Raw genomic sequence first — 142,724 nt, forward strand, 5'->3', positions numbered from 1 at the left:
TGAGGCCTGGCACCAGTGACTGCCCCTGGGACCCAGCGAAGAGCAGCTCACAGAGCCTGGGTGAGCAGGCTGCCAGCTCACAGATAGGCTAGCCCGAGGCCAGTCTGAGGCTTGGATTATTAGGGGCTGATATACCAAGATGGGGGAAACTGGAAAAGGGCTTCCTTGTCCCCCTCAACCTCACATTTTGCTGTTCTCATTTCCACAGCTACATTCTCCCAGGCCTGTGGTGGGCTTTTCCTTTTGCCATACCTGCAACCTACTCCTTTGTGTGGCTCTTTTGGCAGCAGCTCCCCTTAAGGTACTACACTTGCCCCCTGCCCCACTCTTGAGCTCCCTGGGCCTGCCCATCTGGAACCAGCTTTCACAGCAGACCCTGGTCATTTCTGCCCTGCAGTAGACTCTCTTGAAGGCCCACCTTCGGCCAGCACTGTGCACCCATCGCTCCCCAGATTTGCTATGGATGGCGCCACCAGCAACCTTCAGAAGCGTGCCCCTGGACATAGGAGTCCCCATGACTACCCAAAGGGCTGGAAATATCTGGGAGTTTTGAAGTTCCACTTCCCCATGGCCAGTAGCCAAAGACTGGAATAGAGAAGAGCCCAGTTCCTTTGCCTGGCTCCTAAAGTTTCTTCTCAGAAGTGACACATCACTCAATTGGCCAATGAAAGTCACATGGCGACACCCAGATGGAAGAGATGAGGAAGTATAATACAAACAGACGCCCAGGAGAGATGAGCACATTTGTTAATCAGTTGTTCTAACACCATTTATTAAATAAGCCAGCCTTTCTCTAGTGATTTTAATTGCCCATTTATCATATACTAAATTTTAATTGATATTTAGGGCTCTTTTTGGGTAGACATTCTGTTCCACTGACTTCTCTTTTGATACGTGTATAGAATTGCCCTGTTTTAATTTCTGTAGCTTAATAATGCCATTTTAAAAAAATGTCTTTATTGATTTTAGAGAGAGAGGAAGGAAGAGGGAGGGAGACAGAAACATCAATGATGAGTCATTGATCGGCTGCCTCCTGCACCCTACTCCTTTGTGTGGCCCCCACTGAGGATCGAGCCTGCAACCTGGGCATGTGCCCTGACTGGGAACCGAACCACAGTCTCCTGGATCACAGGTCGATGCTCAACCACTGAGCCACAACAGCCGAGCAACATGACATTTAATATCAGAGGGTATGTACTCCTTCAAGATTCTCCCTTTACAGTTTTCTGGCTTTTACCATCCCTTTACTTTCTAGATAGATTGGAGAATCACTTTGTCAAGTCCGCTTTACCCATCCTATGTGATTTTCGTGAGAACAGGATTACATTTGTAGACAAATTTACATCTTTTTACAATATAAGACTTACTACTTTAATAAAACCTTTTAAGTCAAATGTCTCAGTAAGGTTTTGTGATTTTCTTCAAATTTATTTAGTATCGTCCTATTAATTTGATCTCCAAGTCTTTTGTTTCATAGTTATTATGAATGAGACCCTTATTATGTTTTCTAATAATTATTGTTAGACAGACATGAGCAGATATAGAAAACTCAGGTACAGAAACTCACCAGGGCGGGAAGCCCCAGATGACTAGCAAGGGACAAAACTGGGAAAACAAGAACCTTGTCCTCAGGGGAACCTACTCTCCCCTATCATATCTCTGGTCTTGTGGTTTAGATCCTCTGAGCATTTCCGCCCTAAAGATAAAATCTAGGCCTCAGCTGTATTCCAGCTCCAGGCCCAGAAAAGCAGCAAACCAGACAAGTGACTCCGTGGCTGCCTCAGGAACAGATACAGTGACGAAGGACCCCCCTGCCCTGGCACCAACCAATCAATGGAGACCATGACCCTGAAAAAGCACACCTGGAAAGATGGTGAATATTCTGTTGAGACCCTCCCCTGAGACCTCCCCTAAGATTCCTGCCTGCAAGAAAGAGTTAAATAAATACACTCAGGCAGGACAAAGGACCCAGTATGTGCTCCCACTATGGAAGCATGCCAGCACCATCTCCATCTCCCTTCTTCCCTCCGAGGGAACCCTGCGAGACTTGCAACCAGGGGAGCAATGGGCAGTGGCAGCTCGTCCCGGGCTTACCCCCTGAACCTGTCTCCAAGGCCCCCTTTTCTCTGACTTCTCAGTGAGCCAAAGCAGCCTAGCCGAGGCTTTCTGGCTGCTTTTTCTATGCTCCTTCCCTGTTTCACTGTCCTAAGTATATTTTTGCTCCCATCATGGACCCAATACCCTTTGACTCAGTGCTGTGTAGCCCTTCCCCTTTGGATATCCCCATTCCCCATCCCCTTTTCCTTACATTAATTCAGTTTTTCTTTATTCATCGTCTGAGATGGATATTTAGCCTCCCCACACACCACCGACCCTTAACCTTTCAATTATTCTAATAGTTTGTTACTGTTCACCCAACTGAACTCTCTTATTAGCAATCTCCTGGTTTTTGTAGGTCGCATTCTATTTATTTACAAATTATAATCTCTTGCTCTCTTCCTTTTACTAACAACCAATTCTATACTTCTCATTTCTGCAGCAAGAGTGAAACTTCTTGTGCTAACCGATACAATTTTCATTTCCACTATTTTCTGTGACCTCCACACCACTTCTCTCCAGCCTGGCAGCACCGACAGGATTCTGTGCCTACTGGCTTAAAGAAGGGATGACACAGAAGAATGCACAGGAAGAGAAAGTCAAGTTCTTGGAATTTTTAGTTTCGAATGTTTTTATCAGATTTGGCAGAGCAGATGAAGAGGCGAGTGAGCTTTTATATCAGGTTACTCACTGCTGGTCAGCTCTTTGCCACTGGACCATGAGTTAAATACAGATATTGAGAGCAAGAATTTAGAAACTTTTATAGCAATTTGACGTTGCCACAATATCCAAATGCATGATTGGCAGGCTCATCTTACTGAACAGTGTATAGGCCCAAAACATTAGTCCATGACAATTAGAAGTAAAACAAAAGACTCTTCCCCACAGATTGCTTGATCTTTAGTTAATGTGCTTTGGTTTGGTGCTTCTTTAGATTCACTGAAAGGCTCTGGGTTCAGAGAAAAGAGGAGAGTTAGAAGGAAGCAAGTCGCTGAAAACCTCAGTGTTCTCCCGCATCCTGTGCCCCTCCCCCAGAAGCCCAAGCACTGCCATAAATGGAGGGTGTGGGGGTGGAAGGGGAAAGCTGCCAGCAAGAGAACAAGCCATATCCTTGACAGACTGGGAAATTGGAATCGGAAGGGACCTATGCCCTTTTTCTAAGTAGAGCCTGGGAAGCAGCACGTTCCTATCATTTCTTTGAGAAATGTAAAGGCTATGATAGGCAGAGTCGGACAGCTGGATTGGTGACAGCCCAGTTCCCACGCACCCCATCACGGAGCCAGGAACAGCAGAATTAATTTCGTAAGTGTCCAGAAGGAGCCCAAAGGCAGTAAAGAACCTTGGACACTCCCACTTGGTAGGCACAAGAGCCACCTCATGGTCTCATGTACCCAAAAGGAGGGCAGAAGGAGCTGAGAGATAGAGACCTTAAGAAAATATGCCGCTGAGAATAAGGGACAACACCGCAGCTACCTGTATGGACCAACACCTGAGGTTGAGAAAAACCAAGTACAACCCAGAAAATGCCAGTGTGGACACACACAATAGCCAGATGCTTCCCCTCCCTAGAGGCCTTGAGACTACTGGACCCCCCTTCTCCAACAGAGATGGCAAACCTGGAAGGAAAGGGTACACTCATAATGACAGAGTATACACTTCAATCACCTGATAGAATGACAACTCATGATTGAAATTCAATGAAATTATTTTATTTTTTAAAAATTTTATTGATTGATTTTAGAGAGAGAGAGGAAGGGAGGAGAGCAGGGGGCGGAGAAGAGAAACATTGATTTGTTGTCCACTTATTTATGCCTTCCTTAGTTGTTTCTCGTATGTGCCTGACCGGGGACGACGCTCTAACCAACTGAGTTACCCGGCCAGGGCTATTTTACTTACTTACTTAATTTTTAAATATATCTTCATTGATTTCAGAGAGGAAGGGAGAGAGATGAGATAGAAACATCAATGATGAGAGAATCACTGATCCACTGCCTCCTGCATGCCTCCTACTGGGGATTGAGCCTGCAACCTGGGCATGTGCCCTGACCAGGAATCCAACTGGTTCATGGGTAGATGCTCAACCACTGAGTCATACCAGCCAGGCAGCAACATGATTTTATAAAACAGAACCTTTCCCCCCACCCAAACTCAGGGAACTGGTGATGCCAAGTACCTCTACAAGTGGGGATAGAGGTGAAATATACATGAGTGGATTGGCTAAAAGTCAATTTAAGAATTAGATTTTATGTGTTAACTTTATGAAGACATCAAGTTTTTTTTAAAAAAAAAAAGTTTTAATTTATTTTAGGGAGAGGAAGGGAGAGGGAGAGAGAAATACCAGTGAGAGAGAAACATCGATCGACCACCTCCTGCACGCACCCCGACCTGGGACCAAACCCACAACCTGGGTATGTGCCCTGAGAATCGAACCAGTGACCTTTCAGCGTATGGGATGATGCTCGACCAACTGAGCCACCCTAGCCAGGGCGACATCAACTTTTGATTTCTGTATTTTTCTGTATGCATACTATACTTCAATAACAAGTAAAATGAGTTAAACCTTAGCTCTACTCCCCAACTCTGAGCAACAGGTCAAAGATCATTCCCATACTCTGGCAGAAATCTCCGAGTTTGTTCTTTGCACAGGGTTTTGAAATCAGGTTTTAACTGAGAGGTTGGGAGATACCACTTACACTCGAGGTGGGAGGAACACCATACTGAGAATGGGGATTAAGTAAGAGTCTACATACTGAGGGTTGAGAATGCCAGCCTTCACCAACGTGGTTCCTAGATGTTGGGAAAGACCTAAAGTTACTGACCATGGGTGTTCCCCAGTGAATGGCCCAGACAGTGTCCCACAGACAATCCCATAGTAAACAAGGCCCTTCCACAAGCACAGAGCTCCACTGTTTTGTATTTTCAATCTTTAACATGAGCTGACAGTTAAGAATCACCTGAAAGATAGAGACTGAAGCAAAGAAATAGAAAAAGCAACATAAAGAAAGGCATAAAGGGCCCTGGCCGGGTTGTTCAGTGGTTAGAACATCGCCTGCGGCCTGAAGGGTCAATTCCGGCCAAGGGCACGTGCCTTGGTTGCAGGCTCAATCCCTGGAGAAGTCAAGGAGCATAGTGAATGGAGGCAAGGGGGAGGAGAAATCACGTTGAGCCCTGTGGACCACTGAAGGAATGCAGGCTTTCACTATGAGTCAGATGTGAAGCCAATGTGGAATTTTGAGAGGAAATGACATATTTTAAAAGGGTCACTATGACTGCTATGCTGATACGCAAATATTCTATGTTGATAAGGGAATAGATTAAGATAATATGTTATGACCACAAAATAAAATTGTATTGCTATTAAAAAACACAAAAAAAACACACCAAGGCGGCCCTGGCCAGGTAGCTCAATTGGTTAGAGCATCATCCCAATACACCAAGGTTTCGGGTTCAATCTCGTGTCAGGGAATATACAAGAATCAACCAAAGAATGCATAAATAAAACGAGTGGTGAGGGCACATGCCCGGGTTGCAGGCTCGATCCCCAGTCAGGGGCATGCAGGAGGCAGCTGATCAATGACTCTCTCATCATTGATGTTTCTATGTCTCCCTCCCTCTTCCTTCCCCTCTCCAAAACCAATAAAGATAAATTAAAAAAAACAAAAAACAAAACTTGATCCTTCAGACTGGAGCATTTTCTAGCTGGCTCAAGTTAATGAGAGGAATGAACAAAGGGAGGCATTAGTCAGAGGCAGGGAGTGAAGCACCTCCAGTGTTCAGGCTAACTCCTGAGCTACTAGGCCTACCTTCCACAGAAACCAAGAGAAAAGATATCCTGCCTTTCACTGGGTTCATAAATTACACCTTGTTCCCTTTCCTTGGCCTTCAGAGCACCAAAATGTGCTTCCAGTTCTACCACAGACCTTCTGCACCTGTGGGGCTTTGTTTTGATTTCTCACTTTCACAAAGCTCCCTGCATTATTTTGGTGACATTTCTGTGAAACTGCAAGATCCTGGGAGTTGTTACTGCTTTAGCTAGAAAATAATGGATGGAGGAGGGGCTATACCTCCTGGGTGCCTCCCACACCTAGCCATTGGCTGCCAGGAGGTCCAGTCTCAAAGTAAGGAAATGCAGGAGGTGCAGGGCGCCCCAGACCAGCGCTTCTCAGAGACACTGACACACAAAGCACCCCCTGAAGGTCTTGTTCAAATGCAGGTTCTGATGTAGCAGGGCTGGGGCAAGCCCAAGATTCTGCGTTTCTGAGTTCCCAGGTGATGTTGATGCTGCTGGTCCACACACCACACTTTGAAAAGCAAAGGGGCAAGACTGAAGACAGAACGTGCAGAAAGAGGTAAAAATGGAACCCTGGGGAGGAGAGGGAACAAGGTCCAGGGAGAGCTGCTCTGAGGGGGCTCCAGCTGCATCACCTCGTCTTCATGGCCTTCCCTGAAGGGCTTCCTGGGGCAGGGGCCTCTGTGGCCCATGTGTTGGCTACAACGGGGTGCTTTGGTTCCAGAGGACTGGAGCACACAGCCTCCCAGGCCCAGCTGCACACTGGAAGAGGGCCAGGGACTGGAGACCTCCTCACACCTGCCAGTAGGCAGTTCTGTCAAGGGAGAGAGCTCTGCCGGGCTGGGGCTGACTGCCATGCTGGCTCAGGCCCTTAGCTCTGGGGTAGTTTAGCCATGGAGCAGCAGGTTGGCCTCGGGAATAAGTGATGGGCTCTCCCCTCCTCAGCTTCACCGCATGCACTACTTCTTGAAGCCAAAGTGCGACTTTCACTTTCTCAAAGAGCAGCTTCCATTTACTGGGTGCTTACTATATGCTAGGCTCTGTGGAAGCACCCTCCCACATTGTTTCTTTTAAAAAATTTTTTATTGATTGCTTTTAGAGAAGGGAGAGAGAGAAACATCAATTTGTTGTTCCATTTATTTATGCATTCATTGGTTGATTCTTATATGTGCCCTGACCGAGGACTGAACCTGCAACCTTGGCATATTGGAATGATGCTCTAACCAACTGAGCTCCCCAGCCAGGATCCACATTGTTTTATTTAATCCTCGCAATTACCCTATGATGTAGGAACTGTTTTTTCCCACTTTACAATATAAGGAAACTGAAGCCTCAGAGGTAATTTGCCCAATACCTTGTATCTAATATGAAGTAGTCTGTGTCTTCCCACCCTGGCACTAAATCATGACTGAACCACACACCTGTGAGGCCAGGAGTCTGTGGGACTAAATCTAGGACAGAAGTCTCAGGATAGGAATTTAGATGACAGAGCAAGGTAACTAAGGTGGTTTGATTTGGTTTATAACCCTTTGAAGATCAGCAGAAAGTCAAGGCTACGATTGCCCCTCTACCAGCTTCCCTCACCATACCAGTAACAGGAGGTTCTTTTGTGCCAGCTAGCAGGAACATTGCATGACCTCAGAGGAGGGGACTCGCAGGTGGTTGTGAACTGGGCTCATTGGACTTGACTCACTAGGTAACACCAACTCTAAAGAGTAGATGGCCTGCCAGCCAGGTGACGGAGGGTCATTTAGGAAAGTCTGAATCAAATGGTACCAGCCCATCTGTCCATATCCCACAGAGGTGTCCTGCGGTGGAAAACACTATTGGCTTTGGTTCTTAATTCAATAAACCTAAATGACGACAAGCACTGGGCTCGCCAGTCAGACACTCTTCGCCCTTAATGAAGAAAATTAGCAGGTTGGGAATAAAAGTAACTAAGCAGTGGTGAGAACTGCTGTGAACTGGAGAATTCCGCTCAGCCAAAGGTGCTTTGCTACCTTACTCCAGTTGTAGCCTCTCAGTAACAAAGAAAAGCCAAAAGTCAAGATCATGTGAACCTTTTCATTTTTAAAAACAGAGTGCAGGCCAACCTGTGTGGCCACTAATTTGCAAATTCTGCCCTTCACTAACCAAACCCTGTCACTTCCTGTTGTACCTTTAGCACTGACAATGCCTGGAAGAAAGAATATGCTTCTGGCACTGACCAGGGGAAGCTCATCCAGAAGCAATGGGTCTGGAATCTCCATGATATATAGAAAAGCTGATGCAACTGGGCAAGAGTTTTAGACTTGAGAGGCATAACTGTTGTTAATAAGAAAACCCTTATAAGGCTAGGGCACATGGTTTGGCCAGCATTGTAAAGGCCAGGGGTAGAGGGGCGGGGGAGAGTCACTTTTAGGCAAAATATACACTTGGCGATTGGTGTTCATCCCTCCTACTACAGTCCATAGTCCTTTACCTGTGCACTCCCTAAAGTCATTTGGTTTTCATACGTGGTATGAGTAAATTCAGGTTTTTTCTAAGTTTGACTTGCAAATATCCAACCTACTACCTAAGAATCTTACTCAGGGTTTTCCCCAAGGACTAAAATGAAATAGGATACATAACGAAAGTGCTTCACATAACATCGGGGAAAGGGTTCAAGAAACATTCACTATTATTACGCAGGTCTAGATGTTCTGTATAAAGCACCAGAATATACAACCACTGTCAATCCATATTCATAGGTATTCCAATTTTGGCTTAATAAACAATACTCCTGTAAAATTCCCAAATGGAATGAAATTATGAGCCTGAATGTTCAAATAGAACAGCAAAGGCCATTCCTCAGGGGACATCCAAGAGGGAATTCCTGCTCTAGGAATCTGACTTTTATGGTCTCTGCTCTTAGAACCCTATGACTACACACACAGCATGAAAAACTGTACTTATAATTTACATTTTAAAAATGTGGCTGATCTCTGTGGATATAGAAAGATATACAAAATAGGATAGAAAAAAATATATAAAATGATACAATGGGATACCACGTTTTTTGTTTTGGGTTTTTTTTTTTTTTCCCCAAAAGGATATACAGTCATACTTAAAACATTTCTGGAAGGGAGGAAGGGTATACAAGAAACTTAAGACAACCTTGGGGAATGGGCTGGGGAAACAAATGCTTACTCACCCCAACCAAATGCTTACTTTTCACTTTATATCCTTCCGTTCCATTCGCCCCACCCTTACCAATAGCATCATTATCCTTATGAAAAGGAACTTCTGGTGTGAGCTTTGCTTTGCAAACACTGCCCAGGATAAAGCTTTATATATTTCCTTACATCTTCACTGCCAAGTCCCAAGAACTTTAATTAGACTATTGGAATTCCCCAGCCTACCCTCCCATTAACAAATATACCTAACCCTAGAGGCTGCTTCAGGTCACCCTTTTTGTCCCTCATTTCCGGAGTCCTAGTGTTTTTTCCCATGTGCACACTCTGTGGGTGATCTCATAAAGCCCCACAGTTCTTGGATATATTGTCCTACCACTGACTCCCAAACTTCTACCTCCAGCCTAGGCTCCATTCCTGTACTCCAAACCTGCATATTGCAATTGCCTAGTCAACAGCTCCACTTGGATGCTGAGCATCTAAAACTTAAGACACCCAAAGTTAAACTCATCTTCCCCAGTAAACTTGCTCTACCTACAGCCCTCCAAATCCCAGCTAATAGCACTTCCAGGCTTCTAGCTGCCCAATCCACAACCTCAGACTAACAGAATGACTGAAAAGCAGTCTGACTTACAATGCCAGTTATCTAAAAATAAAAGTAGTCCTTGATATTGGGATCTAAGATATCATTTAATCATTAAAATGTTTTCTGAAATATGTTTAAAATGAACTAATTTAAGTGTAGAATTTAGATTTTGACATTTTAATTTCTTTTGAACGTAAGTCACTTTTTGCAAGCTAGGAAATAGAATCAAATTAAGGCAGTCTAGTCCCCTAGGGATCCAGGCCAAATCTTGTGATCTTCAGCAGGACATCACAATACAAGGTGACAATAATGGGGTTATAAACTCTAAATAACCCCCACTTATCTACATTCTTCCTCAGAAAACAGCCCAAAGCCCAGTCCTTAAAAGCATGACATACAGAACATCTTAATCTATAAAGGATAGAATTACACAAATTATATGGTGCCCAAGCTAATGGTGAACCAGGTTAGAGCTGCCCAAGGATTGAACAGAGTGTGTCTACATTTTGAAAACTTGTTCTGAGGTTTAAAATTTCTGATTGCTTTTAACAGGAAAGCAAGTAAGAAATATTACAGACGCATCCACACTAATATCTGATTTTGCCAAGGTGTTCCACTAGAGCATGAAGTTAAAGCATAGGGGATAAGATACTTAGGTATTTTCAAAATAAATTACTTAGTAACAAGAATTCTGATATACTGCGTACTTCCATTTGTCACAAGAACAAACTGACAATAAAGACTATTTAAAAGAAATGCTCAACTCTAAAAAGGGTGGTGACAGCAACACTTCCCACTACAGAATAACCTCCTGCTTTTTCCAATTAACACTGCTATTCTTCCATGATACAGGTTCATGTGGAAAAACTTGTCAGCTTTTGTCAGAACCAGGAGCTGAAATATATATGCCCTAATTAGCTAATTGTAAGCTCCGTTAGCATCTGTAGGGTGGACCCATAAAACCTAGCCATTGTTTTGTTAAACGTCTGCAAACTGCAGAATTCCTTAGCCCTAAGCCATAGTTTCTGCTCAGTATCTCAAAGCTGAGCTCAGTCCCATCTGACTCTGCTCCTCAGGGCTGAGGTGGGTGCTAGTCATCAAAGTCTGGAATGTCATCGTAGGAGTAACCCCGGTAGCCTTTGGATGCATAGTAGGCGATGCGCAGGTGGTAAAATCCTGGCAGGAACACCAGGATGCCAATGATCAGGACGGGAACGGCCCGGTCTGCCCCCTGGTGGCAGAAGGAGGCAAACACATTAGTACCACACAAGTTAAAAATTTTAAAATAACACATGGGTCCAATCCATAATCAGTATCTTATACTTTTCAGAGCATTTTCTTTGGGTAGTACCCTACCTAAGGCAAAGTTTTACATCTCTTTTTCTCCTGATTAACAATTGTAGAAAAACTGTAAAGTACTAAAAATTATAAAGAAAATAAATTATCCATGTTCATCCACAGATATTTTGGCTTATTTTCTTCTGCTCCTTCTTTAAAGTTTTTAGTTGTGAACACACCCTGTGCCTTGTTTTTGTCTCTTATAACAAGATATTGCCAAAGTATTACTAAAGCTCTTCACTATGAGGTAGGGAGATGGGAGGAATGGGTGGTCAAAGGTACAAAATTCTAGTTAAAAAATAAGTCCTGGGGATGTAATGTAGAGCATGGTGACTACAGTTAAGAATGCTGTACTCTATATCTGAAAGTTGATGAGAGAGTAGATTTTAAAAGTTCTTATCACACAAAAAAATGTATAACTACGTGTGGTGATGGATACTAACCAGACTTACTGTGATCTTTCACAATATATACAGACACTGAATCTTTATGTTGTACACCTGAAACTAATATAATGGTTATATTTAACAGAAAATATCATGTTGTAAACAAGTCCACTGATCTATTAGATTAAAACAGAATGACAACACGATCACGTATAAAAGCTAAAGACAAATTGCTGGTACTGAACATAGCAGAGGCCTGAGCCAGGCTCTGAAAGATCACCAGAAATAGAGGCAGCAGCAGCTTGAAACAGGCACAAAGATAGGGAGGAAGAGGCTTCAGAGTAAAAGGAAGGCAAAGCAACAGACTCATCCTGTGAACAGGGATGAAGGATAAAGGGACAAAAGCGTTCTATTTCCTGATGTTATGGGCCCATCAGAGCAGGTCACATGAACTTGATGGTGAGAAGGGCAGGATATTTTAGGTGGAGAAAGGCAGCTTTAGAAGCACTTGTATGTTGTCTTAGTACTTAGCTCCCTAGGGAAGCAGAACATATCACTTGTGTTGTGACTAAACTCATAATTGAGCTGCTTGCCCCAGACCCCATCACCTTGACTGAAGAACTCATTGAAATCATGCCAGTGTCTGTTGCCCTAGTAGACTATTAATTTTTTTATCTTTTATTATTTTAAAATATATCTTTATTGATTTCAGAGAGAGGAAGGGAGAGGGAGAGAGAGAGAAACATCAATGATGAGAGTCCTTGATTGGCTGCCTCCTGCACACCCCCAACTGGGGATGGAGCCTGCAACCCGGGCATGTGCCCTGACCGGGAATCAAACCTTGATCTTCTGGATCCTTGGTTGACGCTCAACCGCTGAGCCACACTGGCCAGGTCCTTCTACTTCTCAATGAGTATGTAAAAGGGGGAAGCCACAGTGAGGCCTTGAAACAAAAATACAGGTGGGAAAAGGATTTCCGCCTTCCTCCCGGTGCTGGAGGGCCCCTAAGGGAGAGGAGTTTGACATTGCTGGGCCCCTTGAGGCTCTGAGTTTATCAGCAAAGCCTTCTCTTTAGCCCAACCCTCCCAAATCCTCCCCAAGGAGTCCTCAGAGTTCATGGAAAGGCCAACTGAGAGAGAGAAAAAGAAGAAAAAAACAAGGAATGAAAGGGGCAGTTTTCTTTCCATGGCACTTGTATTGACTAAGAGAGACTGCCTCCTTATGCTGATTTTAGATATTGAGAGTTTGTTCCTTAATCTAGAATAGTGATTCTCAAATAAGGGGCAGGCCTGCTTGAGAGGGGTTCTCAAGCTGCTACAGAGGTTTTGTCCAATACAAAAAGCCCCTATTCTCCCAAAATGAAAATCTGCATATAAGGATAGAAATTCATGACAGAAGTGTGTTGTTCATGTGAACATCAGAGGCAGAACAAAAAGCTAAAAATCCCTCATCTGTGTGGAACAGACATAAAAATTATGGAGTGGTTTTTCTGATTAAAAGTTTTGGTTTTTTTCTCATTTTAAAGAAAATTTCAGAAAGGGGAGGGAGAAGAAGAGAAAGAGAAACATGGATTTGTTGTTCCACTTTTTTATTTTTCTGTTATCCTCACCCGAGGATATTTTTTCCACTGATTTTCAGAGAGGGTAGAAGGGAGTGAGGGGGAGAGAGAGAGAAACATCAATGTGAGAGACACATATTGATTGGTTGCCTCCCACACACACAGGCCAGGGATTGAACCTGCACCCAGGTAAGTGCCCTTGAAGAGAAATTGAACCCATGAACCTTCAGTGCACAGGCTGATCCTCTATCCACTGAGCCACACCGGACAGGGCTGTTGTTCCACTTATTTATGCATCCATTGGTTGATTCTTATATGTGCCCTGACCAGTGATCGAACCCACAACCTTGGTGTATCGGGGCCATGCTCTAACCAACTGAGCTACCTGGCCAGGGTGCTGATTAAGAGTAAGTTACAAAAAGTGACTTCTCCTGTAGCTAAACTCCATGACTGGGCTCCATGCTGCAGAGCCAAGAAAAGTAAGTTCACCAATTTATCTGGAGTAACCACACTGGATTAAAGAAATACAATTCTGTCCTCCTAAAGACAATTTCCAGAAAGACCTGCCTGTCCCAAAGAGGTACTCAACACCAGGATTAGCACAATCACTGTATGGTTTCTTAGAAAACTGACTTTTCTGTTTCTTTCTCTTTGATACTGTACAAGGGGCGCACCAACTTACGACCAAGCATTGAACCTGTGAAATACTTGATGGTCTTCACTTTCAGCTCCAGGGTGGCATCCTCATTGCACACAAACACAGTACAGGGATGCTGCTGGAAGGCAGACACTGTCCACATATAGTTTACTTCCTCCTGGGTGGCTTTGTATAGAGCAAAGGCCTTGTGAGCACCTGTGATGAAGATCATCACCTCTTTAGCATCCTTGACAGTGCCCATGCCCAATGACAGGGCCATAGTGGGCACTTTGGTGAGATCTCCATCAAAGAGCTTAGCATTGGCCAGGATGGTGTCCATGTCCAGCATCTTTATACAGGTCCCAGACACCAGACTAGAGTGAGCTCATTGATGGCAACATGTCTACTAGGGTGATGCCTCCAACAACACCTCAATCCTGCCTTGATCTTCTCTTCAAAGGCGTCATTCTCAGCCTGCAGGTCAGCTGCAATCCCATTCAGAATGTGGGTGTTTTTGGGGTGGACGTCAGTGTGCTTGAAGAAGTTGTTACAGGTAAAGGAGTGGTAACTCCCTGGGTGGTCTCGAGGAAGACCCACATACTTGTTGATGTTGAAGGTCTTCACATATTTGAAGGACAGGTCTCCATTCTTATAGTACTCAATTAGCTTCTTGTACTAGCCAAGTGAGGTGCTCCCAGTGGAGAGCCCCAGGCTGAAATACTTGTCTGGTCCTGGGTTAAACTGGATGACGTGATTCCTGATGTATTTAGCAGCCTACTCGCTGGCCTAAGGACAGTGGTCCAGGATGATGAGCTTCCTGTTGCGGTGGCTGCAGCAGTGCATGGTGCGCATGGCTGCAGGTCACGCAGTGCCAGGTCAAAACTAATACAATGTTATATGTCAACTAATGGTTGTAGCATTCCACTGTAATGGATGTACCACAACTTTAATTAACTCTTCCCCACCACCCCAGATTACTGGATATTTTAGTTGCCTCTCATTTTTTGTGACTGTACAGAACACCACACTAAACCAGTGTTTTTCTTGGTCTTTCAGGTTATTTCCTTAGTGTATATTCCCATGATAGTGATTCATAGGTCAGAGGGAGGGATGGTGTTTAGTCTCTTTATCAGTAGGGCTTAACTTTTGCGGGAATTCCATCAGGACAGGGACTTTGGTCATCCCTGTATCCCCAGCTGTGCCTAACATATAATGGAAGCTCAATAAATGTGCTGAATGGATTCACCTTACAAAAACTGCTTTGTCTGTCTTGCTTTCTTAAGTGGCTTTAAATGTTTTCTAGTTAAACTTATCCTTTTTCCTTTGTGATTTTTCCCATTGTTTTTAAGTTTAAGAAGATTTCCCTCATCCAAAGACTTAAACTCAATTTACAAATCTTTTAACAGGGCTATTTACACAATGTACACTGATGAGTTACTGAATCAATATAATTTTGGCTGGCCCGGCTGGTGTTGCTCAGTGGCTGAACATCAACCTATGATCCAGGAGATCGAGGTTCAATTCCTGGTTAGGGTGCATGCTCGGGCTGCAGGTTCGATTCCCAGTCAGGTGCGTGCAGGAGGCAGCTGATCAATGACTCTCTCATCATTGATGTTTCTATCTCTCTCTCTCTCTCTCTACCCCTCCCTTCACTCCCTCCCTCCCTCTCCCTAAAAATCAATGGAAAAAATATTCTCGGGTGAGGATTAACAATAACAAAAGACAAAGGAGTGAGTTGAATGGGCTCCTACCGACCAAATTTGGGATAATTTATATGTTAAAGAGAATACAGACTGCAATTAATTGAAGCAAAAATACATTTAAAAAAACAATGAGTTTATAATGATATAATAATTATTTGGTCATCTGTTGAAGTTGCTAGGTATATTTTTATAAAGGTTAATATAGAGAAGTAATCAAGTATTTTTCCTACCTTTACTAGACACACTGTATGTCAGAGTAACCAAATAGCAAATTTGAGAAAGTTCTTTATAAAGGAATCTCATCTGATAAATCCAGAAAATTATAAAACTGGATTCATAAGTGTAAAGGGTGATGGGGAAGTTTATAATAAATGAATTAGGCTGAAGACACTTGAACCCAGGAATCAATCTTAATATCAACTAAAAATTAGGACAACCATTACGTGCCTCCTCAGGTAAATGCTATAGCAGTGTTCTCCAAATGTGGTCCTTGGAAGACCAGCATTTCCTGGGAACTTGGAAATGCACATTCTCATGCCTCACTCTAGACCAAAAGAACTGGAATCTCTGGGAGTGTGAGCAAGGAATCTGCGTGTTAACAAGTCTAAAGGTCATTCAGATTGACACTGAAGTTTGAGAATCATATTCTTTCTAAAACTAAACTAAATTCAAATTGAAATAAGTCCCTAGCCCTGGCCAGATAGCTCAGTTGGTTAGAGTATCATCCCAATATCACTAGGTTGTGTTCAATCTCCGGGCAGGACACATACGAGAAGCTACCAAATAAGTGGAAAAACAAATTGATGTTTCTCACTTTCTCTTCCTTTTCTAAAGTTAATAAATAGCCTGGCCAGTGTTGCTCAGTAGTTGAGCATTGACCCATATACCAGGAGGTCACGGTTTGATTCCCGGTCAGGGCACATGCTAGGGTTGCAGGCTTGATTCTCAGTGGGGAACGTGCAGGAGGCAGCCGATTGATGTTTCTCCCTTTCCCTTCCTCTCTCTGAAATCAATAAAAATATAAAAAAATAAAGTTAATAAATAAAAATTAAAAAAACAAGCACCTGTATCTAACAGTTTGCAAGAAATATGAGGAATAGAACAAGGTAAACGATATTAAGACAGCACCTGTAGATTTACGTAAAAACTGTTAGAGATGCACACTGAAGATGCACACTTAAGAATTTACCAGCAATGCATATATGCACAACCCAAGGACACGGACAATGGTGGGGAGAGGGACTGGGGAGGGGGAATGGGACAGGATGGGACGGGGTGGAATGGATCATTGGGGAGAAAAAGGACATCTGTAATATTTTAAACAAAAATAAAATTAAAAAAAAAAAAAGAATTTACCAGCAAAATGTAAATCTGGTATTTGCTTTAATACAAAAGAAAAAAAGTTGAGGGGGATAGATGAAACAACATGTTTATAATTGTTGATGCTGGTTGGTGGACACATAGGGGTTCATTATATTATTCCATCTACTTCTGTTTTATTTGAAATATTTATAACAAAAAGTGAAAAAACAAACAAAACAAAATCTATTAGTGATTTTTTAAAAATTCTTTTATTTAAAATATGTTTTTATTGATTTGAGAGAGAGAGAGAGACATAAAACATCGATGAGAGAGAGTCATTGATTGGCAGCCTCCTTGCACACCCCCTACTGGGGGTTGAGCTCGAAACCTGGGCAATGTGTCCTGACCGGGAATCGAACCAGCGACCTTTTGGTGCATGAGACAATGCTCAACCAAGTGACACTGGCCAGGGCTAGTGATTTTCTTAATTAACATCTTTATCCTTTTTTAATAAAGTCGTCTTTATAAACCACACAAGGTAAAATGGCATTTGTTGCATATGGATCTCACTTCCATTTTCTGTTATTATAACATGATTAAGAGATTCCTTACTATACAACTGGGATTTATACCGCATTCCGCAATGAAAGTTAACTGAAGGCACAGTCCTCAAGTTAGGTGTTCAAACTTAGACTGCACACCAAGTAAGCATCTGGTGGCCATAGAATAGTTTTAAATAGCTAAGGACCTAATTAGATATACTTCTTAAAACCCAAATACAGCCATTTTATTGTGACAGTGCTACTATTGCCGAGTCCAATGATAATGCCCACAGTTTCAGTTCTTGGCTGTGTTCCTTCTGCAGAGCAGTATGGCAACTATCCCTTCGCCTGGTGTGCGTTGAAGAACAAACATGAATTATGGTCGATGCTAGTTCAGAACAACTTAAATGCTGTGTTTAAGTGTCTGTATACAGCCCAAGAACCACCACATACCACTTCAGGTTTGTAAGGTATCACACTGAAGCTCAATAGGAACTGCAACCAAACCTAATATAAGAACGCTCTGATTCGTGAGCCAAGAGTCCTGGCTTGGTCAATCGCCCCAAACCTTCACAAGTTTCACCCATTCTCCCCAGACTAGTATGTCTGTAGCATTGCAAAGCTACAATAACAGCATTCTACTCCAGTTACAGCCTGTATCATCCAGGAGTCCTCAATGCCATGCTTAGCTTTGCTATCCCAAACTATGAGAGTGGGAAAAGTGCCCAACATCTCAGAGGGAAAATCTGCCAACCTGCCACCACCCACCTCAGAGAAACTGTCGGAGAAGGTCATTGTTGCTCAAAGGAAGAAACACATGTTTTGTTATCAGAGAACAAAATCTTTATAAAAAAAACCCAAACAAAATCCTTTTTCTTCTTTCTGCTGTAATCTGCTGCGCTAAATTCAAATATGAAACAACTGAGCCCTGGCTGACATTTTAAAGACCTCGTGGCAAATTCCCACAAACCCTTCAGCTTACCCCTTTGCTGATATAGCCGGCCAGCAGGAGGGAGCCTATGATAATGAGGAAGGCGCCGATCAAAAACAGCACTGTAGCAAGCGCAATGGCCTTATATGGGATTTTAGGAGGGCTTTTCTTAAACTGGAAGAGAAACAAAAAAAGACAAGGAAGAGCATTATGAAAATACCACGGCTCAGATACTTTAAAGCAGGGAGGATGCTTCATGTGTCTTGAAGTAAGTCCTGCTACCCAGTGCATCTCTGGGAAAAAGGAAAGGGACAGGCAGGAGACGAAGCTCTATTATTGCTCTACCAATGAGTCCTAACAGAATGTTATTCTTTCTAGTTCTAGTCTCATTCCACAGACCATAAAAAACTATTTTCTTACAAAAACAAAAGACACTTTATGGTTATTCATTGATTAGATATGTATTTACTAAGTGCTTGGCACATGGAAGGCTGTACTAATCTAGAGGAATTCAAGAGTGAACAACATGCTCTGGAGAAATAAGAAAACAAGTGATTTCTGGCTTTCAAAGTCAAGTCAGCATACAGTCAAAGGTTTTAGAAACAGCTTTTTCTAAAGCATTAGCTGCCTGTCCCACAGAGCAAGTAACCTGCTTTATTAACAAGTTCAATTCAAGGTTAAGATTCAGAAACAAATTTTCTAAGGTTTGCTCATGGCTATATCTGACCTAACTGCCTGGAAGCTTCCCAGATGTATTTTTAAAAAAAAACACACATAAAAAAAACTCTCTCCTTCAAGTGCAGGTCCAAAGAGTACAAAGAATAATTGATTTGTTTATATTTAAAAGGATGGCTGCCAGCTACTTCTTCCTTGGCCCTCGTTCTACCTGAAATATTCTGCTCTAAGGAGAAATGGGCAAAAGAAGATGCTATGCCATTAAGTATTTTATGATCGGGTAGGGTACAAACTTAATAAATACTCTGTTTTACTTACTGTTTGGCACAAAGAATACCTTTAATAAACTGGATCTCATAACATCAGGAAAGAAGGAGGAATTCCACAATCTGCAGGCTTTAGCAGTTAGTTTCTCCCTTAAAAGATGAACTGGCTTTGACTAAAGTGTAAACAAACTGATGACACAGTCCTTAAAAAAAATTTCTACTTAACAAAACACAATCTGATTATTTTTTAGGTAAACTAAATAAAATTTGCTATTACTGGGCTCTGGCATTACAACTAAAAATTCTTACAAAGGAACTGTATTTAAATTCGTTTGAAACATCTCTGCCAAGGTCCCTCCTTCCGCAGGCTGAGGCAGAAAAGGAGCTGGGTTTCCTTTGTGCTGCTCCCTCTAATCTCCAGGGACAATTAGCAAAACCTCCACCTGGAAGGTCTTCCTGCTAGCTCATCAGAAACAGCCAGCCAGCCAGTCTCATCAGCTCTCTACTGCACTTACCTGAAGGTCAATGTAGCCATCATCTGTGCTGGAGAGTCTTGAGTATTTCACTTTACTACTGGGGATTCCAGTAGCCAGGTTGGTACGAGATGGCATCATAACACACTGACACAACTACAGTCTGAAAACAAAGAAAACTGTTATTGTCTGCAAACAACAACGGTGTTTTATAGCCCAGAAATTCAGGTCTCTCAGATGCAGTGTTTTGGATTTCAGAGCTGTGATGACATACTAGCAACTGGCAATTTAGGCTCCACTGCTCTTAGAACCTGATATTCTTTTGGCAGAGTGAAAATATTCTCGTTATATACCCACTCTGTTTTGTCCTGGTAGAATGACAGTCAAGACATTGGCCAAGAATCGGAGCTCATATTTATCTTGCCACCAACATTCCCCTGCCTCATAATTTTTCCAAAGTCATACAGGGTGGAAGAGTCCTGACTTAAATCCAAATTAGATATCTGAGTAGCCAGGCTGGTATGAGATGGCATCACTCGGACTTATCCGAAGTCCAAATTTTCAACCATTTGGCTATAGTATTGTTTGCGTCTTGTCCCTCCTTCAGAAAGAAGCAAGAGGAGCATATACTCAAGTGATTCTCTTATTTGCCAGCGAGGAAGGAGAGAGAGGGTGGGGAACAGAACACACATCAACGTTTTGCCTATTTCCCCCTGATGGATAGCATCCCGTTAATGCAAAGGATTTATAAAGCTTGTTGTAAATTTGGATAAGCTCCTGGCTATCAGTACTGTTACCAGTGCCTTCTGACTTGCCTGCCTCTCTGCCCCATCCAATCAATGAAAGCAGAGGTTTCATTTTCCAGATTCATGACTATTTTGTCACTTGTTTAAGCGATAATAGATAAGATGAAAAAACAATGACATTTAGGAGCATTTGAGATCTTGCTCCCAAGCATATGTAGTCAGTTTAGGCTCAAATAAACTTATGAAATGACCCTGGCCAGTGTGGCTCAGTGGCTAGAGTGTCGGTCTGAGAACTGAAGGATCTCGGGTTCGATTCCCAGTCAAGGGCAAGTACCTGACTTGCAGGTTGGATCCCCCGCCTGGTGCAGGAGGCAACCAATAGCTGTGTCTCTATCACATCGATCTCTCTCTCTCCCTCTCTCTCTACCCCCCCTTTCCTTCACTTTCTATCCCTTTCTATCCCTCCCTTCTACTTTCTATAGAAAATCAATGGAAAAAATATCCTTGGGTGAGGATTAGAAAAAAAAAAAGACATTTGAATCAAAAAACATTTGTGCATTTTTCCTCTATAATAAAAGAAGTAAATCTATTTTGATCATGAAGCTATTTGATTTCTAAAAGTGAAACACATCTTTTAAAAGAGCAAATTAAGTATTTCAATACAGGCAACATAAAAAAAACACCAAAGCCTGGCCTTCCTCTGGTACAAGATTTTACAAATAATCACCATTATAATTACGTCAGTTACTCATTACTGGGCACGTGCTGGTTAGGTGCCAGGTGCTTTATATGTACTTAATCCCAGATATTAATGAGTCATTTTAAACCGCCTCCATTCAACCAAAAATAAGTAGCGTTATAAAGGAATTGGTGTCATGTCTCTTTTTAGTAATTACATACAGGTGCAGATATCAAGTACTGAAAAAAAGAGTATGCTAACTTATATGCTGTCCCAAAAGGTGTTCAAGAACAAAATTCAACTAGTTTGAAGATCTAACGGGCTCGAGGGATGGAACAGGCGCATCCCATCTAGCAACTGAGAGGGAGTCCTGACCAGTTGTACAAAATGGAAGGTTTGTATAGGCAGAAAGAGGGGACTGAAACTGCAGTTAGGTTGGTTTTTTGGTTTGGTGACGCGGCTTAGCAAAAGTGACTCCATTTGGCCTATTGTTTTTTGTTGTCGTTAAAACAGACTAAAATGCGTCAACGACTAGGTTTTTAAACGTCCCTATCCGATTACATGGTAATCTAAGTTTAATTCTATAAAACTTACAGTCCAAGCTGCCTATATGTGGTTGGTTTATGAAGGAGTTTAATCACCTCTGATTTGTATTAGTGTTTTTTTGTTTTTTTTAAAGTTTATGTGCTCTGCCATTAACTATTCTACACCCGCATCAAAACAGAAAAGCGCAGGCTGTGCGGGAGAGGGGAGAGGAAGGCTTACTGCTGGCAAGGAGCACGAATTCCAAGAGGGAGCTGGAAAGACGGGAACAGATGTACTCAAAGCTCCCCACAGGCCTCTTTACCAGCTCCGGCGCACCCCCGCGCTCCCCAATTCCCTCAGCACCTGAAGGCTGCGAGAATTTTAAAGGCATCAGCACAGTGCCGGGCACTTCGCGCTGCACACACCCCTTTCCTGCCTGTCTCCAGACCTCTCCAGGGAGAGAAATAAGAACCCACCCGAATTCAGACCGCAAACAGGAGCGGCTTCGGGCAGAGGCCAGCCGCGCCGAGGGCTGGGGTCTGGCCGCGGCGGGAAGCGCGGCCTCCGCCCCGCCGTGAGCCTCCAGGCCACCCCGCGCCCGCCCCGCCGCACGCCCCCTTACCGGAGCGCCGCGCCCGCCCCGCGCCGAGCCGCCCGCGCGCCCACAGCTCCCGCACGGTTCAAGGCCCAGAGGCTCATGACACGCCTCAGCTAACTGCCACCCGCCCCACCCTGCGCCGCGCCGGAACTGGCGCGCGGAAGTGGCGTCACCAGGAGCGACGCTTCATCCCGTTTTCCGGAAACATCTTTTCGGCCCCGCGCGAGGGCCAGGGGTCGGCGGGGGGTTGGGGCTCGCTGCCGGCCACCTCCGCGGGGGAGGGCGGGTCTCTGGGGTGCTCGCCCGCCTGGGTCACAGTCAGGGCCCGGACAAGCTGGCTACGTGTTTTCCGGGCCTCAGGCAGTGGCAGGGGGCTCCCCAGGAGGCGGAAGCCGAGCCCGTAGGGGCTCCAGTAGGATGGGGGCTGCCAGGCCAATCGCCCCGGGCAGCCAGCCTCCCTGGGGCCGAGCCGCAGTCTGCCAGTCTTTACCCCACACTTATACTTGTCTCCCTCTTCTTGGTCATCAGGCCTTGCCCAGGTAAGAGGTCCGCCCCCAAGGGACATTTTGCCACACGTGAAGCTTTTAAATGTCATCTTTATTAAGGTATAACTTACATACAATAAAGTACAATTGGATGAAGTTTAATAAACGCAGTCTTGGAACCACCACCAGTCTAGATAAAATAGTTTCATCACTCCAAAAACTTCCATCAGGTCCTGTGCTGCCAATCTCCTTAATCCCAGGCACTCTTAAAGTAATGCTTGCCCACTGGACAGTGAGTTCTAAAGTCCAATCACTAGAACTCAGTCCAGGTACAACAAAAACCAGTCATTTAACCCACCAAACACAAAATACAACAGGAAAAAGTACTGTAATAAAACAATTCTCAGTATGGAGGATGCCAGTTTTTACCTTACAGCACAATTACTGGGAACATTTAAACGGTCTGTTTCACAACTGCTGGGCATTTTCCCTTTCTCGGTTGAACACCCATGAGACTTAAGCAATCTTCATCTTTTAGGGGAGTAAGTTCCAAGTAAGGCTATTTATACTGGAGAAAATTTTTTTGCAGATATACTCTTTGGGCCCTATCACAGATCTAGTAACATAAGATTCTTGTAAAAGGTTCCCCAGGCTAAAGAAACACTGCCCTGTAACAATGCATTTTATAAAGCCCACACAACTCTGAGCACATTAAGCTTCTGAAAAACTATTTGTTTTGCTAAAAACGACAAAACACTGAAATATATAGACTTTGTTCTATTTTCCCATTCATTTCTTGAGCTCAAAAGTTAGAATACAAAAATAAGTTTGACAAATGAATCCCCCCAAATATCTTGTCACCTACTGCATTTGGAGTAATTTTTATGGCTATATCTAATGTATTTATATCTGGCTGCTCTAGATTGAAAAGGAAAAATAAAACATTTACACAAAAAGATAGCACTAATTGTGAATTTCCTAGATACTTGCAACAGTCAAGGTTCAAATGAAGGCACTGTCCTTTGATGTTTGAAATTCAAATAACTTTTATTTAAATTGAAAACACATTCTTAAAATTGCATTAATGGTCAAAACCCTTTGTAGTATTTCTAGGTAAGGCAGAAGTAGTTCTAGGTTAATAAGACCAGATTTGATTGAGACTATCCTTTAAATTGTAGAGAATGGAAAAAAATAGGTTATTTACAGAAAACATTATCTACATATGTACTCAGGTACAAATTTGGTGACAGAAGGCATGTTAGAATCTCAGAAGCAGTTCTCAAAGACCTTAGTTTTATTTTTTTTTAATTTTAAAACTGCCTAAGATCCTTCTTCATCCTCAATCTTGGGAGCCAGATAGTACTTCAAGTGTCCCATATCAGCAATTTTATACTCTACAACTGAAAGAAGACAAGAACATGGGTTAATTACTGAAACATACCACATACACTACTTACAAAACAAGATTCAACAAGTTTATTATCTTACCAAGGGGTACATCTGCAGACATACTGAGTGTTACTGTAGGAGACAGTGGAGTGGCTTTTGTAAAGAAGTTCAGATATCTCAGTGCAAAAGTTAGCTGAACTGGCTCGTTCATCTCTATGCTAACCTAAGAGACAAAACAAAAGATTCATCATATTGAAAAAAAGTCAAGAAAGTTACAACCCATTAATTTGTAACACACATTTAAAAAAAACTTTTATTGATTACTTTAGGGTGCTATGAAACTAATTTTGAAAACAGGTTAATAAAGCAAAAGAATCAAGTATCTAGCTTGCCTTTCTGTTTATGAACCAATCTCAAGTAACCAAATTAGGTGATAAGAGCTTCTCTTTATGGAAATGTCTCTAGAAAATAAACCAGCTAATAAATGAAAAAGGAATGAGATGGTATTAGTATTTCACAACCTGCCTGGCCAGGCATGGCTCAGCGGTTGAGCATTGACCTAGGATCCAGGAGACTGTAGTTCGATTCCCAATCAGGGCACATGGCCCCGGGTTGTGGGCTCGATCCCCAGTCGGGGGCATGAGGGAGGCAGCCGATCAGTGACTCTCATCATTGATGTTTCTGTCTCTCTCTGTCTCCCTTCCCCTCTCTGAAATCAATAAAGATATATTTAGAAAAAAAAAGATAGATACATAAAAAAATCTTAAAACTGCAAAACGTAATGACTTAATGAATCTAGACGATGACTATTATGGATGCTAAAATCACAAAAAGGTATTCAGATACTTCATGACTCCTATTAGAGGTACACACCACCATCTATTAAGTATTCTTGCTCTCCCACCCCCATAACAAAGAAAACACCCTGAGTATTTAGCCTCAAGAGCGGCAGCTACTAGTTTATAGGAAAAACAAGGTACAGGAACATATTGACATAAAAGGGGTGAACTGACAAAACCCAGACTCTTGAGAAGCTCAATGACAAATGACCTAGTTTCTTCAACAAGTGAAATTGTAACAGAGAAGCAAAACCAAATTGAAGAGAGAACCAATGGACTGAAACCAACTGCAATGCAATGTATGGACCTTAAAGTTTTGATTCAAACAGTTCTGACATGATCAAAGAAATAGGAACACTGAAAATTGAATAATATTCTTATAGTATGTGGTAAAGTTCAATGTTTATACTTCATGTAATATTAAAATACTTATGGATGAACTAATGTTAGAGATTTTTAAAAATGGAATTTTGCAAGGGGAGTGAAAGTAATTGAGATAAAAGTTGGAATTAGTCCCCAGGCTTTTGCTATTAACATCATTTTTTAAAAGAATTTAGACTGATGTCAGAGGAATAGCGATATAAGAGATCTCCCTTGAAGTATGAACAGCTGTAACTCAACAAAGGATTCCCTGCTCAATGCACAAACACACCTGAGATCCGCACATTGAATCTTCCTGCTCATTATTAAAGAATCCATAACATATTATTAAATTCATGTTGCAGAGAGAATATATGAAGGTACATTGCTATGCTGTGCACATATATTCACTTAGTGCGGGAGTGTTTTACACAGGAGACTTAAGAATAAATGTGAGCACTGCCCAGGTAGTGCAGCTGGTTAGAGCATCATCCTGATAAATCAAGGTCAGGGCACATACAAGAATCAACCAAGGGATGCATAAATAAGTAGAACAACAAATTGACGTTTCTCACTCTCCTCCCCTTCCCCTCTCTAAAAACCAATAATAATAATAAAAGAATGTGAAATAAATTAGTAGTAAAAAACAAACCTTTTATTTTCTTATGTACTGTCAGCTTTATTGTTGAGCATTCAATATTAAAAATAAAAGTATTTAAACAGAGTTTACCTTCATTTAAACCGAGCTGACTACTCAAGCAAGGGACAAAAAAAATATATCTAACATTTACTATACACTTACAATAAGCCAAATACTGTGTTAAGCACTTTGACTGTTACCGTATTTAATCCTAATAATCCTGTGGCTATGCCCTTTAATTGTTCTTGATTTATAATTAACTGATGTTCACAGGCTAGCAAATGAAGTTTCATTTTAATACAATGACCAAATTTTAGTTTATAACAACTCTAAGAATCTAAAAAAACAAAAAACCCACTTGATTACAGGAAAACGCTAACTTAAGGATATTAAGGAATTAGAGTGTTATTTTTTGTTAAATGTGGATTATACAAGAGCTCATAAGAGCTAGATTATTTTTACCCCTAACTAGCTCCTTCTGTTGCTATTTCCTGTGCTGAATTATTTGTTAAAAGTAGAGTAAATACCTCCAGAAAGCTAAAGGTTAGACATCTAGCTTTCCAATCCTATTCTTAAGAGTATGTGTGGGTTTAATACACTGTTCTGTGATTTATAAAGGAAGCACTGAATTTGCATTCCCTGCTCACAAATTATAAATTAGATGGCACATATAAATCACTTGCAGATTTCAACAGTATTTTTCACGTCTCATAAATGAGTTACACAGAAAAGCAATTCTATTTTTTAGTTTTGTCTAAGTTTTAGCATTTAATATATGGACAGAATGTTTGTGTCGTCCCCCCATTCATGTTAAAACTGAACCTCCAACGTTATGGTATTCGGAGGTGGGGCCTTCATGAATAGGATTATGCCCTTACAAGAGACCCCAGAAAAGCTCCCTTGCCCCTTCCACCAGGTAAGAATGCTGCTATGAATCAAGAAGCAGGTCCCTACCAGACACCAAATCTGCCAGTTTCCCAGCCTCCAGAACTGTAGGAAACAAATTTCTATTGCTTATAAGCTACCAGTTTATGGTATTTTGTTATAGAGCCCAAACAGACTAAGACATAACCCAGTATTAAGCAGTGTTACAATTCTCTTCAAAGTACTTTTTCTGTTTACTTCAAAACTACTTACAGCTTCTTCTTCTTTATCAACATTACTTGTTTGTGACAACTTAATATTTCCATTTCCAAGTTCCCCACTTGCAGAAAATTTCACGCCATCTTTTGCACAGGAAATTACAACAGCATCTCCAATATGACTGAGATCTCGGCATATACGTGCAAATTCACCAGAAGGCATCTTTACTACACAGCTATATTCTTGTTCCTATAGAACAAAAAAACTTAAAGATCAGTTGCTGGAAACTAAATATTTGGTAGGTATCCTCACTTCATGAAAAATCAGCATCTAAACGAGAACTCAGAATTTAAGATTTTTGATTACTTTGAAATACCACTTATTGTGTGACTTCACACACTCCAATCACTCAAAAAATAAATGCAGATATAAAATGAGTACGTTATAAGAATAATCATACTAAGAAAACAGATTAGAGCTTAAAACTCTAACAGTAAAATCCAGGGAACTAGAGCCTCCCCAAATCACCCCCCAGGGCTAAATCAAGAGGACATTCAGAGTATGGCATAAGAACAATGATGGTACAAGCAGGTCTACCTGCTTTACAAACGAGAATTTTGAACATTCCAACACTACTTCTCTCCTTATATGTTGATAAAGTTAATCTAATAGATTTCTGCCCCATAGTTCTAAAATCTACTCTTAATATGTTGTCACCCTAAATACTAAAACCCTGCTTTGGAACATGCACCAGCAGATACGGTTCTGTTAGGAAGGAGGCTTTAAATCATATGAACATATCTGAGGTAACTTGCATGTACAGTACACTCAAGCAGAAACTGATACTCACTGGAATTCCAAGTTGTTCAACATCTAAATCCATTAACTTCATTTCATAGTCTGAAACCTTTTCTTGATCTACCAAAAGAAAGCAAACATTGAAGAAAGGCATGTAAGCTTTTAACTATGAAGTAAATCTTATAAGCATCAAAAACATTAAATTTCTCACAGCTTTGAAAATACTGACGCTGCATTTTAATTTTCTTCAGTATAACTCAGTAGAAGAGTATAACCTACTTGGAGCTTCAAACACTAGTGCCAAGGTGTCCGCATTATCTTCAGCCCTTAGAGTAATGATGTCTTCGTTGCCAGCACACTTTAGTATTTTGGACATGCTAGAACAGAGAAGACACAGGGTTTAAAATCGACAACATCTTCTCAAGATCGTTAGATTTCAAGGAATTAAAACAAGGAGTTACCATTTTTAGTCATTAGGCTGTCTGATGAATTGGCAAGTTAGGTAAAGGTACTACAGGAGACCTTGTAAGCCGGTCCATCCCTTTTGGAGTGCAATCTGGCAGGTAAGTACTAAAAAGCTCACACCCTGCCACCAACAATTCCCACTTTTGAATATAAACGGAAAAGCAGTATATACTGAATTGCAAATCCTTTTGGTGGTTGAGTAAATTACTGGGCCGCAATGACCACTAAAAACGATATACTCTGCCTATTAAAAGATATTGCATGTAGTATGGGTAAGTATAAGGTTTTTAAAATTTTAAACATGTTTACTAATGGTCAAAAAGTTGAAAGCCGATCTGGAGAAATTTCCGCTCCCGTTCAAAAGGGAGATCACAGAAACTTTGTAATAAAAGACCGGAAGTAAGCTAAGTAAGGAGACAGAAGCAGGGGACATTATAAAGCGGTTAAAGTCATCCATGACCACGGTGTCTCAGCCAAGGCCGCCAGCACCTAATGACCGAAACAGCTCCGGAACAATATTTTTCTAGCAGCCCGGCGCAGCCCGTCATTTTCCCGCCACCAGCCGCTTTGTGACTTTCCCGCGGAAAGGGCGGGTTCGCGCCGCCGCCAGCGCGGGCTTTCGGCCCCGCGCGCCCCACCGGGTCCCGCCCCCCGGCAGAGCAGGCTAATGAGACGGCGCGAGGGCCCGCGCCAGCCAATGAGCGCCCGGGTTAGAGGCGCTCGCTCCAAGAGCGGGAATGGGAGTGGAGGGACGGGGGCCCGGCTACCCCGCGGTTCCCGGGCTCACCTGGTGAGGTTCACGCCCATTGCCAGGTTGCGGTCGCAGCGGTACGTGTCGAAGCCCTCAGATCGCAGGGTGAGCTGCACCAAAGAGACGTGCGACGAGTCCATGCTCTGCAGGTTCACGCCGCTGGAGCTGATGTCCCAGCAGGCCTCATTGATGAGGTCCTTAAGCGCCTCCAGCACCTTCTTCAGGATGGAGCCCTGGACCAAGCGCGCTTCGAACATGGTGGCGGAGTCGCAACGACGCTGCTAGAGGCGAGAGAGAGGAGGTGCAGCCGGCCTAGGCTTCCCAGGAGAAGAGCGAGCGGGCTAACGCCGCGGTGAGAGCCTGAGACCAAGGAAGAGCACGAGAACCCTCCGCCCGCAACCGTTTAATAACGCCGCGTCTGCCTGCGTGAGCGCTCCGCCTCTGCGTCCCGTGACGAGACGTCACTACGCGGCCCCGCCCATGCCTGGGCGGAGAGCTTCCAGGACCAATCGTGTGCCTATCTCGCGCTAAGCCCGCCCTCGTTGAGCACCCATTGGAGGATGACGTGACGGAGCGGGATAGGAACGGCGCGCTTTCGGGGGAGGGGGAAGGTAGTCTGGTAGGACCGCCCTCCGTTTTGTCAACTTAAACGCTGGACATGTCCGGGCATCAGTGAGGCTCACACGCGGGGTCCGCGAGCTCCGGTTTTATAGTGCCTCCTCAGCCTCCCGCTCCGGAGGTAGAAAGCCGCCAGCCCCGAGAGTGAAAGTGAAACCCAAGTCAAGCCTATCGAGAGGGAAAGACGCCTTGTAGCCTGAAGAGAACAGCTGCTTCAAGTATGCTCTTTATTTTTGTTATTGTACAAGTAACGCGTTCCTGTAAGGCAAACGGTAAAAAGGTGCCCAGTTATGATTACAAAATGACCTCAGCTCCCACCACCATCTCTACACGTCCCCACACCTACCCACCCACCAAGCTCGTATCACTCAATCGTTTCTGTATACTGCTTTCTAAATTTCTTTTTCTCTGCAAATACACGTTTTAAAAAACAAAAATGGGTTCATACCGTTAACACGTATGCAATGTACTTAATAAAGTATGTTTATTCTCATGCCACACGTTTTCTTTATGAACACCTTTTAAAAAGATGGCGTGACGGGCGGACCTGGGAGGCCCTGCGGCCCCTCCCACACCCCGGCGGTGAAGCCGGCGAGGTAGTCAAGGGAGTCTTTTTGCTGGTAGAGGGTCTTGCCTTCAGTTTGTAAAACACGCCACACCTGTGGAAGGCAGTAGTCTTTGTAACCTAATTTACCAGTTTCTGTCATTATGAACACCTTTGGGCACTTAGGTGGTTTTTGCGAGATCAGCTCCCCGAAATAGCATTGCTGGGTGGAAGAGCATACGCATTCAGGATTTGATGAATGTTACTAAATTGACCGCTAAAAAAATCGAAAGGTTGCAGTTTATATTCCAGCCAAGACTATGAGCATGCTCATTTCCCCCGATTTTCCTAACTATAGACATTAGCAATCTCGATTTTAAATCTGGGCTCGTTTGCGTAAAAATTTCAATTTTCACATTCAAAAAGTGTTACAGGTTGGACATTTTTCATATATTTCCTGACCATTGCATGTTTATATTTTTTTCTATTAAACTGTCTTTTTCGTATTGATTAAAAGGAGCGCTTTACATATTAATCACTTCCCCTTTATATATTACCCCCTCTTCGTTATTTTTCACTTTCATTACAACATTTTCCTTTGGTTGCATTTGATATGTTATCTTGGTCTGTAGAATTTCTTAGTTTTTCTGCTATGTATCGAGGGTGGGTTTAGCTTTATCTATCCTGTCCAGAGAATTTTGTGTTCCTGAATCAGAAGATTCATGTATTGCATCGAGTCCAGAATATTCTCAACCATTATGGCTTCAAATACCGCCTTTTCCCTACCCTATTTTCTTCCTCTGGCATTTCTGTTACATGCATCTATTTCACTGAATTTAAGATATCTTCAATGTCAGATGCACCATTGTTTTATGTAGCACAAGAAAGAAAAAATGTCAAACTATCATACAGTGCTTATCACTTAGAATTTCTATTTTGTAATTATTGAAAGAACTTTTTTAGATTTTTAAAAAATATTTGTATCATATATTACTACTGTGCATACACTAAAAAATATATAAACAAAATTAAGTGGTTAAGCCATTCCCACTATTTCTCCACACTCAATTTCCCACTCAGTTGCTGATACTGCTGTTTTTCCATATAATATTCTCTATTGTCAAGGATGATGATACAGCTTTGGAATTTCTTCCAAGTCTCTGTCATCCATTTCCACCCTTCCTTCGCCCCACCCCTGTCTCAGGGAACCGTCAGTCTGTTCTCTGCATCTATGAGCTTGGTTTTTTGTGTGTTTGTTTGGTTCCACATATACAGTCTATCTTTCTGTGTCTGACTTATTTCACTTAGCATAATGCCCCTGAGGTCCATCCATGCTGGCACACATTTATGGCCGAATAATATTCCATTGTTCCTATGCACCACATCTCCTTACCCATTCATCCATCAATGAACACTCAGGTTGTTTCTATATCTTGGTTATTGTAAATAATGTTGCAGTGAAAATAGGGGTGCATATATATATAATTTCGAGTTAGTGTTTTGTTTTCTTCGGGTAAATACCCAGTAGAATTGCTGAATCATTTGGTAGTTCTATTTTTAATTTTTTGTGGTACTTTCATACTGTTTCCCATAGTGGCTACACCAATTTACATTCTCACCAACAGTGCACAAAGGTTCCCTTTTCTCCACATCCTCACCAACACTTATTTCTTGTCTTTTTGATAACAGCCATTCTAACACATGTGAGGTAATATCACATTGTGGTTTGATTTGCATTTCCCTGATGATTAATGACGTTGAGCACCTTTTTCATGTGCCTGTTGGCCAACTGTATGTCTTCTTTGGATAAATGTCTATTCAGATCTTATGCACATTTTTAAATTGGATTGTTTTTGTTTTTTGCTATTGAGTTGTATTAGTTCTTTGTATTTTGGATAATAGCCCTTTATCAGATACATGATTTGCAATTATTTTCTCCCATTCAGCATGTTGCCTTTTCATTTTGTTGATGTTTTCCCATGTGTAAATTTTGATACTGGCACTTTCTTGCTTTATGTATGATCAGTTACTCTTTTGCATACATCTTAATATCAAACATAACTTCATCTATTTGTGAGTATTTTCCCTTCTTAGGCCTTTTAGAGTCTCTGTTCCTTTGCAAAATGTGGAATGTGTTCATTCCTCCAGGAAGGAACATTTGCTTCACTAATAACAAATGTATCCTCTGCTACTCTATTTCCATATTTTTTGCTTACATAATAGCGTTTTGGTTTTTGGTTTAATAGCAAATCAAAGTGTAATGGACTTGAAGGCATTTAAAGTGGCAATTAAAGTCCACCCCCACAGTGCAGTTGCTCAGTTGAAACTGGACAGACCTGTGGTCAGAGGCCTCTCCAGGGAGGTAGCATTTTGCTGGAGGAGCCAGTTGTTTGGAGAATGAAAGAAAGAGGATTATGGGCTGAAACAATAGCATGTTTAAGAAGGACAGGATGCTTAAAAGGTTTTGAGATAGCAATTTTTAGAATTCAAAGCTTTTGGGGGGGGCGGTGTCCCAGTTTTATTGAGATATAATTGACATATAATAGAACTCAAAGACTGATGTATCTGGAACACATTGAACAATGGGGAGAGTGGTGCAAAATGAGGTTGCAAACAGGCAGGTGAGATCTTTTAAGACTTTGCAAGCCCTCTGTAAATGCAAGGGAAGGTTATCAAAAGAAGGTCTTTCACATGATCTAATTTGTGTTTTAGGAGGATCTTCTAGGTTTAACATATGGGTAGTGGTGCTATTCCAGTCAGTGAAAGAAGGAATGAATTAAGTAAATTATGATCGAACAATTGGTTAAACTTCTAGGAATAAAGCTATAGACGACTCCTAGTATCTGTTCACAGAATTAAATTCCAGATAAAAAATTCAAATTCAAATAAATGTAAACCCAATAAGAAATGGAAAAGTGGGCCCTGGCCAGGTAGCTCAGTTGGTTAGAGCATCTTCCCAATATGCCAAGATTGCCAGTTCCATCTTCAGTCAGGGCACATACAGGAATCAACCAATGAATGCATAAATAAGTGGAACAACAAATTGATGTTTCTGTCTCTCCCTTCTTCTCACTCTCTAAAATCAATAAATTTTTTAAAAAATGGAAGAGTATTTTGGTAAGTATTTGTGAGATCTTGCTTTGGCTTCTAAACATCTAAGGTAAATAAGCCATAAAACATAAAGAGTGACTACATAAGTTTTAAAACTTCATTATGCCTAAGAGCACTGTGTTGGTAAGTACACTTTGTTTCCATGACACAGAACCCAATTCAAACTGATTAAGGGAAAAGGGGAATTTAAGCATCTAAACATAAGCCAGAGGTGTCTGGTTTCCAGTGTTCTGAGTAAATGTAGGGAAAAAAATGGCTGGCCATATTAATAAGCAAAGAAATATAAATTAAAGGGAGATAGAATTTTAACCTACCAAATTAATAAAAGTTGTGTTAACACTCATTTGTTAGGAAGGAGTCAAGAAAGTTGGCACTTTGATGCATTAAAGATAGGAGCATAAATAGGTATAATTTTTCTGCTGGTAATTTGGAAATGTGTATGGAAAGCCTCAGAATTTTATTTATTCTTTGACATAAAAATTCAGTCTCTAGGATTGTTTTCCTAAGAAGTAATCAGAGGTACTTACCAAGACAAGGCATGCTTAAGAATGTTTCTTATAGAATTGTGAGCAATTCCCCTGAAATTGAAAATAAACTTGAGGTTAATAATCTGATCTTTGTTGGGTAAATTATGATAAATCTGTAAGATGACATAGCCTTTTATTTATTTATTTTTGTATCTTTTTTAAAAATTTTTTTTTTATTTATTTCAGAGAGAGGAAGGGAGAGGAATAGAGAAAGAGAAATATTGATGTGAGAGTGAAAAATCAATCGCCTGCCTCCTGTACGCCTCCCACTGGGGATCTAGCCCACAACCCAGGCATGTGCCATGACCAGTAATCGAACCGGTGACCTCTTGGTTCATGGGTGGATGCTCAACCACTAAGCCACACCAGCTGATCTCATTTTATTGATTGATTGATGTTTTTGAGAGAGGAAGGGGGAGAGAGAGAGGAAGAGAGAGAGAAAAGTCAGGTTATGAAACAGTATAAACAATAGTATTCCTAAAATTCTTAATATCTGGGTGTAAGTGCATAGAAAATAGGTTGAAAAGGCCAGTGTATAAATATTGGGGGATGGGGGAGGAAGAAGGCGGCATGGGGGGATAAATCATGATGGAAGGAAACTTAATGGGGTGAACACACAATGCAATATACAGTTGATGTAGTAGAGTCAAACACCTGAAACCTATATAATTTTATTAACCAATGTCACCCCAATAAATTCAATAAAAAACAAAAAAGAATATAGCCCTGGCCAATGTGGCTCAATTGCTTGGAGTGTCATCCTATACACTGAAAGGTCACAGATTCGATTCCTGGTCAGGGCACATACTTAGGTTTCAGGTTCCATCCCTGGCCCTGGTCCCAGCATGTGCAGGAGGCAAATGATTGATGTTTCTCTCTCCCTCTCTGTCTCCTTCCCCCTCTAAAAATCAATGAACATGTCCTCCCGTGAGGATTATAAAAATAATAATAAATAAAATACTGCCATTTCTTTAAAAATATATATATATATAAATATTAACAGTAATTATTGTGGCTGATGGTACCACAAATGATTAACATTTTTCATTATACTTTTCTGCATTTTCTACACTTTCTTCATCAACCATGCATCATTGATCAGAATATGTTAATGAATGTTGGGAGAAAAAGAAACTATATAAATTCTGGCAAATTTCTTACAAGGTAATATCATATATTAGAGTGATTCTCAATCCTGGCTGCAATTAGACTCACCTTGGGAGCTTAACAACAACAAAAGCCTATTTACTCTCAGGCTCTTTCCGGAGATTGCTATGTAGCTGGACAGTGGTGGGTCCTCCATTAGTATTTTTTAGAAGCTCTAAGTTAATTCTAATTAATGATCAAGACTGAGAATTACTGCTCCAGCTTTGTGGTCAATAGATAAATAATTGTGCTTAAAGCCCCCTGCCCCTGCTGTGTAGACCAGTTGTTTGAAAAAGTAAGACCAAGAGTTTGTCACAGGAAACTGACGTCATAGTTTATGTGGACTGTCTAATAATCTAATAGGTCTATAAGTTTGTGGGAGTGCAGGATTTGCATATTTGAAGCTTCAGGAAGTTTGTCAGTTCTGCATAGCCCATTCTCAATTCTATATTGCATGTCATCTCATTAAACTGAATAAGAGGTTTTAGCTGAGAGCACTTGTCAAACTAAGAACTAGAAAGGCAATATAAAGGGCAGGAGAAAGAGCAGATAAAGCCTGCTTTTGTTTATTGATGATTCTTTAAACAATAAATTGTTTATTGACAATTCTTCCCCTTTAAGAGAGGAAAAATACTATTCAGGGAACTGAAGAATTTTCTTTCCACTTGTACCAATGCAATTTTTAAATGTCAAGAAAGGGGGCGGTGTTTTTATTATACAATAATAATTATAGCAATAGCTGCCAACTCATGCTGAGCTCACAGTCAGCTTGCACATTCTGGGGGCTGAAGAATCTCATGCTAGTTACTTCTAATCAAAATAACATCTCAAAATAATGGAACTAATTAAGGAGTGCAATGAAATCACTGTACACAAGATATGCCACAAGCCTGGAACAAATGACCCTAAAGGAAAAATGCTAATATGAGGAACAGAAAAGGAAAATCAGGGATAGAGGAGGAGGTGGAAGGTAACGTAAAAGAACAAAATTCTTCTTTGGGCTGCAGGTGGGGGAGATTTTTATTTATTTATTTCTATAAGTAAAGGAGAAGCCATAAGACTGGCCTAAAGGACTATTGGCATGACTTCCAGAGGTCTAAGTACCAAACCCTTCTTCTCCACAGCTCTGACTTCAGGAATATACTTGGTCTGAGTTCAATTAGCCTGGCAGGGCTGAATGTGATGGATGAGAAGTTTATTTAGGCCAAATTGTAGGGGGTTATCTACTTTAGTAATCATACTGTGCATTCCAAAACTCTGATCTAAGTGAACTAGTTCTCCAACCTCCTTTATGTTAGTTTGGATTTGAAAGGGAACAGCTGAGCTTCTGGAAGGAATGTGATGCTTACTCAGATGAGACCTTTCACAATTATGTACGCTAAAGGTAAGGATCTAGATACCAGCACCTCCACCTGACTCAGAGGATGACCTTGTGGCTATCTCTGTGTTCATGTCCTTCTAGGTTCTTTAGATAATAAACATTGCTTAATTTACCCTAGAGGTATCTGGTCTTTAGATCAAGAAGTGACCACTGAAGAGTCCAAGTGGTGATCACACAGTCCTCAACAGATTAGGAGTTTAAAATTTGCATCAGCATGGTATTTTCTTTTACAAATAACAGGAAAAGACAAAATAAAATTCAAAAGCAAAGCTTTCTGTAAATACATTATTTACAGAGATAATAAATAAACTGAAGGGAGTGGCCTGTTTCTCAAAGAAAAACAAACCCCCCGAACAAGTATTTGTGCAATGTTGTTAATACGAAAAAAAGCATAACCCGAGTTGTGTTCTTCCACACCTGTTTTACTGTCACTGTGAAGCACTGTTACAGGAACTTGGAAATATACTCTTACAGAAATCAAGAAAATATAATGCCTTCTCAGAATTCTCACTATTTTCCCCAAACCCCACAGTTCAGGTCAAAATTGTTTATATGAAACTGCAATTCGTATGTGTGCAAGTTTCTTTCCTTGTTAAATTACAATATGCTCAAGGGAAGGGACCTCATTTTATGCTTGTTTTACATCGCTTACAAGACTGTGAGTAAGGACGGCTGAAGGCGATGCTTGAGCAACAAAGGTTATTGTGGGCTTTGGTAAGAAACAGATCAGTGTTTTTTAGTGGGCACTTTCTAGCTGTGAAACCTTGGTTAAACCATTTTCCTTTAGGGGAAAATTTAAATCCATTCAACTAGTACTTAGGATGTGTCAGGTACATAGGGGGGATCGGCTGTGAACAAAGTTGGCAGTATTCCTGTCCAAAAAAGGTCCAGAAGACAGAAATTTGAAAAACATTCAAATTTTTCAGCGGAAGATCTTATCTGCCAAGCATTGTGCATATTAAATGAGAGAAATTTAAGCGATTACTTGGTTCAGTGCCTAGCACGTAATTAACGCTCAGTAAGTACTAGAGACAACTGTGCAGACTGAAGTTTGGGCTTCACCTTATCACGTGATGACCTCCTCTTACACTTTGGGCTCCCCAGGCCTTTTTACTCAGGACCTAACCAGCGTCTACTTAGAAGCGGGAGGGGAAAGCCCTGGCTACGGAAGACACACGGCCCAGAGAAGCCAGCAAAGCACTAGCCGCCTCTCGCCTTCAGCAACCCGTTACCTCTAGGACCTAGGGTGCCAGCGCCGGCCCTCCGCGGTCTGGTGGGAGCTCTCATTGGCTAGTCTTCCTCGGAAACGCACGCCTTGTCCCGCCCTCTCACGTTGCTGGTCAAAACCCGCCCATCTACTCCGCCCCGCCCTCACTGCCCAGCCTCCCTGGCGGGCTCACGCTATTGGTGGGCCTTCCGGTGCGCGTGCGCGCTCGCTCCCGGGCCCTGCCGAGAGAGGAAGCGAGCGGGCTGGGGCGGGAGAAGGCCCACAGTGCTCCGCCCGGGGGGAAGGGCGGTGGCGGCGCTGGGCGGGGCCGAGGTCAAGGGCTGGCGGGCTGGCGGCCTGGCTGCGGCGGGGCCTGCGAGCTGCTGCAGAACTGCGCGCTGCTCAGGCGGGGCGGGGCCGGCCGAGCGGAGTCCGCGCGCGCCCGCGCTGAGCTGCCCGCTCCGGCGGCTGCGCTGCTCGGCCGCGGCGAGGTCGCCCGGGAGTCTCCAGCATGAGCGAGCTCAGGCTCAGGGCGGTCCGCGACCCGGACGCGCCGCCCGCGGACAAGGTAGAGGCGGCATCCGGGTGGGCGCGGCCAGGGCGGCGGCGCCTCCGGGGGGGGTCGTCTAGCTCTTTGACCCCTTGCGGCGGGCGGCGGCGCCGGGCCGGGGCCGCGCGAGGGTCCCTGGCTGCGGGCTCCCCGGGGAGCACGGCGGGGCCAGCATCGGGGTTCCTCTGGGGTCCGGCCGGGGGTTGCGCGTCGCCGCCGCCTCCCCGCGTTGGTGCGGGCGCCCCGCTAGTGCCCCGCGTCCCGAGGCCTCCCGGGTGTGAAGACGTGGAGACCCTGACGCCTTCCTGGGCAGACGACTCGACTCTGTGCCCGACTTGGGCTCTCCGCACCCCTCTAAACCTTGGGGGGCGGTATCAACACAAGGCCTTGGGATTTGCCTCCCAGGGGATTTAAATCCCCTGAAGGTGAAACCCGTTAGCTTCCAGCAGGAGGTTGTTGACTGCGCGGTCGGCAGGTGCCCGCAGGTGTGCCCCCGCTAGATGCGCGCGTTTCCTGCTCCAAGAGGGGGCAGAGGAGGGTGAAACGGGGGTCGCGGCGGGGCTGCAGCTGGGGGGTGAGGGGAGGAGGCTTGTGAAGGGGCTTGAGGACGGTGACGGGGTGGCTGTGCCACGGTGCGTGCTGAGCGGCAGCGGAAGGGCCGGACTTCACCGGGCACTCGAGGCAGCAGCGGCCGGGCACCGGGGCCGCGGCGGCGCGGAGAGCGCCCCGAGGGAGCCTGCGCCGGGGCGGAAGGGAATGGTCGACCTGGGGCTTGCTCGTGGGTGGCCCGCAGGTATTTTCTTCGGTCCACGTATTGCTCTAGAGCAAGACTTGCCCTGGCCGGGTGCTCGGTTGGTTAGCGCGTCCTCCCCACACGCCGAAGTTGTGGGCTCCTCCCCGGTCAGGCGCCGACGAGGCTCGGCCATGAGCGCCTAAGTAAGTGGAACAGGCTCGCGCGCTCGCTGTCATCAATAAAAAGTAAACACAAGATTTCTGGAACAGTCTGAATTTCTTTGGTGATAGGGTACAAACAGAGCAGTGTTACGAGGAGGAGTGTTTTAGGTGAAAGAGTGTTTTGGGTTTTAAACAACTCGTTGCTTTTGACAATGGATCATCCAAGGAGAACTCTCCATATTGATTTTTAGAGTATATTTTGGAGAAAATTTAAGTCTTCTGTACAAGCTTAGGAGTCGCTAGCAGAGACAAGGTACTCTGAAATCTCTAATCTTCCTATTAAGTACCCTGGCTGGGCCTGGAAGAACTCTGTTCCCACCCTGCACGGTAGTTGGAAGCTGTGTGTCCCTGTTGAAGGGGTGACAGGTCAGACTTAACGGTACTTTGTGGGCCTTGAAGGCGTGAGAAGAGGGAGAAAAAAGAAGGCACGAGAGCTAGTGTGCTGTATTTTTAAAAAGGTAACTATTTTTAATAATTAGACATAGTTACTGGTAAAAACAAAACAAAACCGTACATACAACTCCCCCCCCCAACACTGGATTACAAGGTGAAACAAAGTTCCTCTCCTCCCCACCCCAGACTCCTTGGATTCATCTCCCAGAGAAAAAGTGCTGGCCAGTGTCACTGCAATAAACTCAATAAAGTAAAAAACAAAAACACATTAAAAAAACTCCACAAAAATGTCTTAAAAAGAAAATAACCTCTCGTCCGGTGCAAGGAGCTGTCCAGCTAAATGTGTCTTAATTTTTTACAACTGCACTTAAACCACTTACACAATGACAGGATGCCTGGGGTTGTGAGGCACACTAAGTGCATGTTGCTTCCTAAAATACAGCAGTTACTGTATTCTGTTAAAAGCCTGATGTAGTCCATTAGCTCAGAATAGGGCAATCAGCTCCTCATATCATCACTGTATTTCTGAATTATCATGTATGGGATTTTAAAATAAAGATACATTTTAAGAACTGTGAAATGCTTCATTTGCCTTTGGTGAACATATGTTGTAGTTTTAAAAAATATTTATTTGTTTTATTTCATAGGTTGAAAAACCTTCCATGATTTTGGTTTTGCTATATTCTTTATTCTTTTTAAAAAAAAAAAAATTTCTTGATTGATTGTTGAGAGAGAGAGAGCGGGCATGTGGGCGAGTGCCATTTGCTGCTCCACTCACCCGTGCGTGCATGGGTTGCTTCCTGTCTGTGCCCCAACGAGGGATCGAACCTGCCACCTTAGTGTGTCTGGAAGATGCTCTTTAACCGACTGAACTCTGGCCAGGCCTTGCTTATATTCTTGTTAGAACTTAAGAAAATTAGAAACAACTAAAAAAGGGTATCTCTTTTAGGGAAATGAAGTGTGAAATGGGAACTTGGTTATTTCATAGAATTCAGAAAGCAATATCAGGTCAGTGTATTAAAAGAACTGGGACAAATTTGAAAGATTCTTTAAAATGTTACAGTTGCTTAACTGCTGTGGCAGAATTGTCCTATAAATAAGCGGATAATCATTAGCTTCAGAATAATCTGGAGAGCATGTTTATTATAAAAGTCAGAGGTATTTTGTTATATTTAGCATCATAGAATGGAATTTTCAGAGCCTGTTGCTAATAAAGGAAATGTTTTCTTCTGGGAACCATGCTTATAATTTTAAAGTCCCAAAGCACAGTATTGTTGCCAAACTAAGACACTTGGAATTTAAACTTTGGGAATGATTCTCTTTCTTCTCAACCATGTTTTTACAATGTAGCTTAGGAAAGAGAGGACGAAGCTTGGGCCAGAAGGTTGGCGTCTCACAGTTTATGACTGGGTTGGCGTTTCAGGAGACTTTGTCTTAGAGGTTGGAGTGAAGGTTCGGGCTTTTCTGCTGTACTTACATGCTGCAGTGCTATTTAAATTAGAGCTTTACTCCTTTCAAGGCTTCCCTTCTAGATTGATGAAACCAGTGTCAGGAGGAAATAGTGACATCATTTAGAAAGGGAGTTTAAATTTTAACTGAAGACAGTGGTTTAAAGCAGGACTTAAGAGTCAGCTAGATCCATCTTGAGCCTGGGTTCTACATTCTAAGAGATACTTGACTGAGCAAGTCACTTAACTTGTATAAAAGCCTCATTTTGTCCATCTCTAAATTGGGGTGATAAAAATGCATTAAATGAGTATGCATGCTACATAGGGCAGGAAGAGTCACATTGTAATAATATGTTAGCTGTTGTTTCTGGTTGAAACATAGTTTTACAGAAAAAAACTTTAATATTCACTTTTCACTCTTGGAAGATGATTAAATCTTCAAGTTATAAATGTTTGGAATAGTCTTTTCCTATTCATCACCTTTTAAGGAAAGTGTTATGGACAGAGCTTGGCCTTCTATATGACCTATCTTTTCAGTCCATTTTCTTGCTGAGTTTTTAAGTGCTCAGAATCACAGTCAGGCTTAAACCTTGGAAGGAACATCACTGTATACAATGACCTTCCCTTCATAGCACTAGCTAATATATCGTAGGATAGTGGTGAATAATTAGAAGTGTTTTTTTAAACATATTTTTATTGATTTCAGAGAGAGGAAGGGAGAGGGAGAGAGAGAAACATCAGTGATAAGAGAGTCATTGATCGGCTGCCTCCTGCACTCTCCTGTCCGGGGATAGAGACCACAACCCGGGCATGTGCCCTGACTGGGAATTGAACCGCGATCTCCTGGATCCTAGGTCTATGCTCAACCACTGAGCCAAGCCTGGCCAGGCTAGAAGTGATTTTCTGGTATACTTTAAAGAGTGAACTACTAAAATAATAAAATTTTATTTTAAGAACTACAACTACTTCAGATATAGGAGAAATGCTTTGTATCTTTCGAAAATTTCTTTTCATTGAGAAACACTTTGCTATTGAAAAATCGGTGAATCTTAGCTTTGGTTCTCAGACTTAACAGTAGGAGAAACGGTGAAAGATTGATTTGTCATATAACTCACCATTTTAAATTTCTTAATTTATGTTGATGAACAGTGTAACTTTATTTTAAAAATTCAATTACTTTGCAGTTTATTAGTATTTAAAATTTTTTTTTAAAGCTAAGTTTGTTTAAAATTTTTTGTGTGTGTGCACAAATTTGTGATTTTCTTTTTCTTAGAAGAATTTATGGCTTTTAAAAATGTTCAATTGTTCTCATCAGATGTTAGAACTAGAAGGGATCCCAAAGGTTGTTATTTTATAGACGTGGATACCATAGCCCAGAGGGTTCACTTACATAAGGCCGCACAGTTGGTCAGATGCAGAGGTTATTCTGATAACGCTTTTCTAATTCTCTTTTTTTCTCATTATGTTGTGTGATGCTGCCTTCAAGGGCACTTAGTTTACAAACTAAAAGCTTCTACATCGATTGACTTTGATAGAAAAAAATGCCCAAATATCATCTGTTTTTGTTATGTGGCTACAAAAACAAAAAAATTGCAAAATAAATCTTTCAAAATGTCAGATACATATTTTTTAAAAATCTCAATGTGGAGAGTCTGAGAAACTTTTTTTTTTTTTTTTTTTTTGTAGAAACAGTTGATTGGGTCCAGTTTTCCCAGTTATTGGACGGCTGGTGGTTATATATTTTGAAGCCTGTCCCTGAGAGCAGCACCAGGGCATCCCTGAAAGGAACTCCCAGGCGGTGCAGGCTCTTCACTCTGAGCTGTGTGTGAGGCTGCTCAGGATAAATGCTTTCTGGTTGGTGACTCAGTGTCAGAACTGTTTATTCTAGCAAGAATCATTCAGCGTTCAACATACCTTCTCCTTAGGACATTCGCAGGATCCAATGTGCTGTACACAATCTCTGTTAGCTCTGGGGGTGGTGAGTTGGGGGGCAGCTGGCATCTGTGTTCATGAGGAAAATGTCCAGGATTTTATACCAATTTTGGCTCCAAATAATCCATTCATTCTCCACTGATTTGAAGAAATCCTATAACTTGAATGCATCTGGGAACTCTTTGAAATGAATCTTGTAACGAATTTTACAGTGCAAATAATCATCCTGTAAGCCATTTGAAAAAATGTGTCAATTCTGATTTGCGCACTCCCCCAGCTGCCCTGGGATCCGCACAGGTGGAGTGTATTGAACTCGCTAGTGTTCCCATGGGCTTGCAGAGGGCCCCCTGCGCACAGCCTCCTAACCTGTTCCATGTGCCACAGCCCCGGCCTTCCTGCCTGCGCTGGAGGCTGCACAGCCTTTCCTGGGTCATCCTGCCTCCTGTTTGGAAAGGAGACAGAGAGACCCTGACACTTGATTATTCATTTTGCCAGGGTCTTGTTGGAAGAATACTAATTTGTTCCTGGCGTTGGGCAAACTTCTTGCTTTTCAAATCTTGCCACATGATTGCCCAGTTGGGCTGGTACAGTGCCAGCGAGGGCAGACCTGATCCCCATTAGGCAGCTCACCTTGCCAGTCCTGGATCTTTGTTCTCGTGCTGTTTGCCCCAACAGTGGGCATGGCATAGGGCCCACTAAGTTAAGTGAACTTTTAAGGAAAGTTAAACTTTATTATGTTGTTTTGGCTGAGCAATCCATGGTTCAAAATTTGATAGGTGCAAGGGGTGTGCTGTGAACACCTCCTCCCCTCCTACCTAGTTCTCCCCAGAGGCAGCCCCTCATTCCAGGTTGTGGTGCTTATGAGCGGTTGCTGTCCATGCAGAGGGACCTGACCTGTCCTTCCAGAATCAGATGTCTTTTTTAAGAAAATTTTTTAAAAAATTTTTTTTAATTGATTTTAGAGAGAGAAAGGCGGGGAGGGAGAGAGAGAGAGAAACAGAAACATCAATTGGTTGCCTCCTGTATGCACCCCGACGGGATCGAACCTGCTACCTAGATATGTGCCCTGACCAAGTCACAGGTTCTAACCAGGCGTTATCTGGATTCCTTATCTGTTGCTCTTGCGCATTTCCCATAGTTCAGGAATTGATGCCTGCACTGTTGTAAACCCTTCTAATTGAACTTCCTCCCTTCGGGATTTGTTCTCAGCCCCTTCTAGTCCATCTGTCCTTTGTATTTTCTAGCAGCTCTGAAACCGCCCTATGAATTACAGGAAAAAGGAAAAAAGGATTCCGGCCCCCTTTTCAGATCCCTTAAACTTGGTCCTTTATAGCTTTCTCTCTTAACCAGCCCCCTCCTCCTGCTTTGGTGCCTCTGTGACATGATTTTGGCCCTTGCTATTTCCAGCCACCAGAATGTGCTCTTTCTCTGTCACCTGTCTCCCTACCTTTACCTATTTAAATCTTATTTTCTCAAAATTCACTTTAGATCTTCCCTATCTCAGTATTTCATCAGGCTAGTATTTATTGTAGAAATGTGTACATATGAGATGAAATCCACTTACAGTCTCATCATTCAGAGAAACAACCATTGTTCAAATGAATATATCTCTGCCATGCATATTGCCGCACATGGCTGTAATAGTGGCTATCATGCATGATCTCATAGCTTGCCTTCTTATGCTGTCAGAGTATTTTCCCAAATTGTTATTGTTTAGTAACTTCTTTGTAAATAGTTTCAGACTTTTTTAATCATAAAAGAAACAGATAAAAAGAAACTATATTCATTGTAGAAGCACCAAAAAGAAATCACCTTACTCCTGCCACTCAGAGATAACTACTATTAATATTTTGGTGTGTATACTTTTTTTAATGGATTTTTTTTTTTTTTTTGAGAGAAAAAGAAACATCGATTTATTGTTCCACTTATTTATGCATTTATTGGTTCTCGTATGTGCCCTGAGTGGAGATTGAACACACAACCTTGGCATATGGGATAATGCTCTAACCAGCTGAGCTACCTGGCCAGGGCTGTACTTTCTTTTTATACACACTGCACATTCCTGTACTATGTGTACTACTGTTTTATAACTCAGTTTTGTTTGTTTGTTTTTTTAAACTTAAGACTATGCCCTAAACATTATTAAGGTCTTTAAAAATTCTAACCCAGCATAATTTTTAATGGCTGTGTGTCATTTCATTGTGTAGCTATACCTTAACTTGCTGAACTAATCAGACATTTAAGTTTTTTGCTGTTGTAAGCAGGCTGCAGGAAATATTCATGTGAAAAAAAATACACAAAAACTTTCTGCACATGCATGATATCCTTAGATAAGTTCTATGTTTAGAACTGCAGACTCAAAAAGGGATATACAATGTTTCAGCTTTAGATACAGATAATATACTTCCTTTCCTCAGTAAATTTGTAGCTACCATAACTGCCAGAGGGTCTGTCCTACATGCTATGGTCTCTCCTCCCCCACAAAGGAATACTAAGTATTCACTTGTTTCTTGATCTTAGGAATTACAGGCTAGTGGTTACCAGCACAGATTTGGAGTTGGACTGCTTGGTTTATAACCTGGCTCTACTACTAATTTGCCTGTTTTCTCATTTGAACAATGGGACTTAGAATGAGGTTGTTCTGAGGCATGCCTTTCGAATACAAAATGTACCTTAAAACAGTGATTTTCAACAGGTGTGCTATAAGAATTTTTAAAACATGCAGTACCTATTTAGTCAGGAGCACTCACCTCTTTTCCTTTAGCTTGTCAAATAAAAAAGTGACAACAGCCCAGCCAGCGTAGCTCAGCAGTTGAGCATTGACCTGTGTGATCCAGGAGATGGCGGTTCGATTCCTGGTCAGGGCACATGCCTGGGTTGAGGGCTCCATCCCCAGTAGGGGGCGTGCAGGAGGTGGCCGATCAACGATGTTTCTATCTCCCTCTCCCTTCCTCTCTGAAATCAATAGACATATTTTTTTAAAAAATGACAACAGCCAACACTATAATAACTGCTATGAATTAATCAAAATTATACCTTATTTTTATTTTGTTTTTTGTCAGATTGGCAAAATATGTATTTTTTTGGTGTGCTACAGAATTTCAATAATTAGTTTATGTGTGCCATGAGACGAAAAGGGTTGGAAATCGCTGCCTTAGAATAACCAAGTAGTTTATTAGGAGAAGTTTCTCTCTCTCTTTCTTCTCTCTTTAAATTTTAAGATCACACTTTATTTAAATAACTCACAGAAGACCAGAGGACTCACATTTCCAGCAGTATAGTGGATTGAATACCCTAATTAATTCTCCCACTAAAAATAACCAAAAAATGCTTGATAAAATAAAACTAAGATACCTTTTTCAATATATTGATAAGCTGGCAAAAAATTAATAACTTTTAAAAGTCAAAATCTTTAGGAAGGCAGAACCACAGAGATAAGCTTAAAGTCAGCTTTCACTTAGAGGAAGGACATTGGCCAAACCAAGTAAACTAAACCTTTGGGAGAAGTTTCTCTTTGTAAGATAAATGGAAAGGGAGTGATAGAATGTTAATATTAATATTTTCAATTCCTGTCGAACTGTTAGAACGAGGTAGTAACCATTAGTGATGCTGCCGTCACAGAGATAACCAGCTATTGTGTGTCTCTTGAAGTATACAGTACTGCTGACGGAGGATTCTTGTCTAAAAATCGTATCTGAGTGGAGAGAGAGGGGAGCAGTGGGCATGGAGAATAAAGCCTACAGATTCAGGTACTTAGGCGCATTAATGATTTCTGACCTCACTGGATCCATTCACTCAAACTGCTGTAAAGAGAAAAGAATTTAAATTATTGGGTAAATTTAAATACTTAATTGAAGGAATTGTTCATTTTCTTAAGGTGTGATAATTGAATAGTGATGTTTAAAAGTTCCTATTTAAAACCACTAACTATAAAGGAAACAAGTGGTAAACTGAGCTACATTAAAATGAAGAGCTGCTTTTTCTTGAATTAAGAGAGTGAAAAGGAAGCCTATAGACAATGAGAAGACATTTGTAAAAAATATATCTGACACAGGACTCATGTCCAGAATCTATAAAGAATTCCTGCAAAATGAATATATAAAAAAGACAGCTCAATAGAAAAATGGATACTTCAAGATGGTCAATAAATACATGAAAATGTGCCCAACATCGTTAGTCATCAGGGAAGTGCAAATTAAGTATCAATAAGATACTACTACATACCCACCTGAATGGCTAAAATGGAAAAGACTAAAAACACTTAGAATTGGCAAGTATGTGGAGCAAGTGGAACTTTCGTATACCGCTTGTGGGAGTGTAAATTGGTACAAGCACTTAGAAACTGTTTTGCAATATTTACTAAAGCTAAATGTACACAAACTTTATGATCTAATAGTTCCATTCCCAGGTGATTACCCAGGAGAAACCTGTATGTGTGTTCAGACAAGTACTAGAATATTGAAGGCCGTGTTCTTTGTAGTAGCCCCGAGCTGCAGTTTAATGTGTGAATAATTCTGCTATGAACATGGGTGTACAAATATCTGTTGGAGTTTCTGCTTTCAATTATTTTGGGCTTATATCCTGAAGTGGAATTGCTGGATCATATGGTAATTCTATGTTTAATTTTTTTAAATAATTTTTCAATTTTTCAATTACAGCTGACATCCAATACTATATTAGTTTCAGGTGTACACCCAGTGATTAGATATATAACCTACTAAGGGATCAACCCCATAAATCTCGTCCCACCTGACACCATGCGTAGTTATCAGAATATTACTGACTCTCCTCCCCATGTTAGAACTGTAGAGTAGTTCTCCTGGGGCTCTCTTGACTGGCACAGGGTGTGGACGCTCCTCCTGCCGCCTTCCCATTTCCTGTCTTGGTTAAGGTCTCTGTCATAAATTTTGACACTGGGAATTTGACAGACCTCTGTGTGCTTAGATGGGACTTGTCTGATAGACTTCATTTTAGGTTGGGTAGGTGGGGAGCAGAGCCCCCTAAACATTATCCACCATCCCAGATGTCAGATCTCCATGCAGAGCTTCTCCAGGGTGTCAGAGAGCAGAGGGCTCCTGCTGTCCTTGGCACCTTCCTGAAGTATGTACTCTTGGCTGCATTTTCTCTGTTTTATTTCATCCACCTTAGCTCTTCAGTCACCTTTGTTGAAATCTCGTATCCACAGATGATCCCTGTCCCCTACATTCATTTCAGTAGGATACCGAGGTGAAAAGGCCTGGGCTCTGAGTGCTGTCCTCAACAGGAAGTTTTCAGAGACTGAGCTGATCTTACAACATCAGAAGCAGGAGGTTGCTACACTTTTGTTGTTCTGTGGGGGTGGGGGTGGGGGGACAGACGGGTAAAAATGGTTCCTCTTGATTGATGACACATGAATTCTGGGCTTCTGCTCTTGACATTTAGAAGGGCAAAAGTTGACAACTGACCCTGGAATGTGACTGTGTTCGATTTGAGTTGGCTGGTGGAGGAGAGGATTCAGGGTAGAAGACCAATGAAAGGGGAGAGTGTGGTGTGATACCAAAGCCAGAGAAAACAAGTTTTTGAGAAGAAATAATGTGTAGGGAACTCATTGCATCCCGGTAGCTCCCAAGAATGTCCAGTGGGCCAGTGCTCTAACCATTGAGCCAAACTGGCTAGGGTATCTTTGACTACTTTTAATAGAATCTCCCACTAAAATCTAGTCTGTGCTGTTTGGACCCTCTTATAAAATTGGGAAAGCAAGGTTCACATGAGCTTTGTTTTCTCACAGGGATGTCAGCCAAACACCCAGTTTTCTCTTGAACAGTTGGCATTTATGTCTCCTGTCTGTTCCACAGAATTCTCTGTACAGAGACTTTGCAATTTGCACATAGTGATCTGTTGAAAAGGTGCCACTGGGGAGTAGCTATTTTGAGAACTTTTGACAAAGAACTATTTTTTCCAGAGATACCAGTTCTCCTAGGGCCTTTTCACCAGACAAGTGACATCTCGTTGCTCCAGAAGGCTCCCCTTGAATCCTTCCTGGTAGCTGTGGACGTCTTATTTCCTAGATCTCAGAAAGAATTGCCTCAGTATTGGGTCTGGTGTTTTAACACATGACTTACATTTCTCGTTGGTCATAAAATATCCAAAACACTAAAATGAGCCCTGACTTTTCTGGCTGGGTAGCTCAGTTGGTTAGAGCATTTTCCCAGCATCCATTCTCCTTTCCAGGGCTCACTCGCTATTCTAAGGTATTTGGCACTGCCTGGGCAGGGGCAGAGGAAGGGGCTTGTTGCGGGTGGACATTTGAACCGGAGGAGCAGAAACGTGCCTGGAAGGATGGACAGAGGATCAGTCGGGTCCCCAGGTGCGATGGGAAGGCCTTGAGGGCCATGCCCAGGGTTTAGGGGGAAGCCAGGAAAAGTGTGTTTTGTTTTGGGAGGCAGCAAAAGTTATGCTCAGAGACTGAGTTGTTTTTGCCAGCAGTTTATTTAGCACAGGGTTGCTGTGGGAATTATAATTTCACAAGCCAATAGCATGTAGGTTAACATCTCTTAATAAGTAAAATAAAGAAACGACATTCTCCAAACTAATGAAAGATTAATCACACTGTTGTTCCAGGTAAGGGGAATAAAGTCCAAATTTAATATGAGGTGTACCATTTTTTATGAATTAAAATACCTCGGAGAGTGGGGTCCAGCCTAAGGCCGATTTGGAGCACATTGCTAGGGAAAGAAGGTGCCAGTGTTGGTAGGCGGGCTGATCTCTTTCACAGGGCCAGCTGTGAGGTTTATCACCACTGCCTTCCTGGAGGAAAGGAGCGAATGCCCCAAGGTTCTTCACAGAGTTCCAAAATTCTCAAATGGTGCTCACAAACTCTGTATTTATTTACTAAATATCCCCCTACCATAGTTGCTTCTCCATGCATTCTTATAGATAAGCCAGCCCCAGAGGGGCTGCTGACTGCTTATCAATGACAACTGATGTAGAATGATGACATCCTTGCATTCTTATATCAAAACAACTTTACTTCTGAAAACAGCTTTCTTTTGTCTTTGTCATTGTCATAATCAAGTAGATTTGAAATCATGGTAAACCTATATACAACAGTGTCAGCACAGAGGAGGGAGGGGCTCAGATATATTCATTTTGTACTTTTTTAAAATTGTGGAAGCAGTACTTGTTTTGTGAAAAATGTGGAGGTGACATGATAGCATCCTGATTTCACTACCAGAATATAATTGCTAGTAACATTTTCATCACGTCCCACTAATGTTAAAATTCCTAAGGTTTTAAAGTGGCTGCTTGGCATCCCTCCCTCTTTGTTACATAGATCGTGGCAGAATCTTCTGTTGTTGGACATATAGGCTCTTTTTAGAAATAATACTGTACTGAGCATTCTCATATAAATTATGTGTTTCTTTAGATACTCAGGGTATTTTCTCTACATGAAATGACTAGATCAAAGGAGATATGAACCATTTAAAGGCTCTTAATACATATTTCCAAACGACCTTTCAGAAAGGTCGCATTAATTTTATTTCCATGAGTGCTATGTGAGTGTACTCGTTTTCTCTAACCCTGGTCCACAGTGACTATTCTTTCATCTACTCATTCAATCCAATGTAAGAAAAATGGTTTCTCATGTTCGTTTGATATTTTATGTCATTTATTATTGTGAAATTAAATAAGTATGCAGGTTACTGATATTTGGCAAATTGTCTTTCTCTTTTGCTAATATTTCTATTGGGATGTTCACATCTTACTGATTTTTAAGAGTTTTATGATGGTTAAGTTGAGAAATCTAGATTGCGGTATTGTTCTTAAAGGATTAAAAGAAATTATTATCCATTTTTCAGACATGCTGCTGTGATAGCCTTGAGGAGGGCCCCTGGGGCAGGGGAGCTGCTCTGCAGGGTGTGATGTTAGTGTACTCCCTGACCGTGCAGTGAGCAACTGCCCACTTGCATACATTTCCAGAAGAGGGCTTGTTGGATTATCAGAAGCATTGCCTCCTATTTACAAGGATGAGCAGAAAGGCCTGAAATTCAAGTTAGAATTGGAACCCAGGCGAGCTGAATCTGAGTTCCATGTTCTTTGCCGCAGTCATTCCACCTTCCTGGCCTCCTGGTCCCCCAGTCATATTACTTCCACAGTTTGGCCAACGAGCCCGTAAAAGGACCTGTGATCATCTCAGCATTAGCTAGCGGGGCCATATAGGGTGGGGGAGTCCTTACCTCATTTCTGCATTCGTTTTGGAGAGAGGAGGTGGTGACAGTGGCCACCACGTTCCTTGGGTCCTGCAAGCTGGGGGCAAGGGCATGTCAGCGCAGCCCTGCAGGCTGCATCGCATGGAACCCTTTTACCCTAAGGTCTTGCTAAACCCCAGTTTCTCTGTGGAACCCTCTTGACTCCAGACCCCATTTCTTCATCTCCTTCCCTCTCCAGGCTTCTGTGGAAATTGGCTGTCCAAATTCTGGTTAGGTGCCATCTCTTGCTTTGTGCTCAGGAGATGCATTCTCTGGAGTTGGCCTCCCAGTCCTAGATTTCAGTAGCTTCCACACAATTAAGTGAAGGCATGTTGATCTGTCATGAGAGTTTCCTAACAGGGTGGCAAAGCTGACTGTCTCAGGGGAACAAAGGAGGCAGAGCTTGAAGGCACAGCTCCGCTGATGTCATAAACCCCTGCTCACTCTCGGTCTTGGCTGTTCCCAGTACATGGTGTTGTTAAGAGGTTGAGTGGTGCTAAGACAGTGTGAAGATTAGCAACTGGTTGGGCAGTGAGAGCCAGGCCTCTGGTTTCAGGAGGAATTTGTTGAGCTTAGTGACTGGAGTGAGGAGTAAAAAGAAAATACTGGCATGTCAGTATTTATTTTTAATATTGGAGTACCATGCTCCATTAACATGATGCGCTTAGTATCAACCCCAGGATTTTGTTTAAAAGTCTTTATGTTAAAGCCCTGGCTGGCGGCTCAGCTGGAGCGTCATCCTGTGCACCAGAAGGCTGTGGGTTTGATTCCCAGTCGCATACCTAGGTTTGGGGTTCAATCCCCAGTCGGGGTACGTACAGGAGGCAACTTATCTCTCTCCCTCCCTCCCTCCCCCCCTCTCTCTCTAAAAGTCATTTAAAAAAAATATCCTCGGGTGAGAATTAAGAAAAAAAAGTTTTATGTTAAGAAGACTTTTATGAAATTAAAGAGACAGTAAGTAAAACTAAGTGGTTCAGATGCTACAGAACGTCAAGTAAAAACTTAAATTCATAAAAATTTAAATGCTAAACATAAAAATGACTGTTCCTATGTAGGTTAGTAGATTAAGTAAAATTAAAATTTTATTCAAAATTAAAACTTACTAAAATGTATTAAAGAACTACATTTACTAAATTCAAAATTAAACTTATTAAACTTAAAATGCAATAAATGCTCTTTAAAAATATCTATCAACGTTGGCCCTGAATCAAGGCCAGCAGTTTGCCGAAACTGCTGGTTTCAAGCAGGAGCCTAAAGAAATGTCTTCCTACGGTCTGTTGGCCATTTCAGAACTTAAGAAAGGTAACGGTCAATTCATTAGAAATATCTGCGAGAAAAGAGAGAGAGAAAAAATATATATATACATACACATCACCAGTGACATTGATTTCAGCACATTTAAAAATATATATTTTTTTATTGATTTCAGAGAGAGGAAGGGAAAGGGGGAGAGAGAGATAGAAACATCAGTGATGAGAGTCATTGATCAGCTGCCTTCTACATGCTCCCCACTGGGGATCAAGCCCGCAACCTGGGCATGTGCCCTGACCGAGAATCTAACCTCCATGTCCCGAATCATAGGTCTATGCTCAACCTCTGAGCCATGCCAGCCAGGCTCAGCACATTTTTTAAAAAAATATGTTTTTACTGATTTCAGAGAGAGGTAGCGAGAGATAGAAACATCAATGATGAGAGAGAATTATCGATTGGCTGCCTCCTGCACACCCGCCTTCTGGGGATCGAGCCCACAACCCGGGCGTGTGCCCTGACTGGGAATTGAACTGTGATCTCCAGGTTCACGGGTCAACCCCTCAACCTTTGAATCACACCAACCAGGCAGCAAATTTTTGTTTAACTTCTTTCTCTGTGCCAAAATCTAACTCTGGGAGTAGGGATGTGATGAGACCATTGAACTGCAATTCTTTCCTCTTAATCTTTCATCTCCAAATCCCACCTGTTGTTTGATAACTTTGAGGATTTTTTTTTTTTTTTGCACAGACTGTAGCCTTTTAATTGCCTATGTGCTGTGGTTTTTGGTTCAAAGATAGCATTCCCTGTTTGTCTTTAGTTTCATCACTAGTTTGGCAGTTTATCTCATTATTAGTTTCTTTGAACTGGAGTAAGAGTCTTCAGGCAGAAGTGTACTTTATTGGTCGATTCTCTCCCTCTTTCTGAGGATTGTGGAGAGAAAGAAAGGCTTGTATGCAAGGAAACCTAGGAGTGAGTAAGGCTCAGACATAAGTAGGGTAATGGAGAGGCATAACATTTCGAATGCCTTTGTACCACACAGGTGCTATGTTTTTATGTTTTAGTTTTTCATCTGTAAAAGGTCAGCAATGCATGTCTCCCCCTTATTCCTGCCCCCTCCCCCACAACAACCAACGTTTCTATGGTGACTTAGTTTACAACATATTTCTCTGCATTGCCTCAGGCCTTTCAGGCTTTTTTGGACCTTGATCCACAGGAATAAATACATTTTACATTGTGTCCTAGTACAAGGTTTCATATGTAAATCACTTTGAAGCAAAAATTTCATGAAGCAGTACTTTTACTATTTGTGATACATTCAAAAGTCTTCTGTTCTGTTTGATTCTTACTCTACTTTTTAAGTAAAGTTTTACTGAAATGTAATATATGTACAGAAATATGTCCATATCATAATTATACAGTGGGATGAGTCTTCATAAAATGCGCACATCTCTGCAGCCTGCCCCTGGAACAGACAAAACACTACCAGTACCTGGAAGGCTCCCCACTGATTTATTCTAATCAGTTCCTCTCTCAGGGGTAGCAGCCCCTAGCCTAATTTCTCGCATCATTTCCCCCCCCCTATTTTTTGCCAGTGGTGATCTACTGAATTGATTTCAAGAACCAGTAGGTTTTGACCCACAGATCGAAAAATACAGGCTTATCTTGTCTTATCTCTCTAATATCCTTGAGATGGGATTTGTTTCTGTTTTATAGATGAAAAAACCGAGGCCCAGAGGTGACATGATTTCTTCCAATTCCAGGATCACACAACTAGTACTGTTTGTTGTTTTTTTGGTCTAGTTTTTCATTCCATCTTGTGTTTATAGGATTGATATTCATTATTAATGTAGCTTTAGTGAATTCTGATATTACCATTCTTAAGTACTGAGAACGTTTTTTGTTTGTGTTTTTGTGAATATGAGTTGTGCACATTTGTTCATTGTTCTGGAGGTTGTGTGGTTTCGAGGCTTTTATGGCATCATCCTCTGTGCTCTGCACCCGCCCTCCCAGTCCCTAGAATGAAACTGCAGGGCCATAGGTGGCATGCAGGTGTGACAAATGGCTTGGATTGGGTGTGCCCAGCTCCCATCCTCACTGTGCAGGAAAGCACTTTGCTGATTTGCATTTCCTTTCCTGTGTAGAAAACTGTGGATAGATTTCTTCCCACCCCATGTCTCCCTCAGGCTCCAGAATGCCTACTTGCAGGGCATGTCTGCTGAGTTGCCCTGTCATCCTCAAGCCTTTCTGGTTGTGAGGCCATTGCTTCTAGCCAGCACCTCGAGGAGCAGATGCTCTGAGAACAGTTGAGGCTGATGTCCCAGTCTGCCCCAAGAAGTCCTTGATTAGGCACTGGGCCTGAGCACCCTCTCAGCTATGAACTTGTGAACTCTCCTGGCTCTGTCCATTTTTAGCTTAGGCCTAATTCTAAGAGCCTTGGCCTTCTCTGAATTCTCCCCTGTAGAGTTCTCTGAGTAAGAGACAACTTGGAGAGGCAGGTATGCTGATGGCCAGTGGCCTGATAGTAAGCTCTAGGATTTGCTCCTGAGCGCTAAAGTACAGGGTCTATATTATGGGGGTAGACAGCCTCTTCATTCACTAGCTCTTAAGGCTTTTGCAGGTGGAAGAGCAATGGAGATTCAAGATGTTAAAAACAAGACAAGAGGTCCCAAATGCATCACTTATGTTAAGCCCCACATCACCAAACTGAGACTTGATTTAGCAGTTTTTGCTCCCCTAGAAATAGAATCTTAAACTAGTCAGCCAGGAATCACTTGGTCAGCACTAGTTAGGTAATTCGCCTATAGTCCCTGCCATCCTCTAAAGGAGGGGTAGGGAACCTTTTTTCTGCCAAGGGCCATTTGGATATTTATAACATCATCTGTGGCCCATAGAAAATTATCAACTTAAAAATTAGCTATGAAAAAAGCTCCTAGTATTACTGAATTTCGAGTCCCACATGCGGTTGCCTTGTCAGAGCCAGACCAAATAATTTTTTCTGGCCGTATGACATTCTCTACCCGTGCCCTAAGGGAAAGTGACCTTGAAGTAATCTGGTTTTTTTGCCTTGCCTAACTTCCTGTTCCCATCTCTTCTACCTATAGAAGTCTTTCATTTTGTACAGAGCTTATTTCTATCTGCTAGATTAGTATTGCCTGATTTCATAAATCATTGAATAAAGTCAATTAGATTTTTAAAATTTACTCACCTGAACTTTGTTTTTTGACTAACAAAATGTAAGACAAATGTCCTGTTAAAGTGTCCTTGTTGCAGAGGTGCACAGTAATCTCTGGGTAGAAGATTTGCTACCCCAAACACTTAAAGCCTTTTTTTTTGTTGTTATTGATGAAACGGCTGACTTCTGTTTTTTTAGAAATTTCACTACGGATTAGCAGATTTTTAAATATGTTTTCATCGATTTTAGAGAAAGAGGAAGAGAAAGGGAGAGAGAGAAACATGGATGAGAGAGAAACATTGACCTACTACCTCCCACATGCCTCCTACTGGGGATCGAGCCCGAAACCCGGGCATGTGCCCTGGCCGGGAATCAAACTGGCGACCTCCTGGTGCATGGGATGGCACTTAACCAACTGAGCCACACCTTCCAGGGCCTTCTAACTTTCTTAAGACTTTCACATTCCTTCTACTTGTGGAGTCTGCAAATCTGTGTAAACATGGTAAGTGGCTGGCTCTGTGATGTGGTATTTATGGCTGCCAGCTTAACCTACAGACTCAGGAGTGGAGAGTTCCTTAGTTAGTCCTTAATCCTTTGTTGTCTCTCCCTTCCTCCCTCTGCAAAGAAACATTTATTGAGGACCTTCTATATGCTAGGCCATGGGGATATAGCAGTGAAAGACAAAAGTCCCTTCCACATGGAGTTTATATTTCAGTGGCAGAGACAGACAAATGTGTAATAATTTCAGGTGATAGTGATGTTAGGAAGAAGAAAAATGGAGATGTTTCTTAGTGTGAGAGTAGCATCTTTAAGTGTTAGCTTTGGAAGGAGTGCTCCAGTATGCAGTCCAGTTGACTCAAAGGACAGATGTGTGTCTCTGCTTGAAGCATTTCCCACTATTCAGGGGAAAGGAGTGAAAATGTGCACAGACTTACACATTTTGTAGGGCAGGATTGAACCATTTAGGGCTCTAAAAGCTTTCACTATGCCTGTTTATCCATTATTCCTGGCAACACATTAGTTGCTGTCTGGAAATACAGCTCATTACCACCCTGGGTTTTATGGGTGCCCCCTGGGGGCTCCTCTCCCCTCAATGATTTAAACCTTTGGGAAGAGCTGCAATCACAGCCCTTTTAGTTATTAGTTGCATTTGTATGACTGTAGTTCTAGGGTTGTCTTCCCCACACTAATAATGGTGGCACCCATTATTCTAGGCCTTGTAGATAAAGGTTGATGAATTTAATTAAAATTCACTGAGTTTAAAAAAAAACACTCTGAGCTTTTAGCAGATTCAAGGCAAAGATTCAAGGTAAACAAATATGAATAGGGCAGTCCTTACATTTGATGGGTTTGAAACCTAAATTAGATTATGAAAAGTGCCCTCTTACTGTCTGGAAGTAGATGCTTCATAGCCAGAGTTAGATTTTATAAAGCTGGATCTCCCACGAGCCTTTTGTCCTTCTGCCTCTTTTCTCTGGAGCTCTTTGGTGTGAGTGCAGTTACCTGTGGAGTACTTGTAAGTGCAGCAGTTTATCTGGCGTAGGAGGCTTTTGGAGGACAGGGTATAGCCATAGGGGGGATGATTCTAAACTTTCAGAACAGGGCTCCTCCTATTTGATCCTTTGTTCAGACAGTGGAACTTGTCAAATGGAGTTAGCGTTAGAAAAAGCTAGAAATATTTTCTTTGCCATCTCTAACACTGTATGTGCATGTGTGTACACACACACACACACACTCTCTCTCTCTCTCTCTCTCTCCCCCTCTCTCTCCCTCTCTCTCCCTCTCTCTCCCTCTCTCTCCTGACACTCTTCTTCAAGATAAACCTGTAATTTCTATCCTGGGGATGTGTCTGGAAGTGGAGGAGTCACTTGCCCTGGCAGCTGCCGCAGGGTTTGATTAAGAAGATGCAAGCCCGTATTTAGCAGAAAGGTTAGGCTCAGCCTAATGACTCTCCTCCAGGACAGGGGTTGTAATTTGCATCTAAAACAGTGCAAAACATAGTTTGTGTAAGTTATGGAGTCACTCAGTAAATGAAGCTGATGAATTTGAATGCAGTCCCAGGAGATAGGATGGAGCTTTTGGGAGCATAACCAGCCAGGGCATTGAGTACAGCAGGTCCTCGAATAACATCATTTCGTTTAACGTTGTTATGACATTGATGAGATGCTGTAGGAACTTAATTCTTGTTTATATTAATTAGCCTAGGGTAAAATTGGTTTTTTTATATGTCCTTTCACCGCAGTTCCAAGAACCTATTGACATTAGGTGAGGACTTACTGTACTACCTTTAATGAAATTGCCTTGAAAATGAGAAGAAAAAGCCTAGTGGATGGTTCCACTTATTTTCTTTTCCTAGTTGCTAGCTCCTTTTAGGCAAACATGAACAGAATGTTAATATATTTTCTTCAGCAAGGTACAAAACTAAGTTGGCATCTGGTAAAGAAATGGGGTGTGGGGTGGAGTAAGTCCCATCTGCTTGGAGCCCAGTTGACACAATGCCCCGGGCTCCTGTCCAGCCTGGCCACAGCCACACTTTTTTTGGTCAAGCTCTGACTTGCCACTTGTGGGTGTCAATGTGGAGTCTTGAGAAATAGAGGTTGGAGGGTGGGCCTCTGATACCAACTAGTAACAGAAGGGGAGCCTCAAAGGGATGCTGTGCAGTAAGCTTTTGTAAGCCCAAGGCAGGCCTTGAGGAACGCCTGAGAATTGAGAGGGAATGGGGAGAAGGAGGATTTCTCACCCTGAGCGTACAGTGTAAATGAGTTCTCCCGAGTGCTCTTTCCAGCCTGAGCCAGGCCCCTCCCCAGGCCAGGAAAAGCCAGACCTTGCACAAGGAGCTTCTCCTCCTACCCCTCTGCTCCCTCTGGTTCTCCCTAGTGCCCTCTCTTGCTTCTGTTTATGGAGGCTTCTTTGCTGTTCTGAGCCCCAGGTCAGTGCTGGTGTTGGATTCTGGGCAGCTGTGGCTGAGAGAGGGGCCCTGGGAGGCAGGTAGGAGGAGCCTTTGGAGCGTGAGTTTCTCCAAAAACGTTGACAGGTTTTACCTGAGCCCTTGGTACCCAGGGGACTCCATGTGTCCATCACTCTGAGTACTTCTGCCTTTCCCTGTAAGATCTAAGTGAACCAGAAGGAAGGAGGCCTCAGAGGGAGCTGTTTTCTCTTCCTTTTGCAGCAGCACTTTTGTTTCCTGTTTACACCAGCACCAACCCCCTTGGGAAATGGCTAAGGGAGTGGGGGAGGATGGGTGGTGATTGAGACAGAATTTGAGAGGATCTGCTCCACTTAACCCCTGATCTGGGCCCTTGGGTTGGGAGGGAGGGAGGGAGGAAAGGAAGGAAAGGGGGCAGGAAAGAAGAAGGGGATGCGGGGCGGGGCGAGGCTGGGACTGCTTGAAGCAGCAAGGCAGCCTCTCCTTGCTGCCCTGTGCTAGTCCCAGAACTACTGAGCTGGGTCCTCAGACCTACTACCTGGGGGGCAGGGGGAGCGGAATGTTCACTGGTCTGATCCTGCTGTGAGGGCCACTGTGGAGGCCAGTGTGTGCGTCTTGGCAAGTAAGCTAGAAATCAAATGGGTCCTGCCATACTCTCAGTGCAGTCTGGACGCTGATCTATGGTAGGTCAAGTAGAATTGATTATCTTATTAGTTCAGCAAATCTTTGGGTGCCTGCTATGGTCCAGACACTGCTCAGTGCAGTGGGAAACAAGATGCCCACATGTGTCCCAGCTGGCACAAACTTACGAAGTTGTATACATGTACTGATGGGTCCATTGTAAAGCAAGCACAGGAAAGAAAATACGAACAAGATAAATAGAAATAAGTTCTCCTGTTTTCCCCCACACTTCAGTGGATTGCATTGCACACATCCCACTTCAGAGAGTACTAGAGTGTACTACCTTTACTGCCTTTATGTTTCAGGCCTCCACCTCCACGGTTGCTTTGGGAAGCGGATGAGTTTTGAGTTGGGGCTGCCTATTGGATGGATCGAAGGTGTGAAGGAGGAAGCAGGGCAGCAATGCTGAGCTCATGTAATTGCTTGGCACATGGTTCTCAGCAAGGCCTGCTGGCCAGCACTCTTTCCCCACTCCACCCTCCTTGGGAAAGGTACCCAGGTTGCCTGGGGTGGGTGTTTAAGGTTCTTGTGCACTGTGGTCAGGGTACTGAAGGGTGGGGGGGTGTTTCTATTCAGCCCCTTTTTAGTTTTTATAGACATTCATTGATGTTGCATTTGATCATCCCAAGAACCGTCCAAGATGAGGGATCCTTTCCCCACTGGGAAGACCAGAGAATGAAGGCCTGTGCCGAGTGCAGTGAGCATGAGAGCCTGACCCTGGGCCCGGCTCTCCCTGACTGGCTGCTGCCTCCTCCTGCAGAAAGTCTTCTTTCCATCTGCCTGTCTTGCCATCCCCTGGGGGAACAAACCAGTGAACATGCTCCGCACCCTGACTCTTGGTTCGGCATGTGCCACTTTCTTCTGGATGAGAACTTGGGCTCCAGGTCCTTGCTTCCTTCTGGGCCCACTATGGAAGCTGCATTTGGCCTCCTTTACTCAGGCATTAGTGGCCCAAGCACAAGGCCTTTGCCCATGGTGTGGGGAGGAGCCAGAACCCTGTAGACCTCTCCAGGTTCTCTTGTTTCTGTTCCCTTGGCCTGCTCTCCTGTGACACTTGACTGGGGCTGAAGGTCAGGAGCCTGGAGAGCTGGCTGACTTGCCTTCCACCCCCAAATCCATGTCTTCTGAGGGTGTGCTCCTTCCTCCCCTTGCACAGGAATTTGCCTTTCTGCTGGTGGGAGAGCGGTTGTCTGTGTAGGTGTTGGTCTCCTGCTCAGAGGGAGCCTCCAGAAAAGGGCTCTTTTTCAGTGGCCTGGGGTGAGGCCTGGGACCCTGGCAGGTAAAACCTAGGAAGTTACTCTCCTTCAGGCTTGTTCCTTCAGGGCATTTAAATTTCCTGTTGTTCACCCCAGGACCCTACCTCTTGATAATAACAAGTCAGTGTCTTTGTGTCTTTCTCTCTCTCCTATTACTTCTGACCTTAAGACACCTCCCTTCACCTCACCCCATCCCAGCAAGGAAAGAGAGGAATCGCACATGCTGATACTGCGGCTGCAGGAAACAGTGCTGGGCTAACATTTATCAAAGGGCCTGGAAGGTCCGGGAGTCAGAGGAGCTGGAGCTCCCTGCCCCTCCTTTGCAGGGTTTCTGCCTGGCTCCTCCCTGCCCTTCCTGGCCCGAGGAACCAGTAGCCTTTGAGAGTCTCCTTGACAACAGGATGGATAAGTTAAAAATAACTTTGTGCTGGGTCTTGTGTGTGTGTGTGTGTGTGTGCGCGCACACGCGCATGTAACTGTGTGTGAATGATGCACACAGGCACATGCCCTCTCGCCTGCTGTGCTCAATCAAGCTCAGCCCCTGTGGCTTCTAGATGCTCCCGGAAAGCCTCTGTGGAGAGGCCTCCATGAAGCTCAGGCTCTCTCAAGTTGAAGCCCCTTGGTTTAGGGGTCGCCTAGATAATCTCAGCATCCTTACCTCATTTTACTGATTGTTGCAGACGGGTGTGGGTAATAATGTTAAGATAAAGAATGGAAAGCCCTGGCCTGTGTGGCTCAATTGGTTTGGTGTCGTCTGGTGCACCCAAAGATTGCTGGTTCTATGCCTGGTCAGGGCACATGCCTGGGTTTTGGGCTTGATCACCAGTAGGGGGCTTGCAGGACGCAGTCGATCAATGTGAAATTAATGTTTCTCCCCCCTCTCCCTTCCCCATTTCTCCTTCCTCCTTTCCCCTTCTCCCTCTCTCTTCCTCTTTCTAAAAAATAAAAAAGATAAAGAATGGAAAGCTGTTCGGAATGCCTCCATCTTCATTCAGTCTACCTGGAAAGGGATAATTTTGGGGGTGCTGCTGTGTTTCGGAACTTCTCGGGGTGGTAGAATAGGACACAGCCTTGGGTGGGAGTTTGGTTGTATCTCTTTAGTGAACCCCCCGCAGGTAAAGAGGGCCCTTTCTGGGCCCCTTTTATAAGATGAGGACAGTGAAGCACAGAGGCACTTGCGTGACTTGTCCAGAGCCACCTGGCTCAGCTTTGGCAAAGTAAGGAGCAGTGCCCCCGTCATCAGAAGCTATAGCTCTTTCCCTCAGATCCAAATGGCAAGACCACCTCTATAGGTCCTGTACTAAAACCAGGTGTCTCTTGTGTGAGTAATCTTGTACTAAAGGCCTTCTGTTTTGTGGTGTTATCACAGTTGTAACTTAATTTAGAAATAGCTGTTTCCGTGAGGGCAGGGGCTGGGTATCTCTTTACTATGCTTGGAATTAACTCTTCACTTCCTCCTTCCATCCATTAGTATTTTTCTGTGTGCCAGGCATGGGGATGTCATGAGAACAAGGCATCTTGGTTCCCATAGGGAGCAATAGACAGAGAGATCTCCTTCTAAGCCCCTACTGTGGCCAGTGCCAAGAGGGAGAAGGTATGGGGCTAGAGGGAATGACTAGGGTAGGGCTGCGGTTAGAGAAGGCTGGGAGAACACATTAGTGACACAAAGTACTTAAATCTGAGATGCATAAAAAATTTCTACAAAGCAATAAAAAGGAAGGCAGAAAACTCAGTAGAAAACTAGCCAGTGACTTGACAGACACTTCACAAAAGAAGATATCCAAGTGGCCAGCAAACATATCATTGAAATGATGCTCTATTTCATATATTTACTAATTTGGGAAATTCAAATTTCCGTAATTCAAACTTAAATATGTTTGTATACTTATATAACAAAATCTTTGAAGATGTGGTAAAACATCCTTTTGCCATTTCTAATTTACTTTGTTTTGAATTTCTTACTGAAAAAATAAAATGGCTTCCAAGATGCTTAAATAAGAGGAAATCTAGTGGGATGAACAAATTCAAGTCAGAAGACCTGGGTTAATAGATTTGGGGCCAGCTGTGGAGCTCCTCAGAGCCCGGCTCTTCATCTATAAATAGGGATCTTCCTCTGTTTCTTCCCTTCCTCCCAGACCTGCTCTGAGGTTCACAGGTATGGGGAACACTCTAAAAACTGTGAAGGGCTATACAAATACTATGTGGTATTGTTACTGTCTAATTCTATGTGATTCGATTTCTCCACATCTTCTCACAGCAACTATTCTAAATTTCCTTAAGAATTAAAAGTTCTAAAAAAAAAAAAAAGAATTAAAAGTTCTGAGTAGTAGGATCAGGAATGAGGCCCTGATGAAATCTAGTCACAGCCCCCTTTTGCATTCTTTGGGTACAATGGAGTCCCTCCTCCCCTCTTTTTTTTTTTTTTTTTTTTTAAATATATCTTTATTGATTTCAGGGAGAGGAGAGAGGGAGAGAGAGATAGAAACATCAATGATGAGTCATTGATTGGCTGCCTCTTGCACGCCCCTGACTGGGGATCGAGCCCGCAACCCGGGCATGTGCCCTGACCAGGAATCGAACCCCGATTGCCTGGATCCTAGGTCGATGCTCAACCGCTGAGCCACGCCCGGCCGGGCTCCCCTCTTCTGGACTGTTCCCTGCCAGGCATTGGGGATCGAGTCGAGTGGGGCTGTTGCTCATCCCCAGGCGCAGATGCATGTCTCTCTCGAAGTAGAGAGCAGGCCGCCTTGGCACATGTCAGGACATGTCGTGGTCACTATGAGTCCCATCTGTTATGTCACCTGACTGTGCCCTGTCCTCAGGCCCAGCTTGGGTCTTTGTCCAGATCTCCTGTAACAGGCGTTCTTCTCAGTATCCTACTCAGCATTGTTGACCTTTTTCTCGTCTGTTTTTCTGCTTTGTAGGAGTCCGAGCAAGAAGTAAAGGTAGATGGAGAGACTGCTTCAGACAGTGAGAGCCGAGCAGAAGGTGCTCCCCCGGTAACCTCTGCAGACGATACCCCAGAGGTCCTCAACAGGGCCCTTTCCAACTTGTCTTCAAGGTAAACTGGCTTAATGATGCAGGTGCTTGTAGGGGGCCTTGCTGTGTGTCCAAGTGCCATGGAGGACCCAGGCCCCTCATGGAGCTCCCAGTCTGTGGTGGAAATCTACTCTGTCAGAGTGTGCGGCGCAGGCCTGCCCACTGGCATTGCCACAGTTCCCCTGCTTCTGCCAAGGGCTTCATTGAGCATCATCTTACAGCAACTGCGAGCACAGCCTGGAGGGGTCTGGCAGTTGAAGGATGCTATAGGAGGAAGAAGGGTGGACAACAGGGGAGAGGGCAAGGTCACTAACACAGCACATGTGGAGAAAGGGTCCCTGGGGCTTGTGACTGGGCTACTTTTCACAGAGGAGCCCAAGTTTCCAGTTCAAAGTTTAGTTTTCCCTCTCCAACAAATGTCCATTGTGGACATTTAAAAATTCTCCTGGAAGGACTGAGAAGCATCTTAATTAGGTGAATCCAGGGTTGAAATTCTGGTCTCTTGAGACTCTGGTTCCTTCAACACAAACTATAAGACCCCAAAACATTATCTAAAACTGTTTCTAGTGTTTCTATGTGTGGTTCCCACACACGTGTCCCTGTGAAAGGTGGTATTATGCAGAGGTTCAGGGCATGGGTTCCAGAGCCAGGATTCCAATCCCAGCTTAACCACTTCACAACTGGTAGTTGAGGGCCGAATGAATTAATATATGTTAAGTCCTTATAAAGCTGCTGGGTGCGTATTTGTGATAACTGTTATTATCACTGTTTATATTGTTATCACCACAGCAATGCAGGAATAGAGCAATGAGGCATTGGCTCTGATGGCCTTGCCCTGCTCCCACCAGCATGTTGCTAGTTTGTCTGTCCAGGTGAAGGAGGTGCTCCTGGAAAGGACTGACCTCAGGCCCTCTCCTCCCAGGAAGAGCCGCCCTCCTTGGGTTTATGCTTCAGTTCTTTCTGGGCTCCTAATGTGCTTTCTCCTTCCCTCCTCTCTAAGATGGAAGAACTGGTGGGTGAGAGGCATCCTGACTTTGGCCATGATTGCATTTTTCTTCATCATCATTTACCTGGGACCAATGGTTTTAATGATAATTGTAAGTGCCATTTGCGTGCTATTTTAGTTGTGCCTTCAGTTTTTCATGCAGGATTGGGCATCTGAAGTTCCAGGTGCTGGGTTAGTTCTGGGAATCATTTGGAGTCCAGGCTCCACAGAACATTTCTTTCTTAGAATATCTGAGACTGCTCCCTTTTTAGCAGCCAAGTGCAGGGACATTGGCCTAGGCCAGTTGTATGTGGCTAAAGATGCCTCTTTTAAAATTTGATTTTATTATTTCAACTGTTTGATTATACTGTGACCCCTGCTGTGACTTTGATTCTTGGTTTTGTTTATTGTTTTCCTGGGGCCTTACTCATAGTCTTAGGCCTTTCATTAAGAAATACCAGTCCACAGTGCATTTCCCTTAGTCCTAGTGTCATTGACAAGGTTAAATCACTAACAACTGACTGCAGAGCATAGATGTTGGGGCTTTTCAAGTATTTGTATTCAAAGTCAAAGGGGGAAGAAACTGATTGAGTCCTGGGAGGTTCTAGAATACAAAGTCAATTTAAACTTCAGGAGCATGTATTTATTGTGAGAAATTGGATCTCTTCTGTGTGACATAAAAGGCTACATTGCCATGTGAGTTGGTATGAGAGAGAAAAGAGCTGAGCTCTTGTAAGACTGACATTTTTCTTAAATACAGCGGTTTTTCTTGAAGGCCTATGGCGTGTTGGTTTCTGTTTCCAAAGATCATATCAAGTGTTCTAATTCTTGTGTGTCCTGCAGGTGATGTGTGTTCAGATAAAGTGTTTCCATGAGATTATCACCATTGGCTACAATGTCTACCACTCCTATGACCTACCCTGGTTCAGGACCCTCAGCTGGTAAGCTCTCCAGCCCCATAGAACCTATATCAGCTTTAGATGATAAGTGTTTTGGTGGCAGCTGTTTACAGCGATGGCAGGTGGGAGGGAGTGACGGCCCTGGGCCTGCATATTTCCTAGGCCAGACCACATGGCCAGCCTGGGAGGGGTCTTTAGTAGTTATTAGGAATCAAATCTTCCTCAGAAGAAAGCAGACCGGCTGATGTGCTATAGAAGTAGATGCTGGGGAGGCAGATGTCATATTAGGTTGGGCGGGGTTTTATGAAGAAAATGGTGTTTGTACAGTGAGTGAAGAAAGGTGAGTGAAGGGGTTGCTCCAGGCAGGGAATGGATGCGAGCAAAGCAGACAGGCAACAGAGCCGGAGCGAGCAACTGTCCCGATGAGCACTCGGCGCTCCTGCTGGGGAGGGTAGAAATAAGACCAGAGGCAGGATGAGGCGTGGTTAGGAGCGTTACCTTATGATTTGAGTGTTCTTAGGTTAGGTATAGAAACTCTGCAAAAGGGGCAGAAACGACACCCAGGTTTGTGATAAATGGAGGCTGAGTGAAAGCTGCCACAAGCTTCTCACCTGCAATGTCACTAGAGAACAGAGGGGTCTTAAGGGTTGGGGGGCTGCTTTCCTGGCCCTCTCCTCAGGGTTTTCGGACAGCTTCACTTTACAGTGCATGTGCTCCCCACCACAACGACCTGTCTTCATTTACAGGTACTTTCTACTGTGTGTAAATTATTTCTTCTATGGTGAAACGGTGACGGATTATTTCTTCACTTTGGTCCAGAGAGAGGAGCCTTTGCGGATTCTCAGCAAATACCACCGGTTCATCTCCTTTACTCTCTACCTAATAGGTATGTGTTGAATGACTCACAAGTTCTTGTATCTGTTTTGTTTTGTGTGTCTGCTGAGTAGGAGTTGGGGAGTTTCTTGGTTAACGTAAAGTTTTGATGATGTTAACTCTGTGCAGGGGAGCAGAGCCGAGGGCTTTGCCTTACATACGCTCTAGCAACTCTCTATTAAGAGAATTAAGACTGAGGGGCTGTGTGGGTGTGGGGACTGCAGTCTGTGCCACCTGTCCCTGTGTTCCAGCCTCCATTGGAGGACAGCACAGCATAGTCCTGTCATGAGTCTCCTGTTGGCAGAGATTCTGCGATGTGACCAAAACAAAAACCACCTGTTTTTTTCCAACACGGATCACTTAGATTTATTGAAATATGGAAATATAAAAGTATTACATTATTTGAGAGGAAGTCTAGAAAGCAGGTTACAAAAGAATCCATATTTTTATACATTCATACCTATGATTTTGCATAAACAAAATTCTAAAAGGATATAAAGTTAAAATTGTATACAGAAAAACCACCTGTTTTCATAACTTACGTGTAAAATCAGGCAGCCATCTTTAGAAGCATCTTCTTAGGAGACTGCCTTGGAGGACAGACATTGCAGTGCAGTGGAAATTTTACTGATTTGGATTTTCAAAGACTCTGTGACCTCAGTGCGGCCAAGAGCTTACTCTTTCTGAGTCTCAGTGAGCTCTTTTATAATCTAGAGCTAAAACTGGATTTACTGTGAGGATTAAGTCAGATATGTTAAAACTTGATAAACAGTGAGGTGCTGGTCAATCTAAACACAGTTCAGACTGTACACTAGTTCTGATAATGCTAGTGTTTTTCATAATTGCCTTCAAAGCTTGTTTGAGGCACCTGAGAAAGTTGTCCTGACCTCAATTTGTCTGAGCTATATATATCTTTTAAATCCTTACCTGAGGATATTTTTTCCATTGCTTTTCAGAGAGAGTATGGGCGGGGGGGAGAGACAGAGACAGACATTGATGTGAGAGAGACACATCGATTGGTTGCCTCACTGCCAACCAGGGCCAGGGATTGAACCTGCAATCAAGGTATGTGTCCTTGGCTGGAATTGAACCTGGGACCCTTCAGTCCATGGGCTGACACTCTAACAACTGAGCCAAACCGGCTAGGGCTGTCTGACCTATTTTTGATCAGCTCTGTGAATGACACCTGGGCACTAAGATACAAAATCCACTGCTAAGGGGTCTGCAGACATATTCAGAGGGCACTCCTCAGACCCTGAAAGCAGCACCCCAGCGGGAGGTCAGGGGTGTCTGGAAAAGAGGCATGCTCTCTTCTGGGCAGAATTGTTTTTGAGAGCCCAGCACACTTAATTGATAAAAGTCCTGTTCCTTCCTGGAGAAGTGGGTGGAGGCTACAGGTATTTTTTGCCACCATATGCGTCAGTATGAGAGAGGGGCAAGGGTGGCCTCTACCCCATACCTGGTAGATCCTCCCTTCACCAGACCCTTTCAGTGGGACAGGGGTCACAAAACTTTTCCTTAAAAGTCCAGATGATGAGTATTTTAGGCTTTGGAGGCCCAGGGTCTCTGTTGTTGCTTCCCAGTCTGCCTTTGTAACATAAAAGCAACCACAAACAATATGTAAACAAATGGGTATAGCTGTGTTTCAATAAAATTTTAGCTATAAATCAGGCAGCTGGCCTGACTTGTTTGTTTGCCCCTGCTCTTGGGTCAAAATATTCTTATTTGGTGAACAGCAGCCTAAATTGAGTGTAGTCTCCAAGATTTAAAGATAGTGCCTTCCTTTGATTGTCTTGAAGGAGTCATTTTTTCCCTTCTCATTGCTATCTGAAGAACTAGTTTGTGTCTTCCTCGCTCCTCCCCTATCCGGGGTTTGGGATTGTATACTGGTTAGCTGCTGCCAGGAAGTTAGCCAAAGGATCACAGTCGCGATCATGTACACAGCTAAAGGAAATGACTAGAACAAAGGTAAATGCAGAATGTGATTCATTTTGCCCTTTCTCCTCCCTCCTCAAACCAGGATTCTGCATGTTTGTATTGAGTCTGGTCAAGAAGCATTACCGCCTGCAGTTCTACATGGTAAGGGAAGTTGTGTGTGTGTGTGTGAATTCTTGGTTTAAATGAAGTTCTGCAGAAACTCAACAGGCTTCTCATCGTTTCTGTGAGGTATCAAAACTCGAGTCCAGTCTGTCCTGTATGTATCTGAAATTCAGAGCATGAAAGAAGAGGGCCCTTTTAAGTTTAGCAGCTGTACATTCACTTAGACTGAATCATTGTTACTTAATTTACATCCTGAGCAATCTCTCCGCTTGGTCCTGAAGAAGTGGGCTCTAGGTGAGGCTCAAGGTGATACTGTCACTGGAAAGAAACCAAGACCGAGGCAGGTCTGCCCTGGCACAGCCTGGAATGTTTGGGTTCTTGACTTCATGTAGGAAAGATTGCATAATGCAAGTCCCAGTGATTTTGAGAGTACAGTTATTAAAGTTGGGGACAGTGAAACAAAGGAAGGACTTAAGACAGAAGAGGCAAGATCATAGCAACAGGAGTGAGCCTTTGTTGCCTAGATGCAAGAAAGGAAATCACAGTAACAGAAGTGGCAGAAGTGAGCCATACTGGGCTGCGTGGACTCAGGAAAGGAAGTCACAGTAACAAGTGAATCACCCTGAGCTGCATGGGACCAGGAAACAAGTTACAGAGGCAAAAGGAGGGCCCTTGGAGATAGGTTCAGGGGGTTAGCCCTGGACAAGCTGCCACTACCCACTGTTCCTTGGTTGCAAATCTCCTGGGGACCTTTAGAGCTTAGAAGAAAGAAAGCAAAAGTACACACCTGAGGAAAAAAGGGGTGCAGGCATGCTCAAGGGAGAGAACACACTGAGTCCTTTGTCTTAAAGAGTTTTTATCAGTTTTCTGTAGATGGGAATTTTAGGGAAGGTCTCAGGGGAGGGTCTCAAAAGAATAGTCAACAGCTTTCCAGATGTGTTCTTTAATATGCTGATGCACCAAAATAAGCTTATAAGGGATTTGGGGATCATTCTCTAGTCAGCTTCACTGCTTTACTTTCATCTTGGATTTATCTGGCTCTAATTGTTTTGTTTTTTGTTATTCTCCTGACTTCATCTGTTCTTGGGTTTGGCTGGCCCTAATGGCACCATCTGGGTCTCTGTTATCTATCTCCTTGACTAGGGTGATTTAAACTACTCACTCTCTGGTTGAGGAGGAGAGGTGTAAACCATTTGCTCCTAAGTGTCCTCGCTTAGGGAAGATAAGATCTTGTGGTTTGTTAGCAGGCCTTGCTTAACATTGCTTAGCCTTGTTTAACTACCTGTCTCAATTTCCCTCATTCCACTTGCCAAGGAATTTCCTACTTTGTTACTATCCTGCCTCAGCACCTCAGTCATTGTTCACAGATATCTTACATCACTTTCTCAGCTTGAAAATATTCCTTTTCTGAGTGCCCTAAACACTCATTAAGTACTTGGAAGTACCCAGGCTTTCAGAGCACAGAAGGACGTACTCACTAGTGAGCCCTGTGGTCCTGACTTGATGGACCTGTAGATGGGGGACAGAATTTCTCCCAGAGGCCTGTTCTGTACCTTTTCACTTCTAATAAGGTGCAGAAGCAGATATCTTTCCTACCTGTTTCTTAGCAATTTTCTATTTGGCATTGACTGTTCTTTGTAGTTCCTTTCAAGGTAAACTGATACGTAAAGTTGAGTCTTTTTCTTCTTTTGCAGTTTGGCTGGACTCATGTTACGTTACTGATTGTTGTCACCCAGTCACATCTCGTTATCCACAACCTGTTTGAGGGAATGATCTGGTGAGTGATGACAGTGAGGGAATTTTCCCTTTTACTCTGTGTGTGTTTCTCATGTACAGGTGCCTTACCTTCTAAACCAGTGATTCTCACCTTGTGCTACATCAGAATCCCTTGTAAGGCTGGTTACAATGCAGATTGCTGGGCCCCACCTCTGAGTTTCTGCTTCAGTACATCTGAGGTGGAGCTTGAGAATTTGAATTTCTAGTACATTCCCAGGTGATGCTAGTGTTGCTGGTCAGGACCTACACTTTGAGAATCACGGTTCTAGACTAACAGGTACAAGGATATTTAAAGACTCAAAGACAGTACAACTGTATGGCAACAAATTTGAAATCCTAGAGGAAATTTTAATGATTTCCTCGCAAAATTTAAACTACTAAATGTCATGAAGAAGAAAACTTGAATAGCTCAATAACTGTAGAACTGACACTTGAATGAGAACCCACACCTGAAAAAAGAAAGGAACAATGATAACAGCTGAGTTTTATCGAACTCTTAATACTAAAGTTGATAAGCATGGGGAGGGAGAAGCAAGAATGATAAACTGATTTCTTTTATGATATAGATAAACCATTTGAAATAAGCTGGTAGCAAATGGAATCTGGCAATGTGTCAAAAGAATGTATACAGTCATGTGCTGTTGCTTAAGAACGATTTGATCAATGACAGTCTGTATATCGTGGTGGTTACAATGGAGCTGAAAAATTCCTATTGCCTAGAGAAGTAGCGTGATGCATTACACAAATACTCTCCACTGTGTTAAAATTGCCTACAGTATTCAGTACAGTAATATACTGTACAGATTTGTAGCCTAGGAGCTGTAGGGGAACAGAGTGTGTCAGCCCCTAATATCTCTACTTGGCTTAAGGATTATTTTAGGCTGGTTAATTTTAAGAAAAATCAGACTTTGGAGAAGCTCTGAAAAGCTACTAGAAGTTACCCTTTGTAAAATACTTTTACATTTGTAAGGGAAATCTGCATTTGTAAGTATCTCCCTGCTGTACCTGGGAGAGGGAGATGACCTTGTTTTTACAAACCATTATCAAAGCAGAAGAGAATGGACTGCAAACAGCGTTACCCATGTTTGCTTTGCTCTCCCTGATAACCTATAACCAACTCCCCCCACCTCCAGTATCTTCTTTTGTCTTCAGCTGAAGATGCTATTTAATGTGGTGGTTTCAGCCATTTTGGCCAGTTACTCAATTTTCCTGGTATATATGTTTTTAAACTTTTGTCTTTCTTTTATTAATCTTTCTTTTATTACAGGGATGTGTCTGCTAAAAGCCCAGAAGGGTAGGGGGAAAATTATTTTTCCTCCCTACAGAGCAGTAGGCTATAGCCTAGGTGTATAGCAGGCTATCCCATCTAGGTTTGTGCAAGTGCACTCTGTGATGTTTGCACAAGGACACAATCACCTAACAATACATTTCTCAGAATGCTTTCCCCATAGTTAAGCTGCACATGACTGTATTGTCAGATTTTATTCCAAAGTGCAGCAATTTTTTTAGCAGCGGTGAGAACGGCACCAGGTGTTAGACTGGTGGAGTCAGACTGGACCTGGTTCAGCGACCTCGGTCCTGGGGTTCTGGCTAGGAAGGAATTCAGAGCCAAGACCTAAACTGTGAGAGAAGTTTATTTAGAAAGTCACAGAGGTAGAAGAAGTGAGTGGTAGAAGAAATGGGCTCAGAAAACAAGTTACAGAGGCAAAAGAAGGGCCCTTGGAACTTAGGAGAGAGAAGGGTAAAGGTAACATGCCTGGGGAGAAAGAGAAGGGAGAGTGGCTGTGTCCTCTGTCCTAAAGGCTTTTAAGGGTGGGGATTATAGGGGAGGGTCTCAACAGAATATTCATCAGCTTTCTAGGTGTGGCCTTTCAGGGTCAGGGTCTCCACTGATTGGTTGGCACCAGGGCAGGGGGGTCATTAGTCACTGCAGCTGGTCCAGATGTCAGCCATGATGTCACTTGTCTGGTTTTGCTGCTTTTCTGGGCTGGAGCAGAAATACAACTGAGGCCTAGATGTATTTGATTCGGGTCAGAACCTCATTGTCCTGGGGGCTTAATGCTTAAGGGTTATTCTCCTTTTCCTAGTTCCTCCTCTAAGGGGGTCTACCACCGGACTAGCAAGAGGCCAAGGGAGGAAAGGTCAAAGGAGGGTCCCAACTGCAGGACCAGCCATAAGAAAGGTTAGGGCATCTAAACCAAGTGACCAGTGATGTGCTAGGGGAAGAAAGGTTACCCTGGGGGTGAGGACCTTGTTTTGTCAGGTTTGCCCATTGAGCACCCCAGGCTTTCCACCCTGGTGACCTTCTGTACCTGGCCCATCGTCTTTGCTCTGCTCGTGTCTGTCCAACTGCCTACCACAGTTTCAACAGGAAATCTGTCAGCATTGATAGAAATTAGCGGGCTGATTGAAGAAGCTGGATGGTCTTAGTGAAGAGGTGGCGCCTATCCTAGTGTGTATCAGAGAGGTACTAGAGTATTGCTGGTAAGACCCAAGACTGGGCTTTGGTTGCCAGATCTTAGAATGAGGGTATCCTATTCCCCACCTCCTGAGGAATAAGTTAGTAAATACATGTAAAGTGCTTAGAGCAGAGACTAGCTCATATAAACGTTATAGGTGTTACAGTTAAACAATTATAATGGAATTGGGGTCCTGCAGCTCCTCCCTTTCTCTCAGAGTTTCTCTTAGGTGTTTCTTAACAGTGGCACATGCGAAGTCCTCATCTTCAGGACCAGATGTGCCACTTGCTTCTACAGTGCGCCATACAGTATTAAAATCTCCAGTTACTGGCTTTCAGACTCAGCCTACAGGACTTAATTACAGTTGTAGAGCAGAGAGTATGTGCTAGAAGCCTCCACAGAGTGAATGTTGTGGGGGTTGGGAGAATACAGACACTCTAACTCCCACCCTAAGTGACTGTCAGAGAGTGGAGAGTGAGGAGAGGAGGGCAATGGTACAAGTGTGGAAACTGCCCCCGTTTTCATGATGGGGTGACCAGACCAGCGGGGAGAGGCAGAGAAGAAATCTAGCTATGTGTGTGGATGGTGGTTTTGCCGTCAGGGTAGTCCTAGGGAAAGGTTGGGCTTACTAGATAGAGCTCCTGTAGTATAGAGTTTAAAATAAAAAGCCAGTTATGAAATAGACATAAAGTATACTGCTTATTAGAGTTATGGAGGCAACTACTAGAAGAAAATCAGGAATGATTAGAAGTGGCTACTTTGGGGAGTGGAGATAGGATGGGAGAAACAAGGAAAACTTACGTTCCTTTTTTCCTTTACAGTTTAAAGTTGTATTATTGTGTAGACAATTACTTTATAATGACAAAAGAATAAATGGCATTTAATAGAATGTCACTTTCATTTATTCACTAATCTTCAGTAAACATTTGAATGCCTGCTACCTGCCAGGTACTAGGAAGGGCTTGTTCGGTATTTTATTTTTTTAAAAGTTATTTCTGACCTGCCTGGGTGGCTCAGTTGGTTGGAGCATCTCCCATACACCAAAAGGTGGTGAGTTTGATTCCCAGTCAGGGCACATACCCAGGTTTCAGGTTTGATTCCAGTCGGGCATCTGCAGGAGGAAGCCAATTAGTGTTTCTTTCTCTCTCTCCCCCCCCTCTTCCTCTCTCTAAAATCAATAATAATAATAATAAATCTCTTTAAAATATTAACTTAAAATGTTATTTCTTAATGGGTAACAAGTACTCTATGAGTTATTTTGGTACTGGAATTTATGAATGGTATTATATTATCTTGGTAGAGTTGATCCTTTGGTTTATTTTCTAGGTTCATTGTCCCCATTTCTTGTGTGATCTGTAATGACATCATGGCCTATATGTTTGGCTTCTTCTTTGGTCGGACACCACTCATCAAGGTAAATGGATCACCCTAATATGAAATATTACCATGAGGGGAGGGTGATGCTCTTAATACAAGTAGGTCAGCTTGGGAGACCGGAGATCTGGCTAGTGTGTGTGTACGTTTTCATGTCATCCTGGAGAAAGGCAGGTACTAAATTTGTTTTAAGAGAAAAACCAAAGGAAAACATTGACAGTTACCCACAGGGAAAAAAAAGCTAATAAAATATTTTTATAGACTGTATAAGCACACTTTGGGGACTTCCATCTGAATTTGAGTATTGCTACTTAATTAGTATACTGTTTTATAATATAGTTAAATGACTTGAATGACCAATGAAGAAGAAAGGAAACTGAGGGAAATCAGGCAGGGAACAAAGAAACCAACCATGGAGGTATTTTAGAAGGTGAGGTGGTTAACAGAGAGAGGTTTATAACAAGTATTCATTGTCCCAGTGCCTGAGATATCAAAATGCCCTTTGCTAAGAACTTGTTCTCTGTCCACAGCTGTCGCCGAAGAAGACCTGGGAAGGCTTCATTGGGGGCTTCTTTGCTACTGTGCTCTTTGGCCTTTTGGTAGGTAGTGGCTCCCAGCTGGGTGGGTGAGTGACAGAGACCAGGCCTCACACCCATCTTCAAAGACTGTCCAGGGCTAGAGAGCAACTTGTACTTCTCTCTTGCCGAGGCATGCAGCACTCAGCAGGTGGCACTCTTGTCCAGGCATTTGATATTTCAAGGTTGGGGTGATTGGCACAGGGGAGTAAGGGATGGGGTGAGATATGCCACTCCAGCCCAGATTTTCTCCTTTGAGTTCCCTGCCTGGAGGTGGATGATCTTCCAGCTCTTTCAAGAGCACCATTCCCTGCTCTGACCTCAGGCTAGTCTCCCCTTTGCAGTGTTGTCCATCTGTCCTTCAGTGCCAGCTCCTTTACTTGACTGCTCTTCAGCCTTCTTTTTCCTGGCTTAATAGAGAAAATGGACTGTAGCTCTCCCAGGTGGGGAGAAACTTCTTACAGTTCCTTCGCCACATTCCTCAGGTCTTCCCTAAATTCAATCTGGACGTGGGTGTTTGTGTGTAACCTAAACCTCTGATTCAGGGCGTGGCTTGCAGTTAGAGGGTGCTAGGCACTGTAAGGGATTTGGCTAGACCAGGTGTCTTCTGCCCAGGCAGGATGACCAAACTTGTCTCCTTGGCATGTCTCTCTCTGCTTCATCCTCAGCTGTCCTATGTGATGTCTGGGTACAGATGCTTTGTCTGCCCCGTGGAGTACAACAATGACACCAACAGTTTCACTGTGGACTGTGAGCCCTCAGACCTGTTTCGCCTGCATGAGTACAACATTCCTGAGGTGATCCAGTCGGTCATTGGCTGGGTATGTGCCACTCCCATGGAGCAAACTAACCTCAGTGGGCTAGTGACTGCAGGAGAGAGCTCCCTTTCCACCACTGCCTTCCCTCAAAAAAAGCCCCTCCGCTCCCAAAGCCATAGGCCCCAGGATGAAGGAGAATTGTGCAGGTCAGTTCACATTGAGGACCAAGAAGAGGCTTCTTCCCGCCTCAGATCGTTAGGACCAGTGATTCTCAAAGTGTGCTTTGGGGTCCCTGAGGTTCTTCCAGGGGTCCCTGAGGTCACAACTATTTTTATAATACAGTGACATGATTTGCCTTGTTCATTTTGTTGACAAAAGCAGTGGTGGGTAAACCTGTTGGCGACCTAGCGTGGGTGACAGTGGTGGCACCAAACTGGACTGAATCATTGGACTCTTCATGCCACACGGTCGCAGTAAAAATAAGCCAGTTCCTCTTCAGGGTGTCTTTGGCAAAATAGTAAAATTATTAACTTGATTAAATTTTGACCCTTGAAAACACACCTTCTAATACTCTTTGTACCAAAATGAAAAGTATGCATGAAACACTTCTAAATACTGAAGTACTTGATTACCTACAGGAAAAGCCCGTGGCACTTGCTTGACTTATGAACTGACCTAGCACCTTTTTTATAGACACATAATTTTCACTTGAAAAGAACTAAGATTACAGTGTTTCAGACTTGGATAAGTGACAGACCTTTTTCTTGAAAATGAATGAAGCAAGCCTGCCACTTCAAGGAAAACAGCTGTCACTAGTTGTTAACACTGATAAAATGTGGCTTTCATGGGAAAGGAGAATTTTAGAAAGTGTGTGCCTTCTATGAGCTTGACAGCTTCCTAACACTAAAGGACTTTCTGATGAGGTCTGTGCTGATTTTATTATATGACGTTTTGACATTGTATAGCTAGATATGTCTACATTTGGAAGGTTGATATAACTCAATGAACAATATTTTCGAAATGGCCAGTGCATGGGGTTACACAGTCAGGCATGGGTAAAAGATCCACTCAAACTGCCAGATAGACCAATGGATTTTAATTTAAGAGTACAAAACTTCATTGATAGGATTGCACCAAATTTTTAAGGAAGTACCATTTACCAGGTTCTCATTTGGTGTCAAAGAATGCCTATAATTATGTGAAAAGACAGTGCTAAAATACTCTTCCTTTTTTCAACTACATATCTGTGTAAGGCTGGATTTTCTTCATATACTTCAACCAGAACAATGTATCAAGAGACTGAATGTAGAATATCTTAACGTCTTCTATTAAGCCAGACATTAGAGATTAGAAAAAACCCAGTCTTCTTACTAGTTATGTTTTTTTGGAGGGGAATCTAGTTAGTTGCATAAAGAGTTATTTATGTTGACATGTAATAAGGCTGGGCCTATGGGCATCTTGACTTTTACTTCATTTATTCTTCTCAGAAAATCGTCCGGATGTACCCCTTCCAGATTCACAGCATTGCACTCTCCACCTTCGCCTCACTCATTGGCCCCTTTGGAGGGTTCTTCGCAAGTGGATTCAAAAGAGCCTTTAAAATCAAAGTAGGAAAACCCTGTTCTCGGTTCCTCTCATCATTTCCCAGCCAGGCCCCTCCCTTCACCTGTCTTCTGCCTTCCCCTCCCCGCCCGGTCAGCCACCACCCCCTTCAAAATACTAGGCTGTTAATGTGTGCTCTTTACCCATGCGCAGAATTTAGGGAGGTTACGTACAAGACATTGTTTCCGGGAAAATTCAGTAGTTGGATTTTCCATTTATTGATTAATATCTTATATCTTTCTTTAAAAAAAACCATTTTGTAATTTAATAAGATCGTGTCCTATACTAGCCTCAGCATTTGAGTCAGTGCTTACTTCTTTGTTTCTCTCAGCTACTCAGGATAGTAGTGGGACATTGAGGTGGGACCACAGGCCAGGGTTTGATCTTGGCTGAGCAAGGCTCACCAGTCCTTCTCCTGCCTCTAACAGGACTTTGCCAGCACTATTCCTGGCCACGGAGGCATCATGGATCGCTTCGACTGCCAGTATCTGATGGCCACCTTTGTCAATGTGTACATCGCCAGTTTTATCAGGTACAGTGCCTTTCCATCTGAACCAAGTTGGTGGATTTTTAAATAAGGTGAAATTCTAGAATTTTAGCCACATCTCAGTTTCATTGAAAAGCATCCCAAATATAAATACAGTTTTCCATTGCTACTATTTACTTATGGATTCCCCGAGGCCCCTCTGCCCCATTAGTAGAGAATCCAGAGGTGGGAGCAGCCACAAGGATAATCAGCCCTAGAAGTTGCTGGGCCCCCATCAGTGTATCTTGTCACATTTTCTTCCAGGGGCCCGAACCCGAGCAAACTGATTCAGCAGTTCATGAACTTGCGGCCAGATCAGCAGCTGCACATCTTCAACACACTCAAGTCTCACCTGACCGACAAGGGGATGCTGACAGATGCCATGGAGGACTAGTAGGGGCCACGCAGGGCTGGAGAGCCAGAGCAGGACTGACGAGGGGGCGGGGCTCCAAGGCAAGCCCAGCTGGTGCAACTGAGACAATGACAAGGCTTCAACTCACTGTCTTTTTTTTTTTTTTTAATTTTTTGGTAGAGTGTTTTTTATCTGTGGGTTTTTAAAAAATTCTGTACATGCAGTCTATGTTCTTATGATTTGGGTTGTGAGTAAACTACAGCTTTGAGTTGGAAAGAAGTCATGGGGGTGAAACCATTTGGGTTTTTTAAACTGAAGTTTTAAACCTGGAGGACAGTGTTGCCCAGCTCAGCAGGGGCTGCTTGGCGCTTCTAGTCTCATCTGTTGAAGTGGGCTCGATCAGGGAGTGGCTGTTCACCTGTGTCCAACCCCATCAGGACCCCTGTACCTGTCTTTGTACTACCCCTTTTCCCAGCAGGGAAGAGGCTCATGGCTTGGATGTGTTTACTGCTGGAGAGCTTTCATCTGGGCTGCTCTGTATTCGCTGCCCTGGAGCCCCAGGGGGTTTACCTTCTGTAGGCTGGAGGGACAAAGGCTTATTGATCAGATAAGCATTCTGTCCACATGAAATCCTGTGGAACATGAGCTCTGCTTTATGACGTGGGTTCACCTTACTTCATCACAGACTAAAAAGTTTTCTTGAGAAAGCACGAAAAATTATTTATAATAGTCTGGTAAAAATAAACATACCACACTGTAATATTTCAAGTGTATGCAGTAGAATGTGCTGTAACTGAGCCCCTTTCTATGTATTTAGGCTCAGATGGCTCCTAGAGGGCAGTGAAGCTCACTGTGTCTTTTCAGGGACGATGGTGTTCATGTCTGTGCTGTATGCTGGTCGCTGCTGAATCCTTTCTGGGGGCTTTCCTGTTAGGGAGGGAGCAGAGGGCTTCTCCTTCATGCCCCTTTGCCTGACCGACCACCCACGTAGCTGCTGTGTTGTATATATATTACTCCTGAGACAAATGTGTATTGTGTATGTGTTTTAAAAATCACTTATTTCTTACAGTGATTTCAATTGTGCCATGACTTCTTCACCGAAACCACAAAGTCCTGCTTGAAACTTTGGAAAACCTAACCCCATTAGAGGTTTGACTCCTGAAGATTAAATGCACACTTTTATATAATGTGACCAGTTAAATGTAATTTGTATTTTACTAAGGGACCTTTTTTTTGTTTTTAAACTGTGATTTATTTTGTTTCTCTTTTTAATTATAGAGGTGAGGTTGACTTTGGGAAGGGGATACAGGAGAGAGAACTTGGTGCCTAAATATGTTCAGTTGTTCTGTGCCATGGTTGTTCTCATTGCCAAATGCGGTGTAACGGCTTTAGCACCAGGGTTGGTGCTGGTTTGTTTTGTTTCTGTTTAAATCAGCCTTCCTGCCTCCCAGGAAGCTCACACTCAACCCAGATCATGGGAGCGTCCAGCACAGGGCAGACAGACCCTTTGATGCTTCAGCTTGCAGTCACTGCAAAACCTTCCCCATGCATGCAGCACTGCAGTGGCCTCTTTGTTCTGTACTTTTACTTCCATTTTAGCAATGGCTCTTCTTTTTCAGGTTCAGGTGCCCCTTAAAAAGAAAATGTGTTTTTGCGTGGGGTTTCAGTCCTGGCTGTGGACCCAGAGCAGGACAGGACATATCACTCTTTGGGTCCTTGTTTTCTGAGTGTCTTCTAATTCCAGTCTTCCATGATTCTGGCTGAGCAAGTTCATGTCACCAGTGGCAGTTGTGGGCAATGAGTCATGTCCTGGGCTCCCCAAAAACAAGTGTTTTCAGGCCTTTTCTAAATGTTTATCCTTAAGATGAGGCATTATCTCAGCAATGAATTAAACAGTGGAGGTAATCAGTAATGAATCTAGTTTTCTTATTGAAGAATGAACTTGGTCTCCTGAACCAAAGACAGAAGGGGACCTCATTTGTCTCCTATCACTTATTGTGGGCAAATGGTGGGGTGCTTGGGAGCAGGGAGTCTCGGCGGGAGCCCAGCAGCTGAGAGCCACTCATGAGTAGGGCTGCATTTGAGATCAGGGTGCCTGGCACATTCCTTTGTGGAAGTAGTCACTGATAGGGGCATCTCGAAGTCCTGGGGGTCCTGGGAAGGGTAAGGTGGTTGCTCACCAATGCTGCCAGCAAGGATGCCAGAGGGTCAGCTTGGGTTTTATTTTGTTGGGATTTCTCCACTTTCTTTCCAGTGAAATAAAAGGACTTTTCTAGTGGGGCCGTCTGGAGAGCAATGCTTCCCTGTGTCTGTGTAGCACAGTGTTTTTCTTTCTCCCATTTATTGACAATATTTCACCATTAAGATTCAAGAGACTATTTAAACATATACCTGTGCAGATCTTAATGGCGCAGCTTACTTCAGATCCATTTGTGTGTGTGTGAGAAATAAAACGTGACTGAAACTGCATGCCCTCCCTTGTCATGAACTCAGTTTCTCACTTTGCCCATGGCGCTGTGTCCCCCCCTGCTCTGTATTCACAAATACTGCGCAGTCCTGGTGTAGAGTTTGGTTTTGTTTTCCAGTGTGAATCCTGTACATCCTCACACCACCTCCTGAGGTACCTGGGGTGAGAGCCAGGAGCACCTTGCTGGTGAGGAAGTTGAGGGCCAGGGAGGGGAGAGCTTCCCCAGGGTCATGTGGTGGAGTCGAGTCTCCATCTTACTGTCCGCCTACCAGGACAAGAGCAGATTGTCCCCAGCACCACCGAAAGTGGTGAAAGTGCATCTGAAATTTTGTGCCATTTCTTCCCTAAAGCTTAGGAGGCCTGACCTGTGCACCAGGTTGGAGCTTGAGTTGCTGTTAGTTCGTAAGTAGTGACAGAAGGGAGCTGATGAACAAGGGCATTACAGAAACAGGGCTCTTCTGCAGAGGGCTGAGTCTGGGCAGCCTCCCTGGTGAGTCTTTTTTTTATTGACAGTATTACAGATGTCCCCCATTTTCCTCCCATTTGCCTCCCTCCACCCAGCCCCCACCTCACCCCAGGCCTTCCCCACACTATTGCCTGTCTGTGGGCTATGCGTATATGCATGTATGTTCTTTGGTTAATCTCTACCTGCTCCCCCACCCCACTCCCCTCTCAGATCTGTCAGTCTGTTCCATGCTTTCCTGCCTCTGGACCTATTTTGTTCATTGGTTTATTGTGTTCATTAGAATCCGCATATGAGTGAGATTCTGTGGTCTTGTCTTTCTCTTCCGGGCTTATTTCGCTTAGCTTAATACTCTGCAGGTCCTTCTATACTGTCTCAAAGGGTAAGAGATTCTTTTTTATAGCTGCATAGTATTCCATTGTGTAAATGTGCCATAGCTTTTTTATCCACTCATCTACTGATGGGCACTTGGGCTGTTTCCAGATCTTGGCTATTGTAAATAATGCTGCTGTGAACATAGGGGTGCATATAGTCTTTCTGAGTGGTGTTTTGGGATTCTTAGGATATATTCTCAGAAATGAGATTGCTGGGTCAAACGGCAGTTCCATTTTTAATTTTTAGAGGAACCTGGTGAGTTCTTGTCACTGCTTACAGGTCTCCCAAGTCTTTTCCCTTTGTGTGGGCATGTGCCTCAACATCATAGAAGCACACACGTTTTACTCCTGAAAGTAAAACCCTCTAAGGCAGCCTGGGCCTTATTTATGGTTTTTTTTTTTTTTGCCTGTTTCATACTCTGAACATTTTAGTAGTTATAGTATAACTGTATTTAAAAAATACAGTGTTGTACAATTCTATAATGTATGTTTGAAACTGGTGTCTCTTTCAGAAGGGGTGAAATGTAACTTTTAACCTTATACAAGTGGACTTTGAAACCATTTTGATGGTATTTATCTTTTCCCGCCGGCCTTCTTACCTGTAAGTTGACTTATGTTATGCAAGAAGATTCCAAAAATATGTCTTGAGGCAGACTAAGCTAACCCTGTGATCTGAATCTAAGCTAGTTGAGTCAGCTGGAGGCTGATTCGAATGGATCCTTGAGTTCAGATCTTCAGACTGTCAGTGAGTTCCCGGCAGGCCCAGGAGCATCCCTGCTGGTGACGGGTGGGTGGCTGGGGAGACGTGAATGACTCAGGACAAAGAGCATCACTGCCCAGGAAACTGTGCAGTGGCCTTGTTTCCTAAGAAGCCTGCCCAAGGTCAGTTTTGTAAGGGAGTGATTTTCATTACTCTACCAAATGTGATAGTTGTTGCTGGAACTTGTTCCTGCATCACCATTAACTTTTGTCTTTTGAAGTAACTCGCTCCTTGCCCACCTTATGATTATGTCCAAGGAAAGGGTGGCGTGGGGAGAGGCAATGTCACTTGTAACCAGAACCAGGGTTCCTGTTCTCCCAAAGTCAGGGTGGGGAGGAAAGGCTAAGAGGAGGATGTCCAGGTGACTATCGTGGACACAGCACAAGACAGTAACCTCAGGCAGTCTCTTAGTGCTGTCTGCAGCTGGAACAGACCGTCACTGAGGCAGTGGCACAGGCTGAGCGCAGTGGTTAGGAAGACAGATGTTGGGGTCAAACTGCCTTGGGTCTGGGCAGGTTACTAAGTGCACCTCTGGCCCAGTTGGGTCTGATGACAGCACCTCCCTTGTGGGATTGTGAGGATTTTATGAGATAATGCATGTAAGCATTTAGCACAGTGCCTAGCACATAGTAAGTGCTCAATAAATGGTAGTTATTTTTGTTATACTCAGCTGGTAATTTGAATCCAAGTTGCTTAATGCCAGAGACTCGGTTCTCAGCCACTGCATTGCCACCTGCCCTGCACACAGGAAAGCGACTGCACTGTCCTTCTGAGAGAAGCAGTCCAACTTTAATATCCACCTACACTTCATGTAGAAGGCCAGCCTGACAAAAGGAAGGAGGGTGTGAGGACATTTTGAAATTCTCCATACTCAGCAGGAGTGGTTTGCCTGAGGTCTTGCCCACTTTCTGCTGCCCCTGGTCTGGACTTTCCATGGGGAAAGAGGCACTTTCCTCTTGCCAGTGGTACCTCTGCTCCGTGGGCAGTGAGGGCCTCTGTGTGACTCGCTCAGGACCCCATTTCCTCCTCTGGCCAAGGGCCTTGCTCTGCACACACAGCTCAGGAACCTGCAGCAGTGCCCTGTAGGAGTGGACACTTTGGGCCTAGGAGAATGGAGAAAAGAGAAACCACCTCTGTAGCAAATTAGAATGCAGATGGAAAGCCTACAGCTCTGCCCACCCCCTTACAATGCAACAAGTCAGGGCCTTGTGTTCCATGCTTTTTTCAAAGTATTGACAGGATAGAAGCAGGTGACCACTGAGGACAGATGATGGGTGTTTCTGTTGGATTGAAGGTTAGCAAAGGATCACCTGGGTGACTCATGAATGGAGGGAGAACAGGCACTCGATTGAGTGAGAAATACTTAGTTTTCTGAAAGGAGACGGGGGAGTTGGGGAGAGTGTGTGAGGTGGAGGATTCACTTTGAAGGAATGGTGTTGACAGAGGACCCGTGAAATTCTCAGACCAATGGAATAGTAATAACTCGGAACTACCGGCTTGGCCGTGAACTGTTTGCTGGGTTTTAGTGGGGAATGAAGACCAGATCCAAAGGCCCATTGTGTTCACTGGCCTCTCCCCTTCGGTTAGTTAAGGAAGTCAGGGTTATGGCCGCGACTGGGAGAGCGTGATGAGGAGGTGTTTCATAAGCAGCTGCTGTGACGGGCTGATCCTGGGTTTGTCCTCTCGTCCTGCACTGGAGCTTGCTCCCTCAATCTTGCAGCTAATGGGCCTACGTAGCTCTTTATCTGCAGAGAAAAAGGCTCCCAACTGGGCAAGGGCCCCCTGACAGTGCCCCCCGCAGGGCTCTCCCCCCACTTGGGCAGGGCTGAGCCCTTTGCAGCCTCCTGAGGCATCCCTGTGTGTAGAGTTCAGAGGGTTCAGCTGGGTTGAGCCATCTGGTGATTCTGTCCCAAGTGAAACTGTTTGCTGGCATCATCCATCGCTGTCTCTCACCTTGACTGCCGGAATGCCTATATTTCACCTCCATCAGGTTCCTGTCCTGGGTTTGCTGGCTCTGTGCCAAGGAGCACCAGACCAGAAAGGGAGTAAAGAGCATTTTCTAGCTGCTGTGCCCTTTGCCTGATGTGGTATTTCCCTAGATCCCTGTCCTTGTCCCACAGCCGACTTCTCTGCACCGTCCGGTCAGTGTTGGACAATACGTGTAGATTCTTTCCCACTGCAGTGTCAGAACATGATGGACTGTACCTTGGAAAGTATTTACCTTATTTATATACCTGAATGTTCCTATTACACAAATAAACATCTACTCAATTCTAGGTCCCGTGTGCTTTCTGATGGGGACAGTGCCAACTTGGATGAGGTGGGGGTTAGTATATGGAACCAGCGTCACTTCCCAGGGTGCTGCCAACCATTAGAGACACCCTCTGCCCTTGGCCTTCACCACCTGCTCTCCTGGCTTTCCTCCTGCTTCCTTGGCTGCTGCTCCTCAGCCACCTTTCTGAGCGTCTCTTCTCCAGCCTGGCCCCAGGTGGTGGCATTCTGTCCGAGGCGCTCTTCCCGCACTGAGTGCTCTCCTGGCTGTTCTCACCACTCTCAGAGCTCTGATGACCACACTCACCTCCACGATTCCAGGTCCATGTCCTCAGCCCACACGTACCTACAAGGCCTCTTCACGTGGACTCCTAATGAGCAAACCCAAGCCTGGCCCTTTACCTACACCTGCCCCAATCAGGGTTCCTTCCTCCCCCCCCCCCACCCCCCCCCCCACCCCCGTCTGCTCTGTTACGTAAGCCAGTCACTAGGAGTGAGCTCATCAGTAGCCAGGCCTGCCCCTCCCACCTTCATTCCCACTGCCAGCCTGGCACCTCTGCTAATCCACTTCTTACTCTATAGCCCGAGTGAGCTTTCTCCACTAGATGCTTTCCCATGGCCTTAGGTCAAAGTTTGTGAGTGAGTTTCCCCAGGCCTGCCCATCTAATGACCCCCACACTTGAGGTCTGCCCTCTCAGCCACACGGGGTGCAAGCCCCTTCTTTGTTCCAGGGGCTCTGCCTGATCATTTCTCCTCCCCTCCCCTCCCTTCCCTGGCTCCCTCAGCCTGCCTAACTCCTGCCCTCCTCATGGTCTGCCCTGCAGTCAGCAGCACCTGCTCTGGGAGGACTTCGCTTTCCTGGCGAGACTGGGCCCTGGTGACTGGCCGAAGGAGCCCTGAGTCTGAAGTTCTGGCAGCCATTGGGCCAACCCTGCCCAGGCTAATGCTTGGGCCAGTGGGACCTCCAGATAGTTTGCCTTTTGGGGGCTCCAGCCTTTATGGTCCACAGGAACCCTAAACAGTGGGGCTTCTGAAATGAATTGCTTCCTAACACTCAAGGTGCTAGAAATACTGCGTTTACTTTCCTAAATCCAACAAAATCTGACTCCAAGCCATGGGTCTCCAGGGGTTGCTGAGGAGCCCAACGTTAATCATTTGCCCTGGCTGCCTGGTTCTCTCGTACCAGCAGCCGAGGGCCTGTGCGGTGCTGGAGAGGCGGTGGGGGCCCTGGGTTCCAGTCCACCTGTTGAAGTTTCTCGTCCAGGCTGGTGAGGTCCATACCTTCACTCTGAGGAGGTCCCTGTCAGTGGCATCAGGACCCACCTTCCCTCTATCTGGTGACCTACCTCAGGTCCTTGACTGTCTTCATGCATGCCACAAACGCCGTGGAGCTCTCTCTGTCCTTGGACACTGGAAACGCAGCAACAAATAAAGCCAACAGTCCCTGTGCTCATGGAGCTGCTTTTAGGAGAGGGTGGCAAGCGTGTGAAAAGCATGTTAGATGGGGGAAATTAACCAGGAGAGAACGGAGTGCTGCTGGGAGAGGTTGCATTTTTATTAAGAGGCCAATCAGGGGTGGCCTTGCTGCCAAGGTGATGTTTGGGCAAATGGACACACCCGAAGGAGGTGGGGTGGGGGTTCCAGGCTGGTGCACAGCAGGTGAGTGGGGAGGGGGCGGTGGCGGGCAATGAGGTGCCGGAGGGTGGGTAATTAAACAGGGCCAAGGCCATTGGCTTTTCCTCTGAGCAAGATGAGAAGCTGTAGGCTGTAGGCTTGATGCCCCTTTACTGTTAAGTAAACTTACATTTCACCAATTATACCATTAGGGCTTTTCATAGAAAAATAATACATACAGTTTTGACTGGTACAGTTTGAGGGGCTCAGCATTGGTTTTGAGACCAGAACTCCCTACAGGCCCCCCCCCCCAGGTTAAGACGGTGCCCGGCACAAAGGGGCAGTGCTGCCACTTGCCCAGCAGAGGGCAGCAGCGGGTCACAAGTGCAGGGCTTGCGGGAGACACATGCCTGGATGGAATCCTGACAACACTTAACTAGCTTTTGTGACCTTGAACAAAACAGCTGCTCAGCCTCTTCTATAAAATGGAGATAATTGAGAAAATACACAAAGTACTTGTCCAGCACCTAGCACCTACTAATCACTCACCAGAGACGTTTATTTGTAATATCATCTTGGTCAGAGAGGTGAATTTCTGCGGGGTGCAGGGAAAGGAGCTGGTGAACTCCAGGGAAGGCCGAGCCAGGGCTGGATACGGAAGGAAGGGAGGGGAACGAAAGTTATAACGGCTGAGTTTGCTTACCTTGGGGATCCCAAGGCCGATTGGAACTGAAATTCACACGGAAGTGCTGCTGAGCATTTCAAGGCATTGTCCAAATTCCCACCTGGCTCTGGAATGGCCCTCCACAGTCATCCTAACAAATCCAGCAAGGAGGAATGCTTTGTCTTTCTCCATTTCGACTGGGAGAGCGCCTGAGTTCAATGCCTGACTCTTGTCATTTATTGGCTGTGTGACCTTGTGGCTTTGGGCAAGTAGTTTAACCTCTCTGAGTTTCAGTTTTCTTATCTGTAAAATGGCGATAAATAACAGTGCCCACCCCGTGAAACTGCTGTGAGGATTAAGTGCGTTAGTACTTGTAAAGAGCTCAGATGAGCTTTGGGCACAAAGTAAAACTGCATAAATACTATTTCCGGCGTCCCCTGCCCCCTTTTCTTCCTGATCTGTGTACTCAGGCGGTTTCATCACCCCTGAGATGGTCCCAGCGGGGGCTCTGGCCCTTCCAGCCTGGTTCTTATTTGTTGTACATAAGCAGCTGCCCACACTGAATTCTCGTCACCGGTCAACCATGTGGGATTTTCATCTGACCAAGGGCTTTCTACCCATTTGTTGCCTATTGTTGCAAACATGAGAAAGCAAGAGAGTTACAAGAAACTGTAGGGTCGTATGGAAATGCCTCCAAGCCAAAAAGAGGCTCCCCAAGATGGGACATTTTGAACATCAATAAAAATAACTGCAGTTGATTGCAATGTATCAATTACATTTAAATACATGAATTCATGATGATACTTTAAAAACTCAATTGATCACCACTGAGGGATGCTAGTGAGCCAAATCTATTTCTATCACTAGTAGACAAGGGGAAAAGAATCCAGCGTTTATCCTGCCTTTTCTAAATAAACTGTGCCATCGGTATTAAATACCAGCTGCATAAAGAGGAACCAACTAGCAAGGCAGGAAGTAATTTTAAAACTGGTAAATAAAGTGAAAGAATTAAGAGTGGGGAAACAGACCTGCCACCTCTGGTCATTTGATTTATGACAAAGGTGATATTGCCGTGGGGAAAGTGTGTTCTTTTCAATAGATGTGCATTAATCAAATATCAATGTGAAAAACCTGCCTCACATCGCACCAAAAAAATCAATTCCGGGTGGATGAATGAAATGAACAAATTTCTAGAAAGACACAGACTACCAAAACTGACCTCAGAAGCAGACGCGCCAGGTAAGAGGCTACTGCAGTAACCCAGGTGGGGGTGCTGATGACAGCTTGGACCAGGGTGGGCGGGAGGCAAAGGGAGAGGCATGGGCCCCTTGGGATGTATTTTGGAGGCAGGAGCAATGGAGCTCGCTGCTGAGTTGGATATGGGGTGGTGAGGGAAAGGGGAGCCCAGAGGAGCCTCAGGCGTGAGCCTGGACCAGCAGGTGGAGAGGGTGCCATTGTTTCCTCGTAAGACTCTCACGGCTCCTCACCCTGGGCCTCCACCCCCGTGACAAAACAGCAATGTGTCCTTCACTCCCTGTCAGACCACATCACTGGACGAGGCTGAGGTGGACACTGCTCTTCTTCATTGTCCTGTATGTCAGCTTAGGTGGTGGGGAAAATTGCTTTCAGTTCAGAGATGGCCTCGGCTAAGTACAGCATTGTCCTGCCTAATTACAAAGATGGGGCCACCTAATGCTCCAGCGAGTGCTCAGCCAGATTTTACAACAACCCTGTTATGCTGAGAGGACACTTGAAGTCAGAAAAAGCTGGACTTAAGTCCTAGGTTAGAGTCTCAGCCCTATGTGCCGTGTGACTTTGAGCAAGTTACGTAAGTTCTCTGAGCTTCATCTTACCCATCTGTAAAATAGTATCCACGAAAGGAGAGGGTTGTTTTGAGAATTAAGAAAGTCCGTAGCACAGTGCCTGACATCTGGTCATCACTCAACACATGATGATCATTATTAAGGACTACTTCTGTCACTTACTAGCTTTTGACCTTGGGCTAGAACTCTATCTTGCTGAGCCTCAAATTTTACATTTATAAAGTAACATAACAACAATAACAAAAAACCAAACTTGCCTGCCTGGTTGACCCACATGGAACTGGGGTGAGGTTTAACTAAGGTGAAAGTGAGAAATGGTTTTTAACCAAACCAATGGGAAGAACCCAATATTTGGTCTTGGAGAGAAAACCAGAAAGATTAAGGAGTCACTCTCTGTGGATTGATTGCAAAAATAGCTCCAATTTTCCCTCTCCTTGTATCCTGCCCCTTGGCTATGCAACTCTGTAGGTCCTCCCATCAAGAGGTGGAGTTTATTTCTCACCTCTTGAAATTGGGCTTGGCCTTGCATTGCAAACGGAGCCTTGAAAAGTGCTTGCGCAACAAGCTTGCCCTTTCGTGGTGCTCTTGGGAACCCTACAACCACCGCTACATGAATGAGCTCACTGAAGGATTGGCAACACGTGCTCTGAAAAAGGGACCTTTATTGTCCCAGGCAACAGCCAGCCATCTGGAAGACATGCGATGAAGTCGTGGATCACGAGCTGACCACAGTGCACCATGTTGAGCAGCCATCCTACTAGCCCAGCACATCAATCACACACAACATTCCTCCATACCCACAAGTAAAATCTGCTCTCCAGATCAGTGCTTTCCTTAGTGACCAGTCTACAGTTTAAAACTTTATCATTCCTAGTCCATGTGTGTTTGAAAGCCAATAGTACAGTTACAGGGCCAGGTAAAGTGCTTGGTGAGTATAGACTGGATGGACAGATGCACAGATGAATGCTGTAGGTCAAGGCAGGATAAAATGCAGGGGCAGGGTGTTTGTCATGAAGAATAGTTGCAACAGAGTTTCTTAACCTCAGCTCTATTGACATTTTGGTCCAGATAATTGTTTTGTGTGTGGTGGGCTGTCCTGTGTATTGTAGAATATTTAGAAGCACCCTTACCCTCTATACACTGGAGACTTGTAAATCACACCACATCACATTAGTGACGACCAATAATGGCTCCATTCACTGTCAGATGTCCCCTGGGGAGCAAAATGGTCCCTCCAAATCCCCACTGAGTTAAGGGAGAAGATTCTGAACAGTTGTAGGGGTTACATCTGGGTAATGGTGAACAGCTGCTCAGATAGAGAGCTTCATATAAGGACCCACGAGCAGGACCAAAAGATCAGGAACTCTTGCCGATGCTTCTGCAGGCTGAATGCCAGCCAGAGCGATTGAGCCACTGGCTCTAATCAAGCTGGAAGCTCACACTCAGGGTGGGCTGAGAATGGAACGATCTAGTTTGTGATACGCATCTCCCCTGTCTCCTCTGGGGCCTGCCACCTCCCCTCTTCCTAGGCATTTCCACCAGTCAATAGACAACTGAAGAGACTCTGGGGAGCCGACATGGCTATTTGATTTAAGGGCCTGGGGAAGGGAATTGAAATGATATTTGTGAAAATTTCAGTCTTCTCAGTCCTTTATTCCCATTATGGAAAGGGAAACTAAGAATTAGCTTTATTTCCAGGTACAAGTGACCTGCACCCAAACCTAGAGCAGCTCCTTACCAAATGGCAGCTCATTCCCAACTGTTTAGAAGATGGTAGAATTAGAGCGATGCATGCTTCTCCTCGCACAATGTGGCTGAAATCAGTAACTATTGGACTACTTCATCACAGCCCAGCCACCAATGCATCTCTGAGTAACGCTGTTGTTATAAAGCCTTTTTTCATCAATGACATTTTAATATCCCCTGACACCATCGCAGAGTGAACATGTTCTATAAACAAAAGATAATGCACGCCTCGTCTAATAGCTTTTCTCTCCCACTGTTTTTCTAGCCACCCTAATGCAGGAACTCTCACATTTATAATTCTTAGCAAAACAAAGTCTGCTTCCCGACTGTATAAACCACCCCCACATAGGTGTGCGAAATATACTAATGAGAGGCCTGAATGTAAGCATGTTTCCACAGATGTGGAGCATTAGTTGAATTTGTTTTTATTAGTAGTCTCTGGACATTGGGGATTAAAAAACACCCTAGTCAAGGTTTTCTAGCAGGATTGGAATATGAGATTTCCAGGCTAACCAAACATCCTGGCCTTGGGAGAGCTAATGAATAAAGGTGACTGCATTAGTTTGCCATATTAGACTATTAGTTTGCCATAAGAAAGTACAAGAGACTGGGTGGCTTGAACAACAGAAATTTGTTTTCTCTCAGTTCTGAAGGCTAGAAGTTCAAGATCAAAGTGTCAGCAGCGTTGGTTTATTTCGAGGCCTCTCTCCTTGGCCTAGACGGCCATCTTCTCCCCTGGTTTTCACCTGGCCTCCCCTCTGAATGTCTGTGTCTTAATCTTCTCTTACAAGGATACCAGTTGTACTGGATTAAACCCCAATGACCTCATTTAACCTTAATTACTTCTTTAGAGACTCTCAAATACAGGCACATTCTGAGGTGTGGGGGTTTAAGGCTTCAACGTAGGAATCTGGTGGTGGTTGGCGAGACACAATTCAGCCGGTAACGGTGACTACAGCCAGGCACACCTCCTTTCTCTTCCATCTCACTTCACCAGCTGTGCAGAATGCCAGATGTCCTTTGTCAGCCAGTCACCCCATCTCTAAGCTGCTATGAGTGTTGGTGGCTAATGGCTCAGAGTTGCCCCTGAGTTGCCCCCTTCCATGCAGAATTTTCCTTGCCCAGGAGCCTCCTCTCCTCTGGCAGCCCACAGCTAATGACTGACTGATAAGGGGGCACAAAGGGCCAGCCCCTTGCCTTAAGGCAGGACCTACTATGTGGTGCACTTCAGAGCTCCCTGTTAACCAGGCTGGCGCCAGGCTCCAGCTGTAACCACATCTTTGTTCAGCTCCCTCCCCTGCCCGCTCCTGCTTCTCTCACTCCCCTTCCCTGACAGTCACCCACAAAAACACATGTGCATCAAATCCTGTGTCAGCCCCTGCTTTTTTCATTGTTGTTGTTAATTCTCACCTCAGGATATTTTTCTATTGATTTTTAATGAGAGTGGAAGGGAGGGAAGGAGGGAAAGAGAGAGAGAGACATCGAGTGGCTGCCTCTCGTACTCACCCCGACTGGGGTTTGGGGGTGAGGATATTGAGCACCCCATAAAAAATGCACCCGCCATTGTTTCAGAGGCCTGGTGTTGCAGCGGAGGCGAAAGCCAGAACACTTCCCTCAGGCAGCTCGCTGCATAGGACATTCTTCAAAAAGATGTCCGACTTGTTTTCTTTTCTTTTTTAATCCTCCCCCGAGGATATGTTTTTATTGATTTGAGAGAGAGGAAGGGAGAGAGAGAGAAAATCTATGTGAGAGAGAAACATCACTTGGTTGCCTCCCATATGTGCCCCAACCGGGGACTGAACCCTCAACCTGGGTATGTGTCCTGACCGGGAATCGAACCCGCAACCCTTTGGCGTATGGGAGGGCACTCCAAGCAACTGAACCGCCTGGCCAGGGCCGCAGAAGGACATTTTTAAAAGGATGAGCAGGAAAATAATTTGACTACGTGAGAGTTCGCTTGTTGTGGGGTGGCAAAGTTTATAAAAGAACTTCTAACTTAAAGATAAATTACACAGTGTTTTTAAAAACAAGACAAATGTTTCAGATTTGGGAGCCTCTTCTGGAAAGACAAGTGACAATCAATAGAATTGATACGAGAGGGCTCAGATTGGCAGAAGGCCAAGAGACAAGCATGGAGGGGTCAGTCAACGAGACTCGCTTACCTCACGGGTGGGGAGGGAAGGTGGCACGGTCAAAACTCACTGCCCCTCTGAGACTAGGCGCGTCCACTGAGCCACAAAGAGGCAAAACCTGTTCATCAAATCTTCTCCCAGAGCTGCAGCGTCAGACGACATTTGACTGAGTGAGGATTCCCAGATGTCTGGAAGCCTGTCTCTGGCCCCAGACATACAGACATGGTTCTGCAGCAGAGCCAGGAGCACCTCATCGGTCTCAGAGTTTATGACACGCAGTGTTATTTCAGGTCCCTGTACTCAGCCGTGAACACGGCTTTCTGTGTCCCTCACTCTGCCCCCTTAGGCTAGCAGCCTTGTCCAGGCACATTCCTGAACTTAGAGCTGTCCAGAGGCCTTTGGATTAAGAGGGAGCTGAGAGACCTAATAACCAAATGCGATCAGTGTGTGGTCCTTGTGAGGATCTTGGCTCAGATGGACCAACTGCAAAAGACATTTTGGTGACAGCTGGGGAAATCTGAATATGGATTGTGTACTAGGTGATATAAAGGGATTATTATTTATTTTTTTAGGTATAATAATTGTATAATGGTTATGGAGGGAAAGTTCTTATTAGAGATGCATATAGAAGTATATGAGGTAAAATGTCTTTTATTTATTTTATTATAAATACTTTGGCAAAAAATTACATGAAGCAAATCTGATAAAATGTTAAGAATGTTTAAGTCTAGGTAATGGGTAGATGGCAGATCATTGCACCATTTCCCCCTAATTTTCTGTATGTTTCAAAATATTCATAATAAAATCTTTTATAATAAATAAAAAACAATAAACTAACAAAAGCTGTATTATCAAAGTGAAAATGATGTTTCAGCATTAAGAAAAAAGCAAATTTTTTGGAATAAAATATATGAAGAAAACATTTTGAAAGTTTCCGTTATTTTATTGATAAAAGAAATACAGGGGATTCCAAGATGGTGGCAGATTAAGTGGAAAGCCACACTGACACTCTCCTGGGACCAAACTGGAATTACAACTAAAATATAGAAAAACCATCCTGAATAATCAATTGAAGACTAGCTGGAGAGAGCCCTTTTAACCAAGGACCCAAAGTGGAGACTGCATAGAGATCAGATGAGTGCGTGAGGGACACCCTTTTCTGCACACACTGGACTATCCCTGCAGCAGAGTTTGCTCAAAGGATTATGTCAGGATCTTGTCTGGAAGCTGAATTCAGAGGTGGGAGCCCAAGGTCAGCATTAAATGAGATTCCTGGAGGCGACCTCTTTCATCCCAGTCTGTGATCTGTGTCACAAAAGGATGCCAATGAAGGCACACAAGGACCATGTGCCTACATGGCCTTTTGTTGCAGGGGCTGGCCTCCCTGCTTCTTGGAGGCAACCCCCCTGCCTACTTCCCTGTTCAGTGATTACTTATCCTCACCAAGTTCCAATGAATCCCTCACCTCTCACCAATTTGTTGTATCTGAAGAAAGTTTCACATTTTTTCTCCCATACTAATTTATGCCTTGGAAAAACTGTACTGTAGTTGGAGCTCTTTGAACATCTATAAAGGGATAAGTGATTTAAGCATCCCTAGGAGGTGGTATGTGCCTGGTTGGTGGACCTCAGGAGAGAGGCTGGCCCAGTGACCAGGAGGCATTTGGCTCTTGCGGTGCGTGAAGAATGACCTCTTTGGGGTCAGCAGTAGTACTGCGTGTGAAGAATGCATCCTCTGTCTTCTGTGGCCCTGGACTTCTTTGTCTTTGAATGTGAGCAAACCCCTCTCCCACCACCTGCTTTTCCTGGGGCAGGGTTGCCTCTCATCACAATATGCCATCCCACATGGCTCCAGCGTCACTTTCAAACAGTTCCCTGTACGTTCAAATCAAATGTGTTTAGACCACCGCCATGGGGGCGGTTCTCTCATTAGGGGAAAAGAAAGGCAGGAACACTGGATTGGTCCTGGTATCATTCTCTCTCGTTTCTCTAGAATCCTGGAGTCTGGGTTATGAAGTCCCTTGGGTGGGATGCACCCTTTGCTTGCCAGCTTTGCTTTTGTGCAGCTTAAGATTCTCCCATGAGGTAAGAAACCAGCTTAAATGGCTCTTTAAGCATTCGTAGAGAGAGACCTCTCCTTTGGACTCAAAGGAAGGCAGTAACTGAGTTCATTTTACTGAACCAGAGTAAGATCTTGCAGCAGTGTTATGGCTCCAGCAAATATTAGCTGTGCATCATTAAGTAAGCCATTCCCTCATTTGGAATTCCTATCTTCTCACCTAAGAAAGGAGTAAGTTATGTGCCCTTAAAAGGTCTTTTCCTGTTCTGGTGTCCTATTGGTGTGTGTGTGTGTGTGTGTGTGTATGTGTGTGTGTGTCTTCTTGAGCTCAGTGTGTATGTGTGTGTCTTCTTGAGCCCAGTGTGTGTGTGTGTGTGTGTGTGTGTGTATGTCTTCTTGAGCCCAGTGGAGAAATAATGGTTAAATTGAAGAGATAAGTTTCAAAGCTATCATTTTCCCCTAGAAGTAGAACTCACTTTAAGTTTTCTAATCACCTCCCATAAGTCACATTCTTCCTTGTGAGTCTGAAATTGATTTTTTAGCCTGAAGGGCTTAGAGCCATCTTTTGATTTCTTCCACTTGAGAATCAACTTATTTTAGATGTTGGAGACTGAAAGGAAAATCTCTGATAGCTTCATCACAAATCCATCTTTTCTTTTATTCTCAGAAAATGGATCCTTTTCCCAAATGAGGTTGAATTTTCCATATATAATAATATGTATGTGTTTATATATCTTGGCATATTAAAAGTATCTTGGGCTTTCCATTAATTAGTCTTGAGAAGAAAAGGTTAAACACAAGTGCAATTAATTTATTACCTTAACACCAGTTAGATGAACAGTTTCCATGCAAACAGCAGTTTTCATTAAACAAACAAGATAATTTTAAAATGAAGGGACAGTAGTGGTTCTCTGCTTATTTGCATGCATGACTACACTCCTAGGCTATAAGCTTGAAGAATGTAACCAAGATGAGGCTGCTGCTGGCATGAGCTACCACTGTTCTAAAAACACGTTCAAGAAGTTTCTTTTCTTTTTCAGTGTTGAATTGTTTAGATGGCTATTACTTCACTTATATCTAAATATCTGACATGTATTAAAGATTAGTGGGGAAAATGCTCGAACACTGTGGTGAAGATTCCATATGTTAATTATTTCATTTGATGTTAATTATTTCATATGCACTCGTATTCACTGGAAAATCACAAATACATACTGATATTTACAAAATTCTTTCAGTTACATTTAAATGAAGAGAAGATGGTACATTTTGGGACCAAAAGGAAAAGGGATGAATTCTGTAAACAGACACAACTGGTACACAGTCTACTCTTAAAGGATCTTATTAGAAGAAGAGTCAGGTAGGGGGTAATAAATACAAATATAGTTATTATATTTTTTAAAATGCAGATAAACCCAAATAGTTATTTGCTTGGCTTTAGAATGCAGTGTGTAATTTTGTGAAAGCAGAATTTACAAATCATTTGGTTTTGGCTAAAATTGAAATGAGTTTCCATTTTCTGAGGGTACAGTGATTGGACTTGCAGGTGTCTGCTGGGTGGTGATTAAATGTTGATGTAAACTTCACTGTTTAGTGAACAAACAAAAAATAATTTTAAAAGATACACAAACAACTAAATAACCCTTTCTCTATAGAAAAATAGGAGTTTTCTAAATGTGAGTGGGCCAGTCCCAAGTCAGATACCATTTGTATAGTTTCTGCTTCAAAATGAATCAGGAAGAAATTAAGACAAGTACACACAATCACCACAGATGTATAATAATACAACCAATTATGCACCCTTGGGGTGTGCAACATGCAGGAAAGGTTTTCAATACTTCTAGGACCATAGGATGCTGAAAGCCTGGACGTTGCTGAGACTCTAAAGTGGAATCTTTCAGATTATAACCCAGGGCAAGCATTCCTTTTTTGCCCTACTGTAGATGGGTTACATTGTGAAGAGCTCAGGGCACTCTGGTCCCAACAGGAACGAAAGAGCGGGAGTGTTTTTCCATAATAATCCACAGTGGATGGGGTTTCCCTTGCCCAGACACACCATTCAATATACTTATCCATTCTTATCACTCATATAGTTGAAAAGCACTTCCCAAGTAGAGTTCATTTTGTCAAAGAGGATCTGTTCTAGAAAAGCGGTCCAGGCCACACAGGTTATGTTCATTGCCAGTGGCAAGTTCCACCCATTTCTGCCCCCTTCCTCCCTGACTAGAGCCCTGAAATACTAAGGTACCAGGAGCTGGATGCGGTCTTTGTTTCAGGATTATCTGTCTTCACACAAAAGAATGACGACCTTTCACGCATCAGTGGAAAACACTTTTTGGTTCTTTCCTCTGAAATTACACCCATGTAGATAACCAATGGGCCGGCTATGAGAAAAATTCTTTTCTGGGAGCCAGGGTCCTAGGGAACGCCCCGGGGAGGTGGTGCGAGCCGAGGGGGAAAGCTCAGTGTGATGGCACGAACTCTCTTCCGATGAGGCTGTCGGCCCCACGCTCTGACAAACTTATTTTTACATCTCCATCGAGTCTAAGTGCCTTATTTTAGTGACGTTCCTGCGCGGACGCGATACAGAATGAGGGAAGATGGAGAGTGAGTCCAGGTGGCCATTTGTAGTCTCTACCTGGGCATCTCTGTATCGAGATACAGCTTAGTGATTCCGGTAGCTTCTGCCATTTTGTTTTGCTTTTTAAATATATATATATTTTTTGCACACAGTAGGTGATCAATAAACGCCAGCTCCTGTTGCCCTTGTCTAATCGCATGGGTGTGGCGAGCACACCGATGTCCCGCCCACGTCGGGGCCGTCCTGCCCGTCTTACTGGTGCGGTTGTGCACCCAGCGGGCGCCGAGCGGAGACCAGGGCCGCTCGGCGGCCGCGGCCCGGGCGTGTGCACGTTACGACCGGGCAGCATCCAGCGACTGGAGGGCAGGGAGGCTTGAGCACAGCTGCCCTGCCCGCGCAGCCGGTGAACCTGGCAACCGGTGAACTGTGCTCTAAGTCCTGGCTTTGGGGTTTCAACCGCGAAACGCCAGAGGGGTCACTTCATCCTGACACTGTCCACCTCCTCCGTGGCCTGCAGGCCGCTGGTTCTGAGGTCGAGCTCGGCGCTGGACTTGCTCCCGAGGGGGGAGGGGCGCCAGCGGAGCCGCATCGCCTTCCTGAAGTACTTCCGGGTGCCGTCCTTGACGGCCACGAAGCACACGGTGTTGACCACGCTGTTGCTCATGGCGATGCACTCCACGACGTAGAAGGCCGTGAGGTAGTGCTTCTCCCGGACGAACAGCGAGGGGAAGAAGTCGCGCACGATGGCGAAGCCGTAGAAGGGCGCCCAGCACAGCACGTAGGCGGACAGGACGCACAGGAGCACCAGCACCGTCTTCCGGCGGCAGCGCAGCCGCTTCCGGATCTGCTCCGTCTGGAAACCCGGGACGGCCTTGAACCAGAGTTCCCGCGAGATGCGGGCGTAGCACAGCGTCATGGCGACCACGGGGCCCACGAACTCCACGCCGAAGATGAAGAGGAAGTAGGACTTGTAGTAGAGCTGCTGGTCCACCGGCCAGACCTGGCCGCAGAAGGTCTTTTCCCGGCTTTTGACGATAAAGAGGGCCGTTTCCGTTGCGAAGTAGGCCGACGGGATGGCGATGAGAACGGACACGGCCCAGACCGAGGCGATGAGGAAGGAGGCCGTCTGGTAATTCATCCGGGGTTTCAGCGGGTGGACGATGGCGAGGTACCTGTGGGCGAGGGGAGCGACCCGTGATCATGTGCCCCTGAGAACACTGTTAGCTTCTGACTAACCCCAGACACACACGAAAGCAGGCAAAGTGTTGCGTAAGTCCCCGAGCACCTATGCATCCAGCTTCCACAAGCTTTGTCTTATTTTAGCAACGTCGTTTGGCATTTGGAGGAGTGGAGTGGCTTAGAGGAAACGGCGTAGGACTCGGGCCAAACGGACGGAGGAAATCCCAGCTTTTCCCCTGGTTGGCTTCGGGGTCTGGAGTGAATCCCTCAGTCTCTCTGAGATATGTTTCCTCAACGGCAGCAGGGGATAAAAAGGACACCTACCTGGCAGGGCTGCGGGGAACATTAAATAAATTAATGTTTGTAAAATGCTTGGCATGTAGTCAGTGTTCAAGAAGTACATGTGGCCTATTATTATCATAAGTCCTAGGAATACCACCTTGGCTTTCAAATCTTGCCATTTTGCCCAAGAACGTAATACTTTGAAAACTTTTCATTACAAATATCTCATGGTTTAGAGAGGTGGGGGCCGTTCGCAAGGCAGTGGACTAGGGCTTTCTCTCTCCTCCCATCCTGGTACCATCCTGCATTACAGAGCAGAAGAGAAGGGGTGGGCTTGGGATGGAATCTAAGGAATCTAATGAGAAGTAAACGATTTGCCCAAGCTCACTTGGTGCGGAGACCAGAACCCAGGCTCCTGATACAAAGCTTTTACACCCGGCTCCTTGGGCTTTCTCTCAAGCTTAGATGGGGGGGTGAAGTCACCTTGACCCCATAAAACAAGGTATTTGTTACCATCAATTTTCTTGGATGTGTTTCTCGAGGCCAACACTCTCCTTCTAGGATTTCTATGACTTGAAATAGCATCTCTTCCAGGCCCTCTACACATAAGAACAAGGCCCTCTACCTTGTTCTTTCTCAGGCTGTGGTAGCCAGAAATGGCAGTAGGTAGCCCTTCTGATATTTATACGTAGAAGAACAGGCATATTTACCACAGGGTAAACTGAAGTGCACAGGGACACCTCTGCCCCTCTTACCCTGCCTTTGTCAGGGTTTGCAGGTTTATCAAATTCTGAGTATGCAGTGGTCCCCACACCCACAGATAAAAACCCCTTTTTCCAATACCAGTGTCATCACAACAAAAGTGAGTTTGGCAATCCATTTTACTGTTTTGCCTTCTCAGTTGCTTTGAAACGTGAATGAAAAAGAGGGGTGCTATTATTAGGCTCCTGTATTGCAAGTCCTGAAATTCCATGAGCTGCCTTGAAATCTTTGAGCCTCACAGGGCCTCAAAGTTGTAGCCATGAGATTCCTGTTCTTCCCAAATACACCAAAGGCTTCCTGTTCTGCTAGTTCCTCTATCAACTGAACCAGCTGCAACCCTAGTCCTCAACCTAATGGGTTTCACCTCTCTTCCAGTTGGCAAAATTGTTCAAACAAGCCAATCACATCCCCCCCGTGGGAACCAAGGTTTACCCCAACCTCTTTTCACTATAAAGTTTGCTGCCCACAGCCCCTGTTGGTTCATTTTCATCAGAGTGCAACCCCTGCATGGTGTGCAGTGTCCTCCTTCCCTGGGCTGTGAGTATATGAGACAAATTATACTCATATAATGAGTATATGTGAGTATACTGACATAATAAGAGCTGCTGTCGCTCTCATCTGCCCAGTGTTAGTATTGTGTGTTCAATCATTTTGTATTTTTAGAGTAGGAGGTGGTTAGGATAGCATAGCTGGATAGCAACATCTTCATGAAGCATTCCCAGACCGTCTCACTAACATATTGATCACATCTCTCTCCAAGTTACTCTTACCTATCATTTGATTATTCCAGTTTTTGTGGGAAGAAAAGCTCCCTGAGGTCAAGGAGCATATCTTCTACTGCTTTATGTTTCCATTACAAAGGTTGGGCACATACAGTAGGACCAGCAATCTGTTGTGGGTTTACCAGGTTGTAGCAGATGCTGTTTGTCTCTCTTATATCCCTTTGCTCTTATCACTTCCATGCACACCTGTCCACTTCCACTTGCCAACACCTGCATTCCTCTGTATGAAGGCCGCCTCTGGCTTCCAGAGTCGTCTTGGCTACCTACATGGCATTGTCAAAGCAGCCCTCACCAATGACTTATGAGAGTTGGTGTATAAATGCTCCAGCTCCCTTCCATCTGCCACTCCTGGGAGAATTTTGAGGTGATCTACACTGGCTCCAAGAGTTCCTCAGCTGGAATAAGCCTCAGGTGCTCACAGTGAAACCTCGTTCAGTAACACAACCTATATTGACTGCCTTCCTTTGCCTACCTCACTCTTTGTCTCCCTATAGGTGCTCCCTGGGTGCTACCTGCACATGAATCCTTGTCAGAGTCTATTTCGGGAGTACACCAAACTAAGACACAGGTATAAGGCTCTGTGCTGGGCACTGTGGAGACAGAAAGATAGAAGACATGGTTATTGCACTTAAAATACAACGTTCTTTGCAAAGACATACAGGTATGTATCGCTATACACAGTATGAGATTGCAAAGACAAGTTGGCAACAGATTTTAAAGGCTCTGGAATGGTAGACTGGATTTAGCATGTATTCTGTTAGGCACTGAAACTTTCGGAGGTTTGTAAGCAATGAAATATTTTAGGAAGACTCATCAATGATGATATTCTGATGCTTAATATGGATGAGTATGAATTTCAGGGGATAGTCAGGAGGGGGTGAAGAGACACGTTATGGTGGTCCAGCTGTGACTTGCTAAGAGATGAGGTTGGAGGGACGTTGCCAAGACTTGGTGTAAGGGTGAACACAAAGGGTGGGTGGGTGGGTGGGAGTGGGGCATGGAAAGGCAAAGAATGGTGGTAATCTTCCCTGCTTGGGAAACTGGGAGAATGGTGGAACTGCTAATGGAGCTGACTGGGCAGAGCTGGTTTGGGGTGAAAAAACCCCCACTTTGTGTTGTAAAAGGATGGTTGCTTCTTAAGAAACTCCTGTTACATAAAAAACAACAGCCCTACATTATAAAGACAAAAAGATTCCAAAGGGACAAAGGGGATCAGGATAATAATAACTCGCACTTGAGTGAATATCAGAATCACTCAGGGAATTAGATAAAAATGTAGATTCATGAGACCTAGCCCCGGAATTCCCATTCAGCAGGGCTGGGGTGGGGCCTAGGAATCTGACTTTGTGACACTGTATTAAACAATAGCCTGGGGAATTTTGCAGTTGGTTGGTGGTTACATTTCATAAACATTGGTTTCAGGGCTGGAGAACCTTAGAGTTGCAATACCAAAATTGTTTTTCATGCTTATAATTGTTATAAAAAGGAAGATGCCTCTATGTATGTGTATTTTATTATCACAGGTAATAATAAACTGGTTGATAAAAAGGACAGCAAATCTAAATAGCACTGAGAACTAGGGAAAAGTAAAAGGGTTGAAAGGAGACCAAAGGGAAAACAGATGACTAAAAACACATTATCAAGATGAGTCTCAGCACAGCTCTTCGCGTACCAAGAAGATGTGACACCAGTTGCTCCCCTTAAAGAGAATCACTGCTGGCCTGCAACTGTTCACATAAGTAAAACACGTGTCAGGTTTACCATAAGCTGCTATTAGAAATTTTACTTTATAATCTATAACAGAGCAAGGACTTCTAGAACATCTCATGCAGATGTATGCAAATGAGCATATGAATGTATACCAAAAAAGCAAAGAAAGCTTTTCTTTCCTTCTTTTCTGCAAATAAGCTCCATTGTCTGATTTTAAAGTCAGCTGTGCAAGAAAGTAACCAGAAACAAGAATACATCCTGTATGCTTCTATTTTTATGACGTTAAAGAAGAGGGTTGTGTGTATTGGAGGATTGGCAGGTGAGGGGCATCAGAAAGTTTTCTAGGTGATGAAAGTGTCCTATATCCCAATCTGGGTAGGGGTTACAGAAAAACTGGGTACAGTCTATCTGACTGGAAGCTGCATTGGTTACTCTCACATGGTTTCTAAGTAGTAAGCTGCCTCAACTTTCTACATTGGCTTTTGTGTTTGATGCCACTCGTGTCATGTAACATGCCTATATCTGAAACAGATGTGGTATCTGGGGGCATGGCCCAGAGCTGGGGGCTCAGGAGCCCCACTCTTGCTCGCATTTGGGAGAATGCAAGCCACAACTGGAGAAACCAGGTCTCCTCTTGCCCGGCGATGGATCAGCGAGCATTCACATGGGAAGCAATGCGAACAGTCAGAGCTGAAGTGAGGGACAAGGGCAGCCTGGCCCAGTCCCAACTTTACCCCTGCCCAACATCCTCACCTGTCGATAGCGATGGCCAGCAGAGCGTTGGTGGAGACATAGAGCGACACGGTCCGCAGGTAGTTGACGGAGGCACAGAGCGCGTGGCCATGCTCCCAGGAGAGCTGGCGCACCACATAGTAGTCCATCTCGAAGGGGCAGCAGACAATGGCCACCAGGAAGTCAGAGACGGCCAGGTTAGCGATGAGCAGATTGGTGAGGTTGCGCAGCTTCTTATAGCGGACGAGAGCAGCGATAAAGATGAAGTTGCCGACGCCACAGACCAGCATGATGGCAGCCAGGGCCATACCGATGACGATCTGGGCCGCGAAGAAGGTCGGGGTCTTGGTCATGTCCTCGTCCTCCCCCAGAGGGAGGTCATAGTCGCTGTAACTGAAGTTGGCGGGGAGGGGGGAGGCATGGTCTGGGAGGGGATGGAAGTTGGGTGCAAAACTCGTGTTTCCATTCAGGGTGGCCATGGTGAGCCTGCAGGTGGAGTGGTGGGCGGGAATCTCAGGGTCTGAGTACTCTGAGCTCGAGGTCCAGATCTGCTCTCACGAGGTCAGGGAGCCGAACATCCGCCCTCATCCTTGGGGAAAGTCCTGCCATCCTGGACCCTGGAAGAAGACACAACCAGTGGACAACATTCAGGAGAACACCTGGTAGCGTTCCCAGAGTCCTCCAGGTATGGGCCAACTAGACCTGGTGCTACCCATGGACAGAACTACCCAGGGTACAGGGCAGCGGAGACATGAGACCCAGAGACTGGGAAATCCTCCCCTGGCTGTTGGGCTGTCAGGAGGGACAGGGCATAGGATGGACTGGACTCTCCAGAGACACGCAAGAGGAGCCTGTATCTCTTCCTTTTTCACCAGGGCAAGGATCCCGCTGACTGACCAATCACCACTTCTCCCTTCCCCAGCAGCCTTCACGGGGGTCTTCTGGAAGTTTTCCAGGGCTGCTCCAGGCAGCTAGTCCAGGCATCTGTGGCAGTCACAATGTCACGCCATCTGTTAGCCAGGGGCAATGAGCCAAAGGACGGATACATCAGGGTCTTTCCTCTAAAGGAGGGCACTGCACCCTCTGTCCAGGCCAAACCACGGACTTAGAGATGGCCATATCCATCTTCTTGTGGACAGGCTGAGTCACTTGGGGCAGTGATCTATGCGCTCTGTGTGCCAGTCTTCCTGCAAACCAAAATCCTGCTGCCCAGCCCAGGGCCTGGCACATAGTGGGGGCCGGAGAGGAATCTGTTGAATGAATGAATGAGGATCCCAACCAGGATTCCACAGGTGGAGAGGGGGCTGTGGGTGGGAGGACATTCTTCAGCTGCTACCCTACATTCCGAGAACCAGCTTTAGAAAGAAATCCTTTGTCTGCTTTCCCTCCCTCCTCTGTCCCCTTCACTGGGCCCACAGTTCCCCTCCCGGAATCAGCCCTGACTGGGAAGCACCGTGGCCTGTCACCAAGGTGTGTGTCCTCTGAAGGTGGTAGCTGCTTCCAGACTGGGCCTAACTGAGAAGAGCCCCACTAGGGGCGGGCAAGCGTCAGCAAGGAGCCAGGAGGGCTAGAGGACTGGACTTTACATCAAGAGGCTCACGGAGAGGAAATGAAGCCTCTGAAGTACTGAGCCCTCAGGAGATAGGGTACCATTGAGTTCAAGGCCTCTAGGGGTCGGAAGAAGAACCCGGATCCCCAACACCCGGAATGAGGGCCCTAGTCCAGTTGTGAACCACCTGCACCCCTTCCCTTAGCACATCTGGAAACGACTCCACGTGTGGGCCGCGGGATGCTGGTAGCAAGTAGTGGACGAAACTGGACAGGAAGTATGGCCTGGCCCTGTGAGAAGGGTGGAGGGAGGGATAGAACTGCCAGGGAGGGGGGGGCACGGAGGGGGGCAGGGACACTACCACCTGCGGTGCGCTGGCCTGCTGTCTACCTGAGCTAAAACCTGAGAGGTGAAGTCCAAGCCCCAGGGGCATTTGCAGCCGGGGTGTCCTCCCTCCCGGTCGCCTCTTGGACTTAGGGGAGGCCCAGTGCCCGCAGACAGTGCTCAGCCCCAGACAGACAAGCAAGAGTCACGCCCTCTCGGCTACTAGGCTCCTAGTCCCTCCTGTCCCGGGGCCCCAGAGGAAGGGGCGTGCACCCGGAGCGGGCAGATCCCGGCCCCCTTTCCACGGGATGCACTCCCTGCCCTGACCAACTCGCTGCAGGAGCCCTCTCGTCTCCTTCCCCGATTAACCACCCAGCGTGGCCGCGCTGTCCCCAGAGGCGCCGCCCTGACGGAGGCGACAATCAAGACAAATTCGGGCTCGAAAGCAAAGCGTGAGGGTGGGGGTAGATAGGTGGGCGGGAATTTCCCCCCAAACGCTTCCCCTGTTCTGCTCTCCTTTCAAGAAGGCTCTGCCCTCCCCACGCCCTTCCCTGCACTTTGGCGCTCGCCCGCTCGCATCCTTCGCCCGCGCCCACACTCCCCAGTCTCAGTTTACCATCCTCTGCCCGGTCTCAGCAGGTCGGTGGGCTGGACCGCTCTCCCCGCACCGACTCCTCTCCTTCGAGCCATCCCGCGTGCATCCCGAGGAGGCGGGAAGCAAAGCAGCCCCAATCCCTCGGAGGAGAAGTGGGCGTCGGCGCCCCAGCCCCGGCGACGCCCCCCACCCCACCAGTGGAGCCTTCGACCGCGCCGCCCTCACCCCTCCTTGTCTCTGCGCCTCGTTCCCGCGCGCTCCTGGCCCTGTCCAGCTCTGGGGACCCGGACTTGCACTTGCAAAGCCGCTGCGTTGGGGGTGTCCCTCTTTCTTAATTGCCCCAGCACGCTTCCCGGCAGCGTCGTGATCGCACCCTCGGTCGCGGTTGCGGTCTCGGTCTTCTGCTGGATTGGCGCTCCGCCTCCCAGCTCTTCCAGGCTCAGACCCTGCCCGATGCGCCCCGCCCCGCGCTGAGCTCCGCCCCGGGGTCCCCCGCCCGCATCCTAGACGTAGAGGGAGAAGGGAGCTGAGCTCCGGCACGTGGTGCGCTCCAGGGAGCCGGGCGCACGGGCTCTGCCGTGTAGGTGGGCATTCCCAGGCCGCGGTGTCCCCCTCGCAGAGGTTTCTGCGCCTTCGCACCCTAGTGTTAATGGGAGCGCAGTAGCGCGGTTTAGCTGATGCGATTTGCAGCAACCTGCAACGCTTTCTGCGCGCCACGTTGGAGCCCTGCGGGAAGTGGCCCGTGCAGGAGCTGAGCGTCTGGTCTTCTGCAGGAGCCCGGTGCCAGAGTCCGCTCCTGCTACACGGTGCCTTCTTCAGGAGGAGTCCGGGGTGCATTTCTTGGTGCCCCAGAGCTGGTGGTGGGGAGACTCCTAAGAGCGCAGAGAGTGAGCTTTGTGGGATGGTGGTAGAGGAGGAGGCCCCCTCGGAGGAAGCTGGGGGGCCGAGGGCAGAGTGCCCTGCTCAAAGCTCTGACCCTGAAGTCCTCACCAATGCTTGCGATGCCCACCACTGCCAGATTCCTTGGCCATTCAAAGACCATCCCAGCTGGACTTCTGCCTGTCTGTCGGGAGACTCAGGAACCCTTCACTTTGCTTCCAACAGGCTTTGATTTTAGACAGTTTTCATGATCTCTGGTCCTTGATCTCTACATATTGAGGGAGGGGATTAAACTATAAAGACCGACTATTTCTAATGACCTACATGTAGCTGGAAAGCTCAGAGGGAAGCTCTGGGTTTTCAGAATTGGACCTGGCAGCTGTGTTAGGAGAGGGAACCCTCCACTGATAAATCCCAGCCAATTGTTGCCAGCTTGGAATATGGACTTTGCTTTGTCAGATCTTCACATTTTCCCAGAGAGTCTGGAATCTAAGAATTTTATACTCTGTTGGCTTAGTTAAAACAAAATAACAAAACCTATGCTGGCCAAAAACAGCAGATCTCAGAATGAATCAGTCCCTTTGCGCACCAACTTAAAATTCCTGAAATCCTTTGGGTGGTGACATTCTGTGACTTTGCCTTTCCCTCCTTATGTAGAATTCTGTGATTTTGCCTTTCCCTCCCCTTTAAAATTTTTTTCCAGCTTTATTGAGATATAATTGACATACAGCATTGTGTAACTTTAAGGTATACAACTTGATATATTGTGAAATGATTACCATAAGGTTAGTCAACACATCCATCACCAAGCATAATTATAATTTTTTGTGTGTGTGGTGAGAACTTTTAAGATCTGATCTCTTAGCAACTTCCAAGTATACAATACAGTGTTGTTAACTATAGTCATGATGCTGTATATTAACTAGATCCCCAGAACTATTTATCTTATGAATAGGGGACATTTGTGTCCTTTGACCAACATTTCTCCATTTCCTTCACGCCCCCACCCAACTCCCTGGCAAGCACCATTCTACTTGTGATTTATGAATTTGGCTTTTTAAAAATTTTTATTAAAGATCTTACATATAACTGAGGTCATACAATATTTGTCTTTTTCTGTCTGACTTATTTAAGTCACCCAAAATGGCCTCAAGTTTCATCCATATTGTTCTGAATGGCAGCATGATATCCTTCTTTTTATTGTTGAATAATATTCCATTGTGTGTGTATGACATTTTATGGCTGATTATATATATATAATTGTATACCATCCATGCTTACGTGTTTCCATGACTGGGCTATTGTGAATGATGCTGCAGTGAACAAGGGGTGCAGATATCTCTTCAAGATAAAGATGTCATTTCCTTCAGATACATACACAGAAGTAGGATGGCTGCTTCATGTGGTAATTCGATTTTTAATTTTTTTAAGAACCTCCATACAGTTTCCATAATGGCTGCGCCAATTTACATTCCCATGCACTAGAGTTCTCCTTTCCTCATCCTCACCAACACTTGCTTTCACTTGTCTTTTTGATAACAGACATTCTGACTGGTGTGAGGAGATAGCTCACTGTGTTTTCTTGTTTGTTTTTTTGTTTTTCTGCAACGAACATTACTTTTATTAGTATTTATTTTATGTTAAATTTACTCCTGGGCTGTAAGTTTTCGTTTCTTCAGTTTCTTCTGGGACATCTTTTCTTCCGTGCACCTCCTCTCTTCGCCTAGGAACCATCTGCTCTTTTCGGGTAGGATCATCTCTGTGAGGCCGGGAGAGAGAGCTCATATGTGGGTTAATCCGCCCATGCGCTCTGTAAGTTCTGCATGTATCTTGGGAGCTTTGTTCACCTGGATGTGCTCAATGACCAGAGAATCTACATCTAAACCCTTAAGTTCAGCATTACTCTCTGTGTTCCTAAGCATGTGCAGCAAAAATTCAGCACTCTTTCTGGGCGACCAACCCTGTGTCCAACCCCACTGTTTGGCCTGGGCACACCTACTAACTCCACCATGATAACGACGGAATGGCACACATTGCTTCTGTAAAGTGTGGTGCCCAAGGGCCAGGTGTAAAACGGGCATGCACCTTCATTACACCAAACCTTGATCCCAGCAATGTGGATTCCTGTTCTGTACTGCCCAGTCCAGCCAGGCCCTCTCAGGGTGTGAGATCTCCATTTCAAATGAGAAGACTGTTCGAGCTGGTGGCCGTTGGCATGGAGGTATGAGGCATGGCAACGATGTGACTCGTTCCTTGGATGCTGTTACTGAAAAGGATCACTGATTACAGGTAAGTTAAGATGAAACAATTCAACTCAATGTTAAAATAACACACAGAAGCATATGTTTTTTAAAAAGATATGAAATAATTGTTTCATTATCAGTGAGATGGTATTTTCTGCACTTTTATCAAAGCTCAAGGGTAGAAAAATTATGTGCTCACATCTCATTGATTCATTTTTTTAGTCTTTCTAAATTTAAATTCCTAGCTCTAAGTACATACTGGGAGTGGCAGCCGACGGTCGGCTGCTGTTTCAATCAGATCTGTATACTTGGGTTGAACAGAGACAGGCATCGTGGAGGGTTCTCCTGGAAAGACAGCATTTTGTTGGATACGAAGTCCACCAGAACGTGGTCCTCAGGCTGGAGAGTCAAGTGTTTCCACCTGGGAGGGAGCCGTAAGTGGATTTGTATCCACTCTTTGGTTGAATTTAGTTCCAAAGCATTCTTCATAGTCTATTCTAACATTTAGATGTGGTTTAAAATACAAATTATTGTATGCTATTGATTTCCTTCTCTGACAAGAAAGGAAAATCATCAAGACTTGGCAAAGAATCAAATGCTCAAGGATGAGCCATTTGCACAATTTGTTTCAGTTTGTTTTAAATTTAGTTTTCTTCAGCACTCTGAAGGTAGGTATTACTTATGTGACTTCTGCAGCCAAGTTGCTACAGACAAACCTATGCCCTTTGTAGCAAACCTGCTTTTCACTCTGATTGATTTGGGGTTCGGGCTTTATATTTTTAAGCCCTGGGAGGAGCCCAGGGCTGTAGATGCCTTCCAAGTGCCGATGATGAATTGCAATGCACGAGCTCATAGGCAGCCCATTCATCATCCTTCATGGACACAAGCAGGTGATCCACCACTCGGGTGTCCTTTTGTTGAAGTTTCACCATGATGTGTGCATGTGTGAATTAAAAAAATACTAGACTTATTTTACTGAACTCTTGTCAGAATATTTTGATCTGTGGACTCCTATCTTTGCTCAATGCTGAGAAATTCTCGGCCACTCACTCTTCAGCAGTATTTTTGCACCATTTTCTGCCTTTTGTGTGTGTGTGTGTGTGTTTTTAAAATCTTCCTTCTGCTTTGGGTTCATGTTGCTGTTTCTGCTTTTTGTAATCTGGGCCTTTGCTTATGCTGTTTCCTCTCTCCTGAATGCACTTGCTGCCACACCCTCTGCCCCCTTCCTTCAAGGTTCAGCTTAAATGACTCTTCCTTGAGACTCCTTTTGATCCCTAACTGGTTATACCCAGTTCTCGGGTCATACAAAATTATAAACCCCCGGAAACCAGGGTGGTGTCCTCTGTGTCTTTGTATTGCCCCAGTTCCCAGCAAGCGCAGGTAATTTACGGCGTGTAGACTGGTTGATTCTGATAACATGAAGTATTGGAAGGTTACCTTAGAGAAGGAAAAGAGAGCCGTGGTTCAGGGGGAGAGGATGGGAAACACGGGCCTTCTTGGGTAGAATACTGCACACATAAACCGTGGGAGTAAATGGTGGCCGTTATTTCAGAAACAGCGGTAGCCATCCATAGCCAGTATCTACTGAGTCCCTGGTGTGTGACAGCCTCTGTGCTGAGCACTTCAGTTTGCTGTTCCGGTTTATGCTCAATACAACAAGGGAGGCGGCACGACCCTGACTTTCCAGGGCGGACGCCGAGGCTGCTCACGGGGATGGCCGAACTGGCACGGGCCCGGGTCTGGCTGCGGGGCGTGCGTGGCTAGCCAGCCCATGCAAGGTCTCCAGAAAGGCGATGTCAGAGTACCCAGGGCCAGGTCTCTTAGTGACCGTTAAACATTTTGCGTGTGGTGTTTGGCCAGTGCCACAGTGAAAACTTGCTTCTGTACTGAAAACATGATTTTTGTGGCAACTGGGAAGTCCCGTGGCCCTGGCAACTTTAAAACCGAGTCACTCTTAGGTTTCTGAGATCAGCTCTTGGCCACTCTGACGTAACTGATGAGCAGTAAGAGTGGGAGGGAGTCATTGTGTTTACATTTATATTGTTCATGCAGCTCTCAGAGGAATCTGGAACAGTTTTACACTTTGCAGATAATTTGCAAATGTCTTAAATGTCAATATGCAAAAAAGTCAGTGACATTTGAAGGAGCTCGCACATTCGTGTCTTTATATCAATAGAGGGAGCCCATAATTCTGGCAAAATTGTAAAACCATCACTTATGGAACCAGCCTGACAAACCTGACAGATTTTGCTGGCCATGACAATTTTGTTTTTAGCTTGATCTACTTCAGTGTTTTGAAGAGTTGTAATTTTCTTACAAGGTATGTGATGCTAGTTACATGACAGCAAATTGTTCTCTCTCTGCAATTTTGTAAACAGGTCTTAGAATAAATTAGGGTAGTGTGGGTAACCACCTTCCAAATGCAGACACCAAGGGTATGGGTTTTGTTTTCTTGAATGTTGAGGTCAGGGTGCGCTCTCTCAAAATTGGGTGGGGAAATTGAAACTACCAATTTCCGAGGTGGCTTTATTTTGGGTGGGTGGGAGGGAATGTGGGAAGGACAGGTCATATAAAGTGACAGTTACCTGTACTGCCCTCTTTAGAACACTCTCAGCACGTCTGCCTAAGCTGCAACCCCCTTCTGAAAGGTTCCTATATAGGGGTCAATGTTATGGGTTGATTGTGTCCCCAAAAAGATATGTCTTAACATCTGATACTTGTGAATGTAACCTTATTTGAAAATAGATTCTTTACAGATGTAATCAAGTTAAGATTAAGTCATTAGAGTGGCCCCATATCCAATATAACCAGTGTTGTTAGAAGAGAGGAGAAATTTGGATATAGACACACACGGAGGGAAGACAGTCAGGTGAAGATGGAGGCAGCGATTGGGGTAATGCTGCCTCAAGCCCAGGAATGCCTGGGGCTACCAGAAGCTGGAAGAGGCAAGGAAGGGTCCTGGCCTAGAGGCTTCAGAAGGGTCCTGTCCTTGTCTTCACAACTGCTGGACAAATGTCACGGGGAATGTCACATCTAAGCCGTTGATCAAAATATCTATTTGTGATAATTCCAAACTGCAAAGGACCCAAATGCCCACAATAGTGAAATGGATACACAAATTGAGATATTCACACACTGGAATATAGTAATGAGAATGAATGGTTTATAGCTACAGACAAAATGTTGAATGAAAGAAGGCAGGCACAAACAAGCACATATTGTGTGATTCCATTTATATAAAATACAAACACAGGCTAAAGTAATCTATGTTGTGAGAAGTCAGGCCTTGTACATGGTGCTCCGCCTCCCTGGGACACTGTCCCCGCCCCAGTCCGCCCCCTTGCTCTTTATGGTTCAAATCCTACTCATCCTGCCATTCTTGGCTTAGATGTAGCTGTTCAGGTGCCTTGCTCTCCCCTCATTCAGAAGTCACCTTGGAGGGGTAGGAAGTGCCTGGAAGGAGGCACGGGGGGCTTCGGGGGAGCTGGTAGTGTTCTGTTTCTTGCTCAGTGCTCAGGACACGGATGTGTTCATTTTGTAAAAATGTACCTAGCCTCACACTTACCATCTGTGCACTTTTCTGTATCTATGTTATCATACTTCCATAAATTTTTAAAAAAATACTGGTGGCTGTTGTAAAGTGTTTGAGCCCTGATATGATTTTTCTACTGCATATTTTTATAGCCTATAATTTGGGGGTTTGGTCCAATCTCTAGTTTTCAATGCAGGGGATCAGGAACGTTAGTGACCACATGGTTGTGTAAATTAATTTCCAAATCCTCACTGGAACAGAGTGTTGACGCTGGAAAATGATTAGAAGCTTATAAAGTGTTCTAAAATATATCTTGCTAATGGTTCTGACTAAAGTTTTGCAATAAAATTAATTTTTTTGACCCATGCACAATTTCACCAGATGGTTTTTCCGAAATAGTGGTCCTACCATGTTTTTGCTTGCGGGCCCTCTTAAGTCACCCTTGGAATTCTGTGGAAGAGAAAACGTGTGATTATTTGTTCTCCGTAAGTCCACTCAGTAAACACATGGGCAGAGCTTTCTGAGGAAGCAATTGTATTGAGTCAGATGAACATCTAAGGGATGTTACAAACTCAAAATGAAAACATTTACAAATCATTACAGCCTCTTTCCAAAACCCACAAACACTCATTACATATGCATGGCCTAACCTGCATTTCAGATAAGTAATCAGAAAAGAAGGTGAAACAGGAAAACATGCCAACATAATCAGCGTTTATTCAAACCCAAAATGGCACAGTGCAGCCCCTCTGCTGTTATCATTTACAAGGTATTTGAAGACAGAATAATGTCCCTTTTTGAGAGTTGCAAGGCTTGGGTTTCATTTCTATTAACCAGATTGAGGTTTAATGGAAAATCCTGCCACCACTCTATCCAAATTAGATTTGTGGGGTTTGAGATTGAAGGAACATTTGAGGTCCTTTTGTGAGAGCTGCTGCTTTGACAGGTAACGTGAAGCCCCCCAGGGCTGTGTGGCCTCCCCGAGGCTGTGCTCTTGGTTAATAAAGAGCATCTCAGGACTCAGTCTGTGAACTGGTCTGCCTGGGCTTTTCCCACGGACCAGCCGAAAGCCCAGCAGGGAGCTGGTCCCAGAGGAGAGGGCGTGGAAGGGATGAGAGCCCCAGGTGCCTAAAGCAGAGCAAGCCTCTCTCCGAACCTGGCTGGGCTCGAAATGGGATGGGGGCATCCCAATCCTGCCTCTGTAACTGTTTGTTTGTTTTTCTTTTCTGGTGCATATTCAGACTGGGTCCCTTCTGTCCACTGTGAATTTTCTTTTTTCCATTTTTCTCTACTTGTGCAATTCAGTGCCTGAGATTTTGAGAGTGTTGTGCCTGCCAGGCACTTAAGTAGACATTGGGGATTTGCCAGTAAACAGCGCTGTCGCTTCCCTTGTGGTGTTGAAGGACTGTATTAAATAAATCATAATGAGGGGGAAATGCAGGGTGATGAGTGGTGTAAAACAAGGTTTTGAAGCTGGTCGAGGGTGACAGCAAAGCTCCTAAAAAGTTACCTCTAAATCAAGAATGGCAGGACGAGCTGGCTTTAAGACAGAGAAGACCAGGGGCAGTGGGCTGGGGACAGTGTCCCAGTCAGAGGAAACATCATGAGCAAAGCCTGGATTCAAGAGACACAGTGTCACTGCCAAGGAGACCTCTGAGTCTTTGTCCCTCAAGACTTGAACTGTCCCACGCCCAGCCTTAGGGGAAGCAGTTCTCTTTTCTGAGACATTTGGTATCATGATAATAAGGTGCCTGGAGTAGCAGGGACCCCCATGTGGAACCAGAAAATGAAGCTGACATGGAAGAAGGCAGGACTGAGAGAAAGGGGATGACCTGATCTAGGTGTGCTTGAAGCCAAATCCACCCTACACGGGGGTCCAGTGTATCGTGGCTTCAGAGCCTTTTTTGTCCAACGGGCACGGCCCTACTCAGATGGACTCTCTTCATAGGAACTTACTTCGCAGGTGTGTGACTGCTGTTTGCTCGGGCTTTGGCTCCTAAGTGCACGGTCAAGGAGATACTCGGCTTAAAGTCTTTTCTTTTCAACACAAGTCCAATTCCTGGCACACAGCAGGGCCTCCGTGTCATTGCTGTTGCTGTTGCTAAGATGAAATGGTGATACAGAAACTAGGAGTGTATGATCCGTATCAGAAGGTGAAACAGGAAAGCAGCAGCCATCGAGCTCTTGGTAATGTCAGAAAATGCCTTGGAAGCTTTGTTTATTGCTCTTCTCTCCTCCTTGCAGGAGTCGTGGGGCTTTTTCTCAGCTGGGTGGGAAGGGATAGAGTAGTGAGTGTGGGTATCTGCCTAAATACTCTCTAGGTTATTTAATCTATTTGTCTTTTGTCTCATTTCACCAAAAGTCAACTTGGAGAAAGGAGAGGGAAGGATCTGAAAGTCCAAGGCTCCAGTATGGAGGGTCCAGTTACCTGACATCGCTGCTCTCCCCGGGGCCCCTCCTGACCAGCTTATTACCTGCTTCATGGCCATCTCTCACCTGTGTACCACGGAGTCCCCTCCAGCCCTGTGGCCTGGCTCCCGTACCACCTGCATTCCGCACGCCACACGCAGAGGGGCAGTAAGGGCCTAGAGTTCAGTGTGAAACTGTTTGGCTTCCAGTTCCAGGTGAACTATTTTGAGCTCTGTGACCAAAAGCAGGCTCTAGGTCTCAGTCCTCCTGTCTGTAAAAGGGGTAAAAGTAATAACACCTACTACACTGCACTTTTTAATTTTTTTGAAGGATAACATATGTTAGCATACACACAGTAAGCATACAGTCGACACATCTTCACAAACTGAGCACACTCAGGCAGCCAGCATCTCCATCAACAACCAGAAGGTTCCCGAGACCTCATTCCCTCCCCCACTGCAGGCCAGGGCTGTGTTAAGAATAAATGAGCTCATATTTGTAAAGTCCTTAGAACAGTGCCTGGCATATAGTAATCACTTTATCAGAGTTTGTCAGAAAATAATTAGGAGGGCACTTTGGCTTCCGGGAGCTGTGGCGCTGGCCTCGCTTTAATGGAAGTGGGGTTATCCTGCGAGTTTAGGCTTCCCTCTCCATTCAGTGCTGCAGGCACGATGAGTTAAGTCTTCAAACTAATCAATTATTTCCTTATCACAGAGAACCAGATGGTGCATTACACAGCCAACAGCTCCCGTGGAATGCCAACAATTTTGCTTCAATGAGAAAAGAAATATGCAATTAGGTTGCTGTCACCACAACAAAGGACCAGGTGCATGGCAGCCAGGGCCTCCCATGAGGAGACTGCGCAGCCTGGGCCCAGGTTAGGGGGCCAGAGTCGGGGGTCTAGGGTTGAGGTGGGGAGGGGGTCCTGAATGTGGCTTCTTTTGTTACCTGCACATTGCGAGACACAAGGAAAACTGGTCTGAGGAAGTTTCTGTAGGAATGGCCAGCGTGAGTTGAAACAGGGTTGGCTGGGTCAGCTCATGAGCACCGAACTCCACACACAATGTTTTAAATCTCACAAACAGAAGAAATGGTTCTATGCCTTATGGTGACTTTATTGTACTTTTATTCAACCTAGAATACATCTATGTTCCTTCTCTTGTCTTTGTGACACAAAGACAAAAAAAAAAAGACAAAACATCAAACAATCAAATTAAACCATTTAGAAGGAGAAAAATGTTGGCTAACAACCTATTTCCTGGAACACATTAAATATAGGGAAAAAGTAGGTTTTCTGTCCTACCATTGCTTGGGGCCACCTATAGAGAGATAAAGACACAGGGAAGCCCGGCAGGCTTGGCTCAGCGGTTGAGCATCGACCTAGGATCCTGGAGATGGTGGTTTGATTCCTGGTCAGGGCACATGCCCGGGTTGCGGGCTTGATTCCCAGCTGATCAATGACTCACCATTGATGTTTCAGCTCTCTCTCCCTCTTTCTTCCTCTCTCTGAAATCAATAAAGATATATTTAAAAAAAAAAAAAACAAACAAACAGGGAAGAAAGTAGAAGATGACCTGAAGACATTTGCCAGTGGGGTGGACTAGGGGGCAGGAGGCAGCCAGCTCCTGGACTTGTTTGTGCGTCCCCTCTTACTGGAAGGCATGTTAATATTTTGGAGGGAGACGTCCTGCACAGTAATGGCGTTAAGGAAAACAGCCAAACGACAATTTCAGAAACTTTGTAGCGTTCTCCTGGTTGCAAAGAGATCCTTTTTCATTCCTAAAACCTGATTTCTCTAGACGGTGCCTCTCAATCCTGACTGCACCTGGTGTGGGGGGTGTCAAACCTAATCCCCCCACACAGTCCATACTAATTATGTCAGTCCCCCGGGGGTGAGAGCCAGGTGGCTCTAACACAGGCTAAAGTTGAGAACTGCTGCTCTATGCACTAGGTAAGATTACCCTCACTTGACAGCTGGAGAAACTAAAGCTTGGGAGAGTAATTACTTTATCTTAAATCCTACAGTCAGTTGTGGAGGTAGGATTTGACCCCTGAGCTGTCTGTCTGGCTTCAGAGTCCATTTTCTTTCTTTTTTTAAAAATTATTTTTAAAATTTATTTATTTTTGTATCTTAGTGGTTTTTTTAAAATTTATCTTTATTGTTGAGAGTATTACAGGTGCCCCATTTTTACCCCCAACTGACCCCTCCACCTCGCTCCCACCCCCTCCCCAGGCCTTCACCCCATTATTGGCTGTGTCCATGGGTTATGCATATATGCATATAACTCCCTTGGTTAATCTCTCCCCACCCTCCAGCCCCCTTCACTCTTCCCTCTGAAATATGATTGTTTGTTGCATGCATCAATATCTCTGGATCTATTTAGTTTATCAGATTCTTTTGTTCACTAGCTGCTTCTTAAAGAAGACCCTTCAACATTTCCTGTAGTGCTGGTCTGGTGGTGATGAACTCCTTTAGCTTTTTCTTATCTGTGAAGCTTTTTATCTGACCTTCTATTCTAAATGATAGCTTTGCTGGGTAGAGCAATCTTGGTTGTAGTTCCATGTTTTTCATCACTTTGAAAACCCCCTTCTGGCCTGCAAAGATGCTGTTGAGAAATCAGCTGACAGTCATATGGGAGCTCCCATGTAGGTAACTAACTGCTTTTCTCTTGCTGCTTTTAAGATTCTCTCTTTGTCTTTAACATTTGGCATTTTAATTATGATATGTCTTGCTGTGGGCCTCTTTGTGTTCCTCTTGTTTGGGACCCTCTGTGCTTCCTGGACTTGTAAGTCTATTTCTTTCCCCAGGTAGGGGAAGTTTTCTGTCATTATTTTTTCAAATAGGTTTTTAATTCCTTGGTCTTTCTTTCCCTTCTGGCACCCCAATAATATGAATGTTGGGCCTCTTGAAGTTGTCCTAGAGATTCCTTGTACTATCTTTATATTTCTGGATTCCTTTTTCTTTTTGCTCTTCTGGTTGGGTGTTTTTGTTTCCTCATGTTCCAAATTGCTGATTTGATTCTCAGTGTCCTCTACTCTACTGTTGATTCCCTGTAAATTATTCTTCATTTCAGTTCATGTAGCCTTCATTTCAAATTGGTACTTTATTATGTCATCAATGGTCTCACTTGTTTTCTTAATAGTCTTACTAATATTGTTGAGCATCCTTATAACCATTATTCTGAACTCTGTACCTAGTAGCGTGCTTGGTTCTATTTCATTTAGTTCCTTTTCTGGAGATTTCTTCTGTTCTTTTCTTTGTGACATGTTTCTTTGCCTCCACATTTTGGCTTCTTGCAGGTATTTGTTTCTATGTATTAGGTAGAGCTGCTATGTCTCCTGGAATTTGTAGAGTGGCTTTGTGTAGTAGGTGTCCTGTGGGATCCAGTGGCTCAGCCTCCCCAGTCACTGAGCTGGGCCTTCTAGGTGCTCCTCTGTGTGGGCTGTGTGCACTGTCCTGTGGTGGTTGAGCCTTGGTTGCTGTTGGCGTCACTAGGAGGAATTGATCCCCTGGCCAATAAGCTGTGAGGACCAGCTGCACCTACAGCCAAAGAGCTGCTGTGCTGGAGACACCCCTATGGAGCAGGATTTACTTCAGTGGGGCTTTGGTGTTCACCAAGTGCGCCCCTTGAGTGTCTCTCGTGGATGTGGTAGGGTTGTAATCCAGCGTGGTCAAGTCTGACCACCGGGTGCACTGACTCTGGGGCCTCCCTGGAGGTGCAAAGTCAGCCTCTGCCAGTGCTTTGCCCAGGGCCAGCCAGCATGAGCTACTTAGCAAACCTTAGTTGGCTGCTGCTTGTGCTGGGCTTGGCGTTGTCCAGGAGAGGCCAAGCTATGAGCCAATGCAGGCTGTCGCTAGTTCCAGGCCTGGGACCGCTTATCAAGCCATACTGGGCATGCTGCTGCTTGTTTGAGAGATTTTAGGAAAGTCCTAAGCATGAGGCTCAGGATGCCACTTGCACAGAAAAGCCCCTGGAAATGGCCCGGATGAGCTGCAGGTGGGGAGGGGCGGGGCCTCTGGGAATCACGGGGCGGGGCTAACGGTGCGAGTCAGGTGCTGGCGATTCAAATATGGCATCTGCCTGCGGGCTGTGTGCAGGGCGGACTTGCCAAAGGAGCAACGGCCTCTGTTAGCTCTTCTGCCTGGGAGGAAGCCACCCCTCCACCTCTCGCCTGGATCTCAGGCAGGTTAGTTCCTCCCCGAGTGTCCCAGGTCCTTTCAGGCTGCTCCCGGCGCTGGGCTCAGAGGGAGCGTCCGAGTGAGTCCGTGCCGGGCCCTTTAAGAGGAGAGCCTGGGGCTCCTGCAGCCTCCGCGACCCTCAGGGACAGTCCCCGCTGGTTTCACAGCCCCAAGTTCTGGGGACGTGTCTTCCCGGCCCTGGAGCCCTGGGCTAGGGGCTGCTGTGGGGCTGGGACCCCTCCCTCCTCCGGGAAACCCCCACCGCCGAGATTCCCTCCCGGGTTTACCCTGCCGCACCGGGGGTGGGCCTGGCCACATCTCCATGATCCAGCCCCGATCCGCCCGCATTCCTGCCCCTCCTACCGGTCTCGGTGCTCCTTCAGCTCCCTGGTTGTCGGGCTTCTGTTCAGCCAGATTTCAGGAGGTTCTGAGTGATGGTGGTTCTGTATTTTAGCTGTAATTTTGATGTGGTTGCGGGAGGCGGCGGCTCCGCGGTTCCCTGCGCCGCCATCTTGTTCTCTTTCCCAGAGTCCGTTTTCTTAACCACTGCTCTGTGGCCTCCCACCGAGATGATACCATCTTGCAATCTATTATTGTTGTTAACTGAGGAAAGAGGACCCACACACATTAAACCATCAGAAAACAGCCAGAGCCCGCAGATGCCTCAGCACTTAGACTCTCAGGATGATTTATGACCCTTTGGCACCAGGAGGGTAGGAAGCTCTCCCTGGGGCTGGAGGTGGCGACTGCTCCCTCTGTCCTAGCATATGCCATGAAACTGACCTTGCACACCATTGGTCCCCTGGCTCTCCCATAAATGCTGATCGGTCGGAGTACTTTCTCTCGGATTGAGGTTTTAAGTGTAAGAGGAAACCAGGTGCATTAAATCAGTGTAATTAGCCCTGAAATGCTTGGGATTGAGGATGTGGACTCCCAGAGGGTGAGAGAGACTCTCCAAGGCTTTATCAAACTGGAATTGTAAAGCCCTCGGCTGGACAGCAGCCAAACATCTGCCCCTTTCTGCTGGGAAGCAAGGGATTCCTAAGGGACGGATTATGCTGGCAATGGCTGGGTTTATTCCCCCATCCGGGAATTCATTAATGAGGGCTTAGCTTCAAAAGCAGATAACAAGCTAATCAAAAGGGGAAGGGAAGCCCTGAAGCTTGTGGTGCCTAATGAGTAGTGCCGGGGAGAGCAGGTGAGGAGGTAGGAGAGTTGGAGTGATGGGTGTCTTCGACACTGTGGTGGTGGCTGACCACTGGCTTTGAACCAGAGTCAATAAGAAATCCCAGGATAAGAGTATAATTTAAAGTCAGTAATGGCACAACTCTTTTATGCCAGCCTCCTCTCTCAGTCTTCTTGCCCCAGCACCATCTCATTATTCCAGAGACGGAGGCCCTGCCCACCAAGAATGCCCCCTGGGCCCAAGGCCAAGCCAGCTGGCTGAGCAGGGCAGGGAGGGGAAGGGGCTTGTATGAGAGGCCTCCCCTGGCCCACACGCTATCTCAGAACACAAAAAATGTATTTTTACACTCAAGAACCACACTTTCACTTTATGCTTGAAAATACGTATTTGAAGTGTTACAAAATGAAATTTTGTTCTGTGTTTGGCTTCATAAGTGATGCACATTGGGAAGAAACAGTGACTACAATCGTGCTAGGTTTCCTTTCTCCCCTATGTGAAATCCTGCTGCTTTCCAATGTCCAAGTACTGGCTCAAACATTTCCCCCTGCTCAGTATCTCTCCCAGGCCTCCCTTCTGTTCAAAGAGGAAGGAGGCCTCAAAGACTTGCCCAAATGTGACCCTTGTGGCTCTTCTCTGGTTGCGACTCTCCTGTGAGTAACAGTTTGGAAGCAGTTTGAATACTGATATGTCACCAAGTCGATCACCCACCTGGCCTCTCTATTCCCGGGTGTCCAGCCACGATGGACACCTTTCCTTCTGGCAGTTCCTCTCTCTTCTACCCTTTTGTCTCTTCATCTTTCCCAAAGACTCAAACTCTTCTCTCCCTTCCAGCATGAAGAACCATTAAGTCCCCACCCCAACTTGGGTCTTACTAATTCTGCAGCTTTTGGTGGCCTCGGATGTGAATTGGAGGTACCTTGTCTCTGCCGGGTGCAGGAACTCAAAGTCCCTAGGTGGGAAAGAGAGGTTGTGAGGTGTGTGACACCTCCACTCCAGGTAGAAAACTTTCCCTTTTTCATAGGATCCTAAAACTCAGATATAACCTACATTGCTAGAGGTAGTTTCTTGCTGGCAACCCTCAGAAGATGGGCATAGTAGAGTTACCTACCCACCTCTACAATTACATTACAAAATCCTCTCTCCATAGCTTGATTAGGAAAAGCTCTATGCAAAATTACTCCTTCCTAAGGTATAGACGTTTTCCCCTGGCTGGGAGACAGGGTGGTGAATCAGACGGACTTCTCGGGAAGGTGTTCTCACTATGTATAGAATGTCTTTCATTTATAAAGCCCCTGCACTGCTCTCTCTTCTCTAAGCCAGTGGTTCCCAGCCTGGCTACCCCACTGAAATCACCTGGGGAGCTTGTAGGAATCCTGGCGCCCAGGTCGTAGCCCAGACCTTTTGCATCTGAAAGTTTGCAAAGGGACCAGGAATCGGTACCTTTTTTATGACAGTAGTTTTAAAATTTGGCTGCACATTTAGAATCTCTTGGGAGGCTTAAAAAAATACTAATGCCTGGTCCCACCCCAAGAGATTCTGATTAATGGGTCTGGGATGCAGCCTGGGAAAAGGGGATTTAAAAATTTCTCCAAGTGAATCTAATACATGGCCAAGGTTAAAAACCAGTGCTCCGACCACTTTCTTTTTCCAAATTTTCCAGACTAGGGGCCAGCTGAGAGAAACCCTTTTGCTGATAACTCAAAACAAAACAAAATACCAGTGATCTCCTGGTTGGCCTATTCACACTACCCCTGTTTTTCCACAATAACTTACACCCTGAGTCTACAGGCAGTATGCAGTTGTTGGGCAAAAAGCCTGCAGTCTGACTTTATTCTACCAGCATCCCCTCTTCTTGAGCTCCAGCCTCCTGCTCTGAGCCGCAATAAAACCATGAACAACAAATAAGAACAACCTGACCCTGCCAGCGTGGCTCAGCTGTTGGGCATCAACCTAGGATCCAGGAGATCGTGGTTTGATTCCCAGCCAAAGTATCTATTAACTAGCCCTGGCCAGTGTGGCTCAGTGGGTAGAGCACTGGCCTGCACACTGAAGGGTCACGGGTTCCCTTCCCAGTCAAGTCTCCATCCCTAGCCTCGGTCGGAGCACATGCAGGAGGCAACCAATCGATGTGTCTATTTCACATCAATGTTTTTCTCTTTCTTTCTTTCTTTCTTTCTTTCTTTCTTTCTTTCTTTCTTTCTTTCTTTCTTTCTTTCTTTCTTTCTTTCTTTCTTTCTTTCTTTCTTTTTTTTCTTTCTCTCTCTCTGTCTCTCTCTCTTCCCTCCCTTCCACATTCTCTAAAATTCATGGAAAAAATATCCTCAGGTGAGGATTAACAACAACAAAATATTTATTGACTAATGAACCAAGATATTGGCTCTGGAGTAAGCAGAGCCAATCGATAAGGCACGATTCCTGCCTTAAACCTTCCTTGACTCAGAATCATTTAAGAAATCACGTAGCTGACAGGTCTGCTTATGCATTGTGATGAAAAGACGTGGTGGTGCTGCCAAAGCTTGTGCTGAAACGGATCACATGGCTTCCTTCCCTTCACTAACCTTGACTGCTCATGAGTGATCGTGATAAAGCGGCTAAAAAAGCAAGCAGTGGAAAATAGGACTGAGTTACAAAAGCATGGAGAATCCCGAGGGATCAATTACATCTCCAGCACAATCACCAATTGATTCCGGACCTAAAAGAAGGGAATCCCATATGCCCAACCTTCTGTCACTTGGGGAACAGATCTCTTTATATGTCTACCTGGTGGATCAAGCCAATTAGAGTGTAAGGTTTGAGACCTACTCTGGGGAGACCTCTCCATACTGGCTTGTTGCAAATTGCCTAGCAGGAAAGAGGTGGGCATCGGCTTCTGTGACTGTCCCACATCCCAGCACTCCCACTGTGTAGGACACGTGTGTCAGCCTTTGCAAGAGTCTACCACTATATGGATCAACAAGACAGAGTCTAAAGTAGGCTACAGTCTAAACCAAATTCCCTGATGCCAGGACCATGGCTCCTTTGTTTACAGCTGAATCCCACACCTCCTAGCATAGTAGGCACTCGATGGGACCTACTGGTGTTCATTAGACACCATTTCATACTCTCTCAGTCACCCATTACTCTCTAGGAAGGCTCAGGGTTGCTTGTGAAGTAAATCATACCCCAGTGGGGAAAAGAAGACCCCGACGATGGTACTGACTTTGTCTCTAACCTCATGGCCTTAGTCAAGCGATCTGAACTCTCTGTGCTCAGCTTTCTCCTCTGGACCTTGTATCTCCTCCATTCTGTCTACCTTACAAAGTGTTTTGGTAATCAAGTGGATTAAAGAAATATGAAAGTACTCAATTACATTTATTGTTGGGTTCACGGAGTCTTATTCATAGCAGGTCCTCATAATATTTTTAAGAATGAGTAAAGTGATCTCCAAATCCCTGTCTTAAGCTCTTTCAGTACTAGGCATATTGTTTTGTTTTTTCTTGGGACCAGATTTAGGGTGAGAGGAGCCAAAGTCCGTGGACATTCTCAAATTTTGATTCCTGTAGTTACCATATCTACTCAGTGATCTGATTATAGATGCCTACTCACTGATACTCCTCACCTTCCAATACCTCAACACATGGAATATCCCTTTTTCCATGCTTTTTTCAGGGACACTCCCTTCACCTGGAGTGTCCTTCCTTCTCTTCCCAGCATAGCTGAATTCTGCGTGTCCTACAAGCCTCTTCAAGCCATCCCCAAAGGTGGCCTCTCCCTCCTCTGAATGTCAGTGTTGCTTTATATAATTGTAACTTCAGTGTGTGAGTGTCTTATCCATCCAATCAAACTGTAGGCTCTATGAAGATGAAAAACATGTCTTACCCTTCTTTGGAACCTGCCTAGTAAGAATCACATGCTCACATATGTGGAAATTATAAAACTCCCAGTTTCCAATGGACCTTAGTTGGCACATTTGGATAATCATAGGACATCCAAGATAATTTTGCCTAGATAATTTTGCAGATAAATAGGAGTGATTATAAGCTGTATGTATAATCTCCAAAGTGAATCTCAGGGTAGGGGAACCAATTAACTTGTGCCAGCAAAAAGAAGTCAAGGAATCAGTGCCGTTAAACAACCATGCTTCTTAATGTACCCCAAGGATGTGAATGTGGTTCTCCAAACAGTTGTCCAGCACCTTGACTGTCAGGGAGACAGCGAGAACCCCGAGCTGGAGCTGTCCCCAGCTGTGGTGCTGAAAGGTTAACTTTGAACTTGTGCTAACCAGAGATTCTGGAAACACTGGAGAGCCTAACAATGAATAAGAGCGGTTTTTGAGAAGGTCCTCTTTGGGCTGTCCTTCAGGCCTCTCAAACTTTACCCTCCAAAACAAAATTCATTTTCTTCTAGACATCCTGTTCTCCCTTTGATGCTTCTAAGTCTTGGGAGCCATGTTTCTTAAATGCTTTTAAAAGCACCTTTTTCTTTCCAGTCCCATCACCACTGCAATAATTTCCTAACTGGTTTCTCTCAAATACCTTGCTACTCAGTGGCTGCCATTAACCACTCCCATCCCCAATGCCTATAGAATTTAATTCAAGGTCATTAGAGTGGGAGCAGGTGCAGCAAGGTACTCCAGAACTTTGACAGTTAAACTATAAATATCAACTCATAATAGATGAGAATAATATATATGAAAAGCTTCTTAAAGGTAAAGTATTTCTAAGATCAGAAACAAGACTAGCAAAACCTATCTGTATGAGCCAGAACAAGCTCAGGCAGAGTGAAGGTCATGTTCCTGTTTAAAGAAGGCTTATGAAGAAAATATGTTATCCACAAGGGGTGGGGAGGTACCATCTATAGATAATAGAAAATCGAGTTTGTGACAAAGAACTGGCAATGTTGGCTTGAGCATTGCTCAGAATACCTGTCTGCTTGTCACAGATGCATCTCTGCTGGGTAATTAGGATGTCTGGTTATTCTCAGTGGGCTCCTCTACCCAGCTGTGGCCTTGGGAGGCTGGCCTGAGTGGACCCGACCCATGGGTTCCCTTGCCCTTCGGCTACGCCTTGGGGTTAGTTAATAGAGAACATAGTCAGGAGACCAGAGGGAGATAGGAGAGTGAGGTGGGATTATTGATTCCTCCAGCTCCACCCCATGCTTGTGGTCCTGACTTAAGGCCACAGCTTCTGCATTGTGGCTTTGCCACTCCCCTCCCTCATTCCGCCTGGCCTGCAGGCAGCAACAGTAGTACTGCACTGTTCCTCAAGTTACCCAATTTAAGTGTGCCATCTGTTTCCTGCTGGTTCCCTGATCAGTGCCTGATATCATTAAGCATTCAAATCATAACTCCCTCGCCCCAATCTCATCTTCACCCAAATTATTCTGTTTATAAATTGGCTTCACATGTGAATTCATCTATAAGGAGAGAATGTACTGGTCATGTTGACACAAGCATTCTGTTCTGTCTGGCATTTACAGTTCTCATTGTTAATTAAGAAATTGGCATTCTGATTTTATACCTTTTCATTAAATTAGTTTTGTTAGTGTAATTCAGTCTGCCTGGGATTGATGAACCTGAGGTGCTGCCATAACCAAAGGTCTGGGCTCAGTCCACTCAGATGATATTACCTCTGGAAGCCTCTGGTGACCATCCACTTCCACCCCCACCCCAAGCTACTCAGTGCTTACAGTTCCTCAACCATGTCATGCTTCATGCCTCTGGGATTTTATCCAGGCTGTTCTCTCTTTCCCTGAAATTCACCCTTTCATCTCCTAGGTCATTCCTCCAAAGCACTGTTCATGCATCACTTCCTCTGTGGGGTCTTATTCATCTTTTCTAGAAACAATCTGTTTAGCAGTTACTTACTGAGTACCTTTGTACTGGGAACTCTGAGATGTCCTGGGGACATGGGAGTGACTCAGAAAGTTCATGCTTTGTAGCTTCACAGATGAGATGATGTAAAAAAATCCTATCTAAATGACAGGTAAGACATCTGACAGTCACATGCATAGACTGCTATGGAGACTTGAAGGTGGGGGCAATGGTGGGCAGGTGTCAGGAAAAGGCTACCTGTAAGAGATGGTATTTGACTTTGTTAATGAGTGAATGGACCAGGCAAAGATCATAAGGAATACAAGGCTTTCTGGGATTTCAGAGCAAAGGGTGTCTGGGGTCTGTGAAGCTTATAACTGCTTTCTGAGTGGCCGCTTAACTATAGATGCCACATCCAGGACATCAGCTGTCCCACTCAGATCTCAGCTGGCCTCTGTGTATTGGCCCTCAGGTGGTTTGTATCTTCACAGCAGGCTGAGACTCCTTAGTTCAAAAGCACACAGGCACCAAACTCAACATTTTACATATCCAATTATTTTTAAAATAGCCCAAACAAGCAGGTTTTTAGCTCTCCTGTGAAACTACGGCCAGCATCTGCTGGCCATCGGTAAGACAGAGCCTTATGGTTATAAGACTCCAAGCTGCTCCTGCCCCTGAGCTGTCTGACCCAGAGACTCCCACCGTGTTGCTGAGTGACATCACCCAGGCAATAAGCCCCCTCACCAATCCCCTCTCCCTTGAGACTTCCCTTACCCTCCTGTCTTCCTAGATGGCGGTCCCTGTGCCGTAGCCTCTGGACAGTCTTGTGCTGTGAGTGACTTCCGCCCCCATGCGACCGCGTCCAAGAGCTGTGTGTTGCTGCCTTTGGTACTCACATTTTTTCCCCTTGATCAGCCCCCAAATTCCTCAAACCCCCTCTAAGCCCACACTGGATGCTGACGGGCTCACCTCATCAGAGCCCTTCTTGGGGGAATTTTAATCTGACAGCGGAGAGATAAGGAGCAGTTGGCTGCAGGGAGCAGAAACAGAAGGTCATGCAGAGAAAAGGAGACGGGAAGCAGGAGCCCCGAGGCAGCAGGAGCCGTGAAGCAGAGGGAAGGGCAGAGCGCTTAGTGTCAGCAAAAGACAAACAGATCGGACGGAGTGACTGTAATGAGGAAACACCAGGTAGAAAGCTATGGGCACGTATAGCCGGCTGGGGGGGAACAAAACAGTACAGCAGTGCCCAGCTGGCAGTTTCAGTTCCCACCCACGTTCTGGTCTCCACAGGTCCGGACAGTGTCCTGATTCCAGTCCTGCCATGAGGACATGCCACGCAGTGTAAATTCCATTCTGATAGAAAGCAACACCTTTCCCAAGGCAACCCTAGCATGTCTTTATTCTTCACATCCAAAAGAGCCAGCTCCCCCACACACTAGAGAAGACCGTGGACAAGGTCTGGGGTGGGGACCTGCGGTGTTTTGGGAAATCCCAAGCAAGTTGATATTTCTAGATAAGACAGTGCAAGCTGGAGAATTAGTGGAAATGAGGTTGGAGAGGTGAGTGAGTTCAGGTCGTGGAGCCCTCGTGTGTGCTCTCTGAGAGCCCTTGGCATCTTTCTGCACGGAGCCAGTGGGCTTTCAAAGGCACTAGTAATGGATCAGATTCACGCTTTCATTGCGTGGCTCTGGCAACGGTGTAGGAGGCGTTTGAGATGGGCAAGGCTGGAGGGAGCTAGCCGTCGGGGCAGGAAATGAACAGAATGCATAGCAGGAATGGAGAGGAAGGAACATACTCAATAGAAGCTCAAGAGGTTAAAGCGACAAGAGTTGGTGACCTATTAGGGTGAAAGAAAGAAAGAAAAATGTGTGACGAGCGATTCCCATTTTTCAGATTTTGGCACTGGATGAATGGGGTGCCATCGACTGAGACGGAAGAGCAAACTGAGGCGGGGAAGGGAGGAGGGAGAGAAAAAAGTTGTGTTTGAGGAATGCATGGGACATCCAGATGGAGGAACCTCAATGCACCTGGGCTTCAGGGCCAGTCCTGGGTCCCACCTCAGCAGCGGCCACCATCGCCCAGACTCATCCCTGTACTGTTGAGTCTGCTCCCTAAAATGGACCAATCATCCAAACCCCCTCCCTGTCCCAAAGCCTTCCTCTGTCTTCTGGTATGCTAGCAAACTTTCCTGTCATCAGGAGTATCTCAAAGCCATTACTTCTTTCTGGATTTAAATAAGCTCTCCCTCAAGGATTCTCTTTCCCTCTCAGCTCTCTCAAGTGGAGGCTGGGTTTTATTTCTCTATTTTCCCCTCACAGCACAGGTTCTGCAGGGCCAGGAAGTGGAATTGAGGCTCTTCTCCATTCCCGTTTCCACATACCAACAGCTTCTTCTGGAAAGCCCTTGTTTCTTTGGGGATCACTCGGTTTCCTCTCACCTCTTCATCGTTGTTATAACTAACATCTTCATCACTTTCATTTGCCAAAGAAGGTGAGTTTTGTTTTCATGGTCTTCTCCCTTCATTCTGGATGATTTCCTCTGCCCTATGAACATATCATCTACCACCCTGAACCCTCTGTTTCTTGATTTAATCGCCCCCAAAGACTTCTCCTTTTCAACTTGGACACCCATTCCTACGACATCCAGACCCTGCGTCATGACTTCTGGAGTGGCAACTTCATTCTGTTCTCTAACCACCACCTCCTGCCAAAGACTCCACTGAAACTCTCTCTTGACCTTATTGAAACCTTCCAGCTTTTAGCCTTCACCTTTTATTGCTATCCAGGGCTATTGCATACAATGCCAGGTTAATTTGTGGGAAAGGCTAAAAGTATGGGGATGTATTCACTTTTTAAAAATGAATCCATATTCCAGAGTTCATCTTGGTTGTTGGGGAAGGGAAGTGTGGGCACTGCAGGGAGATGGACATCACAAATGGGTGGTTTCCACCACAAGCGTGGCAGGAAAGCAGGACAAATGGTGAAATCCATCCCTTATATAACTCTCTTATCACTTATTGTCTGCCTGCCTGCAATGTTTTTTGGCTCAATCACTTGGCACTAATTATATACTCTAATTTTTTACATCTGTTTGTCTGGAGCCTGGTCATAGAAAGCCCCCTAGGCTTTCAGATATAATCTCTTCCTGCAAGGTCTTGTGCAAATTATTTAACTGCACCTGAAAATGTAAATAATAGTCCTGACCTCATTAAATTGTTATAAATATTAGTGAGTTTTAATGGGGCAGGGCCACATTACTTATTTTGGAAGGATTAAGTGAGCTCACTTTGTTGTAGGGACAGTTTGGTGCAAAAAACTTAAATTCCAGCTGAGCTAATTTAATTCCAGTGATGTCCCTGAATGGGACGGGCATCTCACAAAGTTCACAGCAAGAAGACGGTCCATGAGGACAGAGGAAGGGATATGAGATGCCCTGAAACAGGAGAAGGGAGGCGGCTCCGTAAACACATCAAAGTCAATTCTTCATAAGTGGTTTGAGGTTGGTGCCTTTTGCTAATACTTGTGGGAACACGATGGAGCAGTAGCAGAAATAACTCACTTGTAGTCAATGGCTCCTTACTAAAGCTGAATCTTATGCCCATTTTTGAAAGAATCATGAACATTATTCATAGACCTCTAGAGAGCAGATTAGGATATTAGGAAATGTAACAGAAAGCAGAAAAAACGTTTAACTGAGACATGCAAACTTTAGGTGCATTAGTGCTATGGCAACCAGCCAGATTATTCCAATTACGTCCCTAATTGGGTCCATAAATAATTTATAACCCACCATTTGTGTCTGGGGCAAAGGATTTCTCACAGCAAATGCTTAAGTAGCTGTTAAGGTCCTAATGATTTCCGATTCTGAATTCATCAGAACTCCTGTAGGCTGTGATCCCATGGCCTTTCTTGAAGTCATTTGGTGGGGATCACTCAAGAGTGGAGAGGAATCGCTTTCAGTGTCTCATTGGAACAGGCTGTCAGAGAAGCAATAAGCTTACCTCTTTTTGCTATTATTTTGCCGTTGGCTTTTAATTAAAGTCAAAAGCCACATCCATGAAAGTCAGAAATAAAACTGAAAGCAAAGCTTCCGGAGTTCCTATGATTAGCACTCAGGTTTCCAAAGCAGAAGGTCATTTCCCCTTTCTAATAGTCTGCACTTGTTTCGGGTGTTTTTATGCTGCCTGGTGATTTTTCACAGCTTTTCTAGGTCATCTTTAAATTTTTTAGTTTGAGTATATTAACATATGTATAATATAGTGGATGAAGTGCACACTTCTTAAGTACAGAGCTCAATAAATGTTTTTGCAAATGGATTCACACATGTGACCGCCACCCAGATTGAGATATGGAACATTCCAGCTCCCCAGAGGCTCCCTCACTGCTTTCCAGGGTGCTTTGCATCTCAGTGGAGACAGCTAAAGAGTGAAGCCCAGCCGGGCCGGGCGTGGCTCAGTGGTTGAGCGTTGACCTGGGATCCAGGTAATCGGGGTTCGATTCCTGGTCAGGGCACATGCCCAGTTGCGGGCTTGATCAATGACTCATCATTGATGTTTCTATCTCTCTCTCTCCCCTCCTTTCCTCTCTCTGAAATCAATAAAGATATATTAAAAAAAAAAAAAATGAAGCCCAGATGCCTGGATACCATATGATTCGTGTGGGTTCCACTCCCAGGGGACACTGAGGACACTTCCTCAGTGAGATCAGCAGCTATGTGAAGACCATTTTAGAACTCAGGTGCCCTAGGGGGCATTTGATATTGAGATATGTGTTAGCCTGGCCATGGGGGAAAGGTCTTGTTTGCTTCCTGCCAAAACTATAGAGTCCCTTCTCCTGAGGCCCCGTCCAGGGAAGCCACAGCTCCTCCGTCCAGAAGCCCATTGAATGTTCTGTAATTCCCAGAAGGCACTTGTGTGACCACAAAGGGCAAGTGGCAGCCTGGATGTTTGGTTTGGCCAATGGACACCTGGAGGCCATCTGCCACTGGTCACTTTTGGAGAAGGACAAGGCTAGGGGTCCTGCTTTATCAAGACCTGTGATGCAAGACCTCAGTCCTATGAAAGTATTCCTACAGGTTTGTGCCTGGTGGGGAGGGGGGAACCTCTCAGTTTCTCCTTTTACACATGGCTTTTGACCCTCTGGGGAGAGGTGGCTAATAGCTCATACTTACGGTACATTTTTTAAGTGCCAGGCACTGTGATGAACACTTCACATCGATAATCTCATTACTCTGTAACTGCATTGGCCAATATTTTCATTTTAGAAATAATGAAACAGAAGGAAGACACAGCTATTAAAAGGTTATCGAGGAGATCGCTTAGCAAGTTATATGATGTCTAATCACCGGGTTGCATACCTGAAACTAATACAGTATTGCATGATCAACTGTCATTGAAAAGTAAAAATGATTTAAAGTTTAAAAAAAAAGTGGTGTCAGACCCCAGAACCTGCAGTCCTGCTCCTGGGCCCTGGCACGTCCCCAAATGGCCCACTGCCTCCCACAGAGTTCCTGGGGAGTGCTATTCATTCTCAGGGCTCTCACGCCTACGGGGACTGGCTCTGGGCTAGGGGAGGAAATACAATTCACCTGACTTATGAGTTAATTAAATTCCTGAACCATGGCTGCGAATCAACACTTCGTAAATCAAACCTTTATTTCCCAGAGGCACAGAGTTTTATAAACTGGAGTTCTGTTTCTGGAAATCCATTGATTTCACAAAAATATAAAAATCGATGATAAAAATAAAACACAAAACACACACGACAAAGATTTATTAATTAGAAGAAAGCAAATAATAGAAAACTAATGTTATAAACGTTAAGTTGGGTGGCCTTTTCCACAAGGGCTGGGTTAACTAAGGCAACTTAAAACAGATTTAGAATAGAGATGTCTTCCACCTTTTTGAGTGAAATTTCCCTGGAGCAAAACTAGGCATCCTTTATTGTTTCAAGGACTTGAACTGCGCTCAAAACAGATGCATCTTTCTTAAAACTTCCCAGGGCATGAAGGCACCTGAGTCTTCAGAGAGCATTGCTGCTGCTTCAGGCATCTCTTCTGCTGTTAAGTCGTTGGTGGATGACTGCAGTGTGAGATTTCGTCATTACAGTGAGGGTCTTAGGATCAGAAAGGATGTAATGATGGGGATGACAGTTCCTGTGGTGGAGAGTCAGGGATCAGCCTAACTCATCAGCCTGAACTCACAAAGCCTTCAGGGAGCCCCTGTGCCCCGCTCTCTAGAACACCTCCTCCTGGCCGCCCAGGGGTCCAGGATCCTAGGCAGTAGGATTAGAGGTGCAGTAAAGATATTTACAGGGTTAGGGGCAAACTAGTGAGGGAAAGTGGAAGGGGTGGTTCTGGTCAATGGCTATCTTATTTTTGCAGTTTGTCCAGGGCAGTCAGAGCTGAAAAACAAGTACTTCAAAGAATTGACGACAGCCCTGCTCATAGTTTAATGTGCGTGGGAATCACTGTTGTCTCGTTAGAGGCAGATTCTGATTTGCCACCACTCTGAGGTGGGGCTCGAGACTCTGCGTTTCTAACAAGCTCTCAGTTGATGCTGGTGCTGCAGGTCTGAGGCCTACACCTTGAGTAGCAAGAGTTCACAGGTGATGGTCGCGGAGCAGTTGTTGACGTCTTGCCTTTCCTTTGTTCAAAGTGTGTCTCTGCCCTAGAAAATGCTTCCCTCGGATCCCTATCCAGAACCACTTAACCTTGGTCATCAGTACTTTCACTCTTGGTAGTTTTATATTTGGTCATATTAATTAGTCAATTCAATTCAATACACACACACACACACATATATAAAGTTTCTTTATCTTTATTGTTGAGAATATTACAGATGTCTCCTTTTTATCCCCACTGATCCCCTCCACCTCACATCCATCCCACCCCCCCAGGCTTTCCCCATACCAATGTGTGTGTCCATGGGTTATGCTTATAAACATATAAGTTCTTTGATTAATCTCTCCCCACCTCTTCCCCCTCCCCGCCTTCCCTCTGAGATCCCTCAGTCTGTTCCATGCTTCTGTTTCCGGATCCACTTTATTCATCAGTTTATTTTATTTATTATATTCCACATATAAGTGAGATCCTGGGGTACTTGTCTTTCTCTTACTGGTTTATTTCACTTAGCATAATACTTTCTAGTTCCCTCCATGCTATCCCAAAGTATAAGAGATCCTTCCTCTTTACAGCTGCATAGTATTCCATGGTGTAAATGTGCCACAGCTTTTTTATCCGCTTATCTACTGATGGGCACTTGGGCTGTTTCCAGATCTTAGCTATTGTAAATTGCGCTGCTATGAACATAGGGGTACATAAATTCTTTCTTATTGGTGTTTTGGGTTCCTTAGGCTATATTCCTAGAAGTAGAATCACTGGGTCAAATGGCAGGTCAATTTTTAGTCTTTTGAGGAAACTCCATACTGTTTTCCATAGTGGCTGCACCAGTCTGCGTTCCCACCAGCAGTGCACTAGGGTTCCCTTTTCTCCACGCCCTCGCCAGCACTTGTAGTTCGTTGATTTGTTGATGGAGCCATTCTGACAGGTGTGAGGTGAAATCTCATTGTGGTTTTAATTTGCATCTCTCTGATGATAGCGATGTTGAGCATTTTTCCATATGTCTCTTAGCCATTTGTATTTCCTCTTTGGAGAAGTGTCCATTTAGGTCCTTTGCCCATTTTTTAATTGGATTTTTTTGTCTTCCTTTTGTTAAGTTGTATGAGTTCCTTATATATTTTGGATATTAACCCTTATCTGATGTGTCTTTGGCAAATATGTTCTCCCATACAGTGGGCTCCCTTTTCGTTTTGTGGATGGTTTCTTTTGCTGTGCAGAAGCTTTTTATTTTCATGCAGTCCCATTTGTTTATTTTCTCCTTAGTTTCTCTTGCCCTAGGAGATGTATCAGCAAATATATTGCTACAAGAGATGTCTGAGATTTTGCTGCCTATGTTTTCTTCTAGGATTTTTATGGTTTCGTGTCTTACATGTAAATCTTTTATCGATTTCGAATTTACTTTTGTGTATGGTGTAAGTTGGTGGTCTAGTTTTATTTTTTCGCATGTACCTATCCAATTTTCCCAACACCATTTATTGAAGAGGCTGTCTTTACTCCATTGTATGCTCTTGCCTCCTTTTTCAAATATTAATTGACCATAACGACATGGGTCAATTTCTGGGTTCTCTGTTCTGTTCCACTGATCAGTATGTCTGTTCTTGTGCCACTACCAGGCTGTTTTGATTACAGTGGCTTTGTAGTATAACTTGATAGTATTGTGATCCCTCCAACTTTGTTCTTCTTTCTCAAGATTGCTATGGCTATTTGGGGTGTTTTTGGTTCCATATAAATTTTTGAGGTGTTTGTTCTAGGTCTGTAAAATATGCTGTTGGTATTTTAATAGGGATTGCATTGAATTTATAGATTGCTTTGGGTAATATGGACATTTTAATGTTGTTAATTCTTCCAATCCATGAACATGATATATTTTTCCATTTGTTTATATCCTCCTCTATTTCTTTTTTCAGTGTCCTGTAGTTTTCTAAGTACAGGTCTTTTACACCCTTGGTTAAGTTTATTCCTAGGTATCTTATTTTTTTAGTTGCAATGGTAAATGGGATTGTTTCTTTAGTTTCTCTTCCTAAGAGTTCATTATTGGTGTATAAAAATGTCATCAATTTCTGGGTGTTAATTTTGTATCCTGCTACCTTGCCGAATTCATTTATTAAATATAGTAGTTTTTTGGTGGAGTCTTTAGAGTTCTGTATGTACAATATCATGTCATCTGCAAATAATCACAGTTTTGTTTCCTCCTTTCTAATTTGTATGCCTTTTATGTTTTCTTCTTGTCTGATTGCTGTGGGACTTCCAGTACTATGTTGAATAAGAGTCGTGAAAGTGGACACCCCTGTCTTGTTTCTGTTCTTAGGGGAAATGGTTTTAGTTTTTGCTCATTGAGTATGATGTTGGATGTAGGTTTATCATACGTGGCCTTTATTATGTTGAGATATAATCCCTCTATCCCACTTTGCTGAGAGTTTTTATCAAAAATGGGTGCTGGATTTTGTTGAGTGCTTTTTCTGCATCTATTGATATGATCATGTGAATTTTTCCTTCATTTTGTTTACATGATGTATCACATTTATTGATTTGCAGATGTTGTACCAGCCTTGCAACCCTGGAATAAATCCCACTTGGTCATGGTGTATGATCTTTTTAATATATTGCTGGATCTGATTTGCTAATATTTTGTTGAGGATTTTAGCATCTATGTTCATCAGGGATATTGGCCTATAATTTTCTTTCTTTGTAGTGTCTTTATCTGGTTTTGGAATTAGGCTAATGCTAGCCTGCTAAAAAGAGTTTGGAAGTGTTTCTTCCTCTTGGATTTTTTGAAATAGTTTGAGGAAGATAGGTGTTAATGCTTCTTTGAATGTTTGGTAAAACTCCCCTGTGAAGCCATCCGGACCAAGGCTTTTGTGAGCTGGGAGCCCTTTGATTACTGCTTCAACTTCATCAGAAGTTATTGGCCTATTTAGATTTTCTGACTCTTCCTGATTGAGTTTTGGAAGGTTGTATTTTTCTAGGAATTTATCCATTTCATCCAGGTTGTCCAGCTTGGTCGCATAGTTGTTCATAGTATTTTCTTACAATTCTTTGCATTTCTTTTGGGTCTGTTGTTATTTCAACTCTTTTGTTTCTGATTTTGTTTATTTGGGTCCTCTCTCTTTGTTTCTTGATGAGTCTGGCTAAAGGTTCATCAATCTTGTTTATCTTTTCAAAGAACCAGCTCTTGATTTCATTGACCTTTTGTATTGTTTTTTAGTTTCTGTGTCTGCTCTTATCTTTATTATCTTTCATTCTACTTACTCTGGGCTTTTCTTTTTGTTCTCTTTCTAAGTTTTTAAGTTGTAGGGTTAGAGAGTCTATTCAAAGTTTTTCTTGTTTTTTGAGGTAGGCTTGTAATGTTATGAACTTCCCTCTCAGGACTGCTTTCATTGTGACCCATAGATTTGGAGTTGTCGTGTGTTCATTTTCATTTTTTTCCAGGAAGTTTTTAATTTATTTTTTGATCTCTTTGGAAACCCATTCATTGTTTAAAAACATACTTTTCAGCCTCCATGTGTTTAAATATTTTTTAGTGTTTTTATTGTAGTTGATTTCTAATTTCATGCCACTGTGATCCTAGAAGATGCTTGATATGATTTCAATCTTCTTGAACTTATAGAGACTTGTTTTGTGTCCTAATATGTGGTCTATCTTTGAGAATGTCCCGTGTGCACTTGAGAAGAAAGTATATTCTGCACCTTTGGGGTATAATGTTCTGTTAATGTCAGTTAAATCCATCTGATCTGGGTGTCATTTAGGGTCACTGTTTCCTTGTTGATGTTTTGTCTGGAAGACCTATCCAGTGAAGTCAGTGGGGTGTTAAAGTCCCCTAATATGACTGTATTGCTGTCGATCTCTCCCTTAAAGTCCTCTAGAAATTTTTTAATAAGTTTAGGTGCTCCTATATTAGGTGCAAATATGTTTATCAGCTTTATATCCTCTTGCTAGATTGATCCCTTTAGTATTATGTAGTGACCTTTCTTGTCTCTCGTTATGGTCTTCATTTTGAGTCTATTTTGTGCAATATGAGTGTTGCTACCCCAGCTTTTTTTTTCTTTTCATTTCCATTTGCATGGAAAATTTTTTTCCATCCCTTCACTCTCATCCTGTGTGAGTCTTTTGTTCTGAGGTGGGTCTCTTATAGACAGCATATATTTGGATCATGTTTTCTTATCCATTCAGCCACCCTATATCTTTCTATTGGGGCATTTAATCTATTTACATGTAAGTTTATTATTGAAAGATACTTATCTACTGCCATTTTGTTTCTTTATACCTATGTTTCTCATTCTCTTTATTTCTACTTCTAATTATAGCAGTCCTTTTAACATTTCCTGTAATGCTGGTTTTGTAGTGATAAAGTCTTTTAACCTTTTTTTTTTCCCCCCTGGGAAGCTCTTTATTTCACCACCCAGCTTGATTGATAATCTTGCTGGATAGAGTAGCTTTGGTTTCAGATCCTTGTTTTGCATTACTTTGAACACTTTATGCCATTCCCTTCTGGCCTGTAGAGTTTCTAATGAGAAGTCAGATGACAGTCTTATGGGGGCTCCTTTGTAGGTAACAGATTGCTTTTCTCTAGCTTCCTTTAAGATTCTCTCTTTGTCTTGGATTCTTGGCGTTTTAATTATGACATGTCTGGGTGTGGGCCTCTTTGGATTCTTCTTGCTTGGGACTCTCTGTGCCTCCTGAACTTTTGTGCCTTTTTCTTTGACCAGGTTAGGGAAGTTTGATGTAGTATTTCATCAAAGAGGTTCTCTAACCCCTGCTTGCTTTCAACCTCCTCTGGCACTCCTATAATATGAATATTGTTACATTTTATGCTGTCCACAGCTCCCTTAGACTGTCCTCCTGTTTTTTAATTGTTTTTTGTTTTGGGGTCTCTGATTGATTTTTTTCTACCCTGTCTTCTAATTCACTGATACAATCCTCAGCTTCCTCCGATCTGCTGTTTATTCCTTCCAGCGTATTCTTTATTTCTGCTATGTCATTCTTCATTTCCTTTAGTTTCCATATCTTTTTTTCATGCTGTTGAGCTTCCTTACAATCAGTGTTCTGAACTCTACATCTGATAGATTTCTTATCTCCATTTCATTTAGCTCTTTTTCTGGAGACTTCTCTTGTTCTTTCATCTGGGGCTTATTTTTTGGTCTCCCCATTTTAACTACTTTTTTAGGTTTGTTTTTAAGTGTGTTAGGTAGATCTGCTAGGACTCAGTCTTTTTGGAGGGTCTCTGGTACAGGCCAATGCCAGACGCAGTTTGTGACTGGCCCTGAGTACCCTGTTTGGAGCTATCAACAACCCCAGGCTTGAGGTCCCCTCTGCTGGGGCTGGGTGCATTTGGACAGGACCAAGATGCACACCAAAGTCTGCTTTTCTAAGGCCCGAGTCCCAAAACAGATCAGGCAAAGACTCAGCACCCTGAGGTCTGCCTCTGCCTGCAGGCTGATTAATCTGATTCTCTTAATGAGCCTCGGGCCCCAGCGTGGGGCAGCTGATTGATATTCATCTCTAATGGGCGTCAGTCTGTAGAATCTCTAGGGGCTTAGGGCAAGAGGTTTTCTTGCAGGCTGGGCAATTGCTTCCTCCTCAGGCAAAAGCTGCTTGGAAGGTAAATGTCTTCCTCCGCAGTCTGGGTGAATGACTTGGCCCAGGAATCCAGAGGGGTGCCCTCTGAGCTCTATGTCCAGAGCCGGCAGCCATAGATTCTCCTCACACAGCTCCCGTCCACTCTGCCCTCCCTCTGCTGGAGCCCAAGGTGAGTGGCTGCACTCGAAACTGCGCTGGCTCTTTAAGAGGGCGCCTGCTTTTCCAGCCGTCTCTCCCTGGCAGACAGAACCCCGGCTGCTTTCGCAGCCAGATGTTCTGTGGGGCCATCTCAGGTCTGGTGCTCTGGGCTGGGGAGCCCCGCCAGGGGTTTAGGCCCGAGTCCTCTGTGGGAACCCCCCACAGCTGAGATCTCCCTCGGGACCTTCAGCTGCTGCCTGTGGGAGCCCGGCCAGCCCTCTCGTGCCTCCGCACTTCCTTCCCCTCTCTATGCGGTCTCCCCTTTTCCTCCTTGGTTATGGGGTGCTGTCCAGCTAGTCTTCAGTTGCAGTTGGTTCTTCAGGATGGTTTTTCTATAGTTTAGTTGTAAATCCAGATTGGTCCCTGGAGAGTGGCAGGGAAGCTTCCACTCAGTCCGCTGCCGGCTTGAATCGTTCCCTCAATTCAATATTTAAGTCTCCCCTGAGTCCAAATAAAAGAAGGCTTTTTAAAGGGGCTCTATTGTAATTCTTAGGTTCCTCTTGCAATATGCCCTCCAGACTTGACCCCTCCTCTGTTTATCCCCAGAAATCTCACTCTGATCATTTTCATTTTGTTCTTTGACTGGAGGTTTCTTGTACCTGAGAAACCCTTGTTTCAATCTGCCTCTTTCTCCCTTTGTTAACAAAAAACTGATCCCTGCTGGTGAATTTGTGGCATTTTGAGTGCACAGGAAATTTGAAATAAATGAATGAGGTACACAGTGTTGTTCAGATGAAATGCTGGGGTTGGAAAACTATGCTCATAAAAAATAGGTGAGTAAATATGACTTGGGTTGGATAAAACACTGGAAGATTAATCACAAGCTTGCATGGCAGCTGACGAAAAATTGACCCAGAGTCAACAAGCCAGATCTAAAATGCCCACTGCTTTGGGAGATCCCCTGTGATTTCTCATCACAAATGCCTGAGGGGACAGCCAAGTGGGCACTGACCTTCTCCTCCATGTCCCTAGCAAAATTACAGTCCCACCTTGGACGTTTGCTAGGCTTGGAGAAAATACAAATAGGCCCTCAGATCATCCAGCTAATATTTAAAGTTTTAAATCAAGCTAATAAGTGAAATAAAATACTCTATCTTCTATATATTTTTATAGTTACTTGGAAGGCCAGGTTCAATGTCAGAATTCTTGTATTCCTTGGATTTCTGAGCCAAAACAGGGTAACTGACCCTGTGCTTGTGGCTCATTTATTTCCCTTCTCTTCCCCTCTCAGCTGCATTCCACACCAAGGGGGCCTTTGCTCCCATGTGTCTGGAACTCCAGCCTGTGATCTGAGCTCCTTTCCCACCCCTCCTAGCTGCAGCCTTGACTAGGCCTCCAGCCCAGGGGAGTGCACACCTAGGCTGTGGTCTGCCCCTGGAAGGCGGCCCCCAGGACCCACTCAGCTCCCTGGGGGACCAGGTTGTGCTAGAAGGTAGAGGAGGAAGGAATTTCTAGTTCAGGGTCACTATGAAGGGAGACATTGCCAAGGATTCGGGGCCATGACATGGTGCTCCTGGGACATCCCACGGGCCCTGCTCTGTGGGTTGGGCTCTGCTCTGTGAACCATGCCAGACCTCATCTCTTGGGCAAAATCCATATATAGATTTTTGAGTTCTGTTAAAATTGGCAATTAGCTCTTTAGAGAAATCGCTGCCGCGTTTCTGGCATGGAAAACAGCGCAGGGCTGGGGGCAGGAACCTTCCCTGCAGTTTGATTCATTTTCTGTTGGGGTTCAGAAGCACAGCCAGACTGCAGGCTTCTCCAGGGGCTGATGGCTTAATTGCCACATGCATCTCGTGGGGAGCACTTACTTGGCATCCCAGGCTTGACTCCCTGGCCTTGGAGGCAGCTGACACCTGGAGGGGGCCAGAAGTGTTGGTGGCTGCCACCCAGCAGAGAAGAAGGAATTGGAAACATTCCTCCCTTGTTCCCCTTTAAATCACCTCTTTGTTTTTAAGGACCATGTGATTTGGTGACATTTTAGCCACCAAGGACTCCACCTTAATTGTTCATAAATTGTATCCCCTGTACCCAGTGCAGTGTCTGGCACAGGCCAGGGGCTTAGTAATGTTCTTTGGTAAAAATATGCTGGCTCTCAGCTGCCTCTTTGTGAAGGGCCTCACCATCCCTAGTCTCCACTCTCTCCACTCTCCCTTCTTGGTGATTGCATTACGGGTAACAAAGATTCCTCTTCCCCTGCCCTCTCCAAGGTGGAATTCACTTCCTCACCCCTCTGATGTTGGGCTTGGCCTTGTGACTTATTTTGGTTAATGGCCCGTGAACTGAGGCTTTAGAAGTGATTATATTATCTCACTTATTTTACTTAAGTGCAGTGATGAAAAAGACAACGTCATGGTCTGTTAATTTCCTTTTTCCATGGCCAAACAATTTTAAAGAGATAGTGGAAGTAGTGTCTGTTTATCTGCCATGTGTGCTGAAGTGGGAAATGCTCTAAGAGCAGTGCTTTGGAAGTTGCCAGGGGAGCTGAGTGGCCCTGATGCTGTTAAGAGCACAAGACACTGTGTGGTGGGGGGTATTGGCCGGGAGTAGGGTTGGGAGGAAAACCGAGGTTAAAGAAAGCTTTTCTTGAAACGAAATCCTACACTTCTGAAATGCAAACCAGGCAGGACAGATGTGATGGACAAGCTACCTGCATGGTTTAAGAATGAATTTCAGAGGCAGTTTTCGAGAAGTGGCAACTTTGCAGACGATGTGGAATTCAAAAACACTGCGGCGACATTAGGCCCCAACACCCCAAGCACACAAAACAGCACCTGCCGTGTCTCCTTGGAGGCTTCCTGTGCCAGCACTTCACTTTGATAAGAAAAGTTTTTCAGCAATCGTTGAAATGCTTTAATTTCACGCTATCTGAAAGTGATACTTAAGTTGTGGAAAATCACATTTAATTGTAGTAGTCTGCTGGCTATTATTTTACTGTTGCTTGGATTTCTCTCTAAGCTCTCAAAGACCCCACAGGAAATAAAATATCCCCAAATTGACGTGCTCCCATATTTAATGACTTCTGTCCATCTAGGTCAATTATTTTGACTTATGCTAAAGCAGCAGTAATCACACTATAAGGTCAAGGAAAGCTAAAGATTACAGCTCGGCTTTGAGAACTCAGTGTTTGTGCCTGTGTTTTTCTCTCACTAGGATGTAACTTGAGAGTTTAAATCTTGTGCGATCCACTCTGTATCCACAGTACTTGTTTCCCTACCTCAGTAATGTCTGAGTAATGAGTTCATGGATGTCTACTTGCCACAAGGCTCTGACCTGGGGGGGACACAGGGAGAGAAGACGTGCGAATCAGTGATCATAAGACAGGGTGAGCAGGCAACTGAGGCTTCTGTTTTCTGAGGAACTCTGTGCTGGTTACTGGGCTGGCCTTCAATAGTTGTGACCTGCTCTTCCCCACAGCAGCTCTGTGATGCAGGCAGGGGGAAGACACTGAGGTTCCGAGGAGTTAGTGAATTTGCTCAGGTTTTCATACCTAGTTGGTGGTCAAGTTGGGATTGAAAACAAGATCTCTCTACAAATACAATATGATTTCACTTATATGTGGGATCTAAAGAACAGTATAAGAAACAAACAAAATAGAATAGACTCATAGATACAGAGAACAGACGGACAGCTAGCTGTCAGGGGAAGGGGGTAGGGGGACAGATTGGTAGTTACAAAATGGTCATGGGGATGTAAACTACAGCCTAGGGAATACAGTCAATTATACTGTAATAACTACATATGATGCCAGGTGGTTACTAGAAATATTGGGGGGACACTTTGTAAAGTATATAATTGACTAACCCCTCTGTTGTATACCTGAAACTAATACATAACATCGAATGTAAACTGTAATTGAAAAAGTTTAAAAATTGCTTCTGAACAATAAAGAAAATAATTTTTAAAAAAAGAAAAGAAAGCAAGCTAGGCCTCTCCAGACCATGACAGAGGTTGCCATGCCATGGAGGTCAGAGAAGGGAATGACAGTCACTGTGAATGGAGGCAGAGGAGACACCTAGAATTGACGAGAAATCAAAAGGTTTTATTTATAATGATTAAGGCTGGAAGGAACCTTCAAAATTATTAGGACCAACTTCAAAGGCACAGAGAAACAAGACAGTATTCTGGAAGGTCCTACTCAAAACACTCAAAATGCGTGATGAGCTGGCTGGGTCAGAAGGATGACCTTTTGTGGATGTCTGCCTAGAAAAAGCAGTGGGTGTTGGAATTTTGGTTGAGAAAGAAAATAAGGGGATACTAGAAGTGATGTCATATTGAGGTCTTCAATTTGGGTGGCCCCATGTTAGCTTGTTGGGAGAGAAGTGCCAGATGGCCTGTAAAAGTCAGGCACCGGTATCCTGAGGGGAAGGTAGAGATAGTATCTGACAGCTCTACCAGGGCAGAGGGATGGAGGGAAGGACCACGCACAGTGTGGGCCAGCAGGCTGGGACTCACTTTCTAGTCCCCTGGTTCTTAACTTCCTCAATTCTCAAAGGAGGAACTTGTCACAGATGTTGCTATAGTGGGTTTCAATTTTATTTTACATTATTTGATGCAAAAAATTACCATTACCTTTTCTCTAAATATGACATAGCTTTTCCAAGTGTTCACCTTCCTGGATGGAGGAGAATTTTCTTCACTCATGTTTTTCTAGGAGTCTCTGGGTCTCATGCACATTCAGGTAAGGAGGCCTTGGTCTTCTGAACACTGTGGTTTCTTTCATGGGTCCATGGTTTCGGCTGCCTTGAAGAAGCAACTTTGCCATTCTCCAACCAAGTTTGGAGATACAGCAAGGAGAGGGGTTTGTTCTCTGCCATTCCCAGAGTCGTCCCCATCTTGGGAAGCAGTAAAAGCCTCTTTTGCTTTTCATTAGGCCCACCTCTGCCCCTCTCAACTTTGGCTTCTCTCTCCCTACCGCACACTGAATCCACTGATATAGCTGTACAGGTGTCTCCCAACTGAATATCAGTCCAAATACCCCCAATACTTAGAAAGGTTAAATTCTTATTAATATAGCGATGTAACATATTGCCCCAAATTTAGGATTTAAAACAATGATCATTTATCATCTCTCATGGTTCCAGTCAGTCAGGACCTCAGAAGCAGCTCACCTGGGTGCCTCAAATTCAAGGTCTCCCATGACATTGCAGTCAGATGTCAGCTGGGGCTGGGGGCTCACTTACAAGGCCGGTAAGTTGGTGCTGGTTATTGGTAGGAGGCCTTGGTTCTTCCTCACGTGGGTCTTTCTCCTCGCGAGTGGTGGTTGGCTTCCTCAGAGGGAGGGATGTAAGAGGTCAGGGGAGAACCTGCAGCGCCTTCTGTGACAGCCTTGGAATTCATCCATTGTCACTGTCACTTCCACCATAGTCTATTGGTCACCCAGGGCCAGATGTGACTGGGTATCCAAGGGAACTAGCCAGAGCATGTATACCAGGAGGTGGGGTACACTGTGAGCTGTCATGGAGGCTGATGACCACATACAGAAACCAGGGCTCAAATCCAGGGCCGTGCATGGGAAAGCCCCTGTACCGCACGTGCTGCGCTTCCCCAGCAGCCTCTTTGAATGCTGGGGTCCTTCTGAAAGAGTCATCACCTTAAGCCTGCAGCAGCAGGTGTAGGTAAGCTGATACTAAGAATGTCGCGAGAGAGGCAGAGAAGCCTGGGTCCTGGAGCATGGTATGAGGGGAGAGACACAGGGACACTGAGCAGAGGGCAGGTCCAAGAGGAGGAGTTGGGAGGGGCCAGATAACTGCCACCCACTGGGTATCTTGCTTTCTGCTGCCCCTGGCGTCAACTGTCAGGTGGTCTCTCACACTCCTTTATACCATTAGTGGTCCTCCTGCAAAGCATCTATCGATAGGTTTGG

The 142,724-nt window shown here is 44.6% G+C and overlaps 4 protein-coding genes, 1 non-coding gene and 1 pseudogene across 6 annotated transcripts; 2 read left to right on the plus strand and 4 right to left on the minus strand.

The window, feature by feature from the left end:
* Positions 1 to 8,523: 8,523 nt before the first annotated feature.
* TMEM230 (transmembrane protein 230) lies at positions 8,524 to 22,107 on the minus strand. 2 transcript variants are annotated; one of them, XM_087818857.1, is made up of 4 exons: positions 22,009 to 22,107; positions 19,479 to 19,599; positions 18,074 to 18,196; positions 8,524 to 10,856 (listed from the first exon to the last, which is right to left on the minus strand). In XM_087818857.1, exons 2-4 carry the CDS (start codon positions 19,575 to 19,577, stop codon positions 10,716 to 10,718), a joined length of 363 nt encoding a protein of 120 aa, XP_087674983.1. In that variant the 5' UTR covers positions 19,578 to 19,599; positions 22,009 to 22,107; the 3' UTR covers positions 8,524 to 10,715. The 2 variants fall into 2 exon arrangements, with proteins under 2 accessions (XP_087674983.1, XP_016067543.1); XM_016212057.2 differs by lacking the exon at positions 22,009 to 22,107 and adding an exon at positions 21,863 to 21,944.
* LOC107536386 (glucosamine-6-phosphate deaminase 1 pseudogene) lies at positions 12,228 to 14,387 on the minus strand (annotated as a pseudogene).
* A 1,142-nt stretch (positions 22,108 to 23,249) lies between the features above and the next one.
* PCNA (proliferating cell nuclear antigen) lies at positions 23,250 to 29,174 on the minus strand. The gene is made up of 6 exons (XM_016212054.2): positions 28,831 to 29,174; positions 27,858 to 27,955; positions 27,631 to 27,698; positions 26,835 to 27,029; positions 23,958 to 24,081; positions 23,250 to 23,869 (listed from the first exon to the last, which is right to left on the minus strand). Exons 1-6 carry the CDS (start codon positions 29,049 to 29,051, stop codon positions 23,790 to 23,792), a joined length of 786 nt encoding a protein of 261 aa, XP_016067540.1. The 5' UTR covers positions 29,052 to 29,174; the 3' UTR covers positions 23,250 to 23,789.
* Positions 29,175 to 37,788: 8,614 nt separating this feature from the next.
* Positions 37,789 to 83,717, plus strand: CDS2 (CDP-diacylglycerol synthase 2). Its single transcript, XM_087818858.1, has 13 exons — positions 37,789 to 37,896; positions 63,044 to 63,180; positions 64,159 to 64,255; positions 64,987 to 65,084; positions 65,789 to 65,928; positions 67,936 to 67,994; positions 69,650 to 69,732; positions 73,517 to 73,604; positions 74,095 to 74,163; positions 74,808 to 74,960; positions 76,385 to 76,504; positions 76,928 to 77,031; positions 77,290 to 83,717. Exons 1-13 carry the CDS (start codon positions 37,840 to 37,842, stop codon positions 77,417 to 77,419), a joined length of 1,335 nt encoding a protein of 444 aa, XP_087674984.1. The 5' UTR covers positions 37,789 to 37,839; the 3' UTR covers positions 77,420 to 83,717.
* Positions 52,030 to 52,162, plus strand: LOC148092714 (small nucleolar RNA SNORA2/SNORA34 family). The gene has a single exon (XR_015714843.1). It is a non-coding gene; the product is annotated as a small nucleolar RNA SNORA2/SNORA34 family (small nucleolar RNA).
* Positions 83,718 to 96,793: 13,076 nt separating the features above from the next.
* PROKR2 (prokineticin receptor 2) lies at positions 96,794 to 102,256 on the minus strand. Its single transcript, XM_016211953.2, has 2 exons — positions 101,799 to 102,256; positions 96,794 to 97,502 (listed from the first exon to the last, which is right to left on the minus strand). The coding sequence occupies exons 1-2, from the start codon at positions 102,254 to 102,256 to the stop codon at positions 96,806 to 96,808; spliced, it is 1,155 nt and encodes a 384-aa protein (XP_016067439.2). The 3' UTR covers positions 96,794 to 96,805.
* Positions 102,257 to 142,724: the final 40,468 nt, after the last annotated feature.

This window comes from Miniopterus natalensis, chromosome 7 (assembly GCF_054644295.1).
Source record: "Miniopterus natalensis isolate mMinNat1 chromosome 7, mMinNat1.hap1, whole genome shotgun sequence".
Taxonomy (NCBI): domain Eukaryota; kingdom Metazoa; phylum Chordata; class Mammalia; order Chiroptera; family Miniopteridae; genus Miniopterus; species Miniopterus natalensis.

Excerpts from the sequence above, each read along its gene's own strand:
- TMEM230 (XM_087818857.1), bottom strand. The coding sequence starts at position 19,577 with ATGATGCCATCTCGTACCAACCTGGCTACTGGAATCCCCAGTAGTAAA. Across the intron at positions 18,197-19,478 it reads ATGGCTACATTGACCTTCAG|TTTAAGAAAAGCCCTCCTAA; the intron begins GTAAGTGCAGTA and ends TTTCTCTTCCAG. Across the intron at positions 10,857-18,073 it reads CCGGCTATATCAGCAAAGGG|GGGGCAGACCGGGCCGTTCC; the intron begins GTAAGCTGAAGG and ends TTCTGCCACCAG.
- PCNA (XM_016212054.2), bottom strand. The coding sequence starts at position 29,051 with ATGTTCGAAGCGCGCTTGGTCCAGGGCTCCATCCTGAAGAAGGTGCTG. Across the intron at positions 27,030-27,630 it reads TTGAACAACTTGGAATTCCA|GAACAAGAATATAGCTGTGT; the intron begins GTGAGTATCAGT and ends TTTGTTCTATAG. Across the intron at positions 23,870-23,957 it reads GTCTGCAGATGTACCCCTTG|TTGTAGAGTATAAAATTGCT; the intron begins GTAAGATAATAA and ends GTCTTCTTTCAG.
- CDS2 (XM_087818858.1), top strand. The coding sequence starts at position 37,840 with ATGAGCGAGCTCAGGCTCAGGGCGGTCCGCGACCCGGACGCGCCGCCC. Across the intron at positions 76,505-76,927 it reads AAAGAGCCTTTAAAATCAAA|GACTTTGCCAGCACTATTCC; the intron begins GTAGGAAAACCC and ends TGCCTCTAACAG. Across the intron at positions 77,032-77,289 it reads TACATCGCCAGTTTTATCAG|GGGCCCGAACCCGAGCAAAC; the intron begins GTACAGTGCCTT and ends ATTTTCTTCCAG.
- PROKR2 (XM_016211953.2), bottom strand. The coding sequence starts at position 102,256 with ATGGCCACCCTGAATGGAAACACGAGTTTTGCACCCAACTTCCATCCC. Across the intron at positions 97,503-101,798 it reads CTGGCCATCGCTATCGACAG|GTACCTCGCCATCGTCCACC; the intron begins GTGAGGATGTTG and ends CCTCGCCCACAG.